This window comes from Scyliorhinus torazame, chromosome 13 (assembly GCF_047496885.1).
Source record: "Scyliorhinus torazame isolate Kashiwa2021f chromosome 13, sScyTor2.1, whole genome shotgun sequence".
NCBI lineage: Eukaryota > Metazoa > Chordata > Chondrichthyes > Carcharhiniformes > Scyliorhinidae > Scyliorhinus > Scyliorhinus torazame.
This window is the reverse complement of record NC_092719.1, coordinates 7,806,863-7,951,041: the sequence shown is the minus strand read 5'-3', so window position 1 is coordinate 7,951,041 and position 144,179 is coordinate 7,806,863. Positions and strand designations below refer to the sequence as shown.

The 144,179-nt window shown below is 47.1% G+C and overlaps 1 protein-coding gene across 5 annotated transcripts; it reads right to left on the bottom strand.

The window, feature by feature from the left end:
- Nucleotides 1-26,770: 26,770 nt before the first annotated feature.
- Nucleotides 26,771-143,416, bottom strand: pfkfb3 (6-phosphofructo-2-kinase/fructose-2,6-biphosphatase 3). Of its 5 annotated transcripts, none has more exons than XM_072471025.1 (16): nt 57,335-57,696; nt 49,739-49,864; nt 48,373-48,469; nt 47,852-47,918; nt 47,165-47,239; nt 46,228-46,284; nt 45,810-45,934; nt 44,255-44,462; nt 42,673-42,819; nt 40,815-40,919; nt 39,307-39,436; nt 39,010-39,072; nt 38,854-38,918; nt 34,337-34,513; nt 30,987-31,009; nt 26,771-28,373 (listed from the first exon to the last, which is right to left on the bottom strand). In XM_072471025.1, the coding sequence occupies exons 1-16, from the start codon at nt 57,414-57,416 to the stop codon at nt 28,367-28,369; spliced, it is 1,554 nt and encodes a 517-aa protein (XP_072327126.1). In that variant the 5' UTR covers nt 57,417-57,696; the 3' UTR covers nt 26,771-28,366. The 5 variants fall into 5 exon arrangements, with proteins under 5 accessions (XP_072327126.1, XP_072327125.1, XP_072327128.1 ...); XM_072471026.1 differs by lacking the exons at nt 26,771-28,373; nt 57,335-57,696 and adding exons at nt 28,390-29,277; nt 143,128-143,416; XM_072471023.1 differs by lacking the exon at nt 26,771-28,373 and adding an exon at nt 28,391-29,277 and having other exon boundaries at nt 57,335-57,697.
- Nucleotides 143,417-144,179: the final 763 nt, after the last annotated feature.

The following is a 144,179-nucleotide window of genomic DNA, read 5'->3' as shown; positions in this document are numbered from 1 at the left end:
TGCTTGTGTAGTACAGCAGGTTCTATACGTGGCAAGTGAAGCAACGCCATAAAATGTCATCAATGTTTAATTTGTATACCTCACTCTAATACATTGTAAATGTTTAGACCAACAGTGCAAAGATGGAGACGCACTCTTTGACGGAGTTTTGTACATTGGTGGTTGAATGAAAGTTTTTTGCTTCAAGTTCAACAATCTTTATTAAACACACAATTAACCCTGAAATTAACCCAAAATACATGATACCAGAAACACCCCAAGATTCAGGTATACTACCCAAAAAGATGGTTTGATTGAACCGTGGGTTCGATTCTCTGAGTCTCTCTGTTCTGTCGTCACAAAGATGGCTCTCGCATACTGTTTCTTCCTTCCGTCCTTCTCTGGTGTTGATTGTCCCTGCATGGAGTCGTCGCTCGTAGTGGAATGGAAATGAGAGCCGCCATAGTCCCAGGGGGCCATATGCTGCTATCCCCTTTGAGAGCTGACTGCTGGTGGTTTAACTTGAATTACCACAGCTCAGGCAAGGGGCCAGGTTGAGAAGGCTTCACGGTAACCTCAGCCGGTACAGGAATTGAACCCGCGCTGTTGGTCGCGCTCTACATCACGAACCAGCAGTCCAGCCAACTGAGCTAACCAAACAGGAGTCTGTGATGAACGGTTACTGCCTTATCATCATGTAAGGTGGTGTCCCCTTTAAGACCGGCCTTGGAACTCTGGGGACTCCGCCTCTGGCTCCGCCCATCTGTGAGCCATCTATAAAGGGCTGCCTCATGGGCTGTGCAGCAGTCAGCACTTGTCTCAGCTCTAGCATAGTTCTTAGTCTAATAAAGCCTTCTTTACCGTTTACACTCTAAGCGTCGTTATTGAGGGTACCTCAGGGTCATTGACCAGTCCAATGGCTTTTCCACTCCCATGTGTGGTTAGCATGGGAACAAATTTAGAGTTTAAATACTTGCGACTCGATTCTCCGTTCCTGAGACTACCTGTTGACATTGGGTCAGAGTTCGTGGACTTCCTTGTCACTTGGAATTTAAAATTGCAGTTTGTCAAATTTGTCAAAAGTGTTGATCATTGCTCAGTCACTCTTGATATAATGTAACTGAGATTGTGGGCGGGATTCTCCGAGCCCTGCACCGGGCCGGAAAATCGCCCCGACCGCGCCACGCCCCCCCGACGCCGGCACGCGATTCTCCATGGAGCGGAGAGTCGGCGCAGTTTGCGTCGGCGCGTTTGGCGCGGTGTCGGTCGCGGGCCGCCGTGCGCGGCAGGCCTGCCGATTCTCCGGCCTTGGCGGGACGAGCGGCCGCGCGGAAACTGCAGCGTCCCGCCGCCGCCGTTCACACCTGCTCGCAGCCGGCGGGAACTCTGCGCGCAGGGTCGGGGGGGCGGCCTGTGGGAGGAGGAGGGGGAGAGGAGGCGTGAACCGCTCCAGCGGTTCCCCCTGTGGGGGGCCAGGATCGGCAGTGCCCGCGCCCGTTTCGCACCGGCGTGAAACGCGACAGCGTTCACGACGGGGCAGACACTCTGCCTCCATTTTGGAGAATCCCGCCCTGTACGTTTCCAGCTAAACGACAATATTCAGGGCATTGCACAGAGATGTTCAATGAGCCATTCTTCAGTGGAGTGCTTGGTCGAATAGGGTTTTCGACCGTTGGTGCCTTTCTCCATTTTAACCGGCACAAAGCCTCTAGTCATTTGGGAGCCCACCCAGGTGGCACCTCTGGTAACGCTCTGACCCCAGCTGACCCACCACCGGGATGGGCGTGGCCAAGCTCAATCAGTGGCTCACCAGGTGCTGCCACTCCTCAGTTCACTCATCAGAAACTCAGCCCCACTGCAGGGGAAGCAGGGGAATAGCAGAGCTCACCCCAAACAAAGGACACATGCGCTGTGGCCTTTGGCATCCTCCCTGGCACACTGCCACACAGGGCAGAGACCTCACCAGTGACACTATCAGCTGGCCCACCTCGCAGGACTACCAGCTGTCTCCAAGTCCTGACTGTCCACCGCGCCCCTGCTCCATCCATCCTGACCCCGGTCAGGTTGTCACAACCTGTGTGTCACACCCAGGACCCACCTCACACGGCAGCTAAGCTCCCAGCAGACGCACACTTCCCTGCCTCACCCACATCTGTAGGACTTGCCCACACAAAAGCCTTAAGTATGGAGGCGAGTTACATGGAGGGTCTGTAGCTGGTGGAATGTATGTACAAGGCATCTGGCCAAAGAGGACAATACAGGTGTTAGGGTTTGGCGCAGGATGGGATGTGAGGGAGGCGCAGGCCGGTAGGTTTTCAGTGGCCTGCATGGGAGTGGAGGACAGAAGTGATGCCAGGGGAACAGATATGGTGACTCACCCGAGATGCCCTATGGAGGCCATTCATCTTCTTGCAGCACTCCGTGCCAGTCCATCTGGTGTGGCTCACCGCACTGAACGCCTTGGCCACCTCCACCCAGGCCCGGTTAATGTCTGCGGGCGGTAGCCTCCTGCCTACCCTGGGGGAGAGAGTGTCCCGTATCACCCCCACCGCATCCAACATCCTCTCTGCGAAGCATGGTGTTGCTCTTGGTGGGGCCACCTTCTTGGTTGGAATGAGGGTGTGTGAGGTGCATATAAGCATCTCCAGCTCATCAAGCTCCCCAGCATCAAATCTGGCCCCAGCGAATCCGACACCGGCGGGAATGAGAATTCCTCTACATTCACGTGTCCAGAGTGTTGGCCTATTAGCATGTCCTGAATTGCTCCTGAAATAGCGCCCCCAACAGGATCGCAAACGGCACGCTTTTAAATCCCGGCCTTAACACTTAGTCCCCCAAAATGAGAATTACGCCCAACGTTTTGAGTCCAATACTGGAGTTGAAATGTGATTGCTAACTCTTTTTCTCCCTGCACAGATGCTGCTAGGAATTATAGATCTATAACCAGTGCATTCAATTCCTTGCTACTTTAGCCAGACAAGTCTAATATTGTTTAATAATAGATGGGAAATCAGTCATGGAAGGTGCACAAAGACAGTGTTGTTTCAAGCCAGATCTTTATAAGTGGGAGGGGAGGCAGGGCATTAGTTTATTGGCTTATTAGTTTTGTTCTTTTAGTTTATTGTTGTGGCTTGCATATTTTGTATTTTGTGTACTTTTTGGTATAAAATTTCAAAGGTTTAATAAAAATATATTTTAAATAATACTAACCCAGCTAATCTAATGCTGTCTGCTGATAGTGGCATTCATTTCTTTCTTGTTGCTCAACCTGACTTAAATATCACATACTGTGGGTAAACCTGACTTTAGTCACGTAGGTATTTTTAAAACAAACAAACAAAAAATTCCTTAGGCCTGTAATTCATCAATTCGAGAGTTGATGTGAAAGGTTGAATTAAGGCTCAATATGAGAGGCAGGCTCCTAATGGTGATTGCACAGTTGAAAGCAATTTTTGCAACTACAGTACAAACCGAGAAGACCATTAATTACTGTGTTGTGCAGTGGTATATTTGACAGCACCACTTATAAGATCTGGCATTAAACAATACCACATTTTTACAAACCTAAGTTGCCGATAACTGTAATCACATCTTTTCAGCATTAAAGGCGATGTATAGTGTTTTTGTACTCCGTGGGGCAGCACGGTGGCGCAGTGGTTAGCACTGCTGCCTCACGGCGCCGAGGTACCAGGTTCGATCCCGGCCCCGGGTCACTGTCCATCTGGAGTTTGCACATTCTCCCCGTGTCTGCGTGGGTCTCACCCTCACAACCCAAAAAGATGTGTGTGGATTAACCACGCTAAATTTCTCCTTAATTAGAAAAAAATAATTGGGTACTCTAAATTTATTTTAAAAATGTTCTCCATGGGTGTGGCAAATTAGATGAGAGCAAATCTGATTTTATTTCCCATTCAGGGCAATGAAACAAATGTCTAAAATGGGATGGATCCAGACTTCTATAAATAGTTTATTTGCTTCATAGATTGATGGTGATAAACAATAACTTTACAAGCTCAGTCTGTGCCAAGCCGAACATTCTTACTTTTATTAACCTTTTTTTTAGATACAGTTTTGTTCCAGTGCTGTTTCAGTGTAATATTATACGCTGTGAGATATTATATGCTGGCACTGAATGAGAAAGGAATTCCACACACTGTAATGAGCTCATACTTTAACCCAGAAGACATAAACTTTACTGCAAAGCATCTTGAAGTTAGCGTGATCGCATGGGCCCTTTAAGAGGCGGGCTTGACTGACCAACTGACCAGCTCTGGGCCAATTGAGCGGGAGCGTGCGAACCATGGCCAATAGGGAGGTTATGCAGGGGCCCTGGGAGCAGGACCCCGGGCAGCGTGGACCCCGGGCAGTGTGGACCCCGGGCGGTGTGGACCCCGGGCGGTGTGGGCCACGGGCGGTGTGGGCCCCGTGCGGTGTGGACCCCGGGCAGTGTGGACCCCGGGCAGTGTGGGCCCCGGGCAGCGTGGACCCCGGGCGGTGTGGACCCCGGGCAGTGTGGGCGCCGGGCAGTGTGGGCGGCGGGCAGTGTGGACCCGGGCAGTGTGGGCCCCGGGCAGTGTGGACCCCCCCTGGGCAGTGTGGACCCCGGGCAGTGTGGAACCCCCCCCCCCCCCCCCCCCCCCGGGCAGTGTGGATCCCGGGCAGTGTGGATCCCGGGCGGTGTGGACCCCGGGCGGTGTGGACCCCGGGCAGTATGGACCCCGGACAGTCCCCCCGGCCCGCGCCGCCAGTCCCGCCGGTAAGAGAGGTGGTTTAATTCCCGCCGGCGGGACTGGCATGACAGCAGCGGAACTTCGGCCCATCACGGGCCGGAGAATCACCAGGGGAGGCTCGCCGACTGACACGGCGCGATTCCCGCCCCCGCCGAATTTTCGGTGCCGGAGAATTCGGCGGCCGGCGGGGGCGGAATTCACGCTGTCCCCCAGCGATTCTCCGACCCGGCGGGGGGACGGAGAATCCCGCCCCAGGAATCACCCATAGTCACCATTAACACATACAGTCCCCCTCCCCCCCCAAGCAACCCAGCCCCGTCACCCCCAATGTTCGATGTAATCCAATTATCGAAAGTGCATAATGAATAAAGCCCATGAATTGTAGAACCCCTTCATCCTTCCCCTCATTTCAAATTTGGCCTTATCAAGAGTCAAGAATACCAGCAGGTCCCCCCACCACGTCAGGCCACAGGGTGGAGAAGTTGATCTCCATCCTAGCTTTTGAGCGATCAACGAGGCGAAGTCTACAACATCTGCCTCCACGCCTGTTTCCAACCCCGGCTGGTCCGACACCCCGAATATGGCCTCCCGAGGGCCCGGGTCCAGTTTCACGTGCACCACTTTAGAGATTACCCTAAAAACCTCCTTCCGGTAATCCTCCAGCTTTGGATAGGACCAAAACATATGAACGTGATTAGCGGAGCCCCCCCCCCGCAACGTTGACATACATCTTCTACCCACTCAAAGAGCCGGCTCATCGTCGCCCTCGTGAGGTGCGCTCTATATACCACCTTCAGCTGTATCAGCCCCAACCTCGCACACGAGGTGGAGGCATTCACTCTCCGGAGCACCTCACACCAGAACCCCTCCTCCATACCCTCTCCCAACTCTTCCTCCCACATTGCCTTGATCCCTTCCAGCGGCGCCTTCTCCTCTTCCAAAATAGCTCCCTAAACTGCCGATACTACCCCCTTCTCCAGTTCCCCTGTCGTCTGTACCTCCTCCAGCAACGTGGAAGCCTGCTCCACCGGGAAGCTCTGTATCTCCTTTCTGGCAAAGTCTCGAACCTGCTTGTATCTAAATATTTCCCCCTGCTCCAGCCCATACTTCACTCCCAGCTCCCTCAATCCTGCAAACCGACCCCCAAGAAACAAATCTTTTAGTGTCCTAATTCCTTTCTCTTCCCGTCTCCAAACATTTCCATCCCACTTACCACATCAAATCTATGGTTCCCCCAAATTGGCATTTCCCTTGACCCTGCCCCAACCCGAAGTGCTGGCGAAACTGCCCCCAAATTCTCAACAAAGCTATTACTACCGGACTCCCTGAATATCTCCCCGGGGCCATCGGGAGCGGCGCTGTTGCTAGCACCTTCAATCCCGACCCCCGTATCCAAACTCTCCTCCATTCTGACCCATTGGGAGTCAACCCCTCTGACCCAGCTCCGTACCTTCTCCACATTCACCGCCCAGTAATAATACATCAGGTTCGGAAGACCCAAACCCCCTGCCTGCCTTCCTCTCTGTAGTAGCACCTTTCTAATCCTGGCCACCTTCCCACCCCATATGAACGAGGTAATCATCCTTTCAATCTCTCTAAAAAAATGACTTTGGCAGGAAAATCGGCAGGCATTGGAAAATAAACAGGAATCGCGCCAAAACATTTATTTTAACCGCCTGTACCCGACCCGCCAGTTACAGAGGGAGACCGTCCCACCTTGCCAGTTCAGCTTTCGCCCTCCCCACCAAACTAGAAATGTTGTACCTGCGGAGCCCCCTTCCCCCCCAATCCCGGGCAACCTGCACCCCCCGGTATCTAAAGTGAGTCCTTGCCCTACGGAATGGCAGACCCTCACTCCTGCCCCCACCCCCGGCCGAGACACCACAAAATACTCACTCTTGTCTGGATTTAATTTGTACCCCGTGAAAGACCCAAACACCCGAAGCAGCTCCAGTATTCCCCCTATTGACACACTCGGTTCCGACACGTATAATTACAAGTAATCGGCAGATTTATAAAACAAAAATAGAGCTTTGATTAATTCTTTGTGCGGAATGTAACTCTTTATCTCTGCCCAGTTTGTAAAATATAAGGACACCCTATGTTCTGTCGTCGTCCCGTCCCCCCCCCCCCCGTCCCCCCCCCCCGCACTATCCCTTTCCATACCCCATGAACCTCTTAACGCGATGGTCAATGGTTCAATTGCGAGTGCAATCAGCAGGGGGGGAAGACACAGTTCATTTGACCAGGGAACAGGGGCGGCCAGTGTGGATCAACAACCAGTCCCAGAATGAGCAGCATTTCCCACCATCCTCACGGCGGGGCTTTCTTGCATCGGAGGCAGCAAGCCACTGGCCGCCAGCAGGATATTCCGGTCCCATCGAAGTCAATGGCCATTTACATGGCTCGCCAACCCCAACGCCAGGAAACCCACCATGGGAGGGGGGTCAGGACTGGAAAGTCCCACCAGCGGGTATAGCCGAAAAGTTTAATTTGTGTACCCTGAACGTTTTTGTTATTAAGGGACAATGTAGCGTGGCCAATCCACCTAACCTGCACATCATTTTGGGTTGTGGGGGTGAGATCCACACAGACAAGGGGAGAATGTGCAAACTCCACATGGAACCCGGGTCCTCGGCGCCATGAGGCAACAGTGCTAACCACTGTGCCACCGTGCCGCCCGAGTGTTACCCTGAACTTTCAAGGCTTTCACCTCTGTCAGAATGTAATTACCCAACTTTATGTCAAAGGGCATGTCTACCGAAGTCTAGTCGGAGTGTCTCACATTTACATTCATTGAGTGTCAAGAATTTCCCAAACCTCATTAACCACACGCAAGACCTCTACGAACATGTCGTCCCCATTTTTCCAATACTTGAGGCAAAAATATAGAACATCATTAATGAGGAATAATGACGAATAAAGCCCCCCCCCCCCTTAAAATATTATGGGGCTCGCTGAAATAAAACAAAGCAACCACAGGCCAGCACAAGCGGGCGAGCAATTTCCTGTCACATGCAAGGATTCCAACATGTGCGATGGTCACATAAACCATGTCCTGTCTCGCTACACTACTGAAGCAGTCTGAAAATCAGAGCTGCAACAAGCTGCTGCTGTGTACAGAATAACAATAAGTTGCCAGCCACTTGAACCACGGTGCAGGAGCTCATTGATATTGTAGAAGTATCCGAGAATGTCTGGGTATGTTTCAGACCCGGTCGTGGCTTTATACAGGTTGATTTAACAATGGCAAGATCACTGTATTGGGAAATGAATCTCTTCTCTGATGCTGAATAATAGGCATTAACAACCAGGATAAATGTAGAGCACCCGCTTTTTAAATGCATTTAAAGGGGTGCACAGTCTTCAGCAACTGCAAAATTCATAAAATGCATAATGTTTCTTTTTCCAAATTAATTCTCAATCTCCGCCTGCTCTGGGCCTCCTGTACCACGTTTCAATCTCCAGCTGAAACACCGCAAGTTAGCAAAACTGTCCATTTGGTTCCCCAAAAAGATACACAACTCTGAGCAAACATAAATGGCTTTGACATTCTTCCTGCCCTTCTAGCACTTCTAGCTTCTTTGCAATGTCCTGCCTTTGCCCCGCCTCAAATACAGAACTGAGTTTGGGAACTTACAATAATAACGAAGCATACTCCATTTTTCTGTGGCACGGCAGATTTGCATACCGATTAAGTCAGAGGTCACGGTAAATTACACTGTGTTTGCCGATGCTCTTCAATACTGTCTAACCGAGGTCCTGAACAAGAACAGATCATTTGACCTGTCTCAGGTAAAATTATTCTTTCATTGGCTTCTCCCCCCACATTACCCGCTGGCTTCCTGTTTTAAGGAGCACTAATTTTCATTCCTCATCACAACCAGGTGCCGTGGTTTGTGCATCAGGTCACACACACTGAGGGTCAGCAAACTGGGTTCTGATGGCAAGTCAACAATCCGACAGGTTAAATCTTCTCCGCAGTCGCTGCCTGACCTGCTGAGCATTTCCAGCATTTGTTTATTTCCTAATCTGGTCTTCCTCTGATGCCCACACGTACATCTACCACCACTGAGGGTTCATCGACGTTGATCGAGAAGTGGGAATCTTGACGGATAATCCTCTTCCTCGAGTCTTTCTGATCTGCTTGTGATTTAACCCACATTATAGAGTGCATTTACCAAATGAGCTGTTGGAGATGTTTGGATAGTATGTATTAGCTGGGATGATTTTACATACAAATTGATCAACATTGTGTATGGTCTGTCATAGAGTCAAAGCCTGATAGAGATCTACTGCACAGGAAAGGTTCCTTGTCCCATCATGTATGTGCCTGTCAAAAACAACCACCTAACTATTCTAACCCCATTCCCCAGCACTTGGCCCAAAGCCTTCCCTGCCCTGGCATCGCAAGTGCACATCTAAATATTCCTTAAATGTTCTGAGGGTCCCTGCCTCCACCACCCTTTCAGCCAGCGAGTTCCAAACTCCCACCACCCTCTGGGTAAAAAAGTTATTCCTCACATCCCCTCTAAACCTCCTGTCCCTCACCTTAAATCTATGCCCCCTGGTCAGTGATCCCTCTACCAAGTGGAAAGGTTTCTTCCTGCCTTCTCTATCTATGCCCCTCATCATTTTATACATCTCAATCATGCCCCCCCCCCCTCCCCCAGTCTCCTCTGCACCAAGGAAACAACTCCAGTCTACCGTGACTGCAAAATTTACTGCACTGGTCACATGATGGGGGCAATTTTATTCTCATGTTTATCAAAGCACATGTCAGGAAAAGCAATAATCCAGGGAAAGAATTGAAGTTGTAACGATTGAAAACTGTCACTTGGCTTTAAGTTGTCCTCAGCAAGCATTCAGACACTCCTTTTAGATTTAGCTGTGATTAAATGGAATCAGGGATTGTGGGGGCGGGGTTAAGCATTATTTGGATATGATCAGTGGAAAGCAAGATGCAGGACACCATACAGACACTGAACAGGTTTGAAGCAACAACTGCTTTAGAAGAAAAATGCCAGGAATGCAGCTTCCTGATTTCGACCAGTAGAAAAGTATAATGTTATTTAAATTGAGAGAGAGACGGCAGAAAGCTGCAGTGCAGAGGGATCTGGGAGTCCTTGTACATGAAATCACAAAACCTTAGCACATGCAGCAAGTAACTAGGAAGGCAAACGGAATGTTGGCCTTTATTGTAAGGGGGCTGGAGAAGGAAAGTAGGCAAGTCTTGCGACAACTGTACAGAACGTTGGTGAGACCAGACCTAGAGTTAATGTTTTGGTCACCTTACTTAATGACAGGCTTACTTGGAATTGTCTTCCTCAGAGAGCTGTGATACGCACAAAATCAGAGTGCAGTCTCTGCTCCAACATTCTGAAGATGTTCTTGCCCATTGAAGAGTACAAAGTTGTAAATGCAGGTCCCCATCGTCATAATAATGTCTGTGTTCCTTTCGGTTCACTCGATAGCCTAATATAATGTCCCTCTGTTTCACTTTACTGTTGACCCTTTTATTCTCTTCTTTTTTGTTAAACATGTGGTAGAAGGGTTGTAGTTCCACATCCTTCACACTGCACTGTTCAGCCACTCTGGCTAACATACAACGTGAACGCCTCTCTGTAATCTGGTCAGACTCTAACCCCTGCCCCATGTCCAGTCACAACACTCCAACCGCAGAATGGACTCCGTCCCTTTCTCCTATTCCAATCTCCTCGCTGAAGAGCTCAATCCCTTCCCCACCAAACAAACCATGTCCACAACAAGTGGCACTTGAGCCTCAACACCCCGTCATCTAGCACAGTGTTCTTCAAACCTTTTGTCCGGGGACCCATTTTTACCAACCGGGTCCAACCTTCGGGACCCAACTGGCCGACCTTCGCAACCCACGCCGGCCGGCCTTCGCGACCCACGCCGGCCGACTTACATGACCCGCCATTTTCTCTTACCTTGTTTGCTGCTGACAAAATGGAGGAAATGGTTTTGGGTCCCTTTGGCCCTCATACACGCTCCTCCAATGGAACCTGTTGGATGAAGGTGAAGCCTCCCGGTGTCGGGAAGTATGGAGTCTCCATCTATCCAAAGTTCTGCATTTCTTTCCGGTAAACCTTAATCAAATAAACCCTCCCCCCGAACTTGTAAAAAAAATAAAATGAATAAAATAAATGAATAAAATGAATAAACCCCCCACCGAACTTGTAAAACAAAAAGCTGCGACCGTTTTTAAAAAATGCGGCCGCACTGCGCATGCATGCCAGATGATCGGCGCACATGCCCATAGTTTTGCACATGCGCGGCATTTTTTTTACATGTTCGTGGCCATTTTGAAGGCCGCTTGCAGCCGCCGTTATTAACAGCCGGCTGCTGCGGCTGTAGCGCGCAGATTTGCGCGATCGGGAGCGCCGCGACAGACGGCTCCGTGACCCTCCCGACACCCGCCCGCGACACACCTGCGGGTCGCGCCCCGGGTTTGACAATGCCTGATCTAGCACCTCCCACCTGACAACAGAATACCAGGACAATGACGGCAGCCACTCAGGCTATACTCCAAAGTGTTTTGCAGGCAGGGCAGTACTTTTGAAATGTAGCCACACTTTGTAATACAGAAAACCCACCCTGACTTCTAATAAACATTGCATCGGAAAATTTAACAATAAAACGTTAAATACACACACACCAATCTCCTTTCAGATTGTCAGTTCTTTCATCAAAAAACTCATGTCCTACAGGTTGCAAAGAATTTACACTGGGATCCTAGCAGTAGCTCATAACAAACCTTGCTCCAAGACAATGTGCAAATAACGATCTTCAAATATGGGGGTTGAACTGGGTGAAACCTTATTTTAATAGTTATCTCAATGACCTGTCTTTCTATTTGCTAAGAGTTCTTCCCATTGATGGAATCATTGGGAACCAGAGGACGCAGATTTAAAGGTGATTGGCAAAAGAACCAAGATGAAATCAGGAAAATCCGTTTTGCACAGCAAGGGGTTAGGATCGGGAATGCACTGTCGGAAAATGTTGTGGAGGCAGAACTAACTGGGAGCTTCAAAAGGGAACTGGATAATCGCCTGAAGGATAACATTTCTAGGGTTGCACGGAAAGGACAGGGGGTGGGACTTTTTTCAAATAAATTTAGAGTACCCAATTATTTTTTTCCAATTAAGGGGTAATTTAGCGAGGCCAATCCAGATAACCTGCACATCTTTGGATTGTGGGCGTGAAACCCAAACGGACACGGGGAGAATGTGCAAACTCCACACGGACAGCGAGCAGGGGTCGGGATCGAACCCAGGTCCTCAGCGCCGCGAGGCAGCAGTGCTAACCACTGCACCACGGAGCTGTCCCGGGGGGGGTGGGACTAGCTGACTTGTTCTTGCAGAGAAGCAGCATGGGCCCAGCAGGTGGAACGATCTCGCTCTCTGTTACAAACATTCTATCATTCTGTCCTCCGAAAAGACTTTCTCAAACTGACGCGATGACAAGTTTTTAAAGATTGAATTTGTGCCCCTTCGAAATATTTCACACCAGACACAAGTGATGTTGCAAACTAATCAGTATCTGGCAGCTGCTGGGATTTGGTAATTAGTGAAGTGTTTCAACAACAGAAAAATAACTTGTGGAGATTTACTACAACTGCTACTGATTTCTCAGAAAACTGCACCTTATAAAGGTTTCTTAACAGTCAGTGATACTGAGTGCGTAATATTATAATACACCTTAACTGAGAGATGGCAATAAATCTCAGTGCACGCCTGGGACTCTTACGAGGTTCACAACTGTGTAAAATTTCAAAAACCTGCTCCTTGTGGGAGGGCAAAAGCTGTTAAATGATAGCCACATGTTTTAACACTTTGATATTTGCCCTTGGCTATACAACTCCATGTTATAAATAAAACGTGTATGCACTTTAACTTATTGAATTGAGTTTCATTTTAACCTTCAATGATCTTGCCTGTGCATGTTTTGAAATCTGTGCTCACAGACGACAGTCACTGAGTTGCAGCAACGGCCTTGGGTCTCAACTCTTCATACAACGAGAAGATGGAGTGTGTCAGTACACAAATCAGCATGAAATCATAGAAGCAACACAGAGTGCAGTCCCTGTCCCACCATTCTGAAGATGTTCCTGCTCACTGAGGGGTACAGGGTTGTAAATGCAGCTCCCAATTCGTAATAATGCCAGATGTCATGATTTCCACCTTCTCCCCTTCACCCACAATTTTGCCAAATGGGAATGTTTGTCTGCGAAAAGCTGACAATCCTCTTCCCTCATTCTGAAACTTCTGGTCCTGTCTGCTACCTTTTCTCCTCGGAAGGTTTTATATCTGAAACATCAATTGAATTGTAGTTTCCTGACAGGTGCTGCCTGAGCTTACTGATGTTCTGTTTCTCTGATTACATAAAGGCACCAATCACTCATAAGGGTTTGGGTAAACATGACGTGAGTTCATTTATTAAACCCTGGCACATAAAAATATATATATAGACATGGATAGAAACTTGAAGATATCAGAGATGTGAGCTGTGTTCTGCTCACAGCAAAAAAGTGAAACAAAAACTGGATTGCATGACACATTTCCCTTCTAGTGATATCATGCTGCTTTCCCTTAAAGGTGAGTGCAACATCCCCCTTTCTGTTTAAAGATACTCCCCCCTTTCCAAAGAAGCATAATTATTTACAATATGTGTTCATGATTAGTTACCATTTTACCATTACACAAGTGTATCGGACTGGTGAATCGGTGAGTCTTGAAAGCATAAAGTAATTTGCATATCTTGTAATGGTAACCAGGGGCTGGATTCTCCTGCGGCTGGCCGGACGGCCCGACGCCAGCGCCAAAAGCGGCGAGAACCACTCCGGTGTTGGGCCGTCTGGAAGGTGCGGAGTCCTCCGCACTTCCGGGAGCTTGGCCGGCGCGGGTTGGCGCATGCGCAGACCAGCCAGTGTGTTCCTGTGCATGAGCAGGGGGGTTCTTCTCTGCGCCGGCCATGGTGGAGCCCTACAGAGGCCGGCGCAAAAGGAAAGAGTGCCCCCACGGCACAGGCCCGCCCACAGATCGGTGGGCCCCGATCACGGGCCAGGCCCCCCTGGGGACAGATCCCCCCCCGCAGTTCTCAATGCAATAGGACTGCGTGGTGGTTGAGGAGCTAGAACAGATCAGATTTGTCAATTACATCTCACCGCTGCCCCTAAGTCTGTAATAACATCATAGGATCTTGGCTCAGAACAAATCCTTTTTTAAAATAAATTTAGAGTACCAAATTATTTTTATTTTCCAATTGAAGAGCAATTTAGTGTGGCCAATCCACCTAACCCGCACATCTTTGGGTTGTGGGGGTGAAACACACGCAGACACGGAGAGAATGTGTAAACTCCACACGGACAGTGATCCAGGGCCAGGATTCGAACCCGGATCCTCAGTGCTGTAGTCTCAGTGCTAACCACTGCGCAACGTGCCGCCCTCAGAACAAATCCTTGTTATATCAGCTTGTTGCCACGTACCTTCTGTGGGATCCTGGATGTGAACACTAAATTTGACAATTTTGGACCCACATTTTTATCGTGCACATTGGTCATCTCCTCTTCCCATTGCTCTCTAATTTCTGTGTGAGTTGAATGGGTAAGAGTAGGTAACTTGGCGTACCCTAGTCCGCCAAACATGAGCTTTGCTGGTGATGTTGCACTTAAAGATACCACTCTCAGATAAACATTGCAATGTGTAGATCTTGCCTGGCCTGTCCAGATTTGAGATTTAGGGATTTCATCGTGTGAATTATTCATTCAGCTCGGCCACTGGATCTAGGGATATGAGGAGAAGAATATTGCGTGTGATCAATATTCCACTTCTCACACACATCCTGAAATGGCTTACCAATAAATTGCGGACCGTTGTCCATAATGATCTCCCATAGAAGCACCATAGAAGCTGAGAATAGTACTCGGAGTGCATGAGCCAGTTGTGCTTGATGTATTGTGCAAATGTTGAATAATGGGTTACTTGGTAGAGCAGTGATGGTGATGATGAAGATAGTGCCACGGACATGAAAGGGTTTGGATGCAATTTTGGACCAAGGAACTTTGGGTGAAATCAATATTTCTGTGCTGACTTGAAATATGCTCCTGACCTGCCTCGCACTTCTTGATGACAACTTCAATGTTATTGTTTATATTGCCCATTCGTGAGTGATGAACGTATTGAACAATATCAGGTTGCAGAGATTCCAGTATGATAATCTACCTGCCTCTAAAAATGACTCCCCAAGAGATGCCTGGCTTATCCCAGTAAGGCCAAAATGGTCTTACATGTTTGTGGACATAGTGAATTGAATCAAGCCAACCTTCCAAGATGGTTTTCCACAGTTCCTGTGATGTGGGATCTTTTTTTTGTCATTTCTTCTTGTAGTTTTTGCAATTTGCATTGCATAAAATGTACCAGAACAATTGATAGATTTAAGTGGGATGCTCTTTCCCAGGGCCGGTGCAGACTCGATGGGCCGATTGGCCTCCTTCTGCACTGTAAATTCTATGATCTATGATTTGCATTGTCCCCCAAGTGTAATGTTGCAGCTCTCTTAAAGCTGCCAATTTTGCCGCAACCCTCTGGATATTTCAACGTTAGGTCACGAACAGAGGTGATGGTCGTAGTTTTTGAGGTTCATCTGCCGTATGAGGTCTGACTGATTCCATGGATTGTCTCTAGTACAAGGTCATGGCATGCTGACGGACCTACAATCGCTGGGCCTTTAGTGTCCATGATGTAGAATGTCTGAGATACCTAGGAGGGTTGATTGTAATTGCACTCCAGGATTGCACTATGGATCCTGTGCATGGAATTAGTGAACCATTGCACACAGAAAGTTTCACAGCAGTTAGTTCTGCCTCCACAACCTTTTCCGACAGTGCATTCTTTTCTGAGGACAGCATGATAGAATTTATAATGTTCAGGATACATCTCATTTGGAATTTGCAGAGCTAGTATGTTGGCGCTTACCCCTGTGTCAATCTTGGCCAAGAATGAGTAGTTACCAACTTTCGTAGGACACCTCATTCGAATCTTGGCAAACATTTTGGCAGGTGTGATGGTATCTGTATTTTCCACAAGACAGATAGTGTGAAATACATATCCACCGCTCTTCATCTCATTCTATAGGTTAATGGCATTTTCTGGTTTGCCAATCCCCTCATGTTATTGCCTGAATTTACCAGTTCCATGTGGTCAGTTTAGATCAGTCCACAACTCTTTGCAGCTGGACGGGCAGCACGGTGGCACAGTGGGTTAGCCCTGATGCCTCACGGCGCCGAGGTCCCAGGTTCAATCCCGGCTCTGGGTCACTGTCCGTGTGGAGTTTGCACATTCTCCCCGTGTTTGCGTGGGTTTCGCCCCCACAACCCAAAGATGTGCAGGTTAGGCGGATTGGCCGCACTAAATTGCCCCTTAATTGGAAAAAATGAATTGGGTACTTTAAATTTAAAAAAATAATTATTATCTCAATCTGCGAGCGGCTCTTCAATACTAAGCATTTTGGCTTTTTCAGCTGTTAATCCCGACATGTTAGGCTGTGCGTCCTTCATTCCCAATTGCCAGGCAACATTTTATGGCTTGTTTGTCTGATTCGGACACATCTGAATCAAGAAACCATAGCTCCCGTGTGCTGTTTAAACATTTTGAATTCAGATAGTAGGTCAGCTGCTATCCAACTCAAACTGAGGAATTTTGTTAACATTTTGGCAATATCCCTTTGACTTTCCTTCTGCTATAGTACCTGGGATAAATGTTGCTGTTGCCACTTTCACGTGTTTATCCAAAGCTCTGCATGTTATTTCACAACCTTTACTGGCCCAATTTTTATGACGGTTTTATTATTTAAAATTTTTTTAAATGATTTTTCCTCGTTCGCTATCGATCTAGCCCACACCCTAGTCACTCACCTTTCTAACCCAGTGCTTGTCCTCTCGATGCACTGTCCCACTCACTGACTGCCAGACCTTGCACAACAGTCTCACCATGAGGGAATCATGTGCTGACCAGCTCTTTACCTGAACACTATCCAGGCCAAACCTTTCTGTGCAGTTACCGTTCTGCAATTTTAACAGCCCTATGCTGTAAACTCATTGTGGACTGACTAAAGCATTGAGGGCCGCCACATGCCATGTAGCACAAACTAAAACTGTTCCTCATGTCGTACCTGTGCTGAATCTTGCTGCCAGACTGTTTTACCACCCCTGAAAACCATGTTATAATTGTACAAAAGCACCAATCACTCACAAGGGTTACATTGCGGGTTCATTTATTTAGACCAGACACATACATGGATAGAAAGCTTGTAGATACCAGGGTTAGGCTGTACTCTGCTCTCAGCCAACAGCGAATCTAAATCCGGATTGCATGACTCACTTTCCTTCTAGTGATGTCATGCTGCTGTCCCTTAAAGGCATATTAGAACAACATTGAGGGTATTCCATCACACTCAAAAATATGCCTAAATCTGCTGTAACCTTGGAAACCAAGCAGAATCAAGCTTGGTTAATATTCAGGCCCAGTTAATATGTCAGTTTGAATTGTGTTTTATTTTTGCTTTTGCTTTTGGACCACGTTGTTCGTTATTCTGGCATTTATACTCACTCTGGATCAATGTTTTGTCTCTTTTCAGGTACCACTGTCCGTCCCTTTGCCTTTTGTTTTACGCTGTCTTTATCATTTGATTTATCCTGCCCTCTAGCCTATCCCAGACCTTCCCTTCTCCCCCACTTTCAAGGGCATAAGATACAGCACATTTCCACAATAAAAATAAAATATTTGAGATGCTGGAAACCTGACATAAAAACTCAAGCAGCAACTGCGTCATCTGTGGGGAGAGAAACAGAGTTAACATTTTGAGTCCGTTTCCCGCTCCACAGGCCCAATGGGCCCTGACAGCATTTTCTGTATTTGTTTGCGTTACATTTCGACCTGTCTCCAGTTCTGAAGTTGAGTTATCTACGAGTAGAAACTTAAACTCAGTTTCTCTCCCAGCTGAAGCGGCGGGCCTGCTGAGTTTACCCAGCAGTTGTTTTTATTTTTGGTTAACATTTAGACGGGAGACCAGCTGGGTATGCAGATTAACTCTCAATCGGACTCCTGACACCCATGCTGGAGGGGCTTTGAAAACTCACTCGCGATGGAATCTCCAGCCCCAGGCCTGCTTCAGTTGCCATGGCATTTAGGTGGCTGATGCAGTTGGGGCAGTGCGGTGACACAGTGGTTAGCACTGCTGCCTACATAGTGCCAGGGACCCGGTTTCAAGTCCAGCCTTGGGTCACTGTCTGTGTGGGGTTTGCACGTACTCCCCGTGTCGGCATTTTGTTCGGCGACCGACCACGCCGTTGTCAACGGGATTTTCCTTTGACAGCAAATCCTCGTCGCCAGGAAGCCCGTGCACCGATATGGGACCGGAATTTCCCCCATTGTGAACAGCTGGTAAATCCCGCCCTCAGTGTCATTTCGGACAGGAAAACCCAGTGTGAATCGCCCCAGCCGTTCTGACATGATCGCAATAATCCAACAGTTTTTCATTTTTGTTTGGAGCCAGGATGAAGCCTGCCAAACGAATGATGTGGGGGACCTGTGGACGCCGGTAAGCGCGGCCTCACAGAGAGAGTTTGCAGATCTCCTCCCCCAAGGATCGCTGGCACCGGGGCATAGGTGCCCCCCAAAGGGTCTCCTTTCAGGCATCGCCCCATTCTAGCTGTTATCAGCCCCCTCCCTCCACTCAGATGAGCGGCGCTCCTGCCAAATGCTCCCCCCCCCCCGCCAATTCATGCTCCCCTCCCCCTCATAACCACTGCACACAGGTACAAGATTGGTGAACACCACTCAGATATTGGCTATTATCGGACAATGTGAAAGGCTCACCGACATTGCAAAATATGAAACCTGAAGGGAAAAGAAGTGTTATCAAAGTGTTAAAGAGTCATCAATCATTCACTGAACTAAGGCGGCCAAGTACTCAAACTGAATATTATGGTTCACCTTTAGCACAATGTTTTTTTTCTTCTACAATAGACCCTCACATGTTGATATAGCAATCACTTTGTGAGTCATTGCTTTAATGTACACCATCAGGTTAGATCAGACCACAGCATGTTTTTCCTGATCAATCTACTAAGCAAATAGGGAAATGGAAAACTCTCACCAATATTTGTCATTGCTAATTTAAGAATCACTGCCGAGTTGAGCTGGGGAATTACAAACAAGTTTCCAGGAAACTGCAACGTATTCCTCGCCTTTCAACTCCTCCCCAGCATCGTACAAATATGTGGTGTGAACCACAAACCTTCCCTGCTTTATCCAAACGTTTATTCTTTGTGAATTCAATTGTAAATCTACGCCCAATACACTTCTCACCTAATGGAGAGACTCGCGACTCCGAGCGGACCAGTTAGATCACTGGCAACCCCGAAATCGGGAGGCGCGCCAGGCAGCGGTTGATTTCCGATCTAACTGGGCCACTCTTGTTTTTTTTTCCATTTAAAAAAGTAAATCTAGAGTCCCCAATTTTTCTTTCCAATTAAGGGGCAATTTGGCGTGGCCAATCCACCTAGCCAGCATATTTTTAGTTGTGGGTGCAAGACCCACGCAGTTACAGGCAGGAAAGTGCAAATTCCGCAAGGGCAGTGACCCAGAGGCGGGATCGAACCCGGATCCACGGTGGCGTGAGGCAGCAGTGCTAACCACTACATCATGCCACCCAGCCCAGTCCTGTTGGCGAGGTCCGGATCCCACTGTGGCATGGCGAGAGACCAGTAATCACCAATTGAGGTCAATTGCCATCCCATTAAGGGAAGGACCCCCTATCGAACAGCCTCCCGTAATCTGCCCGTCTCCCCATCGAGCGGTCACACGGGCGCCCATTAGCGCACCTACTTCAAAAGGGGAAGTCAGTGTAATTGAGGAGGTGAGTAGACATCTTGAAGAACAGGCAGTCAGACCAGATCGCGCACAATATCTATATAAGCAAGCTACAAATGGGCTGCAATTCAGAATTTGTCCAAGGATAGTGAGACAAATGTGGTCCCTTATTGTCTGGCATCAGTGAATTAGCCTCAACACCGAGCAAACCAGAATTATTTGTTATTTGAAAGATTCAGGGCGGGATTTACCGGCTGTTCACACTGACGGGATAATCCAGTCCCACGGCAGGGCACGGGTTTCCCGGCAACGAGGGGTGCGCTCACCAGGAAATCCCGATGACAAGGGCCGGGTCAGTAAATCCCACTGGCGGGCTGCCTCTGCCGTCGAAAAACACGCGGCGGGGTGATCCGTTTATCCTGTCCTCGAGTCCCAATATAATTCAGCTCACTCGGTCAAGCTCAGCAAATTGGTTTGAAGTTAGGGATAATATCCTTCAATGGTGCCAGCCGTGACTCAGTTGGTGCCACTGTGCCTCAGAGGCAAGTCCCACTCCAGGGCCCCGAGTACAAAAAAATCTCTTCTGACACTCCAGTGCAGTACTAAGGGACAGCTGTGGTGCCAGAGGTTCAGATGAGATGTTGAACCAAGTCCCACCCCTCCTTGTTCCACTACCAATGTCACTATTCGAAGAACAGCGGATTGGCCTTGGCCAATATTCATGCCTCAATCATCGCCCACAAAAATGTATCTGGTCATTACCTCATGAACGCTTGTGGGAGTTTGGTTGTCTGCAAATTAACTGCTGTTTGCTACATTACAACAGTGACCACACTTCAAAAAGGGTTCATTGGCTGGAAAGTGCTTTTGAGCTGTCCAGTTATTGTAAAAAAGCACTACATGGCCAAAGGAATATTTCTGTAGTGTGGTCGCTGTTGCAATGACCCCTTGTGCAGGGTGACAAGAGCTCAGCTCACAAGGAACTCTAAGCAGCAAAGTGGCCAGGAAAGGAGAAACAAAATGGCAGCTTGGCCGCACAGTGGTTAGCACTGTTGCTAAACAGTGCCAGGTTCGATTCCCGGCTTGGGTCACTGTCAGTGCGGAGTCTGCACATTCTCCCCGTGTGTGCGTGAGTTTCCTCCGGGTGCTCCGGTTTCCTCCCAGTGTCCAAAAATGTGCAGATTAGGTGGATTGGCCATGATAATTTGCCCTTAGTGTCCAAACAAAAAGGTTAGGTGGGATTACGGGGATAGGGTAGGGGTGTGGGCTTGAGTAGGGTGCTCTTTCCAAGGGCCGAATGGCCTCTTTCTGCATTGTAAATTCTATAATCTATGATTCTATGATCTACGATTAGAACATAGAACGATACAGCGCAGTACAGGCCCTTCGGCCCACGATGTTGCACCGACATGGGAAGTCAAAAAACAAAGCCATCTAACCTACACTATGCCATTATCATCCATATGCTTATCCAATAAACTTTTAAATGCCCTCAATGTTGGCGAGTTCACTACTGTAGCAGGTAGGGCATTCCACGGCCTCACCACTCTTTGCGTAAAGAACCTACCTCTGACCTCTGTCCTATATCTATTACCCCTCAGTTGAAGGCTATGTCCCCTCGTGCTAGCCATTTTCATCCGCGGGAGAAGGCTCTCACTGTCCACCCTATCTAACCCCCTGATCATTTTGTATGCCTCTATTAAGTCTCCTCTTAACCTTCTTCTCTCTAACGAAAACAACCTCAAGTCCAGCAGCCTTTCCTCATAAGATTTTCCCTCCATACCAGGCAACATCCTGGTAAATCTCCTCTGCACCCGTTCCAAAGCTTCCACGTCCTTCCTATAATGAGGTGACCAGAACTGTACGCAATACTCCAAATGCGGCCGTACCAGAGTTTTGTACAGCTGCAACATGACCTCATGACTCCGGAACTCAATCCCTCTACCAATAAAGGCCAACACTCCATAGGCCTTCTTCACAACCCTATCAACCTGGGTGGCAACTTTCAGGGATCTATGTACATGGACACAGAGATCCCTCTGCTCATCCACACTACCAAGAATTTTACCATTAGCCAAATATTCCGCATTCCTGTTATTCCTTCCAAAGTGAATCACCTCACACTTCTCTACATTAAATTCCATTTGCCACCTCTCAGCCCAGCTCTGCAGCTTATCTATGTCCCTCTGTAACCTGCTACATCCTTCCGCACTGTCGACAACACCACCGACTTTAGTGTCGTCTGCAAGTTTACTCACCCACTCTTCTGCGCCCTCCTCTAGGTCGTTGATAAAAATGACAAACAGCAGCGGCCCCAGAACAGATCCTTGTGGTACGCCACTTGTAACTGAACTCCATTCTGAACATTTCCCATCAACCACCACCACTTTCAGCTAGCCAATTTCTGATCCACATCTCTAAATCACCCTCAATCCCTAGCCTCCGTATTTTCTGCAATAGCCTACCGTGGGGAACCTTATCAAACGCTTTACTGAAATCCATATACACCACATCAACTGCTCTACCCTCGTCTACCTGTTCAGTCACCTTCTCAAAGAACTCGATAAGGTTTGTGAGGCATGACCAACCCTTCACAAAGCCATGCTGACTATCCCTAATCATATTATTCCTATCTAGATGATTATAAATCTTGTCTCTTATAATCCCCTCCAAGACTTTACCCACAACAGACGTGAGGCTCACCGGTCTATAGTTGCCGGGGTTGTCTCTACTCCCCTTCTTGAACAAAGGGACCACATTTGCTATCCTCCAGTCCTCTGGCACTATTCCTGTAGCCAATGATGATATAAAAATCAAAGCCAAAGGCCCAGCAATCTCTTCCCTGGCTTCCCAGAGAATCCTAGGATAAATCCCATCAGGCCCCGGGGACTAATCTATTTTCAGCCTGTCCAGAATTGCCAACACCTCTTCCCTACGTACCTCAATGCCATCTATTCTATTAGCCTGGGTCTCAGCATTCTCCTCCACAACATTATCTTTTTTGTGAGTGAATACTGATGAAAAATATTCATTTAGTATCTCGCCTATCTCTTCAGACTCCACACACAACTTCCCATCCCTGTCCTTGACTGGCCCTACTCTTACCCTAGTCATTCTTTAATTCCTGACATACCTATAGAAAGCTTTTGGGTTTTCCTTGATTCTACCTGCCAAATATTTCTCATGTCCCCTCCTTGCTCGTCTTAGCTCTCTCTTTAGATCCTACCTCGCTACCTTGTAACTATCAAGCGCCCCAACTGAAACTTCACTCATCTTCACATAGGCCTCCTTCTTCCTCTTAACAAGAGATTCCACTTCTTTGGTAAACCACGGTTCCCTCGCTCGACGCCTTCCTCCCTGACTGACCGGTACGTACCTATCAAGAACACGCAGTAGCTGTTCCTTAAACAAGCTCCACATATCCAGTGTGCCCAACACTTGCAGCCTACTTCTCCAACCTATCCCCCCCCCCCCAAGTCATGTCTAATGGCATCATAATTGCCCTTCCCCCAGCTATAACTCTTGCCCTGCGGGGTATACTTATCCCTTGCCATCACTAACGTAAACGTCACCGAATTGTGGTCACTGTCCCCAAAGTGCTCACCTACCTCCAAATCTAACACCTGGCCTGGTTCATTACCCAAAACCAAATCCAATGTGGCCTCTCCTCTTGTTGGCCTGTCAACATATTGTGTCAGGAAACCCGCCTGCACACATTGTACAAAAAACGACCCATCTAATGTACTCGAACTATATCTTTTCCAGTCAATATTTGGAAAGTTAAAGTCTCCCATAATAACTACCCTGTTACTTTCGCTCTTATCCAGAATCATCTTCGCCATCCTTTCCTCTACATCCCTAGAACTATTTGGAGGCCTATAGAAAACTCCCACCAGGGTGACCTCTCCTTTCCTGTTTCTAACCTCAGCCCATACTACCTCGGAAGAAGAGTCCCCATCTAGCATCCTCTCCGCCACCGTAATACTGTTTGTGACTAGCAGCGCCACACCTCCCCCTCTTTTGCCTCCTTCTCGGAGCTTACTAAAACACCTAAACCCCGGAACCTGCAACAACCATTCCTGTCCCTGCTCTATCCATGTCTCCGAAATGGCCACACCGAAGTCCCAGGTACCAACCTATGCTGCCAGTTCCCCTACCTTATTTCGTATACTCCTGGCATTGAAGTAGACACACTTCAAACCACCTACCTGAACACTGGCCCCCTCCTGCGAAGTCAATTCTGTGCTCCTGACCTTTATACTCTCAATCTCTCGTACCCTAAAACTACAATCCAGGTTCCCATGCCCCTGCAGTATTAGTTTCAACCCCCCCAAAGAGCACTAACAAATCTCCCCCCCAGGATATTTGTGCCCCTCAGGTTCAGATGTAGACCATCCTGTCTGTAGAGGTCCCACCTTCCCCAGATTAGTGAAAGTTGAGACTGATTTAGCCATAAAGCTGCATTAACAACTTGATTCATAGTCAAACATTAACAAAAATGGTTTAATGTTTGTGGATATAAAGAATAAAGGACAAAGAAAACAGTTTGCACGTTTCGTCTCCACTGACACTCGGTCCTCATCTTGTTCAGAGCGAGAGGTCCACGTTTTTATTCGAGATTTCCATTTGCAATTTTAAAAAAGTCTGTTGAAGTCTTGTTGGTGGAAGGGAATGTTGACCATCAACTCCAGAATAACAGCAAAGAACAAGAGGGAGGCCCAGATGGTAGGTTGGGGGCTTTATTGACCATCTCCCCAAAATATCACCAGTATACCTGCTGCATTATACAGCCGTATTATTGTCACTAGTAGGCTTACAGTAACACTGCAATGAAGTTACTGTGAAAATCCCCTAGTCCCCACACTCCAGTGCCTGTTCGGGTACACAGAGGGAGAATTCAGAATGTCCAAATCACCTCACAAGCAAGTTTTTCAGGACTTGTGGGAGGAAACCGGAGCACCCGGAGGTAACCCACGTAGAAACGAGGAGAACGTGCAGACTCCAACACAGTGACCCAAGCCGGGAATCGAACCTGGGACCTAGATGATGTAACCAAGGGTAGATTTTTTAAAAAAATCAATGGATGTAGTATATTTTTATTTTTAAAAAGACATTCAGTAAGGTGCACAAGATTAAGACTGATGTAAATGGAGACAATATTAGCATGGGTAGAAAATTGGTTAGAGATTTTTTTTTAAAGGGCAGAAAATGAAGGGTTGGGTAAACGGGTCATTTTCAGGTTGGCAAGCTGGTGTTTGTGGGATGCCCACAAGGATAGCTGTATTGTTCTGTGTTCTTTGATAGATGTCAGCCCCCTTGCGATTTCCAACCTATATTAACAACTTAGGCGAGGGGACAGAGTGGAATGTATCCAAATTTGGTCAAAATACAAAACTTGGTGGGAAAGTAAGCAGAGAAGGACAACGTTTGCAAACAGTGATGGAGAAGGTTAAGTGACTGGGTGAGAAGGTAATAGACGGAATACTTTGTTAGAGAAAAACTGAACATATTTTAAATGTTAAGGAAATAATGGTATACAGAGGAATCTGGATGTCCTTGTACAAGAAATAAAACTAACAGGCTATTGCAGCAAGCAGCTGGAAGGTAAATGACATGTCGTCCTTTATTGCAAGGGAGGTAGAGAAAAACGAGTAAGGATGTTTTGCTGCAATTGTACAGGTCCCTGGTGAGCCTACACCCAGAATGCAGAATAGTTTTGTTTTCTTACCCAAGGAAAAATATACTTCCCTTTGAAGGAGTGCAACAAGTTTCACTAGATCAGTTCCTGGAGATGAGAGGGTTTCCCCCAAGAGAGATGGAGTTTATCATAGAATCAGAATAGAATCACAGAATCCCAACAGTACAGAAAGAGGCTATTCGGCCCATCGTGTCTGCAGCGTCCCTTTTTAAAGGCCCTATCCCCCACCCCAAGGGGCAATTCAGCATGTCCAATCCAACTAACCTGCACATCTTTGGACTGTGGGAGGAAACCGGAGCATCCAGAGGAAACCCACGCAGACACAGGAGAAAGTGAAAATTCCAGTTACCCAAGGTGGGAATCGAACCCGGGTCTCTGGCGCTGTGATGCAGCAGTGCTAACCACTGAGCCACCGTGCCGCCCCTACAATAGGCCCGAGCCATCGTGCCGCCCCTAGAATAGGCCCGAACCATCGTGCCGCCCCTAGAATAGGCCTATCAAAGTTAAGAACAACGAGATGTAATCTGGTGGAAACATTTAAGACACGGTAGAAGCGGCAAGGCAATTTCCTTTGGCAGGAGAGTGCAGAACCAGGGAGCATAATCTCAGGATTAGAGGATGGCCATTTCAGTCCAAGCGGAGGAAGAATTTCTTAACCCTAGGTTGTGCATCTTAGATCTCAGGAATTCCCTCCCACAGAGGGAAGCTCCATCAAGGCTGAGACTAAGGTTTTTCCGACTTCCAAGGAGATATGGGGATCAGGTGGGAAATTAAGAGTCGAAAGAGAGGGTCAGCCATAACCTTATTAATGGCACAGCAGGCTCAAGGGGGCCATATGGCCAACCACTCTTCGACTCTGAACTTGCCTTGATTTAAATGCTAAGTAGCAGGTGCAAAGAAATTCCCTTCACACAAAACCCAACGTGGAGAAGAAAAAGGAAACGCAAGTTGTATTTTATTTTTTTTTAAAGTTAACATTTTTTATTATTGGTCCAGCAACTGTAAAATATACATAATTGGAAAAATGTACCCTGTATACTTCTGCTGGCACCTAGCGCTGTCCCTTCGGGGAAAGGCAATACATACATACATACACAGTAGATGCAACATGCCGCGCAGTTTCGAGATGGAAAACCTTTTCCAAGCTATGAACTATCTTAAATAAATTTGTGTCAAAACAGAATCGATACTATAAAACACCAAAAAAATAATAATTCTAACATTAAACAATGAAACTACAAAAAAGAAAAAAAAGAAAACAAACAGTCCGCTCGGTTTGAACCCAAGCCTTGGGTTTCCACATCCTTTTTAAGTCAGAAAATTCAATTGGAATAAGAACATTACTACAGAAACCCACTTTGGCCAATGCAATTAAATCCAGTATCCACTAAAGCGGTGTGCAGCGGAAATGTTTACTACCCCCTGCACACCCCCCTCCCCCCCAACTTAAATTATCCCCACCCGCCCCCCCAAAAAAGTATCAGATAAATAAAACGTTGTGCAATAATGCATTTATCTCAAAAGGGATAGAATGTGGATATCATGCTGGTAGACTACACGTCAAGTACAGCTTGAAGCCTCCTCGCCAATACTGCTAAACTCGATTATGCTGTGCAAGACAAACGCACTAGGCACTGCGGTTTTACCATTTCACACATCAGCTAGTGTAACAGACAATTAAATGAATGAGCACATTAAACAAAACTAGATCCTTTGGTAATACCAGGATCCTTTGATGCTCCGAATCGGTAGCATTGCTATCGGTAGACTGTATACATTAGATAGAATGTTTTAATAATCTGGTGGCTTGAAGTAATTGGTAACAAAATTTTAGGTGAAATCATTAATGTTGTACAGAATGGTTCCATTAACCACAGTGCAACCAGGAATATGACACCGTTCCATTAGCAGAGGACACCACACACACACATACGCACACAATGGTTGCCCAAGGATGCACATCAGTGATCATTACATATCAGGCAGAATTCTCCTATCCAAATCCGGACTTCCAGCGACATCATCACCAAATCACACAGGCTATCAGAGTCGAGATTGTCTTCCGAGATTAATAAGCATGGCTGTAACATGGGAGGTTTCAATGCTGTCCTCCAACATTGAGGAACTAGCATCTTTCCCTTTAAAACCCTCATTTATTTGAGTGCAAAAATGTGCATCTTCTCAAATTTTAAGCAGAACCAGAACTTTTCTACAAAATATGGCATTTCACAATGATGTGCAAACAGGTGCATTGAAACAACCAAAAAGTTTGACGGGTGCGGTCGGTCACACTGCGCTGGCGGCTTCAGGATCGGCAGTTGCAAAACCAGAGCCACCTTGGAACGCGACGTCTGCATTTCACAAAGATGTAGTGAAATATCAGACAAATAAAACAAAAATTAAAATTTTGGTCAAATGGCAACAACATCCCCAGATTCTTCCCCCAGACAATACCTTGGTTGGCACTTACCTTGGTAGCAGAGTGCCAACCTCAATAACAGAGCTTCAGCATTATGAATTTAAACTGGTCACACAAAAGTCCTCTTGGATATTGTAGTGTCACTTTAAGGGTCACAAAGACATACGTTTAAAGACTGTATGATTCAGGAAGACTGAAACACTGGAAAATTAGATCCAATCTTCATTATGCAACTATTTACATCATATATACACACACACACATACACAAACACGGTTCAATGTATCCCTCCAACGAGATTTACTAGATATTTACAAACTGAAGAACAAGTTTTGTTCACTAAAAGCACTTGCACATTATTACAGTAGCAAGACATTCAAATTACAGTCAACAGTGAGAACGGCCAAGGTCCTTTCTGGCAAAGTTTGCAATCCATATTCTCCCATTTTTTCGAATGGATCACTCGGAGTATCTCGCAAGCAATGGACATCCAGGTCAAAGATGGCAATGTTTCCTCAATGCGGCGAGGGACTGGGCAGGGGGATTGAAACATAATGCCGCCTCAAAATTAAAGTGAAAGGAAGGTCTCATTCTTGGGTTGAGAGAGTCACCACAGCATTCTTATCTGAAGGTCGCGGCATCTCATTCACCATCTGTTGAGTAAAGAAAGAAACTGAGTACACATACAAATAAATCGTGGTTTCAATTTTAAAAAAGCTTGAAAAGCCACATGCATGCAAGCAAACCAATAGTTGATTATTGAAGCTCGTATCTGCTGCATATTATGTTCAAGAAGCAGAGAGTGACTGTTAAACAATTAAATGGTCTGACGCAATCCCCAACACCTCATGTGAATTTCCTGCAATTAACATTGTAATGCAAGCTTTCTTTAAGTACACGTGCCAGATTTGCAAAGACTCATGAAGGGAGCATGCAGATAGTGACAGAAATGACCAGAACAGGTAGGTTACACTGACCTCGCCAGCACAACAGATTATTTACCATTTGGTCCAATACTCCTCTCCATTCATGGTGCACCCTTGCCAGCGCCACCTGGTCAAGTTGACGTTCCAATGCTTTCTGTCATAATTTTACTTGGTGTTGAATTTGAAACTTTAATACATTCAATTACAAACCTGCTGTGCAACACCTTGCTCAATATCGGAGGGTATTTATCCAGGTCAAGCCTGCATGTCCATGGTAATGTAGTTTTCAGTAGAATTCCAATCTAGTTAGGTTTGCACCAGAAGTAAAATATTTCCTCTTTCCCTCTGCAATCCCCAAACCACCTCACAAATATAACACTCAGAAGCACAGGTATCATTCATGAGCAACATGTAATCTGGTGGTAGGCACAATAGCCAAGTGCCTCTATATCCATTACATGCAAATATGAAAGATCTTTCATTAGTGAAAGATTTCATTTCTAAATGGCCCTGCAAGCAAAGTACTAAGAGGATGACTATAGCATTGTAGGGCATGGCCAGCAAGCACTTAGCCAGTTACCTTCGAAGGATTAACAAGGACAAAATGTTGAGATATTGAAAGATTGTACGTCTGAGAATGGAAAGCGAGGGAGAAGAGAAAGGAAGAGATGACTGAACACAGACACACATCAACATACAAGAAAGAGAGCACATTTGTAGCACTTCTTGATAGAATTTCAGTTATGTCAGCTTTTAACAAAAAAAGGTTCGAGGTTTTATTCAAAAACATTTGTATGAGCTCAAGAAATCCAAAATTTGTTTTTCAGATTGGTACATAAAAAAGGTCCATTGAGAATATTAAGAAAGTAGTCGGCTACCTCACAGTTAGTTACTTTTCCATGGGATGTGGGCGTCATTGGCTTGGCCAGTTTTTATTACCCATCCCTAATTGCCCTGGAGGTGGGTTGCCTTCTTGAACCGCTGCAGTCCATGCGGTGTAGGTGCAAGAACGGTGATATGGTTCCGAGTCAGGATGGTGTGCGGCTTGGAGAGATTTGATGATGGAACATGCCCCCCAAACCGTTTTTATATGAGAAAGCCAAGTTAAAAAGCTGGAACAGTGTGAATGAAATTTATACTCAAAAATGGTATATGGATGGCATTTGAGACAAGACCAGGATGGGTGACCCAGCTGACTGAGACATCATTCAGGGGCGTCCCTCCCTTAAACAACTGACCACCTGACTGAGGTCACACCCTTCTGTTAACTAGAAATACAAAGAATTGCAATGGAAAACGTTAAAAAAAAAAGACCTAACATCTAGTTTAAGCAGGTTTGCCACAAAATGTTTACGAAAGCAGGAAAGGATACAAAAACATGCAAATGGTTAAAAAATAAATATTAATTCACGCAATACAAAGGGGACAGATAAAAATGCCACGATCGACATTCGACAATGGGGCGATAGGGAAAAGGAACCAGAATTTGGGGGGTGCGAAGGAAAGAAAAAGGAGAAGGGGAGAAAAGAAAAAGAACTTTAATTCACTACACAAAACTAAAATGCTAAACAACAGTAAGAAAAGCAGCTTGAGGAATTTAAGTAATTCCACCAACCGCTACCCCTGCCTCAGTCCAGAAATTGTAAGAATTTGCACTATGTGGGGCTACTTTTAGTGCTTTGAAACTTTTGAGTATGATACAATCCGGAGCTCAGCATTAAAGCAAATAATTCTGCGATGGAAACAAGATTTGCGTCAAATTTTTTATTTGAGCTCACTGTACAACATTCATTCAAAATCTATAAAGAAATCCAGAATTGCTAGTGTCTAAAAGCTAGGACAGGAGAGAGAATCCCACGCAGAATTATCAACTTCGTGAATTAGGAAACAGTGACAGATCAAAGAAAACACACTGTTAAATGTCACCAAAGAGGAGCTGGTTAAGTCAGAAATTCTGTCAGCAGTGTTGGGGGTGGAAGAGGGACTATTTAAGCTGTTGTAATATTAATGGAGTAGACACAGGTAGGGTGCTCTTTGAGAGGGTGGGTGTAGATTCGATGGGCTGAATGACATTCTCTGATGGCACTGCCTTGGAGGGAAAAAAACGGTTTGTCTGTTAACTGATCATTGCAAAGTAAACTTTTGTGCATAAAAATGGGATCCTTGTAGATATGTCATCTCCAATTGTAAATATGAATTAGTTTATGAGCAGTCTTGTCCATTTTAGAGAAAAAAATATTGTTGATCCATTCAAAGCCAGTGCTGCACATCAGTACCCACACCACAAATTACTACTTAAAAAAGATAATGGAGAGCAAAGAGAGGTAAGGAAATACTTACAGGCAAGCCTTTCCTATTAAAGGCTGAAGAGTGAAAACAAAATGTATGATAAATAAAAAGAGGTAGAGAAAACAGAACTCGATTTATAAATTCAACACAAAACAAAAACAAGTCAAAATGAGTTCAAACAAAATCAAACGCGTGTTCCTCTAAGCTAGATATCATATTTATCAAAATCTTCCCCCAAAAAAGCACAAAGTTCACAACAAAAACACAAGCCCAGACAAGCTCACTGCAGCATCGACATCTTTCTGTGAACACAGCTTCACTATTTGGGAAAAAAGATTGGAAAGTCTACACTGAATTAGACATGTAGAGACGCTTTTTTAAAAAAAAAATGACCGAAAGATGTTACAAATACTCAATGGCTCGAAGATTGGGGAGAAATATGTTTTGATTCATGGGATACTGGCACCAATACTGGGAAAAGTGGGAGCTGTACCATTGGGATGGTCTACACCCAAAGCTGCCTGGGATGTGAGTGTTCTGGTGAATTGTATAACTAGGGCGGTAAGAGAGGGCTTTAGACTAAATAGTGAGAAGAGACATCAAGTGCGGGTCAGTGTGAAATTAAAGAGAAAAGACAAGTCATGGGAGCAAGGTGATAATTGGAGCATGGCTGGAAGGGACAGAAAAGGCTGGAGGTTGCCAAAAAAAAAAAGAGCTCAAAAAAAGACAGCTGAAGAATCTGGATCTAAACGCATTGAGCATTTCTTCAAAACGTTGAGAGCTAAAATAGAAATAAGTATATATATATATATATATATATATATATGACCTGATAGAACAAAAGAACAAAGAAAAGTACAGCACAGGAACAGGCCCTTCAGCCCCCCCAAGCCCGTGCCGACCATGCTGCCCGACTAAACTACAATCTTCTACACTTCCTGGGTCCGTATCCCTCTATTCCCATCCTATTCACGTATTTGTCAAGATGCCCCTTAAATGTCACTATCGTCCCTGCTTCCACCACCTCCTCCGGCAGCGAGTTCCAGGCACCCACTACCTCTGTGTAAAAAAACTTGCCTCGTATATCTACTCTAAACCTTGCCCCTCGCACCTTAAACCTATGCCCCCTAGTAATTGACCCCTCTACCCCGGGGAAAATACTCTGACTATCCACTCTGTCCATGCCCCGCATAATTTTGTAGACCTCTATTAGGTCGCCCCTCAACCTCCGTCGTTCCCATGAGAACAAATAGAGTTTATTCAACCACTCCTCATAGCTAATGCCCTCCATACCAGGCAACATCCTGGTAAATCTCTTCTGCACCCTCTCTAAAGCCTCCACATCCTTGTGGTAGTGTGGCGACCAGAACTGAACACTATACTATGGCCAGTACAAAGACATGGCTTCAAGATTACAAAGACTGGGACCTGAATATTCAAGGCTACATGACACTTTGGAAGGACTGGGTTTGTGGGAGCAAGACCAACGCCGACACGGGGCGAATGTGCCAACACCGCACGGATCGTGGTGGTGTCAGATGGCGGCTGAGAGGTTCAGGTGCCACTGAAAGCCAAAATCTCCATTCTCTCTCGCAACGAGTCCCTGCACATAAAAGACTGGAGAGTCTGCCCAGCAAATGAGTAACCATCCTCTCTCTTTCTCCCTCCATCTCCGTTCACATTATGCAGGGTCACACCAGTGAATCATAGAAATTTACAGCACAGAAGACCATTCGGCCCATCAAACCCATGCTGGCCAGAAAGCAGTTATTCAGTCTAACGCCACCTTCTAGCTCTTGGCCCGCAGTCTTGTGTGTTACAGCACTTCACGTGCGCATATCCAAGTGCTTTTTAAATGCAAAGGGTGTCTGCCTTGACCAACATTTCAGAAGGTGAGTTTTTACAACCTTCCCCACCCTTTCGACCTCTGGGCGAAACATCTTTTTAACTCCCCTCTAATTCTTCTACCGATTACTTTAAAATCATGCATATTGTTTATTGGCCTCTCTACCAAGGAAAAGCCTCTTGTTGAGGGAGGCTTTGAAAAGGATGGGCATGTGCTGGAGTTTTAACGCAAAGAATGTCCCCAAGTGCTGTCAACGGGATTGAGAAACTGATAGTTAAAACCATAGAATCCCAACAGTTCAGGAGGCCATTTGGCCCATCGAGTCTGCACCGCCCCACTGAAACAGCACCCTGCCTAGACCCACTCCCCCCACCCCACCTAACCTGCACATCTTTGTACATTGGGAGGAAACTGGAGCACCTGGAGGAAACCCACGCGTACATGGGGAGAATGTGCAAACTCCACACAGTCACCCAAGGCCAGAATTGAACCCTGATGCTGTGAGGTTGCAGTGCTAACCACTGTGCCATCCCAAAATCACATTTCAATGGCTCCTGTTCATTATTCAAATATCTATTAGTTAACTGCAACTTACTTATTACTGTCTCAACAATTCTCCGAGATTCTGTAGCTACACAAAAGAACAACAATTGATGCAATTGTAAGATAAAAATGTTTTATTTTTAAAATTTAAACTTGTCCAATTCTTTTTCTTTTCCAATTAAGGGGCAATTTAGCGTTGCCAATCCACCTACACAACTCTTTTGAGTTGTGGGGCTGAGACGCACGCAGTCACGGGGAGAATGTGTAAACCCCACACAGCGACAGTGACCCGGGGCCGGGATCGAACCCGGGTCCTCGGCGGTGTGAGGCAGCAGTGCTAACCACTGCGCTGCCCTTACAGGATAAAACAAATTGATTGGAGCCTTCAAGATTAAAATGAAAGCAGATTCCCCTCAATTCAAATTTCCGCAATTCAACTGGAAATCCTAACAAAGTCAGAGCTTGTCTTAAAATTGCATCATTGAGACTGAATAAACCTCATGCAAAATACTCAAATTAAACAAGGGTAGACTATTTAAGCTTAATGTGCCGCACCACTCAAAAAGACAGGAGTAGATTCTCAACGTCGGTCTTTACAAAGTAAAGAAAGCAGCTGTTAGGATACATTATAAACGAAAGAGGGATGGTTAATCTTATTAACTAAAAATACTGTTTTAAGTTTTGAAGCGTTGCAACTTGCATTTGTCGAGAAATGGTCTTTTTCCCATTCTTAAGAAACTACAGCGATGCCAGAATATTCCAGGTATATTTAAAAGCAAGCAGCCTAAGCCAGCAGTAAAACAAAACACAGCTTTTTTTTTTTTTTTTTTCATTCACCAAAGCAGCAAGTAGCGTAATCATTCTCATGCACGGTTACATTTTAAATAAGCAATTAGTAAGATTAGGGAGCAGCACAGAGCATCATTTAATGCGGAAGGCATACTCAGAATCTGCAGATTAGAAGCGAAAAGCAGCAGTGGCAGCCATAAATGGTACAGAACATTCAACTAACTTGTCCAAGCAGGGATGTGGACACTTCAGAGACCAGGCAGACAGGCATGGCTGAGGAAGACGAGGCCACATGGTCCTCTAGGCCCTCAATCCTTGGCTTTTTGTTGGGCTCTGGGCTTGACAGAGGGGTAACACTATTGCGACGCATGAGTGGGTTAGATCCCTTCTTACCAATGTCCTGGTCAAAGCGAATGAGGGTGGGGAGGGGAAAAATGTAAAAAGAGAAAGCTATATTACAATAGGAGCATTTCCAAAACTAAACTTTTAATAAAATCATTACACATCTATACATCACATGCTTGGACGGAAGGGGAAAGCAGTCGCTGTGTTAATCAGACAGATGTCACGTGACTGCAGACACTGTTGTCAATGCTGAAATCTGTACCTAGTCCTCATGACCAATTCTCCCCAAGCTCTCCCTCACCCATTTTCATGGGTAGGACTTTAAAATGGGCACCTAGTTACATTATTCAAAGCATTAGCCCGAACTATACGAGTTTGACAATGGCATTTTTAGCTTAAATCTGTCTACAAACCTCATTCTACTGAATATTTTGACAAGACCCATCGCGCTCAGTCATTTTACTAGGTTCAGAGATCAGGGTAAGGTGATTTAGAAAATTTTAAATCCAACAAATGCTCACATTTCTGCGACAAACGTTGTGAAAAGCTGGTTTTAGGGAACTCAACCTCTTGCCCCAAAAGTGAGATGTACAAAACTCTCCATTGGTAGCAAATCACCCACGCTTAAAAACAAAAACACACACAAGTGGAATACAACAGCATGTAGGGGTGGTAAACATCATTCACTATGGCAGCGACCATTCTGACCGACAGGAGTTTGCAGAGCACACGTGACTCAACAGCCAAGGCTCCTCCAAATGGCAACAGTAACTCCTCTAAAGTGTGACAGGTTTCCTATACCCAGCCAATCAACAACAGCTACAGGTCAATAATATGGCTGTGCTTTTACCCTTCCAAGTAAAAGCTACACATCCATTCAAAAGGAAATCAAAACCTAGCTTTAATTAACTAATTTTGGACCCTCTGCTTAAATAGCTGCAATTCATAAAGGTAGAATTCAATGACATGTGGTGATCTTTTATTTCTTCCATGTCTATGTTCTTCATATAGAAGAATTCGAGATGCAGTGAACATAGTCTATTCAATGGGATGGACCATCATATTAGGATCTATTCATGTACCAATGAAGTATCAATACACCTGCGCTTCCCAGTGCTACTGAGTTTACCCAGATGAAATCATCTAACTCGGGTTACATCAAGGATCAGACGTGCCTTATCCAAGGCAAAAGGCTCAGTACAATTTCTGAGCCATCAGTGGAGTCAAGTCATCTACTAATCCAGTCTAACGTTCAATATCGCAATGCAGGAACACAGGTACCTCACAGGTGAGCAGTAGACAGGTACGTCACCTGCTGCTGTCCCTGGTGTCAGACAGGCCCTCAAGATCAGATTCAAAATTCTACTGCGTTTGTTCCAACAACGGCCAGGAAAGAGAAACTGAACCGATTCAACTTGCGACCAACTCACTAACGTTTCAGTGCATCGTGATAAACTCAGCGATGGAGCGACACGTTTCAGGAGGTTTTTAAGATCATGGAAGCCATGAACCTCATCTGCAGCTTGTTGGGCTGTGCATGCAAATTAGCCACCTTGATCCACGTAACAGGGGTTCTTGAAAGTGTGGATGAGCAGAGGGATCTAGGTGTCCATGTACATAGATCCCTGAAAGTTGCCACCCAGGTTGATAGGGTTGTGAAGAAGGCCTATGGAGTGTTGGCCTTTATTGGTAGAGGGATTGAGTTCCGGAGTCGGGAGGTCATGTTGCAGCTGTACAGAACTCTGGTACGGCCGCATTTGGAGTATTGCGTACAGTTCTGGTCACCGCATTATAGGAAGGACGTGGAGGCTTTGGAGCGGGTGCAGAGGAGATTTACCAGGATGTTGCCTGGTATGGAGGGAAAATCTTATGAGGAAAGGCTGATGGACTTGAGGTTGTTTTCGTTGGAGAGAAGAAGGTTAAGATGGGACTTAATAGAGGCATACAAAATGATCAGGGGGTTGGATAGGGTGGACAGTGAGAGCCTTCTCCCGCGGATGGATATGGCTGGCACGAGGGGACATAGCTTTAAACTGAGGGGTAATAGATATGACAGAGGTAGGTTCTTTACGCAAAGAGTAGTGAGGCCATGGAATGCCCTACCTGCTACAGTAGTGAACTCGCCAACATTGAGGGCATTTAAAAGTTTATTGGATAAACATATGGATGATAATGGCATAGTGTAGGTTAGATGGCTTTTGTTTCAGTGCAACATCGTGGGCCGAAGGGCCTGTACTGCGCTGTATTGTTCTATGTTCTATACAGCACTTCATACTCACTGAAGGTCTTTTTGTGAAGGGCTCAGAGATTCCCTGATAGATGTAATATAGCCTCAGATATATTTCAGGTCCTTGTGTTAATACACTTGGCTGCTCCCTATTCCTTCAGCAATAAGCCAACCAGACCAATTTCTGGTGCTCCAATTATTGGCCACTATTTACCCCCAACTACACTCGAGGAGACACATTTAAATAGGTCACCACTGATTATGCATCCATTCCAAGAATGTTAACGTTTCGGAATGTATTACTAAACAGAACATTAGTTTGTTATCAACTGCACTTCTTCCATTTCCTCCACACATCACATTAATAGAATAACTTAAACACAGGAGTCCACTTTGGGAAAGAAATCCCCATAAGATTTGATGTGAACTTTAAGCCAGGTGAAAACATTAAAAATGTTCTGGGGTGTTAATGAAAAAGAAAATGCAATCAAACAGCAAGCACACTTGCCTAGCCACGATGGGGTTTGCTGGCAAATCCACATCCATCACTGTAGTGGAAACAGCATGGAGGTGATCTAAACATGCACCGTCTCATCTTGAAGCCAGAGCATTAGTGAGTTATGGCAGCAGTGGTTCAGGTGCACTAATTAGGGGATTCTGTGCTGTACAGACAATTAGGTACTGCTCAAGAACTCCTCAGACATTATCCCCTTTGCACACTTCCGAGCTCACTATCCCAGCAGTGGGACTGGAAGCAGCTTTGGGCACTTTTCAAAAAATCAGCATCGTGGAAGTTCAAAGTGCCATGAAGACTGGTGAAGGATCCCTCAAAGGGGAAGAGTCCACCTTGGTTTCTACCAAGTAAAAGACTCCAAACTTTCACAGACTGCGGAAGAAGGAAGACAGGGTGTGCCTCACTGGCAGTGTTAACCTGGTGCCTCAGGACAAAATGGGACTCGGGAGGTTTCTACATCCACCATTTGGACACATTCGGCAGAACTGAAAAAACTGCTCTCTTCCAATTTGGTAAGTGAAGACTGGATGAAGTTGGCTGACATCTCAGGCCATCAGCACACACTGACAAGTTGCAGGATTCACATTCAACCCTTCCTAAAATCACACAATGCGGAGCGAGCTAACTAACATGCAGGGAAAGGTGGTATTTACGCTATATGACCCATGGTGGTTTGACGCATCAAAACTGACCCAATCAACAGTAAAACCACATGTCAGAAGCGTTATAAGAGATCAGGGGAGGTGAAATCCATTGTCTTCTTTGGCAAGTAAATATCAATTTCCAAAATAGCCTTTATAATCTAAAAGGCCACATTTTTTAACTACAATTTCTTCCCCCTTGTTGCGGCAAAGTGCCCCTCTAAAGGGAGTGAGTATCCCAATCGGCCAATGGGGCCGGAGCCTGCGAACCCTGGGGGCGGAGTGCGGCTTCCAAGGAGTTTGGAGTCTTGGAACATGCTAGCTTTTATCTCACTCTGCACGTGGATCCTTACTTTAAATAAACTGTTCATTTGTTAATCCATCTGGTGGTCGCCCTCCTGTCAGGACATTACAACTCTTCATTCCATTACAGGACACTTTCACAGCTTCCCCCTCCTCACTTTTGAAATGAAAATGAATGAAATGAAATGAAATGAAAATCGCTTATTGTCACAAGTAGGCTTCAAATTAAGTTACTGTGAAAAGCCCCTAGTCGCCACATTCCAGCGCCTGTTCGGGGAGGCTGGTACGGGAATTGAACCGTGCTGCTGGCCTGCCTTGGTCTGCTTTCAAAGCCAGCTATTTAGCCCAGTGTGCTAAACCAGCCCCAGCTGGTTTTGAAACCCGAGATAATCGCAATGCAATTCAAAGTGGGCTTTATCTTCCGCTAAAGTCAATGCAGGCCAGCCACGGGTGAACAGCAGATGCACTTCCAGCTAATACATAACTTGGCACCCCTCTCTTCAATTGAAACCCATTCCCACAAATCAAATCGCTGTCTCAATTAAAAAGAACGGGAATTTATGCAGCTGGATGTGTAATCCAGGCTGCAGTTTTCACCTGTTTCCCATCCCATGCTCCAAGTTGCGTCAGGCGGTTTGCTAAACAATGATGTATGGACCGGTTCCAATGGAACCAGAGCCCGTTTAATATGCAATAAGCTTGTTACTCACCTCTGGTCGATCTCGGTGTGTGTTTACTGCTTCCACGTTCAAAAAGATAGATTCGACCTTACAGCCTAATAATGCACAGAAAATTAAAGCCGGTCATCCACTTTGAATTTAAGACACAATCAAACAAGATTCGTGCAAAGAAATCATCTCACTCACCATAAGCAAAGGGGGTCAGCTTTAATACGGTGTGAAGGGGACACTTTAGATACGGTAGCTCATCTAAAGACAGAAACAACCCATTATAAATTGACACCGATACAATGTTTTAATCCCCCGGTCAAGTTCAGCATTTAATATTGCGCTTGGTAGGCACCGCAGGGTCGAACGGCGTTACACTACTGGAGATTAGATTATATTGTGCACCATCTAGACATGTGTTATAGGCAACGAGAGAAATCTGAATGACAAAGAAAATAACTGGAGACGACAGCACACCCCGTTCGATTCACATACCTGCACTTTTATCTAGAAAGTATGCAAGGAGGCAACGCATGACAGCTTGGTGACAGATGACTAAGACATTCCCCTGTCTCTCCAGTTCCATGATAACAGGTTCTAGTCGCTGAACCAAGTCTTGGTAGGACTAAAAAGTAGAAACAAAAAAATATATAATAAATAATCAATTTACGCATTCAAGTTAACATTTTCAGGACTCAAGTACAGCAGGATTTTTAAAGTAATGAGTCTGGATTATGTACAACAATAGTTTCATAAAAGTCAATGAAATAACCCTGCAAACATCCTGGAAGTTGCTCTGGAAATTCCAGCCGAGGTTTGAAAGCAAATTAATAGCCCCCTGGAACATCTGTTTCTGTGCTTTGTTAAATAATTTAATTGTCAAAATGTTCTAGTCCTTAGAAAGCATTATCATAGACCCCTCCCACCCAGTCATTGCCTTCTTTCAGACCCTTCCATCGGGCAGAAGGTACAGAAGTCGGAGGACCTGCACAGCCAGACATAGGAACAGCTTCTTCCCCACAGCTACAAGACTCCTCAACGACTCCCCCTCGGACGGATCTGTTCCCTGTAAGAACACGATGCACAACGCCCTATTCTGCTCTTGCTCATGTATTTGCTTTGTTTGGCCCCTTGTTCCTCACTGTAACCAATCACTGTCTGTCGATGTACCATTTGTCAATGTTCTCTGTTGATTATTCTTTTTGTCCACTATGTACGTACTGTGTACGTTCCCTCGGCCGCAGAAAAATACTTCGGTACATGTGACAATAAATCAAATCAAAATCCTCATGTGTTAAGCTTCATCAACGCCATACAAGGTGCTACCATGTGTAACCTGTGGTATATTTAATACTTCTGACATATGCACAGATGACTAGTTTCTACCGCAGCACAGTAGTATAGTTGTTAGCACATTTGCTTCACAGTTCCAGGGTCCCAGGTTCGATTCCCGGCTTGGGCCACAGTCTGTGCGGAGTCTGCACGTTCTCCCCGTGAATGCGTGGGTTTCCTCTGGGTGCTCCGGTTTCCTCCCACAGTCCAAAGATGTGCAGGTTAGGTGTAATGGCCATGCTAAATTGTCCTCCAGTGTCCAAAAAGGATAGGTGGGGTTACAGGGATGGGGTGGGCTTAAGTAGGGTGCTCGTTCTTGCAGACTCGATGGGCCAAATGGCCTCCTTCTGCACTGTAAATTCTATGATTCTAACTGTGCTAGAGGTTTTAAAATGTTTACAGTAAGAAGTCTTACAACACTAGCTAGTGATTCGAAGCAAACCTGTTGGAATTTAACCTGGCGTTGTAAAACTTCTTACTGTGCCCACCCCAGTCCAACGCCGGCATCTCCACATCGTCAATACGTTTACTCCATGGCTCACTCTTCCAGCTCTTTCTACCTCCAGGTTTACTTTGCCCGAAGTCCACACCCAGGCTTAATCAAACAAGCACTGTGAGCATCATCAATAAATAAACTCAAACAAAGGATAATTGAACACTATATAACGTACCTCACCAGTTGGGTAACGGTAATAATATTTGTCTTGTTCGCGTAATGAATATTCCTCGGGGTACTGCTCCTTTATTTCTGCGTAGGTCATGTCTTCACATACACCCTGCAATAAATACAAAGACGTTTTAAAAGTATGCCAACATTTACTGCTCATCCCCAAATGTCAAGTTATTTATTAGCAGATTTCACTCCATGCTAAATCATTTAAATTTAATGCAGTAGAGCCAGTGTGTCACAACCTCAACTTCCACTCCATTGCTGGCAAAACTAACCATTGAATCCCTACAGTGCAGAAGGAGGTAGTTTGCCCCTTCAAATCTGCGTCCAGCCTCTCTGAAAGAACTCTACCCAAGCTCACTCCACCCCCTATTCCCTTAACACCCCACATTGATCATGGCCAATCCACCTGACCTGCACATCTTTGGATTATGGGAGGAAACCTATGCAGGTATGTGGAGAACGTGCAAACTCCACATGGGCAGACAGTAACCCAAGGCCGGAATTGAACCCGAGTCCCGGATGCTGTAATACATGTAGTGGTAACCACTATTCCACCCTGGAGGTTTCTGCAACTATCGGTGCTTCAAAAAAGTAGAACTAGGGGTGAAATACTAATTAAAAAATTAATGCATACGTTCAAAGAAAAGGCTAAAACCCTTCCATTAAAAAGCAACTTTGACAACTTCAGGACGTCCCAAAGTGTTTTACGGGCACTCTATTTTTGAAATGCATTCATTGTTGTAGAATGTAGAGATTTCAGTCCAAAAAGGTGCATTAGAATTAATCTGGATCAAAGTAGGGCAGCATGGCGGCACAGTGGTTAGCACTGCTGCCTCACGGCACTGAGGAGCCGGGTCACTGTCCGTGTGGAGTTTGCACCTTCTCCCCGTGTCTGCATGGGTCTCACCCCCACAACCCAAAAAGATATGCAGGGTAGGGGGATTAGCCACACTAAATTGGAAAGAAAAATAATTGGATACTCTAAATTATTGTTTTTTAAAACCCCAGATCAAACTGTAGCATTGTTAATCTTAGTTCCAAATAGAAGCCTACAAATCACATCTTGCCAGGTCAGAAAAAGTAATTTTCTTCATCTACAGCACAGACAATTTAACCTCAAGTTTGTTTGGACTAGACCGTTCTGTAACTAGTACTCTGTTTTAAAAATCAACTAGTTTATCGTGACAGTACAGAAAGGATGATAAGTATTTACTCCTTAAGTCATATTAGACAATCAGTAGTGTATGCAAGGGTACTGTACCACAAGCTGGTGAACACAGCTTTGTGCCCTTTGAATGTTTGATATTAACCCCTCAAACCCTTCAAGAGGACTGTGACTTTATCATAAAAGTAACAATTGCAAGGGTTAATGAAATGTCTAAATCAGCCACCAGAGGGAACTAGATGTACAAGTTTATGAGACATTGATGCGAAGCCTTACGGGGAGAGGTTGAAGAGAAAGCTAGAGAACAGACTGGAGGAAAGATCGCGTGAGTGAGTGCAGATCATAGTTAATGTAACAGTGTAGAGATTAGTAGTAGGTGACTGTAGATTATAAGTTTATAATCAACTCTGTATTATCGAGGAATAAATGTTGAATCCAAATTAGTAGTATTAATAAATTTATAGCTTCGTTCAATTTAAAGCTATTTTGTGGTCTTTGTGAACACAATGCCAACAATCCTAAAATTAGCAACACAAAAGAACACCATAGCTTGCACCTCCTAATGGTATCTAATGGAAATGCAAAAAAGTGCAGTTTGCAAACTAGCAGGCGGGCTGTTCATGGTCGGAAAACAAAGAGAATGTGTTATGGAGAATACTATCAAAGCAGTTTTTCTAAACCTACAACTTACCGCGTCAATTTCATTCAGTGCTTTCCACTGCTCATACCGACCACCCAAAACCTCTGCTGTTTGGATGGTTCGTTTCAGCTGGCTGGTCCAAACCTTCAGATCTTTAAGATTCTGTTCCTCCAGAAAGGTGCTCAGTGCTGTAGAAAACTAAAAAAAAAAAAGTAATTTACGTTATTGAACTATTTCTCTGACAGGTGTATAATTTTGGCGATTTTAATGTTGTGGACAAGCTGATGAGTGAACCATCTAAAGTGCTGTGAAATAATTACTGAAAGACACCAAGTCCATAAGACATAGGAGCAGAATTAGGCCACTCGGCCCATCGAGTCTGCTCCACCATTCAATCATGGCGGATATTTTTCTCATCCCCATTCTCCTGCCTTCTCCCCATAACCCCTGATCCCCTTAGTCAGCAATATTGTGCCTTTTTACAGTTACCAAGCCACTGTTAGGGTTCATTAATAGGAGCTTAAAAAAGACAAGCGGAACCTCCCACAGATAACCCCCAATAGAAGAACCTGCACTTTAGACCTATGAAAAGTGGATCAGGATACTTTACAAATGCTGAAAAGTTAGAAACAGTGAAAGTTCAAAAGGACTTGAGGGGGGGGGGGGGGGGGGGTCCATGAATACAGATCAAGAAAATGCCGTGGACTGATTATGAATAAACCATGAAGGCTCAAAGACTAGAATACAACCTAGAAGTAGAAGCCATGCTCCAGCTAAATAAAGCCCTAGTTTATATACTACATCACCTGGGAATACTAAGTTCAGCTTTGGGCATCACACTTCAGAAAGGATAAACTGGCCTTGGGAGGGAATGTAATGCAATGTAGATTTACCAGAATTATACCTCTACTCCAAGCAGGCGAGATTGCACAAACTAGCATTGCATTGCCTCGAATTTGGATGGTGAAGAGCAATTTGATCAAAAGTTTTAAAGATGTTATGGGGATCAGGTAGGGTGGAGAGAGAAACTACTTCTCCTGGTTTGGGATGTTTAGGGGTGGAGGAGGACATCATCTAAAAGATTAAAACTAGTCCCTTAAGAGTAAAATCAGAGAACACGGCGATCCGTAGAGGACAAAAGTTTGAATTCTGTTCCACAAATAAGATAAACGCGAGATCAACTGTTAATTTTGAAACAAATTGATAATTTTTTAAAATGAGTACACCCAATTATTTTTTTCCCAATTAAGGGGCAATTTAGCGTGGCCAATCCACCTACCCTGCACATCTTTGGGTTGTGGAGGTGAAACCCACGCAGACACGGGGAGAATGTGCAAACTCCACACGGACAGTGACCCGGGGCTGGGATCGAACCTGGGTCCTCAGCGCCATAGGCAGCAGTGCTAACCATTGTTCCGCCCCGGAAACAAATTGTTAATATTACCTTTTCGTTAACCGCAAGTTAGTAAGCGATATGGGGCAAAATGTGGGGATATAAAGTTAGGCCACAGATCAGTCAGAACAGGTGCTCAGGCTAAATGGCATAACTCTGGTCCTATGTGTTTTGATGGCAACACTGACATGTACGACTGTATAATATCGGGTATTCAAATTGCCATGTCTTGCCAAGTACCTTCTTTCCTCTGTACGAGAGACCAGAATCACCACCAATTTGACCTTGGAGGTTGTATTCACTTTCCCCATGGCGACACAAGTAGATTGTACGCGGCTGAATATGGATGTTCATCAGGTAATAAACTATTTTGCTCTGGATGTGATCTTGGACCCGGTTTACCAGGAACCTCCGACCCACATTAATCACCTTGATGAATGACAGGTCCCTAACAAAAAGTGACAGAAAGGGAGGGGGGAGGAAATAGTTAGCACAAATTGTCAGTGTCAGTCATTGCTCTCTGCACGGTCTCTTCAATGATGTTACTTTGACTAAAATGTTACAGAAACAGCACTATAAACACCATGGACGGGATTCTCCCCTAACCGGCGGGGCAGCCCGTACCGGCGCCGGGGAGTGGCGTGAACCACTCTGGCGTCGGGACGCACCTTCAGGGGCTAGGCCGGTGCCGGCTGACCTGGCGCCACGTCAACCTGTAGCGTCATCCCAGCGAATGCGCAGGGGGTTCTTCTCCACGCCGGCCATGCCGGGCCGTTACAGTGGCCGGGCGCGGAAGGAAAGAGTGCCCCCCACGGCACAGGCCCGCCCGCGGATCAGTGGGCCCCGATCGCGAGCAGGGCCACCGTGCTCCCCCCGCCCCCCCCCCCTCCCCCCCTCCCCGGGGGCCAGATCCCCCCCACACCTAGAGGACTCCGCAGGCCGCCCGCAGAGCCAGGTCCCACCAGTAAGGACCTGGTGTAATATACGCCGGCGGGATCCGCCGAAAACGGGCGGCCACTTGGCCCATCGCAGGGCGGAGAATCGCCGGGGGGGGCGCTGCCAACGGCCCCCGACCGGCGCGACGCGATTCCCGCCCCACCAAAAAAACGGCGCCGGAGAATCCGGCAGCCGGCGTCGGGCCAGGATTCACGCCGCCCCGGCGGGGGGGGGGGGGGGGGGGGTCGGAGAATCCCACCCCATGTCTATGGTTAGAAGTCGAAGCCTTGGACGTCAATTACAATGGGAAGTTCTTCAGAATCTCGGCAAAATAGGATGACAGGCAAAGTTTTCCCTAGTCCCATTCCCCAACCCTGTATTCTTGGATGTTATGATACGAATTGAAGGGCAGGACTATATAGATACAGAATCATGTCTACTTACACAACTCTTTGCAGAGAATGGGGACATTTCAATGCAGCTTCAGTTGAGAACAGATTCCAAGTGCTATTCAGACTGTTCTCTGAAGGCAACTGAAATTTCATACAGATTAAATTAAAGGTTGGAAAATCTGGTGCTTCCATCACTATTTGGAAGCGAGTGTCGTGCAGCATCTCTGGCATCGACTTGCGTGATTGTCAAGCCCCGAGCATATCGTCACCAACTGTGAAGGAATCTCCAGCGTGCATTCATTTATTACAAACGGCAACTTTTATCACCACGCTTACCCAGCTGACTAAACACTATCCCCCCTCCAATTGAATAAGTGCAATATTTGGAAATTGTTGTATTGGTCAGAAAGTTCAAAGCTTAGGCACAGCATCACTATCATCAGATCAATTGAAAGGGTTGATCTTACTTGTCATAATTGTCTGGTTCCAAGGGCTGGTATGTTGCTTTGTAGCATTCAATTCTCTTCAAGAAGTCTTCCATTGCATCAGCTCTGTTACAATCCATGTAATCTGGACTGGACACTTTCACATCCTGCAGATGATGAAATACTATTAATCTGGAATAATAATTGAAGACCAACTTTCTCAAAAGTACACCCGATGTTGAATTTTTAAAAATTAATAAATTTTGAGCACCCAATTATTTTTTTCTCCAAAAAAGGGGCAATTTAGCATGGCCAATTAATTCAAGTACTCTGCACATCCTTTTGGGTTGTGGGGGTGAGACCCACGCAGAGACGGGGAGAATGTGCAAACACCACACCAACAGACGCCCAACGTTGAATTAATTATCATTGGGATGAATATATAATTTCCCCCACTTACCATTATATTTGCGGCCACCACACTTGGATCATCACAAACAGATTCTACAAAAAACACCTGCGAGCGAAAGAGAGAATTAGTAATTTTGCACGGGATGGAGAACCCAAATTCTAATTTGTTAGGTCAATAGGAATGACCAAAGATATTTCTTAACTTGGCAGAGTGCAAATCAGAAATGAAGGCCTAAACTTAGTCCGGTCATCTGCCACATCGATTGGCAATTTTGGGAAATGGAAACATTTAGACCCATGGTAGAAAGTGTTCAGAGGGGGTTTCATGCTCAGAAAGCCAATTTTCACATATTGGTAAGAGAAGGATAACATATCCCATTGATGAATGGGAGCTTCACTCTAAAAATCAGACCTCTCTGTTCTTTACAGTTAGGCCATTCCAATTTCCAGCACAGAGACTCATTTGCAAGCCCAAGGAAAGAGTTAAGCAGTTTAAGGTCCGGGGGAGAGAAACCTCAACTCTGGCCAAGGATGAGCTAGTCATAACAATAATAATCTTTATTAGTGTCACAAGTAGGCTTACATTACACTGCAATGAAGTTACTGTGAAAAGCCCCTCCTTGCCACACTCCGGCGCCTGTTCGGGTACACGGAGGGAGAATTCAGAATGTCCAATTCACCCAACAGCACTTCTTTCGGGACTTGTAGGAGGAAACCGCAGCAAACTCATGTAGACACTGGGAGAACATGCAGACTCTGCACAGACTTGTGACCCCAAGCCGGGAATCATACCCAGGTCCCTGGCGCTGTGAAGCAACAGTGCGAACCACTGTGCTACCGTGCCACCCCTATATAGCCTAGATTATAATGCAGTTCACTGTGCCAACCTCTCTGTGTAAAGAAGAGCGGAGAGCTTTTGGTGGTTCGGACCCCAAGAGAAATCCAGTAACAGAACAGTAATCGGAGTGGTCGCGGACTGTACTGACCTTCCATTCATTTTCTTTGGCAAAGTTTAGGATCATCTCTCTCCTCTCCCTGGTGGTATTTGTAGCATCAAAAACCTGGACAAATAAGAGAAGCTTGGGTCACCAGTGTTTAATTTACATCTGCTTCATCATTTGCTCCAAACAGAATTACATTTACCTTCAAGCTGATAAAAATACAAGTGGCTTCACTGCATCAACTCAAAGTGGTGACCATTCTAAGATATTTAGCACAATTTACCACCAGAAACATAGCACAGGTATAGAACCATAGAACCATACTGGAATAGATGCAAGATGTTAAATCGTCGAAATAGAAACCAATTACAACTTGTACACATGGACTAAACATTATTCTGTCAAGGTGGTCTCAGCTGTTCATGACATGACCCAAGAAGAATGGTCAGGCTCCAGACCCTAGGGATTCCCGCCTCGTGCAATTTTAAGCCATCACTACACAGCACCTTGTGCAGTATTAAACGTCATATGTGAAAAAGAACAAGCACCATGTTCAAGTTGTTGTTGCCCTCTGTACAACAAGTGGTCAGTTAAGACATAAACCCCAAAACGTGGGCCCCCTTGCACTGACCCAGTTAAAGTCGGGTGATGATGAATGGTACGCCTGGACATGAGACACCTTGGCAGAGACTATTCCACTACAAAAAGCAGTTATATAGAGAGGGGACTTACTGCAATCTGGCCACCTTCCTCAGTAAGGTAGGATTTTGCATCTCTCAAGGCCGCTAAAGCACACTGCCTGGAGAAAGCAACAAGGAGACAGCAGAATGATTAGCTTAACACACAAGTGGACATTACCCATAGCTTCCTGAAGGACCCCTCTGGAACAACTCTTTTGTAACTTACAATGTTAGAATACCCTTACGTAAGCAGTCTTTAATGCACCATTTTCCTTCCCATCCAATAATGCTCACAATGCAACACCATGAACAGGAATATTAATGGAATATATTGGTTCAGACCACTTTCCTTCAATCCAATTACAGCCCAACTGGAAAATTCAGAATATATACAAAAAGGACACCCACGCAGCTTAACCGGCGCAAGTGAGCGTCTTTCTGTATGGGCTAAAATCAGGCCACGGTGGGTTAGAAGCAGGCAAAGAAGATTTAGCACACTAGTACTAGAGAAATTAAATATACATGTAAGCATTGTCGTTTGAGAGTCCAGATACATGCGTCAAAGCCACTCACTTTCTAACCTTCATTGCATCTTCATTGTCATGGCGGAAAAAGTCATAAGATCGATACCACTTTACAGCCTCTCGTCGATACTCTCCAACATTAAAGACTAAGTGGAGAAAGGATATTATTAGGGTGGCATATTGCAAAGAGACTCGAAGATTTTATAACTTCTTTTTCAACCACTATTTAGTACTCACCCCATTGCTAATTACGAGGTCAACAAAACACGCGACTACCTGATCTTTTACCAGCATGGACTTGGATGTGCAAAATGGCCTCCTTTTGTGCCTAATGATGCTAAGTCGCACCACACTTGAATCACCACAAGAACAATTTCTGCATCTATTCCCAGGTTACATTGTTTTAAGGGCGAATAGAAATTTTGCATTAAGCAAGAACAAAGAAAAGTACAGCACAGGAACAGGCCCTTCGGCCCTCCAAGCCTGTGCCGACCATGCTGCCCATCTAAACTAAAATCTTCTACACGTCCTAGGTCCATATCCCTCTATTCCCATCCTATTCATGTATTTGTCAAGATGCCCCTTAAATGTCACTATCGTCCCTGCTTCCACCACCTCCTCCGGTAGCGAGTTCCAGGCACCCACTAACCTCTGCGTAAAAAACGTGCCTCGTACATCTCCTCTAAACCTTGCCCCTCGCACGTTAAACCTAGTAATTGACCCCTCTACCCTGGGAAAAAACCTCTGACTATCCACTCTGTCTATGCCCCTCATAATGTTGTAGACTTCTATCAGGTCACCCCTCAACCTCCGTCGTTTCAGTGAGAACAAACAGTTTATTCAACCGCTCCTCATAGCTAATGCCCTCCATACCAGGCAACATCCTGGTAAATCTCTTCTGCACCCTCTCTAAATCCTCCACATCCTTCTGGTAGTGTGGCAACCAGAATTGAACACTATACTCCAAGTGTGGCCTAACTAAGGTTCTATACAGCTGCAACATGACTTGCCAATTCTTATACTCAAATGCCCCAGCCAATGAAGGCAAGCATGTGGTTTGCCTTCTTGATGGTGTAAATGTACATGGAGTAAAAACAGAGGCCTCCTGCCATTAACCAGTACCAATCACCCCAACATGCCATTGGAGATATTTTAAATAAGATGTTATTGAAACGAAAGACTCTCCTCAATCTCTCCCCACACCCGAGTATTAGAGACTGACCTAGAAGTTCTATTAATAGTACATGCAGGGCTGAAAACGCACAATGAATGCTGCATTCCTCGGAATGACCACAACCTCTCGGCAGTTCCTAGCAACTCACTAACAAAGAGAACCTAAATTACTTGTTCCTGCTATTGTAGAACACCGTTCTTGAGCAACACCCTTACTGTTTCGCTCGCTGTAGTACACTTGCCTTTGGTTGGGGCTCCAATCCAGTTGAGGTAGCGGGTCAGTTTCTTAGCGATATAGGTCTTCCCCCGAGCTGGCAATCCCACCATCACAATCACAGTGGGCGAATTGGTGAGGTGTGGAACAGATGCTATTGGAGAGAGAAAAAAGAAAGACATTAAGGAATGTTGATGTAATTAATTACGTAAGTAGCGCCAACTTCATTTTCCACGAGCACGAGTCATGCACGTTTCTCCCACGCTGCGGAGGATGAGTCATGCACGTTTCTCCCACCTGGCTTTTCCAGGTATGTAGCAGCAGTAAGGAATGTGCCCTTATATTGTGCTTGCAATCAACCACAAACAGGTGACATTCTAAAAGATGCCCACAGGGAGTGGTGGGTAAAAAGCAAAAAGGAACTCCCAACAATTAAATATTTCCATTAGCTTAATCATCCCAACCAGATACTCCCGACGTTTTGCAGTCAAAAAAAACAAATACAAGAGTGTCGACAGTTCCTCCTGTTTAAGTGAAAACTTAATAAAAATTAAATGCGTCTCAATCGCACGATTCTCTTGCCAAGGCACCATCAGTATACGGTACAGGTAGAATTGGGTTTTTGTGGGGGGGGGGGTTCACATGTTGCGGAAGCGGCTGCATTTTCACGAGTTCTGGTCCCACTCATCTTTTAATCCTTTATTTTATCCGAATGCGCATTCCATGATTTTTTGAGGGGGGCAATTGTCTTGCACCATGTCCCTGGATGATCCTAGTTGGAGTTTGGTGTCAAGGGCCAGGGAGAATCCTCCTTTGGTGGAGGTGGCTGGGGTGGGGTCCAGCGTAGAGGCGGTTCCCCTTAAATGGGGGGGGGGGGGGGGGGGGGGGAGAGAATCAGGTATTCTAAATTTTTTTTTAAAGAATACAGATCGACGTTTCAAACAAATAGTGCATGCTCAAGTCTCGTAGATCTACCGATGAAGCAAATCAGTATTGGCCGGAGCACTAAAAACAAGCTTTAGATGAATCAAAATGCTTTGAAGTTTCACCCAAATGAACAGCTGGACTTTTATTGCTTTTCCGCACAAAAAGGAGGGATTGCTGAATGCAGGAATTAGGGATCAAATACAGAGGAGTTTCTTTAATCATGGCTAGCCGGGGAGGGGGCACAAATTAATACACATCCCCAAAAACCTTTAGCGGATTAAAAGTTAGCACTGAGCAATGAACATGTTACATGGTAACAGATGTACTGCCACTCATTCTGAATACCAACCAGTTTTGTTAAATTAAAAGACATCTTAAAAGAATGCAAAGCACCTAGGGTTGATTTCCAGATCACAATATTTACCTTTTAAAGGGGTGCTTGCCTACCGTGAATATTCAAGTTAAGGCAATAAATGCCTGATGTCATACAATTGGAATCAAAACAATGGCCAACAATTCCACCCCCCAGAAAGATCCACACAATGGCTTTGCAATTTCCACTGAATGTAGGGTGTACACTCAAAGAATGAAGTTGATGAGTATGGAATTGATCTATTTTGGGAGAGTTTAATTAACTTCAATTGCAAGGGCATATTTAGCCAAATCGGTAGCTTAATTCGCAGTTTGAATAATCCAAAAGAAAACAGTACCCACCAAACCCACAGGAACTTTGTATTGTAATCGATCTGGCGCATTCATTCTACTTTGGATTTAAAAGGATTATCAAACACATATGAAAATGCCCTTGTATCCAGGGCAACATAGATATTATATCCAGGACAAACACCATCAGCTTTTGCATGACCCCAGACAAGGAGATTAAGTCAGGCACAAATGGCCCGATTTTTAACCTATTCATACTAGAGTTAAATCAAGCTCAAAGATGCCAGTCTGAACAAACAAACTGTCAGGCCGAGCTAGCAAGGTTCCACGCTCCGCACAGGCTTGCAACCAACTCTCCCAGATGATACTAATAATCTGAAATGATGGATAAAGTTAGACAGTAAAACACTGGCAGGAGGCCTCATGATACTAGAGATTGAACCACTTATAAAGTGAAGGTGTGCGGAGGGAGAAATCCCGCAATCCACACCTGCAGCTCCACTGGAGTGAAAAAGGAAGACTGGGCCTGACCTCACAACGCTAAGCTAAAATACCTGGAAGTTTGAAGTTACACCTACCTCTAAAACACAACTGCCGCCTGCCAATACTCGAACATTGTAGTATCTAGGGGTCAGCTTATCGTGGTTGCAGATAAACGGCCTCATACATCATGGGATCAAGACCAGAATGCACAGACTAAAGCAGCACCTGGGGCAGGCGAATGTATTGTCACAACCTCGACCCACAGCAATAGGAAAGACATTCTGGGCCACGTAACATTCAACCAGAAAACCTGGGACAAGTTTATTTAACATTATTATGCTACTCTGCGTGCACAATTTTGGGAGATCAAGAACATAAATTTTGCTCCAGTTTTGCAGTCAACATGTGTGACACATCCTTAAATTAAGCTGATAATTGATACACAAAATCATAAACAAAAGCCACGATCTCGCAAGAAGCTCAACGCAATATATGCCACGATTCAGAATCTTCTGACCAAGGATTAAAAAGGGAAGAGCAGAGATACCCTACAAAATAGGAACGCCTGAACCATTCAGAATTAACAGATGTTTACCCGGAAAAGGTTTACAGATGCCACCTTCATTGGAATCCATCTACAAGTGACCTTCCATGGTAATCGTGCACTCGAGATGTTTTATAAACTACAAAATCAGGTCTGAGTATTTATGGAATCTAGTATCGAAATGGATTCTACCCAATGTGCATTACAACAGGACCCAGCTGGTCTGTTACAATGGCCCAATATCATCAGGGGAAATCAAGCCTAAGCTGAAAACTGCAACTGTATTCTTTAAAAAAAAAGGTTAAATTAACATAGCATTCATCACACACAACAAACTTTCACCAAGGGAGAAATCAAATGCTCATAATATCCCCGATTGTAGCTTTACAATTTCAAAAACAGCAAATAGTAAAATGATCAATTCCAAAACGATAAACAAAAATGAGGCAGATAGCAATTATAGCGAGTAGGGACTTTTCACAGTAACTTCGTTGAAGCCTACTTGTGACAATAAGCGATTATTATTATTAATTATTATTTTGACGATCTCCGTGAAGTCAATAAATATAGATTAAAAAGTACAAGGACAAGGAAAGCTGTGTGCCTCTGCAAAAATGGATAGAGATAGCATTTCACCCCACTCAAAGAGACCATTTTCCACACACCTTCTTTCCCCACAGTAAATCAGATTCCATAACCCAGAAGGTAGTTCTAGAAGATGATTTTTTAAACTGTGGTCCTCACCGTCACCATATTTCCAGAGTTGATTTCATTTCTCCGCCCCCCCCCCCTCCCCCCGTCCGTATGAAGATGGGTGTTATTTCTATTCCTCTTCCATGAGTGAAGTCAAATTTACTATAAATGTATTGGCTGACACCATCCACAGCAGGACAGATGATGGAGGAGTGGAACTGCAAACCACCAGTGTCTCTCTCAATAACCCAACCACCCTTCAAAGACATGCAATGGAGAGATAGGTCAATCTCATTATTCAAAATCACCCACTTATTCCAGTTAATACTTATGGAATCTTAACTATCACAAGTCAGAGGCTAGTCGACACCGATTCTTTTGAAGAGCAATCTAGTCAACCCCATCCTTTGTTGTGGATGGGCATGGATGGGGCACACATGTATACAAGCTTCATGTCGACAGCAGGGGGCAGACTTGATGCGCCAGCTTCGCCCTTTTTCCTGTTCAGTGTTTTAATAGAGTGCAAGATTTCCATCAGGACATTGCAAAGATGGCGGCGCGGTAGCACAGTGGCTAGCACTGTTGCTTCACAGCACCAGGGTCCCAGGTTCGATTCCCGGCTTGGGTCACTGTCTGTGCAGAGTCTGCACGTTCTCCCCGTGTCTGCGTGGGTTTCCTCCGGGTGCTCCGGTTTCCTCGCACAAGACGTGCTGTTGGGTGAATTGGACATTCTGAATTCTCCCCCAGTGTACCCGAATAGGCGCCGGAGTGTGGCGGGTAGGGGATTTTCATAGTAACTTCATTGCAGTGTTAATGTCAGCCTACTTGTGACACTAATACAGATTATTTGATTTTTTATTTCTTAAAATTTAGAGCACCCAATTCATTTTTCCAATTAAGGGGCAATTTAGCGTGGCCAATCCACCTACCCTGCACATCTTTGGGTTGTGAGGGTGAGACCCACGCAGACATGGGGAGAAAGTGCAAACTCCACACAGACAGTGACCCAGAGCCGGGATCGAACCTGGGACCTCGGCGCCGTGAGGCAGCAGGGCTAACCACTGTGCCACCGTGCTGCCCTATAAAGATTATTATTAATGAGTTTTATTGTAATAATTACAGGGATCCCTGAAACAAAACATGAATAAACTGCTCGAGCTATAATCCTGAAGTTTCCAGCACTGGCACTTATTCACTGCAGTTAGGGGCAGGTTTAGCACAGGGCTAAATCGCTGGCTTTGAAAGCAGACCAAGGCAGCACGGTTCAATTCCCGTACCAGCCTCCCCGAACAGGCGCTGGAATGTGGCGACTAGGGGCTTTTCACAGTAACTTCATTTGAAGCCGACTTGTGACAATAAGCGATTTTCATTTCATCTCAGTTACTTTGAGTAAATTTGACTTTCCGAAATCAACAAGCTCTAGAATCCAGTGTCAAGAATGCAAGCAGAGGAACAGTGCACAAGAATGCTTCACACATTGTCTTGTGTTTTCTTTGTCAACAAAGATAGCTGACACATTTCAAGCACTCGCTAATTATTTTAAACTGGAAAGTGACTGCAACTCTACGCAACTACATTTGGAGCTTTTGGAATGTTCAAGAACAGTAATTGACAAGCCACATTGTTCTTTACCTGTGAGAGAGAGCAGCCGCGAAGTTATAATGCAACTTACGAATACAGTAAATGGTCACAACATGCAAAACATAATGGGTGGGCTGATTGACTTTATCCTCAGCTGCTAGCCAGGAAACTCCTTTATCGAGTTTGTGTCAAAGTTTTGCCTTTGGGTCAATTGGGATTAAAGACTGGTTGTGTTTAAACTAGCCGAGGTCAGATTCCTTGAATAAATACACCAGATGGAGAGGGTGTTGATCCCGCTCTGACTGGGTAGCAACACTGCCTAATTGAGGGACTGGGAAGGACACAAGCTTGTGCCAGCTCGTTAGTTGGTGACTGTGCATTTCAAAGACTAATTTACAGATTTGGGAATTTCAGAATTATCAAACTTTACACCACCAGAGCTCCAAACAAAAAAAGATGCCAGTGTGTACAGTCATCATTACACATCAGCCAGCAACTGTTTGGCATTGTTCCAGGAAAAGGTAAGGAGCAGGACTCAATGCAGTGTAGGTATTCCATTAGGACAGGAGCACGAAACAGACTGTAATGATGGTGTTCATAACCTGTTCACACCGCATTCAGCTAGTTTATGCAACAAAATAAACAATCTCCTTCCCACACACACCACCCCTCTCTCTGACATCTCCCCCCCCCCCCCCACACACACACACACCACCCCTCATGCTGACAACCCCCCACCCACACACACACCACCCCTCAGTCTGACATCTCCCCCCACCCACACACCAACCCTCAGTCTGACATCTGCCCCCACCCACACCACCCCTCTCTCTCTGACATCTCCCCCCACCCACACACACACCACCCCTCAGTCTGACATCTCCCCCCACCCACACAACCCCTCACTGACATCTCCCCCCCACACACCACCCCTCACTCTGACATCTCCCCCCCACACCCCACCCATCACACTGACACCCCACCCCACCCCACTCCTCACTCAGAGTTTCGCTTGTTCAAGTAGACCAGACCAGATCAGCTCTGCCTTTCAAACTAATGTTGCAATTTGCACATTTAATCCGGACACACACTACACTCAGGGGGAAACCCCTGGGTAGGTCCTGAGGCGCTATATAAATGCAAGTCTTTCCTTTTCTGTCTCTCCCTCAGAATCACCTGGATTTAATGGGGATAGAATCGCGTGAAAGTATCCATGGTAACGGGCAAACTCCGGGCTGGTAGACAGGATGATGTCATGATGCCCATCCCACATCACATGGCCGGATGGAAACTGGAGACAGACCCCCCCCCACACATCCCTCACTGACATCTGACCACCCCCCCACCCCATCCAAAACCCCCCCAACCCACACCACCACACACACCCCCCACCCAAACACCCCCAAACCACACCACCCACCCAAACCCCACACCACCCACACACATCCCTGACATCTGACCACACATCCCTACTGACATCTGACCACCCCCACTCAAACACACACCATCCCCTCACTCACAGACGTCTTACCCCCCCCACCCCAAACACCCCGCCCATACCGACATCTTTCTCCCCCATAAACACCACCCTCACTCACATATTACAATCCCCCCCCCACCACACACACATTCAAACACAACCCCCCCCCCCCACTCACTAACATCTTACCCCCACACACACCTTCACCATCTCAGAAACCTGGCCCCCACTCCAGACACAAACCCCCTCACTCTTTCAGATAGTTCACCCCCCCCCTCTCACTCAGACAACAATCCCCCTCATAGGCAAACCACCTAACACCCCCCCCCCCCAACACTCTCAGTCACACGCACAGCCCCCACCCCCTGACTCTCTCAGGAAACCCCCCCCCCTCACTCACACCTTAAGCTGCAAGTCAGTTAGAGTGAAACTGAGAGGAGGATGTTCCGGTAACTCCGCTACATCAGAAACCTATTCTGGTAATCTCGTGCAATCCTGGGCAAAGCATGGCCCAGGGCACGGAGCTGGGAAAATGAAATTACAAAAATCTGCCCGGAGCAAGTGTCTCAACATCACCCATATCCCCGCACGGAGAGAGATCGGGCTAATTATCTAAAAGAAAGATTTTTACACCTTTTTTTTTAAAGCCTGCACACAAAATATGCAGTCAGTTGTTTAAGGAATTATGTCGACGTGAGGTTTCTATGAGATAGTGACATGATGGCCACATGCTTCAATCAACCTCAATTCAAAATGTAATTGCTGACCCGATTCACAGAGAAAGGGGGAATTAGCCATTAACTAACTTCAGGGAGGAAGAGGAAGCGGCCAATTGTGTGTTCACTGTCTCAAATGACACGGATACCACCGCGTCCTTAAATAACCCGGCGTAAGAGAGGTTCCCACAAGCGGGCACGTGTATTCCAAAGAGTTTATGGCTAACAATTTTTTTTTTTTTTAATTCAAAAGCCTGGAACGCTTAGATTTCCTAAAACGATAAAACGATAAAACAATTCAGTGCCTGGTAGCAGGAAAAAACGCGGGAGAAAGCTGATGATAAAAAGGAAAGAGGCTGGGTCCCCCAGTCACAGAGCAATGGGTACACAAGAGACAGGTGAGAAATATCAGTGACATTCTCAGACTCGGTTACCATTCAAGAGCCGAGAGAGAGAGAATCGTGGTTTTGTGTCAAACTCCTCCATTGATTAAAGCCAATGCACAAAAAGGTCGGATATGCCTATGATGGGACTCACGTCGGGATAGCAGCGCTGGCCGTTCATCCTTGTAAGGGATCCAGATTTTCTGCATTGGGTTCTGCGTTAGCTCCCTGGGCATTGTCTTGTCTGGCTGCTTGAAGGATGGGTGAATGTCTTTTCTTGTTGCACGCAGACACTTTCTCCCTCTCTCTCTCCCTCCTGTGCGGGATCCGGCTTGTTCACTGCAGAGGATGGAAGTGGTACAGGCTGCGCTGATCGTCAACGTGGAGTTGTTTTTTTTTTTTTGCTGCTACCGTCCCCTCTGACTGCTCCGCAATGCTGCACAGCAGCCGCCGCTCTCTTGCCTGATGTACTCGCCACTGCAGAGGAGGAGAAAGATGTGGGAGGCAGAGCTACACCTCGTGAGAGTGACTCAGCGCCGAACCGGCTTCTTTGCAACCAACCACCGACTCCAGGGCACACCATCGCCAGGCTGCACCAATAGCAGGCAGCAGGCAAGGGGCTGGCACGTCAAAACCCAACCACATCCAATCGCTGTCACTTGTCCTGGCTTTGATTGGCCCCTCAAGCTGCCAATCGCCGAGTGGAAAAACTTTGATGCATGAGTGCCCCTTTTTTTTTAAAGCAATAATTAATCGATCAAAGTGGAAGAGAAACACATACACAAATCACCTCCTATCCAATAGACAGATATTCTAAAACACCTCGAAAAATAAAATACACAGAAAAAAATAATATATGCAGTGAAAAAGATGCTTTAATTATGAAAGCTTTATTTTAAACATATCCACTGGCTGGAACGTTTTGTAGAATTCTGGAACTTTTTTGCGAGCCTGCATTTAGTTTCCCCATTGACACAGCTAAACCAGGACACAGTTTCCCCTTTGAATGGTCACTTTGAAATGAAACAAGTTTGCAGAATGATGTTAAAGATGCTTTCTGTGTTGTGGAGGCTGCCGAAGATTTCGTCCCCAAATGGTCTCCGGTTTGGCTGCTGAGTAGAAATTCATTTCGACGCTTTTCTCGTTATCTTCACTGTCCGCTCGCAATGCAAACAGCGGGATTGGAGGCTCCCCTCCGCTCCATACCCCCCAAACCTTTTATAATTTGATGAAAGCCAATCAGTTTAACGCAACCGCTTGGAACCGTTTCATTTAACCTTTGTTAACACCGGCGAATTGAAATTCTATTTTTCTTTGAAACAGACGTGGTCATTTTTCAGGAGCAGATTTATTCGTCGTGAGCTTGAAAAGATAAAAACCGTCCAATTTGTTTATTTTTAAAAAAGAAATCCACTAAGGTTTTCCTAATGTGGACTTTATTTGGGGTCTAAAATAAGATTCTTAAACATTCTTTGTGCTCTGCAATGAGCCAGCAATTCAATCGTCTAGACTATTGTAACGGGGTGGGAGGGGGTGGGGAGAGACAGCCGGACTAGATTCAGAATAAGGATGAGGGGGGGGGGGGGTGGTCGTAAGGGTTTGGGGGGGGGGGGGTTATCCCTGAGCACGTCCCTCACGTACTGAGCGACACACAAAAGCCTTTCTCTCTCTTCCCACCCAGCTCTCGATGATTCATCCATTCCTTCCAATATTGCCGCTGACCAGGAACTGTGGGCAAACTCAAGTTACGGTTCCAGGACTCTCCCTGTCCACTATCAGCTCCCCAGGTGCTTTACCTGCACATGTATTGGTATGTCACTTAAAGCAAAAACATCTTAACATGTCCCGAAAACCGACTGGGGGAAAAAAAAGCATTGCTAAACCCCAGAAGCAAACTGCTGCAAATGTGAAGGTGCCCATTGATTTGATGGTTAAAGCGGAGTTACAGACCACAATAGCCCGCTCCATCTAATTTAAGGGTTACTTTGCGATTATATGTAACGGCTCCAAAGTGCCCTGAGCTAATCTCTCCACTCTGACTTTGTGAGTAAATGTGTGCAGATAGCATCTGTCCAAATCTGCATAGTGTCCGGCCGCATTCAATCTCTTAACACGCTACCTGGTGATGCATAATATCAATTCGCGCTGTCAGAAGGATAAATTAATTTGTCTGCCAGGCACAATCCTTTGTAGTTTCGCGGCCAGCTTTGCTGCCGAGGACTGACTGAGTCAGCAGCAACAGTCTGGGCTGCTGACTGACAGCTCCTCCCTGGCTCTCCCTTGCCCAAAGATATGGGGGGGGGGGGGGGGGGGGGGATCACCCGCAACTCGAACTAATGGCTAAATCCACCTCCCGCTGAGTGGGGCGTTATCGACCCCCCCCCCCCCTCCCCCCAGACACACACTCACTCACTATCTCAAATGGAAATGACACTGACAGCTCTCTCTGACCATTTGGGGGTTGAAGAGACACTTGCCTTCACTCTGCCCTAATGACTATCTGTATCTAATCTCCCAGTCAATGCACAATGATGGCAGGAGGGTTTATTGAAGGAGGTAAACCACCCACAGTCCCCCACCTTCTTTCTCATCTCGCCTGAAACGGGAGATCCTGGCTGACACCCGCCCCAAATACCGGGGGCACCAAAAATTTGTCCTGGTCCACCCACGTTGACGCTACGACCAAGAAAGCACAACAGCGCCTATACTTCCTCAGGAAACTAAGGAAATTTGATATGTCCACATTAACCCTTACCAACTTTTACAGATGCACCATAGAAAGCATCCTATCGGGCTGCATCACAGCCTGGCATGGCAACTGCTTGGCCCACGACAGCAAAAAACTTCAGAGAGTCGTGAACACAGCCCAGTCCATCAGGCGAGCCCGCCTCCCATCCACTGACTCCATCTACACCTCCCGCTGCCTGGGGAAAGCGGGCAGCATAATCAAAGACCCCTCCCACCTGGCTTACTCACTCTTCCAACTTCTTCCATCGGGCAGGAGATACAAAAGTTTGAGAACACGCACGAACAGCTTCTTCCCCGCTGTTACCAGACTCTTAAACAACCCTCTTATGGACTGACCTGATTAATACTACACTCCTGTATGCTTCACCCGATGCTGGTGTCTAGGTATTTACATTGTGTACCTTGTGTTGCCCTATTATGTATTTTCTTTTCATGTACTAAATGATCTGTATGAGCTGCTCGCAGTACACGTGACAATAAAAAACTCCAAATCTAAAATCAATAATTCTCCAAACAGGCAATGAAGGCGGTGGGAGTCTGGAACTCACTGCCTGAAAGGGGTAGAGGCGAGAACACTCACAACATTTAAGAAGCATCTAGATGAGCACTTGAAAGGCCACAGTAGACAAGGCTGGGAAATGGGATTAGAATAAATAGGTGCCTGGTTACCAGCACAGACATGATGGGCTGAAGAGCCTCTTTCTGTGCTGTGTGACTGTATGGCTTTACGACCCTATTATTGGAAAGAGGAACAGAGGCTGGAATTCTTCAGCCGTTGCGATTCTCTTTTCCCACCGGCAGCACGCCCTACCTGCAGGTTTCCTGGCCAGATGAGGTGGCTTCAATGGGAATTCCCATTGACAAGTGGCGGGAGTAGAGAATCCGTCCGCCAACGAACGGCACACCACCGAGAAACACGCGGCTGGGGGAACGGAGAATCCTGCCCAGAGATTCAGCTCATGATCTTTCCATGAGCCCTGGGCTGACCCCAGCAATGAGTGGGACAAGACATCTCTGATGGGACTGGCATTGAGTAGATTGTGTGTTCATTGAATCTGTCCTTAATTTACTTCAATCACAGCGATTAAAAGTGGCTCCTGACTGCAAGGGCATACATAGCCTTGGAGCACAGAAGATACCCCATGTGGTCAGGCCTTGTACCCATAGCTAGGACCACTTGATTGTTATTTTCCATTTATTATTTTAAATGCTATTCTTCTTTTACAAAAAAAAGAAAAGGATTCTGGAGAAAGGCAGGGGACCAGAGGAGTTGCTCTTGCAGAGGGCCAGCACAGAGATGATGGGCCAAATGGCCTCCGTCAGTGCTGAAGCTCTTCTATGATTCAGATTCTTCCCCCACTCCAACCCCCCAGTATAACGATTGTCATGAGACTTTGAAAGTATTTCAATGTGGAAACGCGTTGGGCCTCCCAAGGATGCAGAAGGCTCTACATAAATACAAATGGCTCATTTCTTTTAAAGTCAAATTTGGGAGAGGGTGTGGCAGGGAAGAGGATTTACCACTGTTTTCTTAACCAAACTCAAGCCTGGAGATGTACATGCATCACAGGTATGTTAATTGGCAGTCTACATGTTGCACATGATGTGTTGATGTCAGTGATGGCATTGCAAGTTGCACCTCTGGACATAATTTTCATAAATGTCCGTGCTGCAATGTGGAAATTGATGAGGATCTGAACATTCTTCAGGTATTCATGCAAGGTGATATTCTTTACAATGCACCCAACATCTGTATTTAATTCCTAATTGGGGCCAAGCCTGCAATATACTGACAGCGCATCTGAAAGGTGGCACCACCGATAGTGCAGGACTTTCCCAGTGCCTGCACAGAACTGCCAGCCTAGACTGTGCTTAAATTTGGGGCTTACATGTTCTGATTCAGGGAGGAGAGTACTATCATTGAGCCAAGGCAGGTGGGTAGTGTGAAGAGTGAAAGCTGAACTCAAAAGGTTGATTCACATCAGTCACCATCGGTCTTTTCTGCATAAACACCAGCATTTTTTATTGCTTCACAATTATATTTGCAGATTAATGCCCCAAGCCACAATAAACACAGCCACTTCCATTTTAAGCTACAGTTAAAAAAAACATATCTACAACAAGACTTTACATTTACGTAGCACCTTTAACACAGTAGAAACATCCCTTCACAAGGCATCCCATAAAAAGATACAAGGACAAGTGACCAAGGCCTTGTCGGAGGGTTTTAAGAAGCATCTGGAGGGAGAATTCATCCCTAAATCTTTCCATTTATGTGGTCTAATGTCCCACTCCTGAGAGTCTAGGGTGAGATTCCAATGCAGTCCTGTGGAAATGCTGCCCTGTCAGAAGTGCCAGCTTCCAGAGGAGAAAAGTAGGGAAAATCCCCAGATATTCTATAAGTATATCAATGGGAAGAGGCGAACGAGGGAAAACGTAGGGCCCATTAGGGACCGTGGGTGGAGCCAGAGGACATTGGTAGGGTGTTCAATGAATATTTCACATCTGGCTTCACCCAAAAGAATGAGGATGTAGGCGTGGAACTCGGAGAGAGACTGTGAGGTTATTGAGCACGTTGTCAGAGGGAGGGACAAGGTATTGGAGTGGTTGGCAGGCTTAAAAGTGGAGAAATCTCGAGGCGCGGATAAATTGTGTCCCAGGCTGCTGTGGGAGGCGAGGGAGGAGATTTCAGGGGGCCTGATCCCAATTTTTAATTCTTCTCTGGCCATGGGAGAGGGGCCAGAGGACTGGAGAACCACGAATGTGGTCCCACTATTTAAGAAAGGCTGTAGGGATACACCAGGGAACTCCAGGCCAGTGAGTCTCACGTCAGTGGTGGGGAAACTAATGGAGAAGATTCTGAAGGAGAGAATCTATCTTCACTTGGAGAGGCAAGGTTTCATCTGGAATAGTCAGCATGGCTTTGTCAGTTGGAGGTCATGCCTAACAAATTTGACTGAATTTTTTGAGCACGTGATGAAGTGTGTAGATGAGGGGAGTGCAGTTGATGTAGTTTACATAGTTTTCAGCGAGCATTTGACAAGATCGCACATGGGAGGCTTATAAAGAAGGCAAATCGACATGGGATACAGGGGAACTTGATACGGTCGATTCAAAGCTGGCTGAGCTGCAGGAGACAGAGGGTAATGACAGACGCCTGCGTTAGTGACTGGAAGTCAGTGTCCAGTGGCGTACCACAGGGATCTGTGCTGGGCCCCCTATTGTTTCTCATTTATACTGTTATGGGACAGAGTTTAGAAAACCCCAAAGTATATTATGGAATTCACCTAACCTATAACTGTTGGATTTGGCTAGGATTAGCACAGGAACCTGCCATTCAGGTGTTATTCAACCGAGTTCTCAGGTGTTTTAAATCAAAAAACAAGCTTTATTCTACGAATTTAGTTAACATTTGTATAAACACATAGTAAGAATTTTTATCAACTACAAACACCCCACACAGCTACAGTAATCTATGTATACCCCTTAATGAATTCCCCCTTAACTGTTCCAATTCAATAACAAAACCCAAGTAAGACCAATAACCCCTTTTCAAAGGTGTGGCCCAGCACACGGCATTCTTACTGCCAAAAGACTGTCATTGATACTCTGTTCCCCTTTTCAAACAGCAGGTTTGAATTCCTTCCAGAAGCAATTATCTCTTTTAAGTTATCATGCGGTCTGGAAACAGTTTTAAAAAGGAAGAGAGAGAAAGACTTCTTTCAACCAGTCCAAACTCAAAGCAAGAGTAAAACTCAGAGCCACAGCCTAGCTCCACCCACACAATGACATCACTGAAGCCATGTGATAAGACAAAAATATTTCCCATGACAATATAAATGACTGAGATGATTATGTGGGGGATAGGATTAGTAAGTTTGCGGATGACACAAAGCTAGGATGGGTGAATAACAGTGAGGCTATGAGTCTTGGGTTACAGGAAGATATAGACGGGATGGTCAAAAGGGCAGAAAAGTGACAGATGGAATTTAATCATGAAAAGTGTGAGGTGTTACACTTTGGAAGGAGCAATTTGACAAGGAAATCTTCAACGAATGGCACCACACTGAAAAGTTCTGAGGAACAAAGGGACCTTGGCGTGTTTGCAAATAGATCTCAGAAGGCAGGAGGGCAGGTTAATAGGGTGGTGAAAAAGGCATTTGGGACACTTGCCTTTAACAATCGGGACATAGATTACAAAAGTAAGGAAGTCTTTAGAACTCTGGCGAGGCCACAGTTGGGGTACTGTGTGCAGTTCTGGTCGCCACATTATAGGAAGGATGTGATTGCACTGGAGGGGGTGCAGAGGAGATTCACCAGGATGTTGCCTGGGGCGGAACATTTAAGTTATGAAGAGAGGTTGGATAGACTTGGGTTGTTTTCGCTGGAGTAGAGAAGACTGAAGGGCGACCTGATCGAGGTGACGGGCATAATCTGTCCGAGTTCTCCTTAGTTGAAGGGTCGGTTATGAGAGGGGCACAACTTGAAGGTGAAGGGCGGGAGGTTCAGGGGGGGATTTGAGGAAAAACCTTTTTACCCAGAGGGTGGTGACGGTTTGGCACGCACTGCCTGGGAGGGTGGTAGAGGCGGGTTGCCTCACATCCGTTAAAAAGTACCTGGGTGAGCACTTGGCGCATCTTAACATTTGAGGCTATGGGCCAAGTACTGGCAAATGGGATTAGGATTGGCAGGTCAGGAGCCTTTCATGCAGCGGTGCAGACTCGATGGGCCGAAGGGCCTTTTTTGTACTGTATTTTTCTGTGATTCTGCGAGACGTTAAACCAAGACCATAAGACATAGGAGCGGAAGTAAGGCCATTCGGCCCATCGAGTCCACTCCACCATTCAATCATGGCTGATTTCAACTCCATTTACCCGCTCTCTCTCCATAGCCCTTAATTCCTCGAGAAATCAAGAATTTATCAACTTCTGTCTTAAAGATACTCAACGTCCCGGCCTCCACCGCCCTCTGTGGCAATGAATTCCACAGACCCACCACTCTCTGGCTGAAGAAATTTCTCCTCATCTCTGTTCTAAAGTGACTCCCTTTTATTCTAAGGCTGTGCCCCCGGGTCCTAGTCTCCCCTGTTAATGGAAACAACTTCCCTACGTCCACCCTATCTAAGCCATTCATTATCTTGTAAGTTTCTATTAGATCTCCCCTCAACCTCCTAAACTCAAATGAATATAATCCCAGGATCCTCAGACGTTCATCGTATGTTAGGCCTACCATTCCTGGGATCATCCGTGTGAATCTCCGCTGTACCCGCTCCAGTGCCAGTATGTCCTTCCTGAGGTGTGGGGCCCAAAATTGCTCACAGTATTCTAAATGGGGCCTAACTAATGCTTTATAAAGCTTCAGAAGTACATTCCTGCTTTTATATTCCAAGCCTCTTGAGATAAATGACAACATTGCATTTGCTTTCTTAATTACGGACTCAACCTGCAAGTTTACCTTTAGAGAATCCTAGACTAGGACTCCCAAGTCCCTTTGCACTTCAGCATTATGAATTTTGTCACCGTTTAGAAAATAGTCCATGCCTCTATTCTTTTTTCCAAAGTGCAAGACCTCGCACTTGCCCACGTTGAATTTCATCAGCCATTTCTTGGACCACTCTCCTAAACTGTCTAAATCTTTCTGCAGCCTCCCCACCTCCTCAATACTACCTGCCCCTCCACCTATCTTTGTATCATCGGCAAACTTAGCCAGAATGCCCTCAGTCCCGTCATCTAGATCGTTAATATATAAAGAGAACAGCTGTGGCCCCAACACTGAACCCTGCGGGACACCACTCGTTACCGGTTGCCATTCCGAAAAAGAACCTTTTATCCCAACTCTCTGCCTTCTGCCTGACAGCCAATCGTCAATCCATGTTAGTACCTTGCCTCGAATACCATGGGCCCTTATTTTACTCAGCAGTCTCCCGTGAGGCACCTTATCAAAGGCCTTTTGGAAGTCAAGATAGATAACATCCATTGGCTCTCCTTGGTCTAACCTATTTGTTATCTCTTCAAAGAACTCGAACAGGTTTGTCAGGCAGGACCTCCCCTTACTAAATCCATGCTGACTTGTCCTAATCTGACCCTGCACTTCCAAGAATTTAGAAATCTCATCCTTAACGATGGATTCTAGAATCTTGCCAACAACCGAGGTTAGGCTAATTGGCCTATAATTTTCCATCTGTTTCCATGTTCCCTTCTTGAACAGGGGGGTCACAACAGCGATTTTCCAATCCTCTGGGACTTTCCCTGACTCCAGAGATTTTTGAAAGATCATAACTAACTCCCCCACTATTTCTTCAGCTATCTCCTTTAGAACTCTAGGATGTAGCCCATCTAGGCCCGGAGATTTATCAATTTTTAGACCTCTTAGTTTCTCTAGCACTTTCTCCTTTGTGATGGCTACCATATTCAACTCTGCCCCCTGACTCTCCTGAATTGTTGGGATATTACTCATGTCTTCTACTGTGAAGACTGACGCAAAGTACTTATTTAGTTCCTCAGCTATTTCCTTGTCTCCCATCACTAGATTACCAGCGTCATTTTGGAGCGGCCCAATGTCAACTTTTGCCTCCCGTTTGTTTTTAATGTATTTAAAGAAACTTTTACTATCATTCCTAATGTTACTGGCTAGCCTACCTTCATAATTGATCCTCTCTTTCCTTATTTCTCTCTTTGTTATCCTCTGTTTGTTTTTGTAGCCTTCCCAATCTTCTGACTTCCCACTACTCTTTGCCACATTATAGGCTTTCTCTTTTGCTTTGATGCATTCCCTAACTTCCTTTGTCAGCCATGGCTGCCTAATCCCCCCTCTGATAACCTTTCTTTTCTTTGGGATGAACCTCTGTACTGTGTCCTCAATTACTCCCAGAAACTCCTGCCATTGCTGTTCTACTGTTTTTCCCACTAGGCTCTGCCCCCAGTCGATTTTCGTCAGTTCCTCCCTCATGCCCCTGTAGTTACCTTTATTTAACTGTAACACCTTTACATCTGATTCTACCTTCTTTCTTTCAAATTGGAGATTGAATTCTACCATATTATGATCACTGCCTCCTAAGTGTTCCCTTACTTTAAGATCTTTAATCAAGTCTGGCTCATTACATAACACTAAGTTCAGAATAGCCTGTTCCCTCGTGGGCTCCATCACAAGCTGTTCCAAAAAGCTCTCCTGTAAACATTCAATGAATTCCCTTTCCTTGGGTCCACTGGCAGCATTATATACCCAGTCTACCTGCATATTGAAGTCCCCCATGATCACTGTGACCTTGCCTTTCTGACATGCACTTTCTATTTCGTGGTGCATTTTGTGCCCCTGGTCCTGACCACTGTTAGGAGGCCTGTACATAACTCCCATTATGGATTTTTTTGCCTTTGTGGTTCCTCAACTTTATCCACACAGACGCCACATCATCTGACCCGATGTCGTTTAGTGCTATTGATTTAATTTCATTCCTAATTAACAAGGCAACCCCGCCCCCTCTGCCCACCTCTCTGTCTTTTCGATAGGTTGTGAATCCCTGGATGTTTAAATGCCAGTCCTGAACCCCCTGCAACCACGTCTCTGTGATGCCTACCACATCATACCTGCCAGTCACAATCTGGGCCACAAGCTCATTTACCTTGTTCCGTACACTGCGCGCATTTAAATATAGCACCTTTAATTCTCTATTGACCGTCCCTTTTTGTTTTCTCAGTGTGGTGGACCTTGGTTTACTGAGCCTTTCCATACACTGTGTCATATTTTGTGGGATGGGGACTATCGTAACCTCTCCTGAGTTCTGTCTTTTCGTGCTGTTTTGTATTCCTAAGCAGCTACGCTTCCCACTGATTACTTCACCTCTTGGTTCCCTGACTTTCCCTTTCCCCCCCAATCTCTAGTTTAAAGTCCTATTGACCACCCTATTTACTCTTTTCGCCAGAACACTGGTCCCAGCTCGGTTCAGGTGGAGACCATCCCTGTCTGGACTCTCAGATCCCACGGCCACTATTAGAAAGATGAGCAGGGGAGTTATGCTGTAGATAGAGAGTGATGGTGTAGACAGAGAGTGGTGGTGTAGACAGAGTATGACGGTGTAGACAGAGAGTGATGGTGTAGACAGACTGGTGATGTAAATAGAGAATGATGGTGTAGACAGAGTGGTGATGTCGATAGAGAATGATGATATAGACTGCAAATGATGGTGTAGACAGAGATTGACGGTGTAGATAGAGAGTGATGGTGTAGATCAGGGTTTTTCAAACTCAGGTTCCCAACCTGCGCGTGGGTCACAGGTGGGTGTCAGGAGGGTCGCGGAGCGATCGGTTGTGGCGTTCCCGATCGCGGGAAGAAGTCCCCAATGGCCTCAGGCAGTCCCCGATTGGTTGCGGCGTTTGAGGGGGCGGCACAAGGCTGGGCTGTGCGCTGGTCACCGCACAGGCGCAGTGGGTTGGGACAGGGGCTGACTGCCCTCCAAGTCGGCGCGTGAAGCTAAACAGTGGTGGCCCCAGCTTGGAGCTCCACCCCGGTGCTCGTCCTCTGCACGCTGTTCGGCTTGTCCCCCACCACGATCGGCAGTATGCGACCTGCGGCTCCGTGGTCAAGCTGTGCAACGGCCGGCACAGGTATATGGAGTTATGCCACAGATCGGCTATGATCTCAGCGAATGGCAGAAGGGACTTGAGAAACTGCAGGTTGGGCAGGCGTGAACCATTGGCAACTGCAGAGAAATTATAATTGTGATGTGAAAGTAAAACCCCAATCAACAGAGAGAGAGAGGAGTCGCAGAACCTGAGGCTTAAGGCAAGTATATAGGTTAAATAAGCAGACTAAGAATACAGTTAAGTATCTGTGATCGGACTATAAGAGCAAGCGGAACAGGAGGGAAAAACGCTGAGTATACAGAATAAGCTTGTGATTTGATCTAAATGTAGTGGGTATAAAGGATGGTGTGAATGATTAATTAGTACAAAAACTAAAGTCAAGCTGTTAATTTATCATCTAATTACAATCATTGTTAAATTAATTATTCCAATCGAGGGGATAACGTTAAAATCCAATAACAAAGGACTGTGGCATTAAAGGATTCTGAATTCTTTGAGGAATTGGATAGAGCAGGTGAATGTGTGGCTGGAGAGATGATGCAGGGGGTGGGGTGGGGAGGGGGGCTGGATTCCTGGGACATTGGGACCAGTTGTGGGAAGATGGGAACTGTACAGGTCCTGCGGGTTCCACCTACACAGAGCTGGGAAGAATGTTCTCGCAGGGCGATTTGTTGGTACGGTTGCGGAGGATTTAAAACGAACGTGGCAGAGGTTTGGAAGCAAGAGCTAACATTGGAGAGGAAACCCTTGGTACAGAGAGAATTGGGAGGGACAGACAGCTGGCAATAGTGTAGGAAATAGTAAGGTACGTGCTGAATGCATGGAGTGTGGTAAATAATATTGAGCTGTAGGTACAGATAGCTCGGTAAAAATATGATGTTGTGATGATAATGGAGGTCTGGCTCAAAATGACTGTATATTAAAAAGTTCTGGATACAAGTGTTCAGGAAAGATGGGGGGGGGGGGGTTGCTGTATTGAATAAGAAGGGCATTTCAGTGCCGGAGAGAGGTGATGTTCAATAGAGGTCACCGTCAAAATCTATGTGGTTAATGGAGGTTCCATCATATTGCTGAGTGGATTCTGGAGACCAACAAACAATGGTAAAGGTTCAGAGGTTGCAAGAAAATTACAGAGATTACAGAATTGCAGACCATGGGGGACTTTAATTCTCCTAATATAGGCTGGGATAATAACAGTTTAAAGGGAAGAGAGGAGCAAGAGTTTCTGAAGTGTGTTTAGGAGAATTTGATCCATCAGTATGTTTCCAGTCCAAAGTAGGAGGCAGCATTGGTGGACCTGCTCCTGGGGGAACGAGGTGGGGCAAGTGCATCAAGTGATAATGGGGGATCATAGGGTGGCACAGTGGTTAGCACTGCTGCCTCACGGCGCCAAGGACCTGGATTCGATCCCGGTCCTGGGCCACTGTCCCTGTGGAGTTTACACATTCTCCCCGTGTCTGCGAGGGTCTCACCCCCACAACCCAAAGATGTGCACAGTAAGTGGATTGTTCACGCTAAGATTGTCCCTTAGTTGGAAAAATTAAAAAGAAATGGGGGAACATTTAGGGGACAGTGATCATAATATAGAACATAGAACATACAGTGCAGAAGGAGGCCATTCACCCCATCGAGTCTGCACCGACCCACTTAAGCCCTCACTTCCACCCTATCCCTGTAACCCAATAACCCCTCCTAACCTTTTTGGTCATGAAGGGCAATTTATCATGGCCAATCCACCCAACCTGCACATCTTTGGACTGTGGGAGGAAACCGGAGCACCCGGAGGAAACCCACGCACACACGGGAAGAACGTGCAGACTCCGCACAGACAGCGACCCAGCTGGGAATCGAACCTGGGACCCTGGCGCTGTGAAGCCACAGTGCTATCCACCATGCTACCGTGCTGCCTAGTAATCCAGAGGCCTGGACTAATAATTCGCAGACATGGTATCAAATCTCACCACAGCTGCTTGGGAATTTAAATTCAACTAATTAAAACTGGAACAAAAGCTAGTATCAGTAATCATGATCATGAAATTACAAGCAAGGGGTGGGACGGAGGCACAGTGGTTAGCACCGCTGCCTCATGACGCCGAGGACCCGGGTTCGATCCCGGCCCCAGGTCGCTGTCAGTGTGGAGTTTGCATATTCTCCCCATTTCTGCGTGGGTCTCACCCCCACAATCCAAAAAGATGTGCAAGATAGGTGAATTGGCCACGCTAAATTGCCCTTAATTGGAAAAAAAAAAGAATCGGCTACACTAAATTTTAAAAAAACCATGAAATTACAAGCAACGAATGTCCTTTAGGGCGAGGAAACTCGCCATTCTTACCTGATCTGGCCTGTGTCAGATTCCAGACCCACAGAAATGGGGTTGGCCCTGAATTGTTGTGTTCGAGGAGGTGGCTCATCACCAACTTCTCAAACGCAATTAGGGATAGACGATAAATGCTGACGTTGTCGGCCTACATCCCGTGAATGTACAAAACAAAACGATGCAGAACAACCCCATGATTAGAGACCGAGCAGTTCAGCCCACCCACCCACATGACATAATCTGGGCTTGGCTGTGATCTCTTGCATTCAAGTGACTTTGTCGCACACTGCTCAAGCTTGCATATAAATAACCTTTTGTGGGCAAGGTGTCAGAATGCAAGAAGTAACGTTTTAGAGGGTGAGGAGGCAACAGGGGGAACATTTGGCTGGAAAGCACTTAACATATTCCACTGGTACAATCAAACAAAAAGAAAAATCTCTGACGGTAAAAATATTGATGATTGAAGTACATACGGCTGCGTTAAGTCATGAGTAAAGATGTGGAGAGTAGGTGAATTGGGCACGCTAAATTGCCCCTTAATTGGGAAAAAAAAGGAATTGGATACTCTAAATTTATTTTGAAAATAATTAATTGGGGGAAGGCCAGCTTCACTGGGGTGAGAACAGATATGACCCAGATACACTGGAAACAACAATTGGCCAGCAAAACTGTAACTGAACAATGCATTGCCTTTAAAGAGAAAACAGTTCAGATACAGTCAAGGTGCATTTCCGTGACGGGGAAGATTCGAGCAAACAATTGTCCAAATCCTCCTTACTTACACACAGGAGGTGTCAAAAATCTGGAGAATTACACCCTTGTTCAAAAAAATGGTGAAACGATAAACCCAGCAACGACAGGTCGCTCAGTTTGGGGGATAGTGTTTTGAAACAATGGCTGAAATTTCACACACTCTCAGAGTGGGCTCACAGCACCCATGTTTTCTCCCTACTGGGCTAATGATCGTGCCACCCACCCCCCACCCCATCCATAATGGGACATCCCAAACTGACCCCCAACGAAGCCAGCCCACCCTCCACGTTGTTTTTTGTGATGGGCTGTTGCCACCCTGGGGAACATCTTAAAGCACAGAAGGAAACCACTCAGCCTATGCTGTCTTTTCCAGCTCTCTGAAAATGCAGACCCACCTCCCCAAGTCTTTGCCCATAGCCCCCATAACTAAGCATTCTCCACCCCCACCCCTTTTCAACTGTCCAATTCTCTTTTCAAAATTACTATTGGATCAACTTCCACCACCTGTTGAGGAAATACATTCCAGATCAAAACAAGTCACATTTATTAAACAAACCCCCCCCCCAACCCGGCCACCAATGATCCTATATTTGTGCCCACTGGTTACCAGCCTTCCTGTCCGTCAAAACTTGTTAATGAATGAACACCTTTATTAAGTCTCCCCTTTACATTCCCTGTTCTTAGGATCTCTAACCTGTGCCCCAAGCCAATAACACATCTATTTTAAAACACGTATGGGCAGCATGGTAGCACAGTGGTTAATTTTTAAAAAATAATCTTTATTGTCACAAGTAGGCTTACACTAACACTGTAACCAAGTTACTGTGAAAATCCCTCAGTCGCCACACTCCGGCGCCTGGTTGGGTACACTGAGGGAGAATTCAAAATGACCAATTCACCTAACAGCACGTCTTTCGGGACTTGTGGGAGGAAACCGGGGCACCTGGGGGAAACCCACGCAGACACGGGGAGAATGTGCAGACTCCGCACAGACAGTGACCCAAGCGGGAATTAAACCTGAGACCCCGGTGCTGTGAGGTAACAGTGTTAACCACTGTGCTACCGTGCCGTCCATTGTTGCTTCACAACGGCAGGGACCCAGATTCAATTTCCGGCTTGGGTCACTCTCTGTGCGGAGACTGCACGTTCTCCCTGTGTCTGCGTGGGTTTCCTCCGAGTGCTCCGGCTTCCTCCCACAGTCCAAAGATGTGCAGGTTAGGTGGATTGGCCATGCTAAATTGCCCTCAGTGTCCTCTGCCAAAAATGGTCAGGTGGGGTTACTGGATTACGGGGAAAGGGTGGAGGTGTGGTCTTAAGTGGGGTGCTCTTTCCAAAGGCCGATGCAGACACGATGGGCCGAATGGTCTCCTTCTGCACTGTAAATTCTATGATTTCTAAGTCAGCAGTGCATCATCACAGAAAGCCTAGTGTAACCTAAACAACATCGGGTGGCCATACAAGTGCTATTTTACTCCTCTCGATACCCTTGAAACATTTGTTTGGTCATCAGACACGGCAAACGAGACAACATAACATGCGACGGGAGGGATAATGGCAATTTTCTATTCATTGCAATGTCAGCAACTAATTCCTTGATTCTCCAGGAGAGACAGTGAGGGTGTGTCTGTGCAGCTACATGCATGTGTGCACGTTCTGGTTATCTGAAAGGGAGCATTGAGTAAGGTACTGAAGTGCATCACTGATTAATCATCTGGATTGCATTACTGCCGCTCCGGCTAATAGCACAAGTACTACAGCCGGGGAGAATGGTGAATATTCCTTGACAAAGGAATGTCATGAGACTCATAGTCACTTCTTTGTGTGCATTGTGACAGCCACCTTGCTGTCATAACTGTGCTGTGTGAATCGTGATTATACCTCCAAAGTAAATTGTAGTTACACCTTTGTTAGCAAAGAGATATATTTAAAATCCCTAATTAGTATTAATTTTGAAGGGCAGAGCTCAAATTATTGTAAAGTAACTGCTGTGCTTCACTGCACATTTCATCAGTGCTACTGCCAAGGTTCACAAAGTTAAAAAAAAACTGAATCCCACGTGGACAACCCTGCATCACATAAACAATTGTATTTACATGGAATAATATAGGAACAGAAGTAGAGCATTCGGCCCCTTGAGACATCCCAGTTGTTCTGCATCTCATCCCGATCCACTTTCAATCGTTCCATACTTGATATCATCGCCTGCCATAAATATATCAGCCTTAGTCTTAAAATCTTCAATTGACCGAATCGCAACAGATTTTTGTTGCATTTCCATCATTCATTGAATAAACGGTAACTTTTCGATTTCTGTCCTTTTTTTTAATAAAGAAAATTCCAATTGAGTGGCAATGTAGCGTGGCCAATCCACCTACCCTACATTTCTTTGAATTGTGGGGGTGAGACCCACGCAGACACGGGGAGAATGTGCACCCAGACGGACATTGACCCGGGGCCGGGATCGAACCCGGGTCCTCGGCACCGTGAGGCAGCAGTGCTAACCACTGCACCACTGTGCCGCCCCGCTGTACAGATTCTATGAGATTCTCTGATCCTTTAAGCAGTGGCCTCAAGCTGAGGCAGCCAGCTAGTCAGGACAGCGTGTTCCTAGGTTTTGTTAATTTTGGAGAGGAGAAAACAGACTCGTTGGCGCCGAGGGAATATTAAGAACCAGCTTTGGAGGAAGTCGGTTGGATTGGCTGGCTGGCAACCTGTGGGTTGGCCAGGAACAGTGTCCTGCCTGACAATTGTCAGAGATTGGTTCCTGCGTGATGCTTCTGAGAGAGCTGGGCAAAAGTGATTCGAACTTAATAGAAGAAGAATTCTGTCTCTCTTACTGCTGAAGTAAAGAACTGCTTTGTTGTTCTAAAACCAGCGCGTGCCTGGCACATCTTTACGATCTATTTGAAATGATCTTGAATCTACAAAGAACGTAGACAGCCTTGTCAGAGAAAGCTATCTCAAGCCTAGAAGGAGGTGGTATCAAAACAAAAGCTTGAACTCCTGAGAGACGTTAACTGGAAGCCACGCTCATGTATCAAAGATCCTTTATCCTTTTATTTCATCATTATTTCCTCCCCCTCCACCACCCCTTCCTGCTATATTATTTGTCTGCGTGCGTAGAGTTGGGCAAGTTGGAAAGGGGGAGGTTGGGAATAGGGTATTAGATAGTCAGTTACATTTTTGTCAGTTTAATTATATTAAGTAATAAAAGGTTATTTGTGTTAAATTTGGTGAGTTCAGTTTATTGGGTTCAACCAAGGTAATTGGGTATTTTTAAATAACATGTAAGAGCGACATGGTGAACAGTGGTTAGCACTACGGCCTCATGACACCAAAAACCCAGGTTCAATCCCGGCCCCGGGTCGCTGTCCGTGTGGAGTTTCACATTCTCCCCGTGTCTGCGTGGGTCTCACTCCCACAACCCAAAGATGTGCAGGGTAGGTGGACTGGCCACGCTAAATTGCCCCTTAATTGGGAATAATTTTGAAAATATCAGCTAATTTCACTTGTGTTGCGACTCCAGGTCAAGTGGGTGTGGAATTGACCACACTCTAGCCCAGGGGGTCGTGGCAGTATGCTAACTCTAGTGCTAAGATTGTGCCATCTTGTTCTGGAGTGGACAATCAGAGGAAGTCGTTCATCTGTATCTATCCTACCAAACGTCTTAATCATTTTTTAAAAATAACTCAATTGGGTTACTTTGCAACCGACATGGGTTCGATCCTAGCCCCGGGTCACCGTCCGTGTGGAGTATGCACATTATCCCCGTGTCTGCGTGGGTCTCACCCCCACAACCCAAAGATGTGCAGCGTTGGTGGATTGGCCAAGCTAAATTGCACCTTAATTGGGAAAAAAAATAATTGGGTACTCTAAATTTTAAAACAATTTTTTTTCCAACCTTCTAAACTCAAGGAAACACAAGTCAAGTTCATGCAACCTGTCCTGTTCCAACCCTCCATAAACCTGGTGATCATTCTGGTCAATCTGTACTGTACTCCTTCTAAAACCAGTATAACTTGTCTTAAATTGAATACAGTCACCCAAATGAGACCAGACCAAGGCTCTATATTGCTGATGCACAGCTTCCCCTCAAAAGGAAACATTGCATTCACTTTCCAGTTATAGCTTGTGCCCTGGTCTCTCACCATTAAGTTAATGCTCCAAATTGTCTTTCCCCACATTGAACCCCATCTGCCTTCACTTGGTCCACTCGCTTATCATAGTGCTTTGCAACTTTCTGATTCCATCCACAACACATACTGTGCCTCCTAACGTCGTGTCAACTAAAGATTTGGTTTGCAACTTTCAGTTCTGTCGCCCGGGTCACTGAGGGACTCCAGTACAGATCCTGGGAAAGACCACTTGTCGCATCCTGCCAATCGGAAAACCTATCCCTTATCCTGATTCTCTGTCTCCCAAACAATCTCCAATCCTGTCACAAGGTTCATAGATTCATAGAATCATAGAACTTACAGTGCAGAAGGAGGCCATTCAGCACATCGAGTCTGCAGCAGCCCTTAGAAAGAGCACCCTACTTAAGCCCACACCTCCATCTTATCCCCTGGCCCCGTAACCCAATAACCCCACCGTACCTTTTTGGACACTAAGGGCAATTTAGTATGGCCAATCCACCTACCCTGAACATCTTTGGACTGTGGGAGGAAACCGGAGCACCCGGAGGAAACCCACGCACACATGGGGAGAACGTGCACACTCCACACAGACAGTGGCCCAAGCCGGGAATTGAACCTGAGACCCTCGAGTTGTGAAGCAACAGTGCTAACCACTATGCTACCGTGCTGGCCCTGGTTAATTCAACTCCACCTGCTCTTTTTAACAAATAATCTCTCGTGAACAAATACCCTTCTGGATTCCATGTAGCCAACATCCATGGATACGCCACCATCTTTCACGTGAAATATTTCAGCAAAACAAACAAGGTTAATCAGACATGACCTACCCATCACAAATCCATGCTTATTCAGTTTAATCAACTGGTCGAGTACTCAGTCACTTCTGGGATTAAATTTTACCAACATAGAATATTTTGGGCTATTGGTGCCAATATATTAGCAAGTGCGTGCAGTGTCAATTACATTGTTAAGAAATTGGCCTTATTAAAGAAAGGTAATGATTATTGGCTCAACCTCCAAAAGAGTATAAATGGACACAGCTCGGGCAGCACGGTGGCGCAGTGGGTTAGCCCTGCTGCCTCATGGCGACGAGGTCCCAGGTTCGATCTCGGCTCTGGGTCACTGTCCGTGTGGAGTTTGCACATTGTCCCCGTGTTTGTGTGGGTTTTGCCCCCACAACCCAAAGATGTGCAGGCAAGGTGGATTGGCCACGCTAAATTGCCCCTTACTTGGAAAAAATTAATTGGGTACTCTAAATTTATTAATTTTTTAAAATAAATAAATAAATGGACTCAACTGCCGTGGAGATTTTATATGGAGTTTGGATCCCTGCTGAGTTGAAAGCAGAATAAACTTGCTGAAGGTAAAAGACAAGCTGCTGTATTATTCCTCCACCATACACTAACAGCCAATATTAATAATCTGGACCATTTCTGTGTCTGTTACCTGGCCACAGAAGCAGCTCAATGCTTCAGAAGGCTGTCCAATTAAAGGTGGAAGGTGTTCTGAAGGGGATGGGAGATCAATTGAATACACCATTGAAGGGCCTGTCAGCAGCCTTCATTCTGTCTGCAGTGGGACTGTTGCTGAGGGGAATGCAGCAAGGTGTGGGAGAGATGAAACGGAGGTGCGATGTGCTTGCAGCAAGCACCATCAGAGACATTAGTCTCCCAGACTCTCCCTGCGCAAGACCTCAGTCTTGCTATTGTCCCTTTAAGAAATGTTTTTGTCTTATCACATGGCTTCAGTGATGTCATTGTGTGGGTGGAGCTGGGCTGTGGCTCTGGGAGTTTGTTTTACTTTCGCTTTGAGTTTGAACTGGTTTTGTTCTGCACAGGTTGAAGGAAGGTTTTTTTTCTCTATCTGCATTTTAAAAGTTGTTTTCAGACTGCTTGATAACTTGGAAAGAAATAACTGTTTTCTGGAAGAAATTCAAACTTGCTGTTTTGGAAAGGAAACAGGGGCATCCATATCAGGTCTTGAGAGCTGTGTGCCACGCCTTTGTAAAAGGTTTTTCTGGTTTATGGGATCTTGTTATTAAATTGGAACAGTTAAAGGAGGAATTTATTAAGGGTTATACATAGAGTACTGTAGCTGTGTGGGGTATTGATGTTGGTAGTTGATAAAAATGCTTACTGTGCGTGTTTATGAAAATGTTAACTAAATTCATAGAATAAACTTTGTTTTTGATTAAAATTGCTTAAGGCCTCTGTTGACTAACACCTGAAAGGTAGGCCCTTGTGCTCATCGTAACCAAAATTAACCCTGACCCATAACACTATTTTGTCCCGTTAACGGTCGGAGTGCATTGAATTTATGCGCTGCTCCCACCTCCTGCTGTGCGCTCGTCGCCTCTGAGTTAACGAGGGGTGGACAACTTTGAGCCCAGACGCCGCTGCAGAAATTGCACAGCGGTGGGAAAATAGCTGGAGAAAAGTGCCTCCTCGGCTGCCTTAACTGGCTTCCCAATGTTCATGTGCAGGTTGCTGACATTGGATTCAGTTCACCCCTAGAAAAGTGATCAGAGGAGGGAGCACAACGCCAAGCTGGCCCACACATGGGGCTGGTTTAGCACAGGGCTAAATCGCTGGCTTTCAAAGCAGACCAAGGCAGGCCAGCAGCACGGTTCAATTCCCGTACCAGCCTCCTTGAACAGGCGCCAGAATGTGGTGACTAGGGGTTTTTCACAGTAACTTCATTTGAAGCCGACTTGTGACAATAAGCCATTTTCATTCATTTCACTTTATCTCTGATTTTCTCTTTGTCCCTGACACCGAAGCATTAATAAAACTCCCCTCCCCTTTGTCTCTGATGACAGATTCCAGTAACCTCCCCACAACTGATGTTAAAATGGCAGGTTTGTAGTTACTTGTCCCTCTTTCCCTCCATTCTTAAGTAAATTTGCTACTGCCTGTAATGGCCAATAAACGCAGACGGAATAGCAAAACTCAACTCTGTTTAATGAGAGTTTGCCTAGCTTTATCCCGGCTCTGGAGTCCTTCACATTCATCATCCACAACATTTTATAAACAATTGATAGCAGGAGTAAATATGACACATTTATCAAAACAACTATTAATAAGTCCCACAGCTTCAGTAAACAACATACATGGCGCAGCCAAAAAAAACAGAACCTACAAACAGGATTGAACGGCAAAATAACACGGGCTGTGTCAAATAGCTCACTGTGCACTTAATTTGGGTCCAGTTTAAAAAAGTCGATGAACCAATTGATGTAATTGGCATCTTTGGCAGCACGTTGCCAATCTGCTTTGTAGCCAGCTTCTTGCGTACTTAACACAAACAAGTTGGTTTTGCTGGCAGTGGGGAACTGATGGAAATACAACTGTGTAACACAGAGATGCACCTAAAACCTGGGCATTCCGTCATGAAAACCCACTATCTTGGGCGGCACGGTGCCGCAGTGGTTAGCACTGCTGCCTCGCGGCGCCGAAGACCCGGGTTTGATCCCGGCCCTGGGTCACTGTCCGTGGGGAGTTTGCACATTTTTCCCCGTGTCTGCGTGGGTCTCGCCCCCACAACCCGAAAAAGATGTCCAGCGTTGGTGGATTGGCCACGCTAAATTGCACCTTAATTGGGGAAAAAAAATAATTGGGTACTCTAAATTTATTTTTTTAAATGAAAACCCCGTAACACAGTTCTAATTGGCTAGTGTTTTATTGGTTTTGGAAAGAGCTTAACTACTGTCTCGTTGGTGAATAAATCGTAAACCAAATTTTCCAAATCTATAAATTTCCGACAGGTGCAATTTAACCGGGACATCTTTTTATTTTGTTATTTGTTCCCGGGGTGTGGGCATCACTGGCAAGGCCTGTTGTTGCCGTCTTCTTGAATTGCCATGGTCCATATGCTGTAGGTTCACCCGCAGTGCTTTCTCCCTGTCGGGCTTGATACAACTGAGTGGCTTGCTGGATCACTTCAGAGGGTTATTGCTGTGGATCTTGAGTTACATGGAGGCCAAGCTGGGATAGAGAGGCAGATTTCCTCCCGTAACTTATTGGTGAGGCTGACATCTTGTTCCAAATGTATTGATTGAATGTGTATAAGTTCCCCAGCTACTGGGGTGGGATTTGAACTCCTGTCTCCAGGGTATTAAACCACATCTCTGGATTGCGAGCCCAGTAACATCACCACCATGCCACTGTCCCCATGACTCGTTAAATTGCACAGACAGTACTATGGTTCACAAAGATGTGTGGGTGCTGCTCGTACCCGTGTCCGCAGCTACCCTCGGTGTCACTGCTTAGTCACTGTAGCACAATCAACCACTCACGAGACGAGATGAGAAGGAGTCAAATGGTGGCTTTATTATGCAGACTTGTTCCCCAGCAGCACAGTTACAGAATGCGGCTGCTGGGAGAACCCGGGCTCTTATACTCCACCTTGCTGGGTGGAGCCAGCAGGCGGCTGATCCAATCGGGGCCCAGTGTCTATCCACCAATAGCCTCTCGGCATCACAGGGTACCTTAATACCCCTAATACATACCACCACAGTCACTCACATTTGGTTACAAGGAGTCAGAAGAACAACACCAATCCAGATCAGCCCCAATCCAATTAGATTTCCTCAAAGCGCAGAATGATGGTGGAGTCCATTCGGTCTGTCGTGCCTGTACTAGCCCGTCAATTAGCTTTATTTCAAACGTCACCCCAAACTGAGTTACTTGCAGCAACTTATTTTACACGGGTTAACAGGGGTCCCTTACCCCACAGGAGCTCCCAGGACCAAGCGACCAACACTGTTAATGATTTGATCGCACTCTGACTGTCGACAGCCTTGCTTCAGCTGCCACTACCTTTATGTAAATATGGCACAGCCGGTGCCTCTTCACCGCCCCTAGAGACGGCAATGTCAGAGCAGCAACGTCATCTCCAAAACCGCCAGCCACTCGCAGTCTCAGTTGCTCGATCCTCATGTTCAGACCAGTGACGTGCTTTATCGCTGTTGTCCCAGCCACTGCCAAAAGCCCTGTTCAAAATTATGCAACATTGCACAGAATCGAAAGCTGAAAGCCCGCTCTAGAACTCACAACTTGCATTTGTGTCGCGCCTTTAATATAGCAAAACCTCCCTAGGCACTTGACAGGAATTATTAATTGGAAAAAAAGTGACACTGGGTCACAGTGGACGATATCAGGTCAGAGAAGCAAATGTTTGCAAAGAGGTGTGAAGGGGCAACTTGTAAAAGAGCGAGACGTGGAAAGATGGAGAGGTCTGGGGAGGGAACCCCAGAGCTTCGGGTATTGACAGCTGACCCCCGCTGAGGCTCTTCCATCATTTTACCTCCTCGGGTTTAAGCTCCCAATAAAGAGCAGGAGCGAACTTCGTTGCAGGAGGGCATAAAATGCCACAATTCGAAACTATAACAAAATGATACATAATAAAGTTGGAGGATGGTGATTTATGGAAGTATGGTAGAGTTTTATCCACCAACCCATGAGATAGTCCCAATCACTTGGATGATTTGGCTTTTTTACATTTTGAATTCTTTATATTAAGATAAACAATTACACCTCGGAAGGCGATCTGTGGAATACAATTGATCAGGTTCACCTCATGTAGGTATTTAGATTCTGTAGTAGGATTGGGGTGGATGAGCTGAGTGAAGAACACGTCCTCTCTTATCTGCTCCTAATTCTGTCAGGCAGCACTTCAAGCTTCAGCAAGGCACAAAATGACTGTTAGCAGCTGGGGTGGGAGGTGCAATCCAGGACTCAGGTTCCCAATAAGTTTCTCACACGTCTCCCAATGAGGAAAGTGACGGCAGTCCCCAGGAAGCAGCGATAGAGGCTCCGAGTTACCCCATTGGAGGGAGAGGCCTTGTATTGGCCTCCTCTCCTCCCAGACAGCACCAGTCAACTAACCACTGAAAGCCTCAGTTGTGCCCAAGGGCTTTCATGAGAGCCTTCTGCCTCTTTAAAGGCCCTCACCGTCTCTTCTGGTAATGCAGCAGTGTCCCTACCACACCACGGCTTATCTTGGAGGACTTCATCTTGAACCCGACCCGGAGACCACTGTGCATATACAATGTTCTCCAACCCAGGATAATGGGTCGGTTAGGGGCAGACATGCAGAGGCCGACAGAGGTTTTACCCATCGAGACTCCTCTTTGAACAACAGAATTTGTTCTAATTTAAAATGCTTTTTGCAGCCAGGTCATCGCAGTAAGGGGTGGAGGTGGGGAACCCTTCTCGGACAGCCTCTGGTTACTCCTGCAGCCAGGCAGGCATGGAGGGGGTCTAGCCCTGTCTGGAACACTGGTTCCATCACCAGGAGATGGCCTCAAGGCAACTAATCTGGCCCCACTACAAACAGGGACCCGGAGGCTGACTGGGCAATCCTTTAATCAGCCTCAATTAGGCTCTTAATGAGCCAGGACGGTTACCCCCATCCTCCACCCCACCATCCCGATCCTGCCTCTGCAAAACCAGTCTGGAGATGGAAGGAGTTTGGGAATTAGCATGCCAGCCAGTGAGGCTCTTTTTATGTTCCTGTCAGAGTCAGACCGACAATACATAAAGTTTGGTGAAGTCTTCGTAAGGACATCAGAGAAGGTTACAGACGTTTCTTAGTTAGAATTAGGAACATTAGAGGCCTGTAATGCCATACAGAACCGAATTATGCATCCTTGGTTTCTGTCCCCTCTGGATATGATGGCATTTCAGCTATGTTACTGGGCTGGTAATCAAAAGTTATGGGGCTGGATTCGCCGCTCCCCGACCCCGAATTCGCGTTTGGCGACAGGGCGGAGAATCCTGTTTGACGGCAAAATCGGGGGTGGCGCCGGTTTTCGGATTCTCCGGCCCCTGAAAAGCGGCATGCTCTAAGAGTACGAGCATTGCCTGAGGCCCGCCGCGCGATGCTCCGTCCCAGACTGGCCGAGTTCCCGATGGCGTGGGCCACGTGTGGTCTCATCCGTCGGGAACTCAGCGTGGCGGCTGCAGACTCAATCCGGGGCCGCCACAGTCGGGGGAGGGCCGATCCGCGGGCGGGGGGGAGGGGTGGGGCTTCATTCGGAGCAGGGGGCACTGTGGGCGGTCGGTTCGGGGCACGCGAGCAGCCAAAGGGGGTTCCTATTTTTGCTGTCTGGGTCCGCGGGCTGAGTCCGCCATGAAGCACGGCGCGGCTGCTGCAGGCTGCCACCGTGCGCCTGCGCGGCCACGGACCCGGCAATACTCCGGCCCATATCGGCAGCTAGAGCCGGGAGGTCTACGCTGCCAGGCTGCTGGCCCCCAGCAAAACAGGGAATCGGTAGCCGTTTTGCACCAGGTTTCCTGCCACAAAACACCACCATTTTCACGCCGGCATGGGGAGTTAGTCTCCCCAACAGAGAATCCAGCCCATGGACTCCAAAAATATAGCACAAAAATAGAGCACAAATTCCACCATGATAGTTTGAGATTTGGATTTCAGTTCAATAAATTTGGAAATATGAAACTGGTGTCAATGAAAGTGATCATGATTGCAGTTAGCAGGCTGTTGGAAAATTTCACCTGGTTCGCCAATCTCCTTTTGGGAAAGAAACCTGCCGCTCTCACCTGGTCTGGCCTCCATATCGTTCCAGTCCCACACCAACACGATCGCCTCCGAAATGCCAAGCAGTCATATCGCTAACTCTGAGGGCAAGCTGGATGGGTAGCAAATGCCAGCACTTGCCAGTAATGGCCACATCCCGTGACAATCTCTCTTGTCACATTGGAAATGTCAAAAGTTTGCAACATCCGGATGCCTGATGGTTACTCAAACTTATTTTCAGGGCCAGGTTCGCTGTTTCCAGACTGCCAGGCTATTTCAGGCACATGGCAACAAAGCCATTATACTGAAGTACAGCAATGATGCAGGAACATTGGGGTTAATCAGATTAAACATAATCAAAATATTAATTTGCAGCTTATCCTGTTATTTGATGTAACAAATACAACAGTATACTTTGAGCATGCTTGACTGGAAGTTGTCAATCCAGAAAAATCTATTACATTGATTCGTATAATCTTTAGTTCCGTTTTCAGTCAGGCAACAGCTGAGCTATGTATGCCTGGGACAAGAACACTGCATCAACAATGTACAAGCATCATCTCAAGAAATTTATAAAGGTCAGTGTCCAAAGCTTTCAAAGAGGATAACTTTTGAATTATTGTTTTATGTGCATTTATATCACCCGTTTCGAGCTGTATTTCGTGCTTCTGTTTAGTCTTAATTCTTTGAATAGATTTGACTATTAGTTTTAGCCTGAAGGTGGTCTTTTCTCCTTCTGGAACATCCACGAGTACACAAGTAGCAACCAGTGTAACGTTTGGGAGGAAAGTAAACAGTTATTTTCTAAAGAAATGGAATTGAATAGTTAAAATACTATTGTAAAAGTGTATGGATCCTTGGTTAGACCACGCCTGGAGTACTGCATACAACTCTAGCTACTAAATTATGTCAGGAAAGGATTCTTTCTCAAGAAAAGGCAGAGGGGTGACCTCGTACAGGTCTTTAAAATTCTGAAAGGTTTTGATCTAGTGTTTACTTTAGTGGGACAGTGCAAGGCTAGACGTCATCGATATAACACGGTCACCGAAAAAAGTCCAATAGGAAATTCAGAAGAAACGTCTTTGTTCAAAGAGTGCTGAGATTGTAGAACTTGCAAACAAAAGCCACACAGAGTGATTGAAGTGAATAGTATAGATGCATTTAAGGGACAGTAAGGGGGCGCAGTGGTTAGCACTGCTGCCTCACGCCACCGAGGACACCAGACTGTGTGCATCTCTTTACACCTGAGGCATTTATTGTTTACTGAAATTATTTATTTAATCCGGTCAATTCAGGTATCTACTGACAATTTTTATGCGCACTTAAAATGGTCAATTGAATAATTCTAGTATAACAAACTAGCATTTGATAATCATGAAACCACTGGATTGTCACAAAAATCCATCTGGTTCATTCATGTCCTTCAATGAAGGGATGTTGCCCTCGCCACCCAGACTCCATGTGTCCATGACTGTATGTGACTCCAGACCCAGAGGAATGGGGCTGACTTTGCACTACACCCAGAAAAGGCCCAGCAAGTCATGCAGTTTATTCATGGCAGCTCGCAGCTATGGATCAATAATAGCCACTTGACCCAAGGACCAGAGTTGATACAGACGCCTGTACAGCTAAATGCCATGGAGAGCTTTCAAAAGAAAAGAGGAAATTGGAGGAGAAAGTCAAAGAGTTTTAAAAAAAAGACACACGCAATTACAGGGACGGCCCGGTAGCACAGTGGTTAGCACAGTTGCTTCAGAGCGCTAGGGCCCCGGGTTCGATTTCCGGCTTGGGTCATTGTCTGTGCAGAATCTGCATTTTCTCCCTGTGTCTGCGTGGGTTTCCTCCGGGTGCTCCGGTTTCCTCCCACAAAGCCCCAAAAGACTTGTTAGGTGAATTGGACATTCTGAATTCTCCATCAGTGTACCCGAACAGGTGCCGGAGTAACTTCTTTGCAGTGTTAATGTAAGCCTACTTGTAACACTAAAAAAAGAGGAAGAAAGATTACAATACAGTTGTGTTCTCCAGGCTTCTGGATGTGGTTATCTGTTGCATGTGCTAATATACAGCTGATAGCAGTCAATATGATGACATGGATCAGTCACAAGGATTTCCAAACCTTGCATATGCAGTAGTCTGCAATACACAAAAATGTTGCAAAAGCGTGGAAAACACATGATTCTATCTTTAGCCATTTGCATGGTACTTTAAATAGAGCAACACAAGCTTTTGGGAATGTCTGCTGAAGGCATGGCTCATGACCTAAATTACGCAGCAGAGAAACAGAATACAGGCATGAGAAGCCACACAAACGGTTGCAATTAATTCTGAAGGACACACTGGATAACGCTCAAACCACAATTTGGATATACAAGTTACTCGAAGGATTATCTGCATTATAAACCAGCAGAAAATGAGCAATTCTTGTACTGTAACAGCTACGTAGGAGCAGGGTGACTCCATAACATTCACCAAGCGTCGATCTATCAATGAGGAACTGCACTGTACCATGACGTATCGAGGAGAAAAGTTTGTATCACTAAGCTGTCAGGTGAAATTGCCCTGGGAATTCAAGTTGTATGCACCTGAATTGACTGGATCTGCGAATGGATTGTTTGGAGTTCTGGGTGTACTCCAGGATCTGGGTTTGAAGCCAGCTGAGACTGATGTACTAAAGATCCCACTGTCACTTCCACTCCGTCAGCAGATAAATGAAAGCTGCATAAACGAGCGAGAACGCCTGGTCTCTCTGCTTTTTCCATAGGAACTTTCTGAGGCATTGTCTGCTTGTGGTGTATGTGGATGCATATTTTCTTCTTCTTCAACATTGGCTCCAGCTGCTTTTTTCAGGTGAGGAGATTCCTTGGTGTATTAAAGTATTTAGTGCTTTGGTTGAGCATTCTGTCTGCTGCACATGAGACATTTGCTCGGATTTGGAGATAAAGAAATGTTCATTTATGGAAAGTACACCGGGAATTCCACGTTTAGGATTTTACTCCAGAACTTCCGGGTGCGGCGATGACCAGCTGAGTCGCACGTTTCGGCAGCTCCCTGTGAAACGGACTTTTGGGCTCTTGATAGGAGCCCCAACGGCAATTTTAACAGCTGAAAACACCGTGTGGTAAACCAGAAGGGTGTTCCCCCTGGACACGGATGGAAAAAGGAGAGGAAAGTGGCCGGATTGCAGCGGATCCTTTGGAACAACGGCAAGGAAGGCAAGCAGAAACCAAGATGGCGTCGGAAGGTGGCAGTTTCATATGGGGCCCTGAACAACAAGAGTTTTTGAAACGCTGCGTGGAGGAGATAAAAAAGGAAATGAAGAAAGAGTTGTTGGCCCCGATATTACAGGCGATTGAAGGGCTGAAAGAGGAACAAAAGACCCAGGAGCAGGAGCTTCGGGTCGTGAAGGCGAAAGCAGCAGAAAATGAAAACGACATACAGGGCCTGGTGGTGAAGTCGGAGATACAGGAGGCACACCAGAAACGATCTGTGGAGAGGTTGGAGGCACTGGAAAATAACGCAAGGAGGAACAACTTGAGGATTCTTGGCCTTCCTGAAGGTGTGGAGGGGGCGGACGTCGGGGCATATGTGAGCACGATGCTGCACTCGTTAATGGGAGTGGAGGCCCCGACGGGTCCGTTGGAGGTGGAGGGAGCATACCGAGTTATGGTGCGAGGATCGAGAGCAGGAGAAGCTCCCAGAGCCATAGTGGTGAGATTTCTCCGTTTTAAGGATAGAGAAATGGTCCTTAGATGGGCGAAGAAAACTCGGTGTAGTAAATGGGAGAACGCGGTGATCCGCGTCTATCAAGATTGGAGTGCGGAGGTGGCGAGAAGGAGGGCGAGCTTTAATCGGGCCAAAGCGGTACTTCACAAAAAAAAGATAAAGTTTGGAATGCTGCAACCGGCAAGACTGTGAGTCACATATCAAGGGAGGCACCACTACTTTGAGACGGCGGATGAAGCGTGGACTTTTATTGTAGAAGAAAAATTGGAATGATTGGACTACGAAAATGAACGTTTGGACAAAGTGGCGGGACGAGTGGGGGGGGGGTGAAGAGGGATTGTATGATTAATCCTGCGGTATGGTAACTTTTCTTTCTCCCACAGGTGGTGATGGGGGGAGGTGGGGAGGGAGAGGAGATGGGGCGTTGGCCATGGGAGGCGGGGCCGAGGGAGAGGCGCGGGCTTGGTTCCCGCGCTATGATAATTATGGCGGGAATAGAGAAGCAGGAAGGAGGGGGTGCCGCACGGGGCGAGCCGTGATCACGGGGGGAAGCCGAGGTCAGCCAGAGTTTGCTGACTTCTGGGAGCAACATGGGGGGAGTAATTACGCTAGCGGGGGGTCTAGCGGGGGGGGGGGGGGGGGAGGGGGGAATTACAGGGTTGCTGCTGCTGGGGAAAGGGGGGAGTGGGTACGGGAAAGGATGGGCGGGGGGGCACCGTCTGGGAGAAATACAGCCGCGTGGGAACTGGGCGAGAAGCTGGAAAAAGATGATGGCTAACCGGCAAGGGGGGGGGGGGTGGGAAGCCCCCCAACTCGGCTGATCACGTGGAACGTGAGGGGGCTTAACGGGCCGATAAAGAGGGCACGAGTACTCGCACACCTTAAGAAACTTAAAGCAGATGTGGTCATGTTACAGGAAACGCACCTGAAACTGATAGATCAGGTTAGGTTGCGCAAAGGATGGGTAGGGCAGGTGTTCCATTCGGGGCTGGATGCGAAAAACAGGGGGGTGGCTATATTAGTGGGGAAGCGGGTAATGTTCGAGGCAAAGACTATAGTGGCGGATAACGGGGGCAGATACGTGATGGTGAGTGGCAAATTACAGGGAGAGATGGTGGTGTTGGTAAACGTGTATGCCCCGAATTGGGACGATGCCAATTTTATGAGGCGAATGCTAGGACGCATCCCAGACCTAGAGACCGGAAAGCTGATAATGGGGGGAGACTTTAACACGGTGTTGGAACCAAGGCTGGATAGGTCGAAGTCTAGGACTGGTAGGAGGCCGGCAGCAGCCAAGGTGCTGAAGGATTTTATGGAGCAGATGGGAGGGGTGGACCCGTGGAGATTCAGTAGACCTAGGAGTAAGGAGTTCTCGTTTTTCTCCTATGTCCATAAAGTCTATTCACGCATAGACTTTTTTGTGTTGGGTAGGGCATTGATCCCGAGGGTGAGGGGAACGGAATATACGGCTATAGCCATTTCGGATCATGCCCCACACTGGGTAGACTTGGAGATAGGGGCGGAAACAAGAGGGCGTCCACCCTGGAGAATGGACATGGGACTAATGGCGGATGAGGGGGTGTGCTTAAGGGTGAGGGGATGCATTGAAAAGTACTTGGAACTCAATGACAATGGGGAGGTTCAGGTGGGAGTGGTCTGGGAGGCGTTGAAGGCGGTGGTTAGGGGGGAGCTGATATCAATAAGGACACATAAAGGGAAGCAGGAGAGTAAGGAACGGGAGCGGTTGTTGCAAGAACTTTTGAGGGTGGACAGACAGTATGCGGAAGCACCGGAGGAGGGACTGTATAGGGAAAGGCAAAGGCTGCATGTGGAATTTGACTTGCTGACCACAGGCACTGCAGAGGCACAATGGAGGAAGGCACAGGGTGTACAGTATGAATATGGAGAGAAGGCGAGCAGATTGCTGGCACACCAATTGAGGAAAAGGGGAGCAGCGAGGGAAATAGGGGGGGTGAGAGACGAAGATGGAGAGACGGAGCGGGGAGCGGAGAGAGTGAATGAAGTGTTTCAGACATTTTATAAAAAATTGTATGAAGCTCAACCCCCGGATGGGAGGGAAAGAATGATGGAGTTTTTGGATCGGCTGGAAATTCCCAAGGTGGAAGAGCAGGAAAGGATGGGATTGGGAGCACAGATCACGGTAGAAGTGGCGAAAGGAATTAGGAACATGCAGACGGGAAAGGCCCCGGGACCGGACGGATTCCCAGTTGAATTTTACAGAAAATATTTGGACTTGGTCGCCCCGCTACTGACGAGGACCTTCAACGAGGCAAAGGAAAGGGGACAACTGCCCCCGACTATGTCAGAAGCAACGATATCGCTTCTTTTAAAGAAGGAAAAGGATCCGCTACAATACGGGTCCTACAGACCAATCTCCCTCCTCAATGTAGATGCCAAGGTCTTGGCCAAGGTAATGGCAATGAGAATAGAGGAATGTGTCCCGGGGGTGGTTCATGAGGACCAAACTGGGTTTGTGAAGGGGAGACAGCTGAACACGAACATACGGAGGTTGTTAGGGGTAATGATGATGGCCCCACCAGAGGGTGAAACGGAGATAGTAGTGGCGATGGATGCCGAGAAAGCATTTGATAGAGTGGAGTGGGATTATCTGTGGGAGGTGTTGAGGAGATTTGGGTTCGGAGAGGGGTATGTTAGATGGGTGCAGCTGTTGTATAGGGCCCCAGTGGCGAGTGTGGTCACGAATGGACGGGGATTGGCATATTTTCGGCTCCATAGAGGGACAAGGCAGGGATGTCCTCTGTCCCCATTACTGTTTGCACTGGCGATTGAGCCCCTGGCGATAGCGCTGAGAGGTTCCAAGGGATGGAGGAGAATACTTAGGGGAGGAGAAGAACACCGGGTATCTTTATATGCGGATGATCTGCTACTATATGTGGCGGATCCAGCGGAGGGGATGCCAGAAATAATGCGGATACTTGGGGAGTTTGGGGATTTTTCAGGGTATAAATTGAACATGGGGAAGAATGAGCTGTTTGTGGTGCATCCAGGGGAGCAGAGTAGAGAAATAGAAGACCTACCGTTGAGGAAGGTAACAAGAGACTTTCGTTACCTGGGGATCCAGATAGCTAAGAATTGGGGCACATTGCACAGGCTAAATTTGAAGCGGTTGGTGGAACAGATGGAGGAAGATTTCAAGAGATGGGATATGGTAGCATTGTCAATGGCAGGGAGGGTGCAGGCGGTTAAGATGGTGGTCCTCCCGAGATTTCTTTTTGTGTTTCAGTGTCTCCCGGTGGTGATCACGAAGGCTTTTTTCAAAAGGATAGAAAAGAGTATCATGGGTTTTGTTTGGGCCGGGAAGACTCCGAGAGTGAGGAAGGGATTCTTACAGCGTAGTAGGGATAGGGGGGGGCTGGCGCTACCGAGCCTAAGTGAGTATTATTGGGCCGCTAATATTTCAATGGTGAGTAAGTGGATGGGAGAGGAGGAAGGAGCGGCGTGGAAGAGATTAGAGAGGGCGTCCTGTAGGGGGACCAGCCTGCAGGCTATGGTGACAGCCCCATTGCCGTTCTCACCAAGGAACTATACCACGAGTCCGGTGGTGGTAGCTACACTGAAGATTTGGGGACAGTGGAGACGACATAGGGGAAAGACCGGAGCACTGGGGGGGTCCCCGATAAGAAACAACCATAGGTTTGCCCCGGGGGGAATGGATGGGGGATATGGAATGTGGCAAAGAGCAGGTATAACGCAATTGAAAGATCTATTTGTGGATGGGAAGTTTGCGAGTCTGGGAGCGCTGACCGAGAAATATGGGTTGCCCCAAGGGAATGCATTCAGGTACATGCAATTGAGGGCTTTTGCGAGGCAACAGGTGAGGGAATTCCCGCAGCTCCCGACACAAGAGGTGCAGGACAGAGTCATCTCAAAGAAATGGGTGGGGGACGGTAAGGTGTCGGATATATATAGGGAAATGAGAGACGAAGGGGAGACTATGATGGACGAACTAAAAGGGAAATGGGAAGAAGAGCTAGGGGAGGAGATTGAGGAGGGGATGTGGGCAGATGCCCTAAACAGGGTAAACTCGTCGTCCTCGTGCGCCAGGCTAAGCCTGATTCAGTTTAAAGTATTACACAGGGCACATATGACTGGAGCACGGCTCAGTAAATTTTTTGGGGTGGAGGATAGGTGTGCGAGGTGCTCGAGAAGCCCAGCGAATCATACCCATATGTTTTGGTCATGCCCGGCACTACAGGGGTTTTGGATGGGGGTGACAAAGGTGCTTTCGAAAGTAGTAGGAGTCCGGGTCGAACCAAGCTGGGGGTTGGCTATATTTGGGGTTGCACAAGAGCCGGGAGTGCAGGAGGCGAAAGAGGCCGATGTTTTGGCCTTTGCGTCCCTAGTAGCCCGGCGCAGAATATTGCTAATGTGGAAAGAAGCCAAGCCCCCGGGGGTGGAGACCTGGATAAATGATATGGCGGGGTTCATAAAGTTAGAGCGGATTAAGTTCGTCCTAAGGGGGTCGGCTCAAGGGTTTACTAGGCGGTGGCAACCGTTCGTCGAATATCTTGCGGAAAGATAGATAGGGGAGAACAAAGAAGGCAGCAGCAGCGGCCCAGGACTTGGGGGGGGGGGGGGGGGGGTGGCCTGAGACAAGGCAGTTGCCAATTAGGGCTAGTTTTTATTTTTTGTTATTTAATATTTATTTATTTGTTGTTGTTTTTGTTTAAATTTAAAAAGGTCATTATTATCTGTATTGTTACAATGTTGTGTAAAGGATGCACAATGTACTGTGTTGGTTGACCAAAAATTTTCAATAAAATACTATTTAAAAAAAAAAAAAAGGATTTTACTCCAGTGTCCTGCTGTGATGTGGGGCGAGATTCTCCATTCCCCGACGCCAATATCGGAATCGGTGATCGGGCAGAGAATCCCGCTTTACGGCAGAATCGTTGGCGGCGCCTATTTTCGGATGCTCCACCCCCGATGGGCCGAGTTCCCGACCGTGCGGGACACTTGTGCTCTCATTTCCCGCGAAGCCGGCGAGGCGGCTGCAGACTGTGTTCAGCGCAGGGTGGCACTATCTGGCCGGTCGTGTCGGTCAGCGGCCGGTGCCATGCTGTACGGCGCAGGTCGTCGCCGTGCGCACGCGCAGCCACAGACCCGCCAATCTCCGGCCGTTCGTTTCGTGAAAGCCGCGTGTTTTACATGGGCGCGGCTGCTAACCCCTCACCGGTCAGAGGGTCGGGGCTGGGGGGCCTTGCCGATTTTTACGTCGGAAAACTAGACACATCCTCTGGACATAGCCTCAAAATCGGAGAACCCAGCCCGTGGTTCATTCTTGTGTGAGTCAGGGTCTGGTTAGATTCTGTAAACCAGCTTGAACCACAAGGGAGAAGGACCTGAAAATCTGCCTAAGAGTGGTCAAAATCTGCAGGAATACCTGAGCAGCGGCATTAATAATAAATATGATTAGAATGCATTACAAGCCCCAAAACAAATGGTGTGACGGGATACACCCAATCACAAAATTCAACCTCTCACACCAATTCCTGCAAACCAGGCTTCATCCACTCTAGTTTTTATTTGCTGCTTGTTCCTGCGCCAATTAGCCTCACAGTCAAATATTGGCCACATAAACTTGCTGCCTGGTCCCAGAGCTTTTCCCGTTTAAGCAGGGATTGAAACTTTCAATTCCGTAAAAGGGTTAATGGGCTTGAAACGTCTCTCCACAGACCTTGCCAGATCTGCTGGGTTTGTCGAGCATTCCCGGGTTTTGTTTCACCTTTCCAGCATCCACAGTTTTTCGCTTGTATTGAAACCTTCAGTGTACTTTCCAAGTTTTACCACCATCAGACACAGCCCATTTCTATCGAATTAGGGCCAATGAGGTATTCACTACAATAAGCAGGTTGCAGCCTTTTCAACAAGGCAAGGTTCTCTCTGATCTGATCTCTTCACACATCTTCTCTACTGAGTAGTAATACACTCCTGTATGCTTCACCCAATGTCTATGTCGATGTATTGACATTGTGTATTTTATGTATGCTCCATGTATTTTCTTTTCATGCAAGAACACTATTCACAACGCCCTATGCTGCTCTTGTTTGGCCTTGATTCGCATTGTAACCAATTACTATTTGTTGATGCACTACTGTCAATGTATTCTGTCGATTATTCTTTTGTCTACTATGTACATACTGCGTACATTCCCTTGAACGCAGAACAATACTTTTCACTGTACCATGGTATACGTGACAATAAACAAATCCATCCATCAATCCAGCATATTGAAGGCTATCTCCAGCAGCTTGTGCGAAGCAAAATCATTTTCAGCAGTTAACAAATGCGTAAGTCTCAAGAAACATTTGATAGTCAAAAAGGTTAATCTGTGACATCCGGTGGCGGCTATGAAGGAGTAAGTCGCATATTTGGTGGCTCCTGCTCGGATCAGACTTTTCGACCTTTACCCCCGATTTTCTACCGGACTTGAATTGTAAAACCGATGACAGAGGCAATTGTGTACTGAATTCCCACATCGGTGCATGGAGAGAAGGACTAGAAGTGCTCGTAAAGGCAGAAACAGAAAGACAGAGAAGGCCTGGGCTGAAGCTGCAGCGGGAGACAGCATGGCGGAGGACCGGGCCTCTCGTCGGTCGACCCAGCGGTCAACGGAGCAGCTGATGCAAGTTATTCAGGAAGGCTTTGCCAAGCTGAAACGGGACTGCTTGGACCCGATAAAAGAGTCGATTGAGCGGCTGGAGCTTAGATTGGACGCCCACGATCGGGTGATCCAGAAGTAGAGAAGGCGCTGGCTGAGCAGGAGGAACATCAAACAGCGGTGGAGTTGGAGGCGGGGATGCTGAGAGATCAGCAGAAGAAGCTCCTGGAGAAGGTGGAGGACCTGGAGAATAGGTCCCGCCGGCAGAACTTGAGAATCGTTGGGCTCCTGGAGGGGTCCGAAGGAGCGGACGCTGGGGCATACATCGCAGATATGTTTGAGAAGTTGCTGGGGGATGGGGCATTCTCCCTACCCTTGGAGGTGAACAGGGCTCACAGAGCACTCGCGAGGAATCCGCGAACGGGAGACACCCCCCCCGAGGGCAATGGTGGTGAGATTCCACAGGTACTTAGATAAGGAGCGCATTCTACAGTGGGCCAAGCAGACACGGAGCTGTAAGTGGGACAATAGTATCCTGCGCGTCTGCCAAGACCTGAGTGTGGAGGTGGCCAGGAGAAGAGCGGGCTTCAACCAGATTAGGTCGATCCTTTTTAAGAAAAAGGTTAAGTTCGGACTGTTGTATCCTACCCGTCTCTGGGTCACGCACGAGGAACAGCACTTTTATTTTGAGTCGCCTGAGGACGCGCTGGACTTCGCGAAAAGGAAAGGACTGGTGGTGGACTGAGAACTTTTGAACTTTGCTGCAACGTTCATGGGTTTTTTTCTGTTTGTTTCTCTGTTCTTTAAAAAAAAAGTTTCTTGTTTTTCGTTTTGTGGAAGCTGTCTGTAATGCCTTCTGTATTGGTTTGGGACCAGTGGCAGAGCTGAGTGAGTTAAGGTTTTCATTTGCACTGTTGGGGGATGGTGGTGAGCTTGTTTACATTTTTGTGTTTTTTCTGGCGGGCAATAAAGTGTACTCCCGGATCGATTTCTTAATTTTGAGCAGGGCCTTACTGGCAGGGGTGTTGGACGCGGGGTACTCGGCGATCACAATCGCAGACTATGCTCCGCACTGGATTTACCTGCAGGTTAGTAAGGACAGTAACCAGCGCCCGCACTGGAGGTTAGATGTGGGACCTTTAGCTGACGAAGGAGTGTGCGAGCTGCTGAGGAAATGTATTCAGAACTACCTGCAGGTCAGCGACACGGGGGAAATTTCAGCAGCGGTGGTCTGGGAAGCACTGAAGGCGGTGGTCAGAAGGGGAGCAGATCTCGATACGGGCCTATAGGGAGAAGGTGGTCAGGGCAGAGACGGACCGACTGGTTAAGGAGATACTACAGATCGATAGGAGGAATGCAGAGACCCCAGAGGCAGAGCTTTTAAGGGAACGGCAGAGGCTGCAGGCGGAGTTTGGCTTGTTAACCACAGGGAGGGCGGTGGAGCAGCTGAGGAAGGCGAGGGGGGCGATTTATGAGCATGGAGAGAAGACCAGCAGAATGCTTGCACAGCAGCTTAGAAAGCGTGAGGCAACCAGCGAGATAGGGAAAGTAAATGACGGAGATGGGAACCTCGTTGGAGATTCAGCAGGGGTGAATAAGGCGTTTAGGGATTTTTACAGTGGGCTGTATAAGTCGGAACCCCCTATGGGGCCGGAGGGGATGAGGCACTTCTTGGGGGGGCTGAATTTCCCAAAGGTGGTCGGGGAGCTGGTAGAGGGGCTGGGGGCGCCGATCGGGTTGAAAGAGATAGCGGAGGGTCTGAAGGCCATGCAGTTGGGTAAAGCCCCGGGGCCGGACGGGTACCCAGTGGAGTTTTATAAAAAGTTCTCTGGGATATTGGGGCCGGTGTTGATGAGGATGTTCAATGAGGCAAGGGAAAGAGGGGTGCTGCCCCTGATGATGTCACAGGCCACAATTTTGCGATTCTGAAGCGGGACAAGAATCCGGAGCTGTATGTGTCCGACAGGCCAATATCCCTGTTGAATGTGGACGCCAAACTGCTGGCCAATATTTTGTCCTCCAGGATTGAGGATTGTGTTCCGGACGTTATTGGGGAGGCCCAGACGGTGTTTGTTAAGGGTAGGCAGCTGGTGGCCAATGTAAGATGGTTGTTAAATGTGATCAGGAAGGTAGGGAGGTGGAGGTAGTGATCGCAATGGATGCAGAAAAGGCTTTTGATCGGGTAGAATGGGAATATCTGTGGGAGGTACTGGGACGGTTCGGATTTGGGCGGGGGTTTTCGGGGTATAAGCTAAATTTGGGGAAATGTGAGATATTTGCGGTCCAGGCGAGGGGACAGGAGAGGCGATTGGGGGAGCTACCATTTAGATTAGTAGGGGGAAGCTTTAGGTACCTAGGCATTCAAGTGGCGCGGGAATGGGACCAACTGCATAAATTAAGTCTGGCCCGGCTAGTAGACCAAGTGAAGGACGATTTTCGGAGATGGGACGCGCTCCCGTTGTCACTGGCTGGGAGGGTGCAGACGGTGAAGATGACGGTCTTCCCGAGATTCCTGTTCGTGTTTCAATGTCTCCCCATTTTTATTTTGCGGTCCTTTTTTAAACGGGTCAACAAAGTGATCACTGGCTTTGTTTGGGCGGGTAACTTACCCCGCGAGTAAGGAAGGTAATGCTTGAGCGGAGTCGGGGAGAGGGCGGGCTGGCGCTGCCAAAGTTTAGTAACTATTACTGGGCGGCGAATATAGCCGACCAGGAAGTGGGTGGTGGGGGAGGGGTCGGCATGGGAGCGTATGGAGGAGGCTTCATGCAAGGGCATCAGCCTGGGGCATTGGTAACTGCGCCTCTGCCGTTCCCGCCGGCACGGTACTCCACCAGCCCCGTGGTGGTGGCAGCCCTGAGAGTCTGGGGGCAATGGAGGGGTCATGTGGGAGCAGAGGGAGCATCGGTCTGGTCCCCAATCTGTAATAATCACCGGTTTGCCCCAGAAAGTATGGATGGGGGGTTCCGGATATGGCGGAGAGCAGGGATTGAGAGGATGGGAGATATGTTTATAGAGGGGAGCTTTCCAAGTATGAGGGCGCTGGAGGAGAAGTTTGGGTTGGCGAGGGGAAACTAATTCAGGTATCTGCAGGTACGGGACTTCCTACGTAAACAGGTGTCAACCTTCCCGCTCCTACCGCTCAGGGGGATTCAGGACAGGGTAGTTTCCAGAGGGTGGGTAGGAGAAGGGAGCGTCTCGGACATTTACAGGGAACTTATGGGGTCAGAGGAGATGCAGACCGAGGAGCTGAAGCGCAAGTGGGAGGAGGGCCCGGGTACGAATCTCGGCCCTGGGTCACTGTCCGCGTGGAGTTTGCACATTCCCCCCGTGTCTGCGTGGGCTTCACCCCCACAACCCAAAGGTGTGCAGGGCAGGTGGATTGGCCACGGTAAATTGTCCCTTAATTGGGGAAAAAATATAATTGGGTACTCTAAATTTAAGTAAATAAATAAACCCACCCGGTTCACGGATGACCATTAGGAAAGGAAACCTTCCGTCCTTAGCTGGTCTGGCCTACATCTGATTGACTCTTACCTGCCTCTGAAGTGGTTTTGCAAGTCCCTCGGTTCAAGGGCAATTAGCGATAGGCAACAAAGGCCTTGCCAGCAACTTCCACCTCCCAGAATCAAATCCACTGCAGGGAACCCAGGTTAACTCAGTGTTTCGACAGCAACCTTGGCACTGGAATGGTTCTGAGGCCTGTGAACTGGGATTTACAGCATGATTCCACCCCGTACTGACACTGGCTGATTCTTCAGTCACCCACTTTAGAATGACGGGCCTGGTGTAACGGCACCAAAATCACAGGTGCTCCCACGCAACAAGCAAACAAATGAGACATTATTGTTCTAGCAATTGAGCGGGGCGGCGCAGTGGTCAGCACTACTGCCTCCCAGTGCCAGGGACCCGGGTTCGATTCCCGCCTTGGGTGACTGCCGGGGTGGAGTTTGCACGTTCTCCCCGTGTCTGCGTGGGTTTCCTCCGGGTGCTCCGGTTTCCTCCCACAGTCCAAAGAGGAGCAGGTTCGGCAGATAGGGCCAGGGAGTGGGCTAGGTAGAGTGCTTCTTTAGAGGGCTGCTGCAGACTCGATGGGCCTAATGGCCTCCTTCTGCACTGCTGGGATTCTACGGAGTCCATGGATTCTGCAACTGACACTAGAGTCTGCCATTGCCGTCAGTGGCTGAAGGGAGCTTTAGAGAGTGATTGCTGGAGTTACCTGTGATTTTGGAGAGGTAGCCTTTTGTTTTAGACAGAGTTGGTCTTGCCTAAAACAGTCGGGGGAACCACCTGAGAAAAAGCTGAACATTTCCCCATGCGGTTCTGAGTCAGCAACATGGAATGCTCACAGACCCTCCTTGCTCATTATTTCTTAAAAATAAAAGGTGTGCTGACAGATAAACTGACGCAGTGTTCACAAAACACCTCACCCCCGCAGCAGGGTGCGAAGGTTAAGCAGGGCTCAGTGAGGATCCCTACACAAGAGGAATGCAGGAGCTAGCATGCAAGTGGCCAACAATGCCTGCAGAAGCAGCGTTTCCCAGGTCATGAGTGTCATGATATGCAGATAATGATATACAGACAGGCAGCTAATGAACACAGAGAACAGGACATGACCAATGAGCAGGCAGGACACTCAGGGGTGGTATCTCACTATAAAAGGCACGAGGCACTCACAGGGTGAGTCAGGGTTTATGTACAGTATCACGCCTCCAGCACGTGGCTAAGAGCTAGTCTGGTTCCGCCAGACAGAGTAACCACACTGAGGTTAGCAGAGAGTCGAACTCACAGAGAACTGTGCTAACTGTGCTACTGGTTCAATAAACCTGATTGAACTAACTTCAAGGTCTGGAGTATCTTTTGGTTAAAGCTGCATCCAGTTGCAGCCTGTGTTATCCCAGAGTCCACAACACATCAATGAGAATATCCTCGCCAGTTCAAACATCCGCAGGGATCTTTACATCACCAGCCTGAGGCTGTAGGAGAATTGGTTTAGCTGACTGGGTAGGTGAGGAAGGGATTTTATCTCAAGTGTCACAGTTTTGTTTAAACCACTCCGACAGCACCCAGAGTAAAAGTTTCTGAACTGGCGCATGGGAATGAGCAAGCAAGTGACGGAACAGGTAAAAGAACACAGTGCAAACCAGATTCTTTACGAGCTGGTCTTCATCGCCATCATCATTATATTACAATCCACGAGAATGAACTTTCTCCCTCCTTTTTCTCTTTATTTCTTTACCCCAGTTCCATTGCTTCAATGGATCCACAAGTAAAGAGGGTGCGAGTGGAAGGAACCCTTAGAGATTGAGGAGGCAGTGAGAGACGAGGTCTGTTCTCGTCCGGAAGTTTGCTCCTTTACACGGATACCATGGACAAAGTGTGGGTTTGCATCCATTAGTTGTTGTAACAGGTCTGCTAATCGAACCCTGTTAAAGTTAAAGGAAAGGCTTTTTTAAGCTGTCACATCCAAGTATGTCAAGTATCAGAAGATGCAAACCACATATTGGAAGATAAAAATTTCGGAAACTATTGAACCATAGTGTGCAGCGCTAAAACAAGTGACGCAGGATCTTGCTGCAAGGATTCTCGGATGATTTATCCCTCCCCACCCTTATCCGCATTATTAGGAAGGGGGAACATGGGGTAGTAATACGAGCATTCGAAGTGGGATTAGTTCGAGGGGTTGGTGCCAAAGTATAAAGGAACCATGGTGGTTCTTTTAAAAAATCATTTATGGGATGTGGGTTTCGCTGGTTAGGCCAGCATTTATTGCCCATCCCTAGTTGCCCTTCAGAAGGTGGTGGTGCTGTCTTCTTGAACTGCTGCAGTCCCTGAGGTGTTGGTACACCCACTGTGCTGTTAGGGAGGGAGTCCCTGGATTTTGACCGAGCGATAGTGAAAGAAGGGCTGATATATTTCCAACTCAGGATGGTGAGTGTTTTCGAGGGGAGCCTCCAGGTGGTGGGGTTCCATGGATCTGCTGCACCTGTCCATCTAGATGGTAGAAGACATGCGTTTGGAAGATGTTGTGTAAGGAACCTTGGTGGGTGTGGTGATATGCATCACTGTAAATACACAAGGGGTTAATGTAAATACACTACAACTATGTAAACACTAGAGGGAGCACCAGAGACGTCATGACATGCGGCCATACAGCTAATGAACACCTAGAATAGGACATGACCAATGGGCAGTCAGGACACCCAGAGGTGACACTACCACAAGGGGGCATTACACAACCCATATATCAGGACAGGGCACACATGCTCTGTCTCTTTCCACAGGCGACACTTAGAGAGTAGGACAGGGGCAGATCAGAAGCATCACACCCACCACGTGGCTTAGAGCAGACTGGTTAGTTAGACTGAGTTACTATAGCAAGATTAGCAGGAGAGTCGAACTCATAGAGAACTGTGCTCATCGTTCAATAAATCACATTGAACTTACTTCAAAGTCTGGAGTATCTTTTGGTCAAAGCTGCAACGAGTTGCAGCCTGTGTTATCCCAGAGTACATAACACAACAGTGGGTTCCTGCAGTGCATCTTGTAGATGGTACACATGGCTGCTGCTGTTCATCAGTGGTGGAGGGTTTGAATGTTTGTGGAAGGGGGAGCAATCCGGAGATCTGTTCCAGCAGCACCCATCGATGCTTACATTACCTCACCCCATGGAGCGCATGATCACTCTGGAATGGGGAACGGTAGCCGGGACTGGTTCCAAGTCCCAAACCCACCCACGGGGAGGAAAATCAGCCACTCATTGAGACTTTGACCATCGGTCTGGTCAATTGCACGAAGGCATGCTCCCTGTTCAATTAGGGGCTGGCCAAAGGACTCTCGAAGACGGACATCCAATCATAGGCATTGCAGCTGCAGAGGAGCAGCAGGCTGCAATAATGGGTAAATAACTAGAGGGCGCTCACCCGCATCTTCGCAAATTAATTTTAAAAATAGAAAAAAGGATATTGGTGTGGCAGAGCGTTGATGATGAGGGAGGAGGGGGAATTTTGTTGGCTGGGCCTGCACCAAGAGCAGGCCGGGAGGGCCCGTAGGCCTGTCTGGAATGATTCCTAGCCTGTCATTTAGTTTCCATCTTCCCCCCCGCCCCCATGTCAGGAAATACCGAGGCTTGACTCGAAAATCCCAGTTTTGCCTCCTTTAACTATTGGTAACTCATAAGAGCGGCATGGTAGCACAGTGGTTAGCACTGTTGCTTCAAAGCGCCAGGGTCCCAGGTTCGATTCCCGGCTTGGGTCACTGTTTCTGTGGAGTCTGCTCGTTCTCCCCGTGTCAGCGTGGGTTGGGTCCGGGTGCTCCGGTTTCCTCCCACAAGTCCCGAAAGACATGCTGTTAGGTGGAGGGTGTGCAGAGGAGATTCACTAGGTTAACCCCAGAGCTGAAGGAGTTGGATTACGAGGAGAGGTTGAGTAGACTGGGACTGCATTCGTTGGAATTTAGAAGGATGCGGGGGATCTTATAGAAACATATAAAATTATGAAGGGAATAGATGGGATAGATGCGGGCAGGTTGTTTCCACTGGCGGGTGAAAGCAGAACTAGGGGGACATGGCCTGTAAATAAGGGGAAGTAGATTTAGGACTGAGCTTAGGAGGAACTTCTTCACTCAAAGGGTTGTGAATCTATGGAATTCCTTGCCCAGTGAAGCAGTTGAGGCTCCTTCATTAAATGTTTTTAAGATAAAGGTAGATAGTTTTTTGAAGAATAAAGGGATTAAGGGTTATGGTGTTCGGGCCGGAAAGTGGAGCTGAGTCCACAAAAGATCAGCCACGATCTCATTGAATGGCGGAGCAGGCTCGAGGGGCCAGATGGCCCACTCCTGCTCCTAGTTCTTATGAATTGGACATTCTGAATTTTCCCTCAGTGTACCCGAACAGGCGCCGGAGAGTGACGACTAGGGGCTTCTCACAGTAACTTCAGTGCAGTGTTAATGTAAGCCTACCTGTGAGAATAAAGATTATTATTATTATAAATTATGTTCAAGGAGTTTAATTGACTGTCTTCCCCGTCAGCCTTGCAGCCTCCAATCCGCCTCGCTCAAAATGGCTGACGCCACGGACGGAGCTGGGTAGCCGGCACACCAGCCAGCACCTTAATCGTCAGGCACCGCCCACGTCCGGTTCCAACCTGGGGGGGGGGGGGGGGGGGGGGGAGAGAGGGGAGAGAGAGACCCGGGGGGGGGGGGGGGCCATAACCCTGGCCCCATGTTGAGCAGCACCATCAGGCAGAAGGATCACGACTCTGCGCGCTTGTGGGACAACCCGAACATTCGCGAGGTTCAAGGAGCCGCTTTTCTGCACCCCACCCCGACCCGCCACCAGGGCACTGGGTAGACTTTAAAAACCGTGCCACACCGAACACCCAGACAGAAATCTTCTCGACTGGGAATCAAAGTCAAATTTGAGGATTGTGTGAGTGCGCATCATCTGGCAGTGACCTGCGGGTGTACTTGGCAGGCACGTTTCGCAAGGGAGCTTGGCGAGATTAGTCAGTGCCTACACTTTCTCATTCAATTTCTCCACTGCTTTAGATGGCGTAATCAGTTCGGAATGTTTTATTGCGCCACCTTCCCTGCGAGAACACCACCTACATGCCTGTTATTATAGCATTAGACAAGATTAATGTTCTATATATGGAAATTAAATCAAGTTGCTGCATGACATGAGTGACATCCTCGAGGAAAGCTGACAATGCAAATGCTATAGATAGTAGGACACTAAGTACATGAAGATGTAAGAACCAGGACAGTAGGACATACGGGCAGCACGGTAGCACAGTGGCTAGCACTGTGACATCACAGCACCAGGGGGTCCCAGGTTTGATTCCCCGCTGGGTCACTGTCTGTGCGGAGTCTGCACGTTCTCCCCGTGTCTGCGTGGGTTTCCTCCGGGTGCCCCGGTTTCCTCCCACAGTCCAAAGACGTGCAGGTTAGGTGGATTGGCCACGATAAATTGCTCTTAGTGTCCAAAAATGTTTAGGAGGGGTTATTGGGTTATGGGGAGAGGGTGGAAGTGAGGGCTTAAATGGGTCGGTGCAGACTCGATGGGCCGAATGGCCTCCTTCTGCACTGTATGTTCTATGTTCTATACCTCATGCCTTCTTCGCCATTCAGTAAGATCAAGGGTGGGATTTCCCCGCCCTTCCCACCAGCGGAATCGTCCGCGGCGCGAACCCCGGTGCTGGGGCGTGCGAGCCATCCAAAAAGCCCTGAACCTCGGCGGGACTGCAAGAAATGGCTGCCGGGACGCCAAGCCGCCTCTGCCACCGGAAAACATGCCGTGGGAGAGCCTGAAAATTCAATCTCAACTTTGGTGGGAAGAGTAGAGGCAGGGACTATTTCCTAAATGGGGAAAAGCTTCAGACATTTGAAGCACAAAGGGACTTTGGTGTCCTTGTTCAGGATTCTCTCAAGAGTTTTTTTTTTAAATGAAGAGTACCCAATTCTTTTTTTCCAATTAAGGGGCAATTTAGCCTGGCCAATCCACCTAACCTGCACATCTTTGGGTTGTGGGGGCGAAACCCACGCAGACACGGGGAGAATGTGCAAACTCCACACGGGCAGTGACCCAGGGCCGGGATCGAACCCGGGTCCTCGGTGCTGTGAGGCAGCAGTGCTAACCACTGTGCCACCGTGCCGCCTTTTCTTAAGGTTAACTCGCAGGTTCAGTCCGCGGTTCAGAAGGCAAATGCAATGTTAGCATGCATGTCAAGAGGGCTAGAATACAAGAGCATTCTGAGGCTGTGTATACATTTGGAGTATTGTGAGCAGTTTTGGGCCCCGTGTCTAAGGAAGGATGTGCTGGCCTTGAAAAGGGTCCAGAGGAGGTTCACAAGAATGATCCCTGGAATGAAGAACTTGTCATAGGAGGAACGGTTGAGGACTCGGGGTCTGTACTTGATGATGTTTAGAAGGATGAGGGGGGGGATCTCATTGAAATTTACATAATACTGCGAGGCCTGGATAGAGTGGACGTGGAGAGGATGTTTCCACTTGTAGGAAAAACTAGAACCCGAGGACACCATCTCAGACTAAAGGGACGATTTTTAAAAACAGAGATGAAGAGGAATTTCTTCAGCCAGAGGGTGGTGAATCTGTGGAACTGTTTGCCGCAGAAGGCTGTGGAGGCCAAATCACTGAGTGTCTTTAAGACAGAGATAGAGAGGTTCTTGATTAATAAGGGGATCAGGGATTATGGGGAGAAGGCAGGAGAATAGGGATCAGGGGTTATGGGGAGAAGGCAGGAGAATGGGGATGAGAAACATATCAGCCATGATCAAATGGCAAACGTGGTCCCAGCTGAGACAACACTTCAGGATAACCAAAATGTCCCCCATGGCCCCCATCTGGGGCAATCACAGATTCCCCCCCCCCCCCTAGCCATGCTAGATACCACCTTCAAAAGATGGAAATGGGACAGGGGTACACTGATGGTCGGGGACTTCTACACCGCGCACAGACTGGCGACTCTGGATGAACTGACAAGGAAGCGGAAACTAGCAAAAGGACAGGAAATGGGACACCTCCAAATAAAACACTTCCTCCGCAAAGAGACAGTAGGGTACCCCGGGGCCCCAGAAATCACACTACTGGAGGACCTGATAGGCACAAGCAACGAGAAGGGGGGCTATGTGGGAAAATATACGGACAGTTACTGGACAGAGCTCGAACACTACTGGACAGGATCAGACAGAAATTGAAAAACAAACTAGGGACAGAGGTAGGGTGGGGACTCTGGAGCGAAGCACTGAGCAGGGCGAACTCCGCCTCGTCCTGCGCAAGGCTAAGCCTAATGCAGCTCAAAGTGGTGCACAGAGTGCACCTGACCAGAACCCGAATGGGCAGGTTCTTCCCGGAGGTGGAGGACAAATGTGAGCGGTGCCAGAGGGGCCCGGCCAACCACACCCACATGTTCTGGGCTTGTCCCAAACTTGCTGGTTCTGGACAGCCTTCTCCGAGGCAATGTCCAAAGCTGCAGACTGGCTTGCTGGCCTCTCGGAATATCCCCACCTGGAGAAGATTAAGAACGCCATCCGAGGCTCGGAGGAAGGCTTGGGGGCAGTTTGTCGGCCTGTTCCTAAACCTGTTTGAGGCCAGCAATGAGGAGTAAGTTAAGAACAAAAAACCAAGACAGGTGAGGAACCAAAGGACTGCGCAAGGGCAGGGCGGGGGGGGACGGGGGACGGGGGGGGGGGGGGGGGAGGGAGGGGGGGGACTCGATGGGCCAAATGGCCTAATTCTGCTCCTATACCTTATAGTCTAACTTAGCTTTCTCCCCAATCAACATTATTTTTTGATCCCCTTAGAATTCATCAATCTATTGGTCTCAGCCTCAAATATACTTGACACCTGAGCATCCACAGCCCTCTGGGAAGGGAACGGCAAAGATTCATGGCCCTCTAAGTGACGAAGCATTGTGTGCCCATTTAATGTTTCTCATACGCTACGTCCTGTCAAGATCTGCAGCTGCACGCAAGTTAATATTCAGCAGAGTTTCCAACCCATTTTGTTGACTTTTCTGTCATTATTAAGCCTCCTACATTCCATAATGGATCACTGCCCCTGAAGGTGGAGAAAGTGAGTTGCTCTGGTGGGTCACATTGACACATGGTGAACTGGACGACACGGTACAGGAACCAACAATGGAAGTATGTTGCTTAATTAGAATCACAACCCAACCTTGAGGGTTAGCCTGCAGTCATATAATAATGAATTACAGACACACGGCACAGGGAAATAAAGGTCGTGTATTACGTACGCATTGTGACCTCCATAATGACAGCCTACTGAAAAATATCTTCCCCAGCACCACTAATCTAGAAATGTTCACCCTGCCTTAAACGCATTCTTTTCCAGCTTGTCGGAATGTTTAACCTAGCTTTTTAAAATATGGGAGCGTCGTCAGGTTGGTGTCTGCTGACCAGCTAACTTCACTGCTTAACTTCTTAATCAATAATGCAGTGTGGGTTAAGGGGTCAGAATTAACAGAAATGCGGTTGAGATTATTTCAAACAGGTGACTGCTGCAAAGTTTTTTTAAATAAATGTAGATTATCCAATTAATTTATTTTTCAATTAAGGGGCAATTTAGCGTGGCCAATCCACCTACCCTGCACACCTTTGGGCTGTGGGGGCAAAACCCACGCAAACAGGGGGAGAATGTGCAAACTCCACACGGACAGTGAACTGCTGCAAAGTTCATGACCAACTCGAAGTTTCACCAACACTCTAGGTGTCTGATGGAAAAGGTTTTGTGAATTGTATTGCAAACATAAACTTAAATTCTATTTGACCCAAGTGTTGGGTGTTGCTGTCAAGGGCATTTATTGTCCTTGTTTAGTTGCCCTGATGGACCATCATCTGGAATCCCTGTAGTACATATGAAAGCAGTGCTGGCCATGATTTTTTTTTAAAATTCCAATTAAGGGGCAATTTAGCATGTCCAATCCACCTACTCTGCACATCTTTGGGTTTGTGGGGGTGAGACCTGATTTGTTATGTTGTAGGTGTAACATAAGCGGCTTCCTTGTGGTGCACTTGACAAAGGAAGGTTCAGACGTGGAGATAACTTCAACACATTTATTAAACTATTTACACTTCTATTACTCGGGTTCGACGCTACTGCTAATCCTACTATAGCTACCCAGACTAACTAACCAGTTGCTGCAATCCACGTGGTGGGCCTGATATTGAATCAACCCTGTGTCTCTACTCACTGACTGTCTCCACTGGAAAGAGGCAGATCATGTGTGTGGTGTCCTTTATATATGGGTTGGTGTGATGCCCCCCTGTGGTCGTGTCACCTACGTGTATATCGTGAATGTCCATTGGTCGTGTCCTATCTAACTGATCTATTGGTTGAGTGTGTGTGTGATGTCTCTGGTGCTCCCTCTAGTGTCTAGCTAGCCTACATGCATTTACAGTGATGCACCTCACCACAAGACCCACGCAGATACGGGGAGAATGTGCAAACTCCACACGGACAGTGACCCAGGGCCAGGATCAAACCCGGGTCCTTGGCGCCGTGAGACAGCAGTGAGAGCCACTGCACCACCATGCCGCCCCAGTGCCTGTGAGGAAGGTTCCAGATTTAAACCCACAAGTGATGAAGATTTGCATTTTTGTTCACATCAAGATAATGCTTGATTTGTGGGGGAGACTTTGGGGTGATGGTGTCCCCATGATACTGTTGCTCTTGTACATAATGCCTTATCCTGTTTCTCAGAAACCTTTCCAAGCCATTCATGTGCAGTCAATTAGTATCACTGAAGAAAGACACATGTTAAAGTTTTTCGTATTACACTCATCAGAGCATCACAACAGGGCCCGTAGTGATTTGCACTTACGCATGCTCGGATCTACATATATTAATGCACAGGGCAATGGTCTTTGCAGACAGAAAGAACATGTACACACATTGAGCCTGTTACAAATGAATAAAATAGGTGACAGCAATTCTCTGGGACAATATCTTGACCAATCAGAGTCAACCTACCAGGTTTGAATTGAAACAACACTCAGCAGTTAATTGTCAATCATCAGTTAAATGGTGCATTCTCCATGGCAACGCCTCTACCAATCAAAGTCCACTTGCCAATCGATCAGCATTCTCTTCTCAGGAAGTACAAATTGTTGTTCCCTTTAGATTTGCAAATGATCTGATGAGTGCAAGATGAAATGCTTCAACATGGGTCTTTCTTCAGCGAGACCCAAGTGCTGGACCACTAAACAACTACAGTAAATAACTTTGAAGTACGGTGACTGTTACGTCGGCAAACGAGGCAGCATCTTTGGGTTATCGGGAATGTACAGCCAACAAGACGATTGACCAGTTACTCTGTCCAGCCTTTTTTGATTGTCTGGCATCTCCACCATGTGTAAGGGATTGCAAACCAAATTACTTAAATACAGTTTCCTTTTGCCCCACAGTGAATGCACAGTCTCACTTTGCACAGACACAATCCACTTACCTAAACACAGAGAATTTAAGAATATGTTGGAAAAACAACCTCGTCAAGTGTTGATGGTTGAATGATAATAATAATTGATGAAGTTGAACTCTTAAACCACAGATCGCAAAGTCCTAGACAATACTACAAGCCAGTCCATGCCACCATCCTGTGCGAACATTACATACGGATAGAACACAATGAAAATTATATATCTTATTAATAAGGGCATCAGGGGTTATGGAGAGAAGGCAGGAGAATGGGGTTGAGAAAATATCAGCCATGATTGAATGGCGGAGCAGACTCGATGGGCCGAGCGGCCTAATTCTGCTCCTATGTCGTGTGGTCTTATAAATACCAAATTCTTAACTGTTCTTTTCAGTGGATTAGCACTTTGCTGCACAGGAATTGGAGAGATTGACTCTGCCAAACAGCACGGTAGCATTGTGGATAGCACAATTGCTTCACAGCTCCAGGGTCCCAGGTTCGATTCCGGCTTGGGTCACTGGCTGTGCGGCGTCTGCACATCCTCCCCGTGTGTGCGTGGGTTTCCTCCGGGTGCTCCGGTTTCCTCCCACAGTCCAAAGATGTGCAGGTTAGGTGGATTGGCCATGATAAATTGCCCTTAGTGTCCAAAATTGCCCTTAGTGTTGGGTGGGGTTGCTGGGTTATGGGGATAGGGTGGAGGTGTTGACCTTGGGTAGGGTGCTCTTTCCAAGAGCCGGTGCAGACTCGATGGGCCGGGTGGCCTCCTTCTGCACTGTAAATTCTAGGAAACACGGAACAAAGAATAACACTTACACCAAGGATTCTGATGTGAAAACAGCAGAGTGGGCGTGAGGGACCAACTCCTTGCTCCTGTTCCCCAATTCTAATTATTGCAATTAGCCACCTCTTGACCTCGAGTTAACCTGGGCTACAAAGCTTAAGTTTCACACTGGAAAAACAAGTCCACTTGTATTGAAAATCACCGTGCCTGCATGAAGCAGGTAACTTAACCTCGCATAGCCCTGAAATGAATCAAGGCAGCTCTGATCATTAAGGCACAGGAGTTGTAACATATCCAGAGCACCTAGTCTTCACACACAATGCCATCTTCAGGGCCATGAATAGAAAGGCCTGACCCAATGGTTGCCCTTTCCTTCACAACCTGCTACATTTCTGACACTCTTGCAGAAGCTATTCATCTTTATGTAAACTAAATTCATGTTATAAACAATTTAACATCTTGAGGAAGGCAACTGTGTGAAATCTATATACTTTGGCATAAAGTGAAAGTATTGAAACCCCTTTTGTATGGAATGTCTGGTTAATCTAAAGGATTTACAAGCGAGATTTAAAATGGAAAACAATGGATAAACTCCCAAATGGTTTCGCCCAAAACTGTACAAACTGGACCTACACAGGTGCAGTTACCAGTCTGGTTCTCCAAGTTAGGGGACTTTATGAGTCAACAGTCAGGGTTTTTCAATTGCCGTTCAACTGAGCAGGCAATGGAAAAGCAGCCAGGGTTCCCGCTCCAGAATTGCTAATCACTAACCGATTTCCCATGTTCCTTTGTCAGACGAGAACCTTGGGCTGTAAGCCCCTCCGCAGTCAAAAAATGTCTATCAAAACCTGCTCGCTGGGCCTATAAGGAGTGTACACATTGTGTTTCCTGGAGATAAGGGGGTTGGCTTGTGACTTGTGTTGTGTTCTGCTTCTTCATGTAGCATAAGCTGCTTCCTTGATGTATACTCTGACAAAGGAAGGTTCAGACTTGGAGATAGGTGTAACACATTTATTGAACAGTTAACAATTCTCCTACTTGAGTTCGACTCTCCTGCTGATCTTGCTATAGTAACTCAATCTAACTAACCAGTCTGCTCTAATCCATGCGGTGGGTGTGATGCTTCCCTGATCTGCCCCTGTCTCTTTGAGTGTCGCCTATGGAAAAGAGATAGATCATGTGTGCCCTGTCCTTTTATATGGGTAGCCCCCTTGTGGTAGTGTCACCTCTGGGTGTCTTGACTGCCCATTGGTCGTGTCCTATCTTACTTGACTGCCCATTGGTCGTGTCCTATCTTACTGACCTATTGGTTGAATGTCTGCATGTCATGATGTCTCTGGTGCTCCCTCTAGTGTTTACTCAGTCCGAGTGTATCTACATTAACCCCTTGTGTATTTACAGTGATGCATATCATCACAACTTGTCCCTGCTGAATCCTGGGTTCCTGGTTTATGGATTGATGGGGGTATGACGGGAGTGGGGGTTGATTTTGTCCTTAAACAACAAATCAAAACCAGGCAGCTGCGCTTTTGCTACTTCCCGTCCTTCTACTTCCCGCGCTTCGAGGTTGGAGTGTTCCACAAAAGTTGGTTGGTGGCTGGTTCCGACAGAGTGGAAAGCACAATGGGCAGGGCTCATTCTGCCGGCTACTCCCGGCTGTGAATTGCATCCTGCGCTCACCAGGAGTGAGAATCTGCTTGACAAATCTCCAGTCCGCCGATTCAGCCCTCGTCTGTGATTCCTTCACTGCACCACGTCTCCTCCTGACTGAAACTTCCTAACTCTCTCCACCTCTCACACCTTCTTTCAGATACTCCGTAAACTTTACTTCTTCGACCAAGCTTCCGGTCGCCCGTCTTCATGTCTCTTTATGGTCTCAGTATTTAGGACACTGAAACAGGCCATTCGTGCCAACATGTCCTTGCTCGTGTTTCTGCTCCACACCAGCGTCCTCCCACTCATCCAGTTATGTCCAATAACACTCCTGCAAAGAGTCATTGGGTGTTAGGATTGCTATATAAATGTAAGCAGGTTTCGCTTTGGGTGAAGGGTAGGAATTCCCCCCTTTTCAAAATATTAATAAGACTGAATATATTTATTGTCTGTTCAGGAAGGTCAGAAATTATTGGAGGATTTTAAAATCTGTCGTGGCAGGGCGGCACGGTGGCACAGTGGTTAGCACTGCTGCCTCATGGCGCCGAGGTCCCAGGTTCGATCCCAGCCCCAAGGCCCTGAAACGTTGCCTGGGCTTCTTTTCTTATTACGCCCAGTGGGTCCCCAATTATGCGGACAAGGCCCGCCCACTAATCCAGTCCACGGTTCTTCCCCTATCGGCAGAGGCCCGCCAGGCTTTCAGTCGCATCAAAGCAGACATCGCCAGGGCGACGATGCACGCAATCGATGAGTCCCTCCCCTTCCAGGTCGAGAGCGACGCATCAGACGTAGCTCTGGTTGCCACCCTCAATCAGGCGGGCAGACCCGTGGCCTTCTTTTCACGCACCCTCCACGCCTCAGAAATCTGCCATTCCTCCGTCGAGAAGGCCATCGTCGAAGCTGTGCGGCATTGGAGGCATTATCTGGCCGACAGGAGATTCACTTTCCTCACTGACCAATGGTCGGTAGCCTTCATGTTTGACAATGCGCAGCGGGGCAAAAATAAGAATGATAAGATCTTACGGTGGAGGATCGAGCTCTCCACCTATAATTACGAGATCTCGTATCATCCCGGGAAGTTCAACGAGCCTCCTGATGCCCTGTCCAGCGGCACTTGTGCCAGTGTACAAGTAGGCCGACTCCAGACCCTTCACGACAACCTCTGCCACCCGGGGGTCACCCGGTTCTTCCACTTTGTTAAAACCCGCAATCTGCCCGACTCCATCGAGGAGGTCAGGGCCGTAACCAGAAACTGTCAAATCTGCACGGAGTGCAAGCCGCAATTCTACAGGCCAGAGAAAGCACACCTGGTGAAGGCTTCCCACCCCTTTGAACGCCTCAGCGTGGATTTCAAAGGGCCCCTTCCCTCCACCGACTGCAACATGTATTTCTTAAACGTGATTGATGAGTACTCCCGGTTCCCTTTCGCCATCCCCATCCCAACATGATGGCTGCCACCGTCATTAAAGCCCTCCACAGCATCTTTACCCTGTTTGGTTTCTCCACCTAGCCCCCCGCACCCCACCTCATAAGGGCTGAGCACCCCCCAAGTCTGATTCCCAATGCGGGCAAAATGATATCTGGGCACCCTGGCGGTGCTCGGCTGGCACCTGGGTGGCACTGCCAGGGTACCAGGCTGGCAGTGCCAAGGTGCCCAGATGGCATTAGGAATGCTAGGGTACCACAGTGCCCAGAGGTCAATCACCCCAGGGCCTCTGAATGCCTGGGAGCCCCCCTCCCCTCCCTCTCTGCCACAAGTCCCATTCCGCTTGATCCCTGTTTGTGGAGACCAGTGCTAAACAGCACACAGCTGGGGTCCCCTCAGTGAGGGGATTTGATCTCGGGCACACACACACGGTCACATACAAATGTATGCACACACATAAATATATGCACACACACAGGTTCGATTCCCGGCTTTGGTCACTGTCTGTGCGGAGTCTGCACGTTCTCCCCGTGTCTGCGTGGGTTTCCTCCGGGCGCTCCGGTTTCCTAACACAAGTCACGAAAGACGTGCTGTTCGGTGAATTGGACATTCTGAATTCTCCCTCAGTGTACCCGGACAGGCGCCGGAATGTGGCGACTAGGGGATTTTCACAGTAACTTCATTGCAGTGTTAATGTAAGCCTACTTGTGACAATAATAAAGATTATTATTATATGCACACACAGACACAAATATATGCGGAAACACACACACTAACACTCATATGTTTACGCACACACACATACACGCAGTTGAAGTAAAAGCTGTGGCATTTAATAAGAATGCTAAAAGCAACTTTTTATAAAAGGGTAATTTTTTTTATTTTGAAACCTTCAAGTAAGAAGTTGTTCCCGTCTGCCCAGAGTTGTAAATATAGGTCAATGGTCTTCTTCTTCATGAGCTGGAGTACTGGACACCGTTCTGGGCAGCCAATTAGAGGAATGGTAATGAAGCCGATGAAAGAGAGGTCCCTGGGACTGCTCACCGCATAATGTCAGCAATGAAGAAAAGTTTCCAAAACTGTTTCCACTGATTGGCAAATTGTTAACAAGAGAACATAGATTCACCCGAGCAAGATGTTTCCACAGTGAGGGTCATCAGAGCAAGGACTATTTCAGCACAAATGGTCACTGACGTAGAGATCAAAGTGGAATTTTGAAAGTGTTTAAAAAGGAGGGAGAACAAGAATGAGGTACGGGGAAAAAAAATCGGGCAAGAGGAAGATAATTGAAGATTGTTGATGGCACCAAATCACAGGACGTGAGAAACTGAGGGAGAATCCAGAGGATTGCAGAATGACACAGGCAGCTGGGAGAAGTGAGCGTGACGGGAACACAGTCCCTCGCGGAAACACCTGAAGCTGCTGCTTCGGGGGGGGGGGGGGGGGGGGGGGGACCATGACAAAATAGATAGCTACGTTCAAAGAGCCAGAACGAGTATATGGCAGGGTGGCCTCCTCCAGTACTATTATTTGCATCATTCTATCGCCCAACAAGCAGCCACCAAGCCAACATCGGTAAGGGGGGTGGGGGAGAAAAATAACATCGAAGGCACAGCAAGGTGGGCTGGATTCTCCGGCCCCCAGTTCCTCAGAGCCGCCGCGCCGGTCGCTGGCGGCGGGATTCTACATTCCCGCTGCTTGCCAATGGGATTTCCCGCCGGGAAACCCACGGACGGGGATGCGCTGCCAGCGAGAACAGAGAATCCCGAGGAACGGAGAATTCCGGCCCACCTTTGCCCTTTGACTCTTGACCTTCCTTATTTCATCGATTCTCTGAATTAGAGCACGGTTTTCCCTTTGAGGTACGCAGGAGCGTAAGAAATAGAGGCCGGAGCCAGCCATTCAGCCTCTTGAGCCAGCTCTGACACCCAGTAAGATCATGGCTGGTCTTCTTCCTCAGCTGCACCTTCCTCCCCCGCCCCCACCCGCCTTAATTCCCTTAGTGTCCAAAGTTCTATCGACCTCAGCCTTGGACATCCTCAACGACTGACCATTCACAGCTCCCTGGGGTAGAGAATGCCAAAGGCCCGCAGTCCTTCGGCGGGATTCTAAGTTTCCCGATGCCGATTTCGCAATTGCCGATCGGGCGGAGAATCCATTTCTACGACCGAATTGGGGGGGGCGGCGCCTGTTTTACGCCCCCTCCAAAACGGGGTCACCGAGGGGTACGCCGCACGCCGTTGGGATGGCCTCCGGACGCCACCTGATGCTCCACCCCTCGATGGACTCGGCGGTCGAAAACCCAACATGGTGGCTGCGGACTGTGCCCAGCGCCGCCACAGTCGGGCGGGAATCCTTGCTGCTGGCCGAGGGGGCTTTGGCGAGGGCTGGGGAGACTGGTGGCGGATGGCCAGAAGGTGTCCAGGGGGGGCACTATCCGGCAGGTTGGGTCCACGCATGGCCGGTGCCATGTCGTACGGCGTGACCGCTGCAGGTCAGCGTCGTGTGCAATTGCGCGGCCACGGACTCAGCAATTCTCCGGCCATTTTTTATGTGGAGGCCGGGCGTTTTGCCTGGCGCGGCTGCTAGCCCCTCACCGGTCGGAGGATCAGTGCTGGGGCGCCGCCGATTCTTCCCACGTAAAATGTCCACGGATCCTCCGGACATAGCCTCAAAATCGGAGAATCCAGCCAGTGAAGAAGCTTCTCCTCACCTCAGTCCCAAACGGCCAATCTCTTAACCTGAGACTGCAATTCTGTGTTCTAGATTCTTGAGCTGGCGGGGGGGGGTATATCTATCATCCCTCAATTTAAAGCTATGTCCCCCTCGTGCTAGCCATCACCATCCGAGGAAAAAGGCTCTCACTGTCCACCCTATCCAATCCTCTGATCATCTTGTATGCCTCAATTAAGTCACCTCTTAACCTTCTTCTCTCGCACGAAAACAGCCTCAAGTCCCTCAGCCTTCCCTCATAAGATCTTCCCTCCATACCAGGCAACATCCTGGTAAATCTCCTCTGCACCCCTGGATTTGTAAATGAAGAAAGAAATTAACACCCAACCCGCTAATGCCTTTAGTTTCAGCAGTAAAAATGTGCCTTATTTCAATGAGTCCATGTTCCTGGCGAGGAGACAAGGCAAGATGATAGCTGACAATGCTGGGAGAGGACTAATCTCATTCGACCGTCATTCGTAACTCAGAAGTGGGGCCGCACGTTTAGCCCACACGAGGGCACCATGGAGCTGGGCGGCTTTAGAATTTCGCACCGCCAACCAGAAGGCCAGTTTGGGTCCACTCTCTCCCTGACTGACCTGTCGTGGCATCTTGTTACTGTTTTCAAGCTTGAAGGCCTGAGTGTCTCGCCAAAGAGAACCCACCAGCCTCCCCTCTGAGCGCCAAAATAGGGGAAAATGGTGGGGGAGTGCCAGCCTCCCATGCGGTTCAGGTCTCTGGCCCCCATTTGACTCTGGCAATGGGGTGAAGATCCTGCTCGTGGCCTCAGGCTAATCTGTGATGGAGTGTACATTCTGTTTCTGCCAAAAGTATTCCATGAATACACAATGTGTTGTACAATGTGTGTTGCACTCCAGGGAATAATGGCCAGTGTCTTCCTAATCCTTTGCAAAGCATTTGCTTCTCCACTAAGAAACTTCTGTTGATGTGAGACGGTAAAGGTTAACAAGGTCAAATCGCATAATACCCCGTTTGTCCTTAAGTTATTGAGTTTCATGAATGAGCTTTATTGGGTATTATTAGATTAACATCCAATTATATCAATTGGATCATCAGATTAATATCTAACTAGAACACCAAGCCATTTAATCTGAAGTAATTGATCACCACCTCAAATCCCTATAATTGACTCACTGTAACTGAAACAAGCTTTATCTAATTATTGGTACAAAACGTACTAAAATGTTGGTAGTGTTCCCAACATGGTGTTTTTTTTTTGGTGTTCACAGTTTGTACATCTTCGCAAATTGCTACTGGAATATCATGGAAAAGCTCACTTGCGTATTGCTGGGAAACGAGACATGGCCCAGGTTTTCGCAATGGCGGAGAGACTTCCCGTCGCAGCGGATATCCCGGAAATGGCTACATTTTTAAAGTCCCACCCCGAACCCGGCATTTGCCACCTTCATGGAGGGGGGTCTGGAGGTCAGCCGGGGTTCACACAAGCGCGATTCGTGGAGGCAGCTGACCATTCAAATCACCAGCTGGCTTCACTGACTTCCGATTTCTGGACTCGGGCTGCGCGAATCCCGGAGTGCGCAGAGCAGACCACCTAAGGGGAGGTCTCAACTTGGTGGATTGTTTGGATAACCAGAGTACCCCTTTGGGGAGTTAAGGTGTCCCTTTGGATAAGAATCCCTTTGGGGTTGTTATTATTAAACATGACTAAGCACTTTCTGTGTACAAACTCGTTGGAACTGTTCAGCTGTCAAGGAACTGACCAACTGTCCAAGAAATGTCAAAGCTGTCCAGGAAGTGTCCAAAGGTACAAGGTGAGTTGGTATGGAGGAAGTAAGGGGAAAAGTGTGGTATGTGGGGCACGGCTTCCCACAGCTTACCTTTCCACCTAGCTTTGTATTGTCAGCAAACCTAGATACATTACCATCTCTCGCTTCATATAGGTCATTAATATAGATTGCAATCCAGCATTGATCATTGTGGCACTCCACTAGTCACGGCCTGCCTACTTGAAAATGTTCTGTTGATGCCCACCTTCTGCCTCCAGTCCATGAACCAATCCTTTATATACCCTAATATATTACCCCATTCCATATCTTATTGAATGCCTTTGGGAAATCCAGGCATGCCACATCTACATACCCTAACAAATTTGATGAATAGGATTTCCCTTTCGTAAAACTATGTTGACTCGTTCTGATCATATGCGCTAAGGGTATCTACCCTTGGGTCATACAGGTGTAGATTAGACATTGGCCAATTGAACAGAAGACTTGCCCATTGACTCTTGACATATAATGAGCTTCACACCGTAGGAATTAGCACAAGGAGAGAAATTGAAACATTAAGGGGTTAGAATCTGAGAAATGTTTCCCTTAGCTATGGAATCAAGAACATGAGGTCACAGTCTCAGAATAAGGACCAAGATGGGAAAGAAATGTCTTCACTCAAAGGGATTCTCTATCCCAGAGAGCTGTGAATGTCAGTTGTTGGGTGCATTCGTGGTCAGGGTTGATGGATCTTTGAGTGCCCCTGCAATAAGGAAATTACGGGATCTGGGGCTAGGTCAAGAAGATGGAGTTGAGGTCGGAGATCAGCCATGATCTTGCTGAATGGCTGAGCGGGTTGAAGGGGCCAAGTGGCCTTCCCCAGCTCCTATTTTCTTACTTTCTTATTGTAGCACTTGACTCCTTCACACACTCGAGAGGCAGTTTTGAAATTCGATTGACTTTAAATAGAGGGAGTAAAGAAAGAGTTTGGGAAGGGGAAGACTGGAGATCAAACCATTTTGAAATCAGGTAAAGTAACGCGATAACCCAAACTGGATCGTCAGGTCACAGATTTGGGAGTGTTACGATCCCAGCTGATGTTATAAGTGGACAGGAAGATCCCAAAATGGAACCCTGGCTCAAAAAACCGTAACGTTTATTTACTTTTTTATATAAAACATGGAAGAACAGAATCACAGGACAGCTAATTAGATTCAACGAGGAAAAAACATTCATGAAACATCGATTTAAATGTAACATGGATTACAAAGTACATCTTAAACTACAGTGGTCACATTCACACAAAAAGTCCCTTTTTAGCACACAAGATGACTATGGTCAAATGCACACACACCCCTCTGAACCCAAGTTAGTGTCTGGATTTCTCCTCAGAATCCCCCCCAGGTGATTGTCACATGAGAGTTTCCAAACTACACTCCCAAAAAACACGCTTTACCATCTTCTTTCATAATAACGCTTTCCTTTGGCGGTTTGCATTCTGAAATCCAGACCAGGTTTTCCAAATTACACTTTAAAAACAAAGCTTCTGCTCCACTTTTAACAACAACTTCAGCCCAGGATTTTACACCAACCCCTTTATGATTTCTTTGTCTCCATTGCTGCTGTTCACAGTTGCTTTAACTCTCGATTCCCAGAGTGTCCTACAATGACATCTACCTGCGAAATCTGCTGTCCCACTTTAAATCTAGTGACTGCAATTGGCTCTTTAACTCAGAGCACTTTGTTTACTCTTCCTTGAATTCTTCTGAACAACACCTTGGCCTCTGTTCTCTTAACGTCAGGTGCCTAAAACATTCTTTCTGTCCCAATTCCCTGGTCATCTGGATTGCATCTTTGCAACTCCCTTTTCCTATCCAGCTTCACCTGGCAGAATAAGAGCTGTTCACTCCCCAATATCTGGTCTCCAACTGCAATCAAATTAGCTACACTAAAATTCTCTACCATACTGGACTCCAGTTGCCAAGCAACGCCCACAGGCTTATGCCATTTATTTATTCTTCATGCTGTAGCCCTCTCTAAGCACAACTTAATGAATCCCCAGACATACAAACACCTTTGTCCAGCAAGAATCTAAGTATAGATTTTATCCTTCCAGGCATGGGAGCATTAAAATAAACCCACCTAAAACAATACCTTATTTCTAATGTTTACCAATACAAATAAATCCCTTAAAACTATCTTTGTTTTCCTAACACTAACAGGGTATGTGGTTTTTCAAGGAGTTCAGGTAAACTTTAGAGCAGGCCATCTTTGGCATTACATTCCAATGGAAAGAATGTACTCCACGTGACCTTTCATGAGACGTTGAGTTCCTGAGAGTTTTCGAAATGTGGCACATTATAACTCCATGTGGCTACTAAATAGGAGAGGACGCTCCAAAACGTTCATATTTTCAGCAGAAAGCACAACGTAAAATGTATTCCGAGCCACTTTAATAAGTTTGTGAAAGAGCTGATGGAATCTAACCCGCCTGGATTTTTTTTTTAAATGCTTGACTGTTGCTTCAATCTCCATACTTTGGTAGCAAAATGAATGACGGCACAGTATTAAAGAAACTATTACATATGATCGTGTTTGACTGCATCGCGGGGGATATTATGAGCAATAGATCCTCCACTCGCTGGTCCAGCTGAATTCTGACAGTGAAACTATCCCATACTGAATCTACCCCCCCTGTCTGTCTATCTTCAGTCACAAACTGCTTAAGGAAGCACCGCATTTGATTAGATGTCAAATTATCAACTCAATGATTTTATCATACATTCCTAAACTGCTTTCAGCTGCATGATTTCTTTCCTGCTTCAATGACCATGACAAGGAACTTCTTTATTCGCCTTGCTGCTAGGAATGTGACAACCCGAGATGAGGATTGGGCGGGGGGGGTGAATCTTTTCACATCACCGGAGGGGGAAGGCTGAGTTCCACGTCTGGGATCTGGAGCCTGTCCTGTACCATGGAAGATAAAAACTGAAAGGGGAAATGGGCCAATTGTCAGTGTGAGAAGCTGATCACTCCACTTCGGGCACGTCATTACTGTATCTGTCATTATGGATCGCTTCACAGAGAGAACTTCCTTCTTTTCTCAATGTTCCCCTCTCGTTGCTTCCATCACCGTAGTGCTGTTTCATACTTGGAGTTTGATCCAGTTCCTTCAGCTCATGGGACCAATTGTCAGGAACCCACTTGAGGAGTGGTGTCCAACTGTTCAACCATGCAGGAATCACAGTCCAGCACAATGCTGCCCTCATCCAATGTCCACCTATAAGTAACCTCCAGGAACCAGTCATTAGGAGAAGGAACATTTCTATTGGTTGCAATGTTCCAGCTAAGGCCAGCCTCTAAACACAAAACCAAGATTTTACTGGCCTGTGGAGCTCAGTCATTTATATGTGTACAATGGTTATGTTATTGAACTCGTAGATCCATCGAAGTCCGACAGTGCAGAAGGTCATTTGACCCATCATGTCTGCACTGACCGTCTGAAAGAGCACTGTAACCTAGGCCCTCTCCGCCCCCTCTCCCGCCCCTTCCCCACAACCCCACCCAACCTACACATCCTTAGAAGCTATGGGGCTATTTATCGTGGCCAATCCACATGACCTGCACATCTTTGGACTGTGGGAGGAAACCGGAGCACCCGGAGGAAACCCACGCACACACGGGGAGAACGTGCAGACTCCACACAGACAGTGACCCAAGGTCGGAATTGAACCCTAATGCTATGAGGCAGAAGTGCCAACCACTGTGCCACCGTGCCACCCCCTGGAGCTTTGAGTTCAAACTCCACCAGTACAGCTGGGAAATGTAACTTTTTTAATCAATAAGTTTGGAATTAAAATGCTAGTCTCAGTACTGGAGGCCATGGATCTCGTGGATTGTTGTAAAAACCCATTTGGTTCGCCAATATCGTTTAGGGAAAGAAATCTGCCGCCCTTACCTGGTCTGGGCTACCTGCGACTCCAGACCCACAGCAATACGGTCGACTCTAAAGATGGCCAAGCCACTCACTCACTCAGTTGTATTCAAGAAGGCAGCTCAAGCAGCACCTTGTCAATGGGCAACAATGAAGGTTGGCCTTACCAACAATCACCTTGTCCCTTGAATGAATTAAAAAGCCGAAGGCAGCAGCACATATGTGGCATCAATGGAGCCAGCTCAGCATGGAAAGTCCTCACACACGGTTACTCAAAATGAGCACTTGGTAAAGGCCCCACTTGTACATTTGTTGTGAAACTGATAGTTAAACAAGGAAAATCTATCAAATATTCAGGACCGGATGTGTAACATTCCAAGTCTATTTCACAAGTTAAATTTAAGGTGGTTACTTGTCATAGTCATAACTGTGTATTACCATCGTATATCTTTTTATCAAGTCATGGGATGTGGGCATCGCTTGCTAGTTGCCCATCTCCAATTGCCCTTGGACTGTGTTGCTTGCGCGGCCACATCAGAGGACATTTAAAAGACAACCACATTACTGTGGGTGGCACGGTAGCACAGTGGTTAGCACTGTTGCTTCACAGCCCCAGGTTCGATTCCCGGCTTGAGTCACTGTCTGTGCGGAGTCTGCACGTTCTCCTCGTGTCTGCGTGAGTTTCCTCCCACAGGTCCCGAAAGACGTGCTGTTAGGTGAATTGGACATTCTGAATTCTCCCTCTGTGTACCCAAACAGGCAACGGAATGTGGCGACGAGGGGATTTTCACAGTAACTTCGTTGCAGTGTTAATGTAAGCCGACTTGTGACAATAATAAAGATTATTCTTCTTATGAGTCACATGTATTTTACCAGGTCAGGAGGGCAGATGTCCTTCCCGAAAGGACATTAAGGTGTTTTTTAAAATATAAATTTTGAGCACCCAATTAACGTTTTCCAATTAAGGGGCAATTTAGAGTGGCCAATCCACCTAGCCTGCACATCTTTGGGTTGTGGGGGTGAAACCCAACACAAACACGGGGAGAATGTGCAAACTCCACACGGACAGTGACCCAGTGCCGGGATCGAACCCGGGTCCTCAGCGCCGTAGGCAGCAGCGCTAATCACTGTGCCACCGTGCTGCCCTAAGGTGGGTTTTTAAATAACAATCATCAATGGTTTCATCGTCATCGTTCGACTTTTAATTCCATCGAGCCATAGAGTTTAAAAGGACGGAAACAGGCCCTTTGGCCCACTGAGCTGGTGCTGCCCATCAAGCACCCATCTGTTCTAACCCCATTTCCCAGCACTTGCTCCGTAGCCTTGTATGCTGTGGCGGTGTGCAACATTCCCAACCTGAAATTACACTGTAGGTATCAATGTAGAGACACTCAGATAACTAACCTGTTTATTTTCACAATGGAATTGCATAATAATAGAAAGGTGCTCATGCTAAAATGTATACGGTGGACCCAACCCTGTCAGATTCACCAAACAGATTAGATTCAAATGATTTCCATGTTTACAAACATCTTAAAAGTTACAAAGCATTTTCTGGAGTCTTTTGAGTTTGTAATTAAGCCACAAATCTGTGAGAATTATGCCCCCGAGTGTACTGGAGCAGAAGCCAAGAGTGCTCGCAGGTCCTTTGAAGAATGCAGAACGTGAAAGTGAAGCAATGCTGCCCCCTGATGGTAAGAAGTCTTACAACACCAGGTTGAAGTCCAACAGGTTTGTTTCGATGTCACCGATGGTGAAAGACTAGTTTGTGTCTTAATACTGAATCCAGCATTCAGAGCACAACTGCCCGCCCCTGACTTCCTCGGGAGTGGCTGTCGTTCCACCAATGGGAAGGGTTTCTCCCTGGCTACTCTGGCCAGGCCCCTCATGATTTGGAACGCCTCAATCATAGAATTTACAGTAAGAAGTCTTACAACACCAGGTTAAAGTCCAACAGGTTTGTTTCGATGTCACTAGCTTTCGGAGCGCTGCTCCTGAAGGAGCTGTGCTCCGAAAGCTAGTGATATCGAAACAAACCTGTTGGACTTTAACCTGGTGTTGTAAGACTTCTTACTGTGCTCACCCCAGTCCAACGCCGGCATCTCCACATCAGAGAATTTACAGTGCAGAAGGAGGCCATTCAGCCCATCAGGTCTGCACCGGCCCTTGGAAAGCGCACCTTACACAGGTTCCACACCTCCACCCTATCCCCTTTATCCCCGTAACCCAACCTAACCTTTTTGGACACTAAGGGCAATCTAGCATGGCCAATCCACCTAACCCGCACATCTTTGGACTGTGGGAGGAAACCGGAGCACCCGGAGGAAACCCACGCACACACGGGGAGAACGTGCAGATCCAAGACGGGAATCGAACCTGGTACCATAGAGTTGTGAAGTAACTGTGCTAACCACTGTGCTGCCATGCTGCCTCTCAAATTTCTTTTCAAAGAGTTTAGTCCCAACTTCTCCAATCTATCTATATAACTGAAGTTCCTTATCCATAAAACTATGCTCGTGAACCTTTTCTGCATGTATTCATAATGTATTCACATCCTTCCTAAAGTGTGGTGCCCAGAACTGAACAGAATACTTCACTTGAGGCCGAACCAGTGTTTTATACTGATTTAACATTACTTTCTTGCTTTTGTTACTCTCTGCCCCTGTCCATAAAGCCAAGGTTACTGCCTGCTTTTTTAATCACGCTCTCACCCTATCCTGCTACCTTCAATGCACATACACTTAGGTATCTCTGCTCTGGTTCCCCCTTTGGAATTATATCTTTTATTTTATATTGTCTGACCACAAGCCCCCCCCCCCCCCCCCTCCACCAACTTGGCTTTGTTCTTCTGAAGGGCAGCACAGTAGCACAGTGGTTAGCACGGTTGCCTCAAAGCTCCAGGGTCCCAGGTCCGATTCCCGGCTTGGGTCACTGTCTGTGTGGAGTCTGCATGTTCTCCCCGTGTCTGCGTGGATTTCCTCCGGGTGCTCCGGTTTCCCCCCACAGTCCAAAGATGTGCAGGTTAGGTGGATTGGCCGTGCTAAATTGCCCTTAGTGCCCGAAAAGGTTAGGTTGGGTTACGGGGATAGGGTGGAAGTGTGGGCTTAAGTAAGGTGCTCTTTCCAAGGGCCGGTGCAGACCCGATGGGCCGAATGGCCTCCTTCTGCACTGTAAATTCTATGATTCTATGAGGTTCTACACTATCCTCCTCGCAGTTCACGATATTTCCAAGTTTTGCATCAAGCACAAATTCTGAAACTGCGCCCGCTACAGCAAGGTCCAGCTCATTGACGTCAATGAGGAAGTGCAGGGATCCTAACACTGATCCTTGGGGAACTTTACGATAAAGATTTCTCCAGTCTGAAAACCAACCATTCACCACAACTCTGCGTTTCCTGTCGCTCGGCTAATTTCAGACCCAAGTTGCTCCTGTCCTTTTACTCCATGAGTTCTTACTTTGCTCACACGTCGCACGCCTTCTGGAAATCAATGCACACCACAATTGTGCTCAATTGCATTATGCACCTAACATCTGATGCAAGCACCCTCCTCCTGCTTCATCTTAATTTCTTCTTCTTTTGTCATCTGGAGACCTCTGGATTTCTTTACCCTCCCTTTCCCCATTGCAGGAATGTACCTCCAATGTACTTGAACAATCTCTTCTTTAAAAGGTAGCCCAGTATTAGATCCAGTTTTGCCTGCCAATCCTTCATCTGGATTAGATCCGTTCTCACCCCAGTGAAGTTGGACTTTTCACCAGTTAGTTGTTCTTCAGCTGGATTGTTCTTTGTCATTTTCCATAGCCAGCTCAAAGCCCAGTGATACAATGATCACTATTTCCTAAATGTTCCCCTCTTGACTCCTGTCCCGCCTCATTCCCGAGAACCAATTCCAGCGATGCCTCCTTTCTCAAATCTATTTCTTGACGCAAATTTTATTTTTCAAAATGACACACAACATTGTCCAATTGCACTAGTTCACGGCAAATTCTACGTTCAGCGCTATGCAAATGAAGTTTGGAGGAAGCTAGTGCAATCTTCAGCGCAAATTGCACTTACAATGTGGTTTGCATCCAAAGCAGAAACTCACTGCTGCCATTTTTAATTAATTGCGCAATTAATTTTCATCAAGTCTTCACCTCATGGGGAAGGCGTGAGGTGCACTTTCAAATCCATGCCTTAGCGCGGGATTTTTCAGCCGCGGGGTTTTCCGGCCCTTCCCCGCCGGCAGCATCTTCCGGTCCCACCAAAGTCGACCCTGGCTACGGGTTCGCCGGCGGCTGGAGCCATACAAAATTGCCATTGACTTTGGCGGACTGGAAGATCCCGCCTTGGGCCAATGGTGAGCCGCCTCCATCACGGGAAAACCCACCGTGGGGGGGGGGGGGGGGGGGGGTTTAGAGGGCATGGTGGGGATGGGGGGGGGGGGGGGTGGACTGAAAATTCCGGCCTCAGGCTCTAGCTCCAAGATTAAGTGCGATCTCGCTACCATCAGTTTCGAACCAATTTGCACCAATGTTTTTCATCCATTCTCTGCCTTAATGCTGTCTGGTATTTTGCTCTGTCTCCTTATGTCTTCGTCGCTGTCAGAAACACATTTAAAAATAACACGGATCCCACATTAAGCCAGTGAGCAGCACACCTACACTTTACATCACAAACGGATGAAAGATCAGCTCAATGACGCCCTCAGCGAAAGCGAAAATTATTAAGTGTTATTGGATTTTTCTCCAGGAGGATGCCAGCTCTGCAATTCTTGATAAAAATAGATTTAATTGCTATTTTTGCAACGTCATCTTATCCATTGTCCAAAAAATGGTTTACATGAACTACTGTCATTGGCAAGTGAAGATTTTCTCTTCCACATAATCCGCAGCACCCTCACCAGTGACTAATGTGGAACCTCCACTCTCTCTCGATCTGTGTCGCTTTATTCTCCTCCCTCCCCCGTGTCTGCGTGGGTTTCACCCCCACAACCCAAAGATGTGCAGGTTAGATGGGCTGGCCACACTAAATTGCCCCTTCATTGGAAAAAGAATAATTGGGTACACTAAATTTATGTTTTACAAAAAATTTGCATCCCTCGTCTCCCATCGTTAGGATACGGTAAGTTCTTAATCAAGCTGGTATGCAGGCGGTCAAAAGAGGACAGCTCACCACCACCTTCTCAAAGGCAATTAGGGATGGGAACAGATGCCGGTCAAGCAGCGAAGCCCACTCCCTGAGGATGAAGAAAAGGACACACCTCTTCGAGCCCACTCATTACGTGGTTAGCCCTGTTGCTTCACAGCGCCAGGGTCCCAGGTTCGATTCCCGGCTTGGGTCACTGTCTGTGCGGAGTCTGCACGTTCTCCCCGTGTGTGCGTGGGTTTCCTCCGGGTGCTCCGGTTTCCTCCCACAGGTCCCGAAAGACGTGCTGTTAGGTGAATTGGACATTCTGAATTCTCCCTCAGTGTACCCGAACAGGCGCCGGAATGTGACGACTAGGGGATTTTCACAGCAACTTTATTGCAATGTTAATGTAAGCCTACTTGTGACAATAATAAAGATTATTCTTATTAAGTTAAGAATATTTGGGCAAAGTCAATTCATTCTTTTTGATTCATGCACTTTTTCCTGTTTTTATAAAGTAGAATTGAGGGACTATTAACTTATTTTGTTTTATTCAGGACGTGGGCGTCGCAGACCAGATCAGCAGTTATTGCCCACCCCTAATTGCCCTTGAGAAGGTGGTGATGAGCCGCCTACATGAACCGCTGCGTAGGCACACCCTCAGTGCTATTAGGGACAGAGTTTCAGGACTTTGACCCAGCGACAGTGAAGGAACGGCTGATATATTTCCAAGTCGGGACGGTGAGTGAATTGGAGGGGAGTTTGCAAGTGCGGGTGTCTCCATGTATCTGCTGCCCTTGTCCTTCTAGGCGACAGAGCACGCACATTTCAAAGATGCTGTTGAAGCAATCAGTCTCCTACTCTTGTTTTCGATTAGAACAACGAGGCTGTGCTGAATCTTCCGAGGATTGAGCGAAGAATCTAAGTTGCTCCAGTGTCCAAACCTACCCAGGAACCACCTGCAATGAATAGCTGAATGATCACAGCACTGTGATGGTTGGCATGAGCTGGCACCAATCCCTGGTCTTAAGGATTCTGAATCACATCAAATACAGCCTCACGAGAAAGGTTAAATCGGTGATGCAGATTAGTCCTAAGAGGGATTTATTATGGAATGAAGGGATTTAATGCCTCATTAGCTGAATGTCACTGGGCAGCTTTCCTTTTTCGTCCCCATTGAAATGACCTGCCGTCAGCACAGAGTAACATTATATGTGTCCTGTCTCTAATGCAGCCCAGATCTCCGATCTGGTTTTAGATTTTTTGTGACAGTCTGGCTTCACTGTTTATTTTTAGCAGCAACATATAAAATATTTCTGCCACTGCCTTTGGTTAACCTGATTCCTGACTACTCCTGTTAGAGTGTATTAGATTGACTTGGAATAGACATGCTACCACCAGGAAACCTTATACAGACCGAGCATAACGTCAATAGGTGAGACATCAAAACTGGCTGAGTTCATTTTTAGCTTATTTTATTGGTCTAGAGTATAGAATATTATTCCAATTAATGCCAGTTGCTGGACAACAGTTGTCAGTTTACCCCACTCCTCTCCTAATGCCCGTATCCTTTTACCGCATCAGGACTTCTCCTCAATGTTATCAAGCTGCAATTAAGAGAATGAGTTCTCCCGGGCCAAAGATTTTCTCTCTCTCTCCTTTCCTGCCAACCATTCCGAGAAGTGGAGTGTGGGTCCACTGGTATTGGCAGATTTTCAGTGCCTCCCACAAGAGACCCTTCCAGATTAGGAGGCAGGCTGGCTGGGGAAACACCAGAAGGATGCCTCCCCAGTGCAGTCTCTCCTCTGCAGGGCTGCCACTGAAGTCAGAAACACACTGGATCGGGCAGCACGGTGGCGCAGTGGTTAGCACGGCTGCCTCACGCCGCTGAGGACCCGGGTTCGATCCTGGCCTCGGGTCACTGTCTACGTGGGGTTTGCACATTCCCCCCGTGACATCACCCCCACAACCCAAAAGATGTGCAGGACATTGACTGTGGGAGGAAACCGGAGCACCCGGAGGAAACCCACGCACACACGGGGAGGATGTGCAGACTCCGCAGTGACCCAAGCCGGAATCGAACCTGGGACCCTGGAGCTGTGAAGCAATTGTGCTAACCACCATGCTACCGTGCTGCCCTTTTTTGAATTACCCAGCTACAGGGATAACCATTAGCTCCACAATATTCTCTCCAAGGCAATCCCGTGGCCAATCAGAGTCGAATTGCCAACAATTCAGTATCCTTTTCTCCTGTAATTAAAATTAAGGTCTTTTAAAATTTGATATTCCTGCACTTGCCGTGATGAGTGCAAGGTGAAAAACTTCAGCAGCATGTCTCTCTTTTCAGTGACATTCATGTGGAGTTGATCCTCCTCCAGACTGACACCCTTGACAATTTTCATCTGCCATTTAGACCCTTTCGTGAACCCAGCGTGTTCACATACCCCAGCAGAGCTGCCAGCCACTGCCCCCCCCCCCCCCCCCCGCCCACCTCCGCCTGACCCACCCGACCATCTTCCCGAATTGGGTGGCTAACATTGACATGGCCTTCCAACCGGCCGCCTCCCGTAAAATAAAACCGGCAGGCATTACCGAAATGCGTGAGTCGGCACTCCGAACTGGGCGAACGCCAGGTTCCCAGTGCCCGCGCTCAATTCAGCCCAACATCGGCTCGCTAACCGTTCATCAGGACGGGGGGTGGGGCTGTTTGATCTTCTCCTTCATTTCCCCAGGGATCCTTAGATCTCTGTCTTGCGGCTGAATTTAGCGGATCCTCGCTGTTCTGCCGGTTCAAACCAGCTGCCAGCGTTGAGCTGGGCACGGCCTAACATTTCAGGCACAACGTCCGACAAGCTGACGGAACAACGCGGAGATGTCCAAGAAGGTTTGTAAATTACATGAGAAATGACTGTGCCAGCACTCCCATGGCACGGAGAACTGGGATTAAAGTGCTTTTTAGTGATTCCTGAAACGAGCAGCCTTTTAAAAAATATATATTTTTATTCAAATTGTTTTTTGTAACATACAAAATATTCAAATCGTTGAAACAAATGTTACATTATCTCCAACGCAACCCCATCCAACTTAACCCAGCCTCGTATCAAGGATTACCCCTCGTAACGCTCCCGCATTCCCCCTCTCCCAAAGAAAGCTCTAGCAAACAGACCAACCTTCCCCCCCCCCACTTACAGCTGACTGTAGCCATCTCCTCAATAAAGGTAATGAACGGCAGCGACCTTGATTAAAACCCGTCCCCCCGACTCTCTCACAGTGTACTTTATCTTCTCCAGGTGCAGAAAATCCACCAGGTCCCCTAACCAAGACAAAGTCTCTACCTGAGCAAGACTGGTCTCCCGGTTATTAGAGCGGCGAAGGCCAAAACATTTGCCTTCTTCCCCGCCTGCGGCTCTGGCAAGTCTGAAACTCCAACTATGGCCACCATTGGGCACGGCTCCACCTTAACCCCTAGAATCCCTGATATTGGTTTGCAAAAGGAGCCCGAAAAATCATCAAGCCTGGGGTAAGACCAAAACACGCGCACATGGTTCGCCGGACCCCCTAGGACATCTCCCCCCCCCCTGCCCCCCACCGAGAAGAACACACTCATACGCTCCATCGTCAAGTGCGCCCTATGAACGAACATCCTTTTAACAACAGGAGATAACGTCTTTTGTCCAGCCGAGCTTCTTCCTGAACCCCAAAACTGGCTCGGCAGAAGGAATTCTCACACCTGGTTGAGGTCTGCATAGTCATAAGTATTTCTTACCCAGAAACCTGCTGGGCCAAAGTAATCTTTGTTCGCCTGCTCATAGAGACGATGCATCGAGAACCCTCAATAGGCTCATGTTAAAGCTGGTGTCTTCCGCATTGTAGCCTCCTCTGTCTGAAGCTCAAGCATGTTTTCCGTGTCTTATTGCGATGGTCTATCTCCACCTGTGAAGTTCCTTGGCAGCAGGTACCATTTAAAGCAAATTATTGTTATCCATGTTGGCTAAGGATATCAAGGAACATGGGCTAAGGTGGGCAGAATTGAGGTGTAGCTCAATGAATGGCTGGCAGATTCAAGGTGCTCCTCCAACCCCGATACGACAGTATTTTTAAATGAACACATATCCTGTGGTTGTTGCAGTGGGTTAGTGAATCTGTACAACAGGTAGTTCCCCCTTTGATTAGACCCTGGCCATCTCAGGCTGTACAGAGGACCCAGACGTGGCTGCTGGGGGGGGGGTGACTTCAACTGTCGAGGAATTCCCTCCCCACCTCGCTCCCCTCCTTTAAGTCACTTCTTCAAACATGCCTCGTTGACCTTGGTTTTAGTAATATTTCCTCACGCGTTCCAGTCTCACACTTAGTTTTATTAAGTGCTGGTGGAGTTCCTTGGAACATTCCATTACGTTAAAGGTGCTCTATAAATATAAATAGTTGTGCCTCCGAGAATGGAAGGAAAGCAATCTACACTTAAGGCAGTGGGGAATGTACATTTGAAATAAAATGTAATAAAACTTGCCCTTAACGATGACGTTAGGGCTGATTTTTGGTGCTGCAGATTCTTTAACACAAGTCCAACTTGGAAACATACATCTCACGTTGTTACTGTGCTCAGTTGATTCTTACATCGGATGGTCTCTGTCGTGTTGGGTGCTCTGCTACACAGACGAACCAACACGGTTGCGGATGGTACAACTCAGTTTTATTATTAACAATAATAACATCTGTAAACTGGTTACTGTGGTTCGTTCATCACCCTCTAACCTGTGGGCCTAGCCCTAACACCATCTTGGAGAAGCACTCAGCACATGGTGAATGTCTGAGTCGCTTGCTGTGAGCTCTGTCCCCTGAGCTGTCTCCTGCTGGAATGAGCGGGAAGTGTCGTGTTCCCCGTTTTATACTGTGTATGCTTTTGCCTGTGATTGGCTGTGATGTTGTGTGTGTATTGATTGGTCCATTGATCTGTCCATCAGTGTGAATGTATGTTTGCACCATGCTGTTTATCTGACTATCATGACAGTCTCCAGGTCCTTACAAACTAAAGTGCATTAAGAGAGCTTACAGCCAGTTTGTATCAATCGACACAGTGACTCTGGACACTGGGATGCAGACATGCAACACCACCTCCTGGTGGGAGGAATGTAGACCTGGCCCCACCCCACAATTCACAGAAATCCATTCATTGGATGATGCCAAGACTGTGAGATTTCAAGGATGAACAGGAAGAGAGTATTTTTTTTATCTCGAAGAGTAGGTTGAGGAGTGACCTAACGGTGGTCTTTAAAGAGAGAATGTTGCCCTTTGGGGTGAAGAGTAAAACTAGGGGCCACCAAAACAAGACAGGCACCAAGGAAAGCATCTAGGAGAATTCGTTTTACGCAGAGTGGTGAGAATGTGGAACTTGCTACCACCGGGAATGGTTGAGGTGAATAGTGTAAATGGATTTGCGGAAAGGTTACACCAGCGAATGAGGGAGATGGGAATGGAGGGTTACAGCGAAGAGAGAGGGTAGGAGTCTGGGGTGGAGCATAAAATACCAGCAGGGACTGGTTGGGCCAAATGGCCTCTCCCTGTGCTGTATATTCTATGTAATTCGGAGGCACACTGCACAGTGAGTAGAGACAATGCGTATCGCTGTAGAAGATGAGGAGTTTTGAGATCTGTTGCTCCCCGTCAGCTGGCCAGAGGCAGTAGTGACAGGATTCTGGGAACCAGTTGACAGCAAGGTTTCACTGACACAGCAGGGTGCGAATCCATAAGGACCCATGAGGACGTCAGAGTGTTACATTGCCTGAAAATACTAGAAGCTTTAGTGGCACAGGCTTCAAGGGAAATTAGAGTTTTAATTGCGTGCATGAATGATTGAAGTTATAAATAGTTTAGGTGGCCCTGTCATTTCAATAGATCAAACATCAATTAAAACACGATAACATTATTGTAGTCTTCCCAACAAGCTCAGTAATTGCACTTTGATTGTTTGACCTTGAGTCTATTAATCTGCCACGTTATCCAAGCAGTAGATTGTTGTTTGGTGATTAATACACGTCGCCACTTGACGAACATTTTACAATTAAAAACATCTTTCAAACACACAGATATTGAACAGCTGTGGCCAACCCTGTGATGCCACAGGTTTCAAAACTGCACAGGGATTGCTGGATTTAATCTATAATTCTGACCATTTCACCTGAATACTTCATAATTTGCATTACCCTTTCACCCGCACACACGATATTCAACTACTGCGTAGGTTAATAGCACGAAAGGAGATTAGCCCTCTTGAGTGTGCTGTTTTTAGCACACTAATAAAGGTAATGAGTGTGTTAAAATAGATCACCCAGGAACTTGATGGGCAATGTCAACCAGTGCATAAAAAGCAGAGCCAGCAGTGCTGCAGAGGCCTCCAAAGTCATCTTCCAACCCTCGAGTCCGCTCCGTGGAGCAGGATGGGATGTGCTGGCGTTTCTCCTTCCAAACGGGACACAGAGACAGCTCTGTGACCAGCTACCAGAAGGAACTAGACAGCTCGGTAACGTCATCACAGCCTGACATGCTGAGGATCTGAAAATCCTTTAATGCCGGATAGTAGGATGTGAGCCCACAGGCAGCACAGCCTCCCAGTCCTCCATCACGCAGTTCTTAGCTGACAATGAGCAAGAGAGGTTGGACAAACCGTTACTCTCTGGACAGACGCAGTCTGGTCCTCCGAGACGAATAAAACTCCCAGAAGCGAGGGCTTACTCGTGGACCTATATTCATCTGCATGTGACAGGATTGGCCCAAACCTGATTGAAGTGTGGGAGGGTCTGCTTCTGGCTGGAAGCATGGAAAGCCTCATCCCTTTTATCGACAAACGGAAGCGGGAGAGGGACGACATCAGCCATTGGTGATCCATTGGCTTCACCTAGACTATAACATTCTGTCCAAGGTCTCATCACCAATCGAGTCAAGTCTGCTCTGGAGTTGGTGATCCATCCTGATGCTCTACGCAAACACCAGTGGCGCAGTTTTGAAAAAAGTTTAGAGTACCCAATTATTTTTGTTCCCCAATTTAGCGCGGCCAATCCACCGACCATGCTCGTCTTTGGGTTGTGGGAGTGAGACCCGCACGAACATGGGGAGGATGTGCAAATTCCACACAGACAGTGACGCGGGGCAGAACCTGGGTCCTCAGCGCCGTGAGGCAGCAGTGCTAACCACTGAGCCACCGGCGCAGTTTCAATCAACAAGTGGGAATTGGAAAGCTGTCCCTTCCAATCTGGAATAAGGCAAGGCTGTCCTCCCCACCCTGCCTTGTTTGTAGTATTGAACCTTATGCAAAGTCCATCAGGAAAAGTGCAGCTGTAAGAGGGGTGATAATCTCAGGTACTGGAGGTACTCTGGTCAAATCTTCCCTGTACATGGTCGTTGTCACTGTCTGGTCGACTGTCAGTGTGCAGGAAGAGTATCTGCGAACAGTTCGAAGGGGCCTCGGGAGCCAACGTAAATCACAGCAAGAGCAAAGCCATGCTCTTCGCACTATATACCGTATACGTCACCCGCTATCTATGTATCCTGATGTATTTATCATATGTTCCATGTTTTTCATGTATGGAGCGATCTGACTGGACTCTATGCAAAACAATACGTTTCGCTGCATCTCGGTACACGTGACAGAAATCTCAGTCTTTGAGACCTGGGCTGACGTATCGTTTGTCCTCTTCACCGTTATCACTGCTTGAAGATGTTGCGGATATGGTTCGGATGGGCCAGAGTAAGTACAAAAAGCAGGAAGGAGTGAGTAACCAGAGTGCAACAAAAACATCACTCAGAAACACTCCCTCTCCACGGCGGGTAAAAACCCAGTGTTCAGTTGTGAGGCCACTCTCTCCGTTGCCTTACAGGACGCAGCTTTGACCCAGACCTCATTCCTGCACCGTGATGATCACCTGAGCATTCTTCCCCTTTACCTGGTGCCTCCAGGTCCACAGGGACACAATCTACAAACCTCTGGGACAAACATACCCGATATCGCCCTCAACTGGATCCTCGATTTTCTGACCAACAGACCACAATCAGTAAGAATGAACAACAACACCTCCTCCACAATAGTCCTCAACACCGGGGCCCCGCAAGGCTGCGTACTTAGCCCCCTACTCTACTCCCTGTACACACACGACTGCATGGCAAAACTTGGTTCCAACTCCATCTACAAGTTTGCTGACGATACGACCATAGTGGGCCTGATCTTGAATAACGACGAGTCAGAATACAGGCGGTAGATAGAGAACCTAGTGGAGTGGTGTAGCGACAACAATCTCTCCCTCAATGCCAGCAAAACTAAAGAGCTGGTCATTGACTTCAGGAAGCAAAGTACTGTACACACCCCTGTCAGCATCAACGGGGCCGAGGTGGAGATGGTTAGCAGTTTCAAATTCCTAGGGGTGCACATCTCCAAAAATCTGTCCTGGTCCACCCACGTCGACACTATCACCAAGAAAGCACAACAGCGCCTATACTTCCTCAGGAAACTAAGGAAATTCGGCATGTCCACATTAACCCTTACCAACTTTTACAGATGCACCATAGAAAGCATCCTATCGGGCTGCATCACAGCCTGGTATGGCAACTGCTCGGCCCAGGACCGCAAGAAACCTCAGAGAGTCGTGAACACCGCCCAGTCCATCACACGAACCTTGCTCCCATCCATTGACTCCATCTACACCTCCCGCTGCCTGGGGAAAGCGGGCAGCATAATCAAAGATCCCTCCCACCCGGCTTACTCGCTCTTCCAACTTCTTCCATCGGGCAGGAGATACAGAAGTCTGAGAACACACACGAACAGACTCAAAAACAGCTTCTTCTCCACTGTCACCAGACTCCTAAATGATCCTCTTATGGACTGACCTCATTAACACTACACCCTGTATGCTTCATCCGATGCCAGTGCTTATGTAGTTACATTGTATATGTTGTGTTGCCCTATTATGTATTTTCTTTTATTCCCTTTTCTCCCATGTATTTAATGATCTGTTGAGCTGCTCGCAGAAAAATACTTTTCACTGTACCTCGGTACACGTGACAATAAACAAATCCAATCCAATCCTGAAAAAACAGAAAATGCCGGACAATCTCAGCAGGCCTGCCAGTATCTGTGGAGAGAGAAGGGGAGCTTAATGTTTAGAATCTGGATTACTCTTTGTCAAAGCCCTCATCCTGATGGCCACCTTTGTGTGCAACTGCGTCAAGCTGTTCATGGAGCCTCGGTAAGCAAACGGCAACTGTGTCTACACGCTGAGGTTCTACCTGTCCTCGATGTGGCGAAGGAAGGGTCTGGCTAGTGGAACGCTCTATTCAGTTGAACCATGCCATGCTATCTGCCCCTAGCGGAAAAGACTGGACAAAAAAACACTTTTGACCACATGTTCATCAGGCAGTGGGTTGCCCGTAATGTCTTTGAGGCCCTGCGGGAACTGGAGGTGGTGGGTCCTGTTGGATGTTCCTGAGCAGACTCTCAAACCCATTTGGCAGAAAACCCCATCATCAGAACTTTCAGACAAAAAACAAGATGTAGCTTTGGCTGGTGAGGCGGGCGCTCAGGGGCAGGTCCTTCCGGAATCTCCCCCCCCACCCCCCCCCCCCCCACCCCCCCGCCCCCGCCCCTCTGCACATCGCTCTCGAGGGGGCTGCGGTGGGGAAGAGATTGTTGTCCGCCGCATTCTGGAATTCGCCTTAGCAAAGACGATCTGGAATGAGGCACGGTTGATTTTGTTGAGGTTCATTCTGGGCAGCTGCGTGCCACAGGATTCTGCCATCTCCGGGCTGTTCCCATGCCAGGAAGAAGAAACGTCCATCGACCTCGGGCTAATCATCTGTGCCCGAGGCAGAGGGGACTGTCACTCGTGAAAATAAAAGCAAAATAGTGCAGATGCTGAGATATGAAATAAAAAGCAAAACATGTTCAGAAACGCAGCTGGTCTGGCAGCATCTGTGGCGAGAGAAACAGAGTAAACATCTGGAATCCCAGAGGACATTGGGACGCAAACCGCTAGCTCTGTTTCTATCGCCACAGATGCCGCCAGCATTTTCTGTCTTTATTACTGTCGGTCAGGAACTGGCCACAACAGCTGATGTTCGATACAGAAGAGACCGACACCCTTAGCACTGTTGCTTCACAGAGCCAGGGTCCCAGGTTCGATTCCCGGCTTGGGTCACTGCCTGTGCGGAGTCTGCACGTTCTCCCCGTGTCTGCGTGGGTTTCCTCCGGGTGCTCCGGTTTCCTCCCACAAGTCCCGAAAGACGTGCTGTTGGGTGAATTGGACATTCTGAATTCTTCCTCCATGTACCCGAGTACAGGCGCCGGAATGTGACGACTAGGGGCTTTTCACAGCAACTTCATTGCAGTGTTAATGTAAGCCTACTTGTGACAATAATAAAGATTATTATCGCACTCCATCGTAATTGTAAACACGGTGTGTAATGTACAATACTGGGAGAAACAGATTTGGTTTACAACTTTTGTTAATGTCAACTTTAAACAGTCATGAAATGTACTTCAATAAATATTGTGAATACGGTATATTTTGGAAAAATGAAACAGCACTTATTCCCCGTAATGAACCAATTACTTTCAGAGCACCTTCAGACTTCTCATAAAGCAAAGAATGTGGTCCAACTTCTCCCTGGATAACTACAAGTCTCTTTGTAATACTCAACTCAATCGAGATCACTATTTCGTTCATATTCTCTGCTGTATCAGTGTTTTACTCTTTCCATTCATGGCCTGTGGACTTACTGGCAAGCTCAGTGTTTATTGCCCATCCCGAATTGTTTGAAAAGCTGATGGTGAGTAGCCTTCTTGTACCGCTGCAGTCCATTGCAGCCAATTTGTGGCAAAGGAGTGGCTTGTCAGGTCAACTCAGAGGGCAATCAATAGTCAACCACATTGATGTGGGTCTGGAGTCATGTCTGGGTCTCAGACGAGGAAAGGCAACAGATTACCTGCTCTCGAGTTCTATTCGCTAACCAGTTGGGTTTTCTAAAATCGACAATCTGATAGCTTCATGGTCAACTTTACCGATACCAGGTTTATTCAATAGAATCATAGAATCTACAGTGCAGAAGATGGCCATTCGGCCCATCAAGTCTGCCCCGGCCCTTGGAAAGTGCACCCTACCCAAACCCACGCCTCCACCCTTCCCCCAAACCAACCTAACCGTTGGACACTAAGGGGCAATTTATCATGGCCAATCCACCTAACCCGCACATCTTTGGACTGTGGGAGGAAACCGGAACACCCGGAGGAAACCCACGCAGACACGGGGAGAACGTGCAGACTCCGCACCATAAATTGAATTTAAATTCTCTAAATGTGAGGATTTGAACTCATACAGATTACAAATACAAATAACCTCGGATGATGAAAACAAATGGACCAGAGTTCCAATTTCTGATTGAGGTCCACGCACCACGACTGGAAAGGGCTGATGAATACACAAATGGATTTTGCTTTAAAGCCCCATAATTGAACTGCCCAACAACCGTTACATTTGAACAGTGAGGAAGGGCTTTTGACACTCGTGCAATTGTGACACTAAGGGAAATTTTGGACACTAAGGGCAATTTATCATGGCCAATCCACCTAACCTGCACATCTTTGGACTGTGGGAGGAAACCGGAGCACCCAGAGGAAACCCACGCACACACGGGGAGGATGTGCAGACTCCGCACAGACAGTGACCCAAGCCGGAATCGAACCTGGGACCCTGGAGCTGTGAAGCAATTGTGCTAACCACTATGCTACCGTGCTGCCCCGTGTCGACCGCCATTCCAACAGAATCCTTCACCGGGCAACAAGAGATGCGAAGGCCACAACGTCGGCCTTCCTTCCCTCCATCAGCTCTGGCATTTCCGATACCCCAAAAATCGCCACCATTGGGTCCGGCTCGGCCGCTACCCCCACAATCTTCGATAGGGTCCCGAGAACCCCTTCCCAGTATCTCTCCAACTTCTCACAGCCCCAGACCACATGTGCATGATTTGCTGGTCCTCGCCCACACTTCTCACTCTCATCTGCACTTTCTGGAAGAACCCATTCATCCTCCCCCAAGTCATGTGCACCCTGTGCACCACCTTAAACTGAATCAAACTCATGCTCGTACACGAGGTTGAACGTACCCGAAGCATCCTCTCACTCCATACTCCCCATCCTATCCCTCCCCCACCCCAGCTACTCCTCCCATTTCTCCTTAATCCTCACCACTGCACTCCCCCTTGTTCCCCCAGCCTCCCACATATATCACCAATCCTGCCCTCCCCTTCCACATCTGGGAGCAGCAACCGCTCCAACAGGATGTACTTTGACAGCTTGGGAAATCCTCTCCATTCCTTCCACACAAAGTCCCTCACTTGCAACTACCTGAACTCGCTCCCCTTCGGCAGCTCCCCCTCTCCCGCAGCGCTTCCAGACCCTCAAACCTCTCCTCCAGATATAGATCGCTCACCAGCCCTGCCACCCTCCAACTCCTACACATGCCATCCGTCTCCCCAGGCTTAAACCCATAGTTCTCACACAACGGTGTCCGCACCGACATCCCCTCCGTCCTAAAATGTCTCAACTGATTCCACACCCTAATCGTGGACTGTACCGCCAGGCTCACCATGTACCTCCCCGGTGTCGACGGAAGTGACGCCGTCACCATGGCCCTCAGGCTGGAACCCCCTAAAGAACTCCTCCTCCATCTAACCACTCTAACCCCCCTCCTTCTCTCCACCGCCTCACCATCTACGCATTCGCCCCCCAGTAATAATGCAACAGGTTTGGTAACGCCAACCCCACCTTTCTGCCTCTGTAACAGGGCCCTCTTCATCCTGGGTACCTTCCCGCCCATATAAACTCCGAAATCGCTGCATCCAGTTTCTGGAAAAAGGCCTTTAGGATGAAGATCGGGAGGGTCTGGAATACAAACAGGAACCTTGGCAGAACGTGCATTTTTACCACCTGGACCCTCCCCGCCAACGTCAGGTGTAGCTGGATTGTGTTTCTAAGGACAAGTAAAATAAACGCCAACTTTTATTTCTCTTGCTCCCCAATCCAAGGGAATTCACTCATTTACACAGATAGCAAATGAGTGAATGGGAAAGCAATCAAACTGAGGGGATCAGGCACTTTCATAAATCACAAGAATGACACTTATGTAGTTTATATTCACTGTATTAAATTGCAGCTTTAAACCATTTAAGAGGCAAATCATTTTCACAGTGCAAGATTAATGGTCAGAAGATCACTACTGGGAGCCCTCGGAGAAATGAAAATCGGCAATCTATTCCTGGAAATTCCTATGTCCAGAAATGTTTTATGGGACAATAATTCACACTGAATAATTGCTACACGGTTACAAATAAAACGCCCAGCTTAATATGCAGCAGTGAGTGGGTGGTTTTACACAGTGGTGGATAGAGGAACAATAGCACACTCTGTATGATTTCTATTCTCTCACACCCTGCCCACATCAGTGACGACTACGTGTGTACCTATTGTGCTGTTCATGGAAACTAATATGGCTTAAAAAGGATGGACCCCAAGGAGAAAGGTTTAGGTGGGGAGAGAAACGAAAGGAATAATCGCGGAGAAAGGCCTTTGATGGTGGCAAGAGGAGAAATGAGGCAGAGACTTTAAGGGAGGGATGCCTCGAGTGCAGGAGGTTAGAGATTTCGAGATTCATCCCCAACAGACAAAGCATAGAAGAAGTGGTCATCGGCGACCCCTCGAAATCAAGGATGACGTCTGTCAGGCTTCGTATGATTGAGGAGCCCCAATTCTGGATTCATGAGTTCATCACGGTGGCACAGTGGTTAGCTAGGGTGGCCTTGAGTATATCCTTTGGTCACCCTTATGGAGTGTTAGCCAATGGTGAGCTGGGAGAAGAGAAGCTTCCAAGTAATGTGGTTCCCGGGCATCTGGACGCAATGGCCCATCCGTCGGAGTTGCAAATGAGACATAGTCATTTAGGGGGAGAAGTCTGGAGGTTTGTGCAAGCGGAGAACCCTCTCATCAACACCCCCACCCCCCCTCCACCCACCCCAACCAACTAGAGAAGCAAGCTTGAGGCAGGATTGAACAGGGTGATGGGGCGAAGATAGAAACGAAGAACTGACTTGGAAAAACTATGCCTCCTGCGGGGACATGCGAAACAGAACAGGACTGATAATAGCCTAGGAATGGGGTGTTAATCTACTTCTTTCAAAAACTGTTTGCTTAGGAAAACCAAAGGACAGATAATTAGATTTAATATAAATCTATACAAGAGTTTATTTATTTCAATTAATTATATCCTTTACAACGTCTGAACCCAAAAGGTACGTTAGAACATCATACTTTTGATTTAAAATGTCAACTCACAACACGCACAATTTGTCAAAACTATGGGCAGCACGGCAGCACAGTGGTTAGCACTGTGGCTTCACAGCGTCAAGGTCCCAGGTTTGATTCCCGGCTTGGGTCACTGTCTGTGCGGAGTCTGCACGTTCTCCCCGTGTCTGTGTGGGTTTCCTCCGGGTGCTCCGGTTTCCTCCCACAAGTCCCAAAAGACGTGCTGTTAAGTGATTTGGACATTCTGAATTCTCCCTCAGTGTACCCGAACAGGCGCCGGAATGTGGCGACTAGGGGCTTTTCACAGTAAGTTTGTTGCAATGTAAGCCTACTTCTGACAATAAAGATTATTATTATAAGCATGCCTGATGAACAAAGGGAGAAAGCCTGAACTCATCCCTGTAGCTATTTGCATATAAATAGCTCAGATGTGGGTTAGCCCTGCAGCCTCACGGCGCCGAGGTCCCAGGTTCGATCCCGGCTCTGGGTCACTGTCCGTGTGCAGTTTGCACATTCTCCCCGTGTTTGCGTGGGTTTCGCTCCCACAACCCAAAGATGTGCAGGCTAGGTGGATTGGCCATGCTAAATTGCCCCTTAATTGGAAAAAATTAATTGGGTGCACTAAATTTATATTAAAAAATCTAAATAAATAGCTCTGATGAGCACCACTCTCACACGTGAGCGAGATTAAATTTGCATGCATTTAAGATCACATTGCAGCTGAATAGCAAACTCTAGGCAGAAAATGCAAAGAGGAATAATGAAAAGCAGGAATATTGAACACTGAGAAGATAAGTGAAATGAAAGAGGGGAAGAAAAATTGGAGAAGGTGGAAGAAAATAAGAAAAAGTTCTGTTAATATTTTTACGTTATGTTTTTCTCACCATTTTCAGTGTGTGGATTAGGTGCAACAACAGGGTTCCTTAGAGCTTCTAAAGTCCCTTGTTCATATCTCGCTGGATGCCCTCATGAATGCTGAGAGAACTGATTTAAATAACTGTGGGAGAACATTGTGGATGTACAGCGCTAGTCACCGTGTCCACGGTATCAGCTGTGTTTTGTCGGAATCAACTTGCAAAAAAAAAAAAAGGCTGTCTGATCATTATTACATTGTTGCTCGTGGCAGCTTACTGTGTACCTGGCTTCCTACCTTACAACAGTGCCCCCAATTCAGAAGTAAGTCAATGGCTGCAACACACTTTATGTTGTGGACATTTATTTTTTGAATTTTTCTCGTGGTACAATAATTGTGCGATCATCAATAATCAATGGTTACCAGTAATGATAAATCAAGAGGTGGACTCAATTCTACTCAATTAGATCTGTTCAGATCAATGGGTTATATAGATATGCTATTTATATGTGATGATCGGAGCTGATAGATCATAGAATTTACAGTGAAGGAGGCCATTCGGCCCATCAAGCCCTTGGAAAGAGCACCGTACTTAATCCCACGCCTCCACCCTATCCCCGTAACCCCACCTAACCTTTTGGACACTAAGGGGCAATTTAACATGGCCAATCCATCTAACCTGCACATCTTTGGACTGTGGGAGGAAACTGGAGCACCCGGAGGAAACCCACGCAGATACGGGGAGAACGTGCAGACTCTGCACAGACAGTGACCCAAGCCGGGAATCGAACCTGGGACCCTAGAGCTGTGAAGCAACAGCACTACCCACTGTGCTACCATGCTGCCCATTGCTACCATGCCGCGATAGATATCCATACTTTACAGGCACATGAACAGTTTACCATTAAGCCATTAGGCCGGTTTCTTTTCCGGGTCCAGTTCCATTTATCCCAAATAATCACAGTGCCTGTCCACTGTGACTACTTTTCAGTATGAGTGGGGTGTTTGATCATGGGGAGCATCACAGGGTGAGCCCAAGCCTTCCATTACCCAGTGCAATTCCCAGTCGGAGGCACTGCGAAATGATCAGGAGGGGGAACCATGGCTGACTTGTTTTCCCTCTTTTGGACCTTGATACTTGGGCCAATTGTAACACTTCTACTCCCAACCCACAGAGATCACTTAATCCAACACAAAGAGAACCTCTATTCTGGTAGTATATACTGACACAGTGCCATGCAGTTACCTATTAATCCTAGCCAACAAAATAACCACCCCAAGTTTGGTAAGAATTACACTCTTAACCAGTTTACGATTATCAGTCAGGCACACAAGGATGGGTCACGCACACTTGCTAGAAGCTTCAGACACAGGGGCCCTTGTACTTTACAAACGAAAGGAACATGTCCAGGCATTATGTCCTTTTTTGAATTAAGCAGAAACAAAGGGGACAATAGATCTCTGGTGCATTCTACATGGCAATACCACAACCAATCAGAGCTGATTTACCAACTAATCAGCACCCTTTTCTGATGAAGTATAAATTGTTGCTCCCTTTTGAAATTTGGCACTCTTGCATCAGTCCTGATAAGTGCAAGGTGAAAAACTTTGTCAGGGTGTCTCTTTGTTTTCAGCAAAACTCAAATCATGACATGAGCAGTAATTTGGTAGGGAGGGTGGAGTGGAATCCATAATGGTTACTGGATATCAGAGACCTGTACCAATGATCCAGAGACATGATTTCAAATCCTGTCATGGTAGTTAGAAATCATAAATTAAATTAATTAAATAATGATAATAATCACTTATTGTCACAAGTAGGCTTCAATGAAGCTCAATGAAGTTACTGTGAAAAGCTCCTAGTCGCCACATTCCGGTGCCTGTTCGGGGAGGCCAGTATGGGAATAAATAAATCTGGAATAAATAGAGCGTGCCTGTAAAGGTGACGATAAGGCTAATAGATTATCATAAAATCCAATCTGCTTCACTAATGTATTTTGGGGAATGAGATCGGTCTTCCTTACCCAGCCCAGTCCGTATGTGACTCCAGAGAACTTTGGCTGACTCTTAAAACTACCCGGAAAAAGTGGTGCCAAGGACAATTAAGGGGTGAGCAGTAAATGCTGGACTTGCCAGCAAAGTCCACATCCTGCCAATTAATTTCAAGGACGGGGCAAGATGTGACTTCAGGTCTTCCCTCACATTGGCACAGCCTTTTTACCCTTTTACATACAAGCCAGGCACAGGGGGACACTGAACTGCCTGTTGGAAGGCGAGCTCTCTCTCTCTCTGCAAGATGTTTTCAATCACAAATACGGGGACAGTTCCAATGTATTTCAATACAACTTAGACATGTCGCCTGGACATGTTCCACACAGTTTTATTTTCAAACTAACGCCCTAGCAAAGCGGATCAATGGCAATATAGAAATGCTGGGTCAATAAGTACCCTCAGTCAGCTGGCGGTCCCTAATGGGTTGTTACATGGGTGAGTATTTACATCAATATAATTAATACCCTGAAAAGCAATTTCCATTTTTAAAAAAAACGACTCTTCCACGCTGGCTCTGCTGATTATCATAGAATTAACAGTGCAGAAGGAGGCCATTCGGCCCATCGAGTCTGCACCAGCTCTTGGAAAGAGCACCCTACCCAAGGTCAACACCTCCACCCTATCCCCATAACCCCACCCAACTCTAAGGGCAATTTTGGACACTAAGGGCAATTTATCATGGCCAATCCACCTAACCTGCACATCTTTGGACTGTGGGAGGAAACCGGAGCACCCGAAGGAAACCCACGCACACACGGGGAGGATGTGCAGACTCCGCACAGACAGTGACCCAAGCCGGAATTTAACCTGGGACCCTGGAGCTGTGAAGCAATTGTGCTAACCACAATGCTACCGAGCTGACTTGTCTCAATGCAGAAATTTATTGCAGAGCTGCAGCAACAGCCTCGCCCTAAAGCCTAACGCCAGGGAAATCACTTGAGGGTAATGAAACTTACCAACTCCTCGAGGCATCTTAAAATCGCCGGGATTCCCGTGGACCTGGAAAGAGGGGGACTGAGCTCCTGGAAGTCTCTCTGTCTGTGATCTCCGCACAGGCTGAAGATTTGGAGCTGCAAATCCCCGGGACAGCAGTATCTCCAGAAGTGCCTTACTCCCATAAACAATGATGTCAAACTGCGATCTCGGAAGTGCGTGCTTGCTTGGAGATTTAACCCCCGGCAGGCCAGCACACAAACTGTGTGTGTGGGGGGGGGAGAGATGTTGCGGGTGTCAATGCCACAGGCAGCCACTCCGATCAGCATCACCACTTCCTTGGCGCAGAGACAGGAAGGGGAGTTTTCTTTTATTAAAACAGGGATCAATGGGAAAGGAGACTGAGCAAGCGATTGGAACGCAGGTGTCTTAAAGCGGGGGGGGGGGGGGGGGGGGGATGTCTGGAGGCATCTTGTGGCGAGAGAAACCAGAGTTAACGTTTCGAGTCCTGATGGCTCTTCTTCGGAGCTGAGTGTTTTCTCTTTAATTTCGTGAGGGTTTGAGATTAGGAGGAGGAGGAGGGGGGGGGGGGTGGGGTGGGGGGAGTTATAGTCACATAACCTCACAGGCATTTTTTGGTTACATACAGCTACATTCCAGAATTAACACTGCAGAACAAGAATGGTGGTGAATAACCCCATGTTATGTTAATCTGTCTTTGTTGGAGGCAGAATGTTGGCCAGGAAACATGTCTTATGGGGTCTTGAATGTTCCCATGAATTTCCAGGACAGACAAAACACTGACTCTATTTAATGCCTCCTCTGAAGGACATGCTTGTACATTAAAATGACCGAAGATGGAACCCTTGGGTCCCCAACAGAGGTGATTGATTAGCACTGTTGCTGCACAGCGCTAGGGTCCCAGGTTTGATTCCCAGCTTGGGTCACTGTCTGCACGTTCTCCCCGTGACTGCGTGGGTTTCCTCCGGGTGCTCCAGTTTCCTCCCACAAGTCCCAAAAGACGTGCTTGTTAGATAATTTGGACATTCTGAACTCTCCCTCTGTGTACCCGAAC

Excerpts from the sequence above, each read along its gene's own strand:
- pfkfb3 (XM_072471023.1), bottom strand. The coding sequence starts at position 57,416 with ATGCCCAGGGAGCTAACGCAGAACCCAATGCAGAAAATCTGGATCCCT. Across the intron at positions 39,437-40,814 it reads ACCGTTACCCAACTGGTGAG|TCCTACCAAGACTTGGTTCA; the intron begins GTACGTTATATA and ends TCTACTTTTTAG. Across the intron at positions 39,073-39,306 it reads CTTTCTAGATAAAAGTGCAG|ATGAGCTACCGTATCTAAAG; the intron begins GTATGTGAATCG and ends TTCTGTCTTTAG.